The sequence below is a fragment of the Oryza brachyantha genome, chromosome 11, assembly GCF_000231095.2.
Source record: "Oryza brachyantha chromosome 11, ObraRS2, whole genome shotgun sequence".
NCBI lineage: Eukaryota > Viridiplantae > Streptophyta > Magnoliopsida > Poales > Poaceae > Oryza > Oryza brachyantha.
The window spans coordinates 4,414,726-4,532,125 of NC_023173.2; the positions used below are offsets into that span (position 1 = coordinate 4,414,726).

A 117,400-nucleotide genomic window follows, 5' to 3' on the forward strand; every position below is an offset into this window, starting at 1 on the left:
CGCCGGTCGGTGTCGCCGACGTCGACGCCCTCGTGCCGCCGGTCATCGCCATCGCCACCTCCCCTTTCCTCCTCAGCCGTCCCCGTGCCGCCGTGCTGTCGTCGTCGTGCGCCGCGCTCGGGCGCCGCTGCTCGCGCCGCCGACGTCCTCGCTTCCCGGCCGCCGTCGCCAATCGCCGCCGTCCGCCGCATACCCGCCGGTCCGCGCCGCCGTCCGCCGGTCGCCGCCCGCCGCGCCGTCGCGCCGCGAGCCGCGAGCCGCGCGCTCTGCTCGCTCCTCTCTGTCCTCTCTCGCTGACGAGTGGGACCCACCCGTCAGTCGTTCCCCGCCAGCCCCTTCCTCTCTCTCCTCCCCGGGCCCGCGTGTCAGCCGCCCATTTCCCCTCTCTCCCACTGACAGGTGGTCCCCACCTGTCAGCCGTCAGTTCCTCTCTCCTCGCTGACGTCAGCAGCCCCATTAATTGCGCAATAATTGATTTAGGACTTTTCTGTTTAGCTAAAAAACCCAGAAAACTTCTAAAATTCATAAGTAATCCATCTAGTCTCCGTTTAGGTCCATTCAAGTTTCATTAAATCCAGAAAAATGCCAAGAATCCATTAAAAATAGTTTCTTTCTCTGTTTCAGTAGTTTTTTTAGCCTGTTTTGTTTGTTTTGCCTTGTTTGTCGTAGGTTTTGACCCCGTCGCAGCGCCGTTCGTTCCCGAAGTCGTCGCCGAAGTTCCTCGTGGGTCTAAGCAAGGCAAGTGGCACCCTTCATTGATCATATTGAACCTATGTTTATAAAATCCCCCGCTTTTACATTCAAACATGCATTGTTTTATGCAAATCTATTTATTGTATTTATCTATTGGGCATTTACCTTTATATCCGTTGATTCCCATTTATTATTGTCATCTCAGGGTTAATTTGACTAGAATTAGGGTTAGTCAATGCTTAGCCATGCTTAGTTCAACTAGCTCACCAATTATTATTTAATTATTGTTGCACTTTGGTACACCTTCAATGGTTGTTATCATTATTCATTTCCCGATGTGGTTTAATACAACTAAAATATTGCTTATGGTGGGCTGTGGGTGCATGGTTTTGAGAGTCGTGCCCATGGCAATTAAGGACCGGTTCTCGGGAAACCCTGAAGGTCTTACACGTACTAACCACAAGCCAGAATGGGCAACGGTGAGACTCGTAATCTAGCTTGTCCCTATTCGACGTACCCAGGCAAGGGTAGGCGTGATGGAGTATGGACGGGCAATCGTGGTGTAACGAAAGCTTCTCCTGCTTCCGGATCTACCAAGGCACAAGAGGGGACTGCCCGACTTGGTGTAAAGGAGGGGGTGAAACCTGAAGTGTGGTGCGATTGTCTAGGGAGGGCTGGATGAAAGGTCTTATCATGGTTTCCGTACTGAGGTATCGTGGTGATACGTTGGGGCATGGTAACATGCTTGGGAGCCATGTCTTGTGGGTAAAGTTGTACACCTCTGCAGAGTAAAACTATTCGAATAGCCGTGCCCGCGGTTATTGGGCGAACCGACAGACTCACTGGGATTAGTTGAACCCCCTTTAATAATTTTATTAATCTTGGAATTGGTTTGACCCTGCGCAATGTGGTGTAACGTTGGCAGTGGTTTGGGTCTGTCGCAACGTGGTTTAACGTTGGACAGAGGGTTGACCCTGTCGCTACGTGGTGTAACGTTCGACAGTGGTTTGGGCCTGTTGCAGCGTGGTGTAACGTTGGACAGTGGATGTTTATTTTAAATGTTACTTTACTTTTATTTCAGTCTATTTTATTTACTGTTTTGCTAAATTACTGCAGCTTTTGTGCAAGTTAACCTTAGCCTATCCTTGATACCCTGTTGCATTCATTATTCTCCCTCTCTTGGGTGTTACTTGTTGAGTACGGTGGTTTGTACTCAGCCTTGCTTAATTTTCCCCCACCAGAGCAAGCGCCAGAGCCGGTGTCAGAAGAAGGTTGTTCCAAAGGTTGAAGTAAGGTTCAGTCCGCCGTCGAGAGTGCCTTTGGTGTGGAGCCGTCTTCGCAAGCTGAAGCTGAAGATTAGATGGTCTAGTCTTGCTTTCCTCTTTCCGCTGCATTTCGATAGATACTTGTTTTTATTTGTTTTTAAGTCGTGGAACTGTGTATTAATTTGTCATAGTGTGTACTCGGGCTGATGCCTGGACCGAGATTTAATACATGCTATTGTTCAGAAATTTGGTGTAAATTTCTGGGCGTGACAAACTGTTAGATGCAATTCTGTCTTGGTTTGGTCCGATCAATTGTGTTTATCTGAGTTCATGGTTATAGATTAGATTGAATGCATGCATGTTAGTTTTGCTAGAGTTTTTGCTAGTAATGTGTTAGTGGATCATCGGCTAGCTCGTTAAACGTGCAGATCACTAGTTCATCTATGATTACATCATTTTCAATTGTATACTGTCTCGGTTTGGTCTGATCTATGACATTTTGATCCGATCTAGTTCTAGATATTCTCCTGAGTTGCTGGGTTTAGTAGGATAAGTCGGTGAACCACGCTGGATTAATATTTAATCATCAGCATTATGCAATATTATTCTGAATTAATATGTAGTTGTACTTAAACCTAAGCTGCATTGATTTAGTCCGATCTTCTAGGTTTAGGTTGGATATGTGTGACTTCGTTTAATATTGCTTATCATTGGTTATTAAGTTAATAGTTCAGGCCATTATGATCAATTTGTTTAAACGCACTCCATGGGCTGGGGATTATTAGTATAATAATCAATAAATGAGGTGATCATCGGATCAACTTTAGAAATGTCTCGGTTAAGTCTGATCTTCTAGGGTTAATCTCGGGGATTGACTAATTGATTGATTATTATATAACTAATTTAGTCGATAGAGCATATTAATTCCTTTAGAGCACATCATTTATCGGCTAGGGTCCTAAAAGTGATATCGGTTATTTAGCTGATAGAGTGTTGACGGTTAATATTTTCTCTATATTTTATATCTTGTGTGTTGAAACATCAAACTGATTGGCACGTCTGTTTCTGTTTAAGATTCTAAGAATTTAGGTCCTGCACTGAAGCGGTCTATAAGACCTATCAGTCTTTGTGTGTAACACGTCATAAATCAAATTTTGGCTTCAACAATGATGTTGTTTTAATTAAGAATGATGTCTATCATACTGCTTTATTCTACTCGCTATTCCATCGGAGTTCTAGCCAATGGGTTAACATGATATTTTTGTGGATCATTGGCTCATTGGATTGATAGCCAGTGTGTAGTTTCTCTAAGACTTTTTATCAATCTCTGTTTGATTTAACCTTATATTGCATTGATTCAGTCCGATCTATAAAGGCTATATTAAACTAAGTTGGCAGATTGCCGAAGCAAATCTATGCATTCACAGTTGCTTGTTGCCAATGATCGCTGATGTGATTTTATTCATAATGCACCAAGAATTCCGGTTTATATATAATCAAGCATTATCGTGGTTCGGTCTAAGTTACCAGGAGTGCTATCGGTAAAACGAATTGGGGTGCTTGGTGAATGGTTATTTATTGAATATGCAGCGTGCAAAGTGCAGATTTTGCAATTGCATCAACAGATGGATAGGGGCAAGGTAACCCCGTGGCAACAAGGCCCTCTCAGGTGGGGGCGAAAACTTGTTTCGCCGAAAACGTGACTTATTAGGTGAAAAACAAGAGCGAAATGTTTTCTTATTGCTATTTTCTATGCACATGCATATATTTCACTGTCACCCGTTAAACAATTCTACAAATATACGTACACCTCTGTTTCATCCCATAAGTTACAATAGGCCTGTCCTAAGTTAAACATATTTACGTTTGACTAAGTTTATTGAGAAATATCCTAACATTCACAGCACTAAGTTAGTTTACTAAAGCCACCATTAAATACATTTTTATAGCATATATTTATTTTGTGCTAAATATTATGTTTATCATTTTTTATATAAACTTGGTCAAACTTGAGTACATTTGCAAGTGACTTAAAAATATAAGAAACTGAGGAAGCGTTTAATAACACTAGGACGTGCGAGCATGATATAGAGTTCTTTGCCAGAACTTTCTGTCAAACAAATAAAAGGATACAGAGAACCAATTTAGTATTCATTTTGGACTAGTATTTTACTATTTTGTTAATTTAATGATTACATTTAGAATTGATAGTTGGTAGTTTGTAAATGATGCATTAAATGTATCATATATAAACTACATATTACATGGCTAGCATCGCTATAAATTGTATTTATATATGGTCTCTTATCTTAATACTAATTATTTTTTAATTGTTAATTCAAATTTATTATATTTTATATGGAACCTCATTTATCTGTATTCTAAAATGTATTGGTAAATAAATTTTTTCTTCATAATATTTAATTTGTAATTTAAATTTCAGATACTTCTAAATTGTATTTAAATGTTGACTCGTTTCTTAATTTTACTTATTTTTAACCAAAATTTTAAATGTTTCCAAATTGTATTTATATGTCGACTCGTTCCTCAATTTTACTTATTTTTAACTAAAATTTTAAATCTTTCCAAATTATATTTATAGATAGTTTTCCCACAATATCAATTATTTGAAAATTTTTAATCTAAAATTTGGATTTTTGTAAACTATATTCACACATTGACTCTTTTTTATTATTTTTTGTTTTTAATTCTGAAATTATATTTCTAATCAGATTCTTTTTAACTAGAATTTTAGATTTTAGATGTTTCTAATTTTTAGATGGACTCTTCCCTCTATATAAATTATAAATGTATTTATAGATGAACTCTGAAATTTGGATTGTTCTAAAAAGTATTTACACATGTACTATTTTTCTTAATTTTTTGTTTTGAATTCTGAAATTTTATTTTGAATCGGATTTTTTTATTTTTTAATTATTGTAGAATTTTCTAACCCATGAGATTGAACGTGGTGGAATTTTAAATCTCAAATTTGGATTTTTCTAAACTATTTTTACGCATTGCTCTTTTTTATTATTTTTGTTTATTTTTAAATCTGAAATTGTATTTCTAATCAGATTCCTTTTAATCGGAATTTCAGATTTAGATGTTTCGAAATTGCATTTATAGATGGAGTATTCCCTCAATATCAATTATTTTGAAAATTTTAATCCTAAATTTGGATTATTCAAAACTATATTTATTTTTCTTTATTTTAATTCTAAAATTGTATTTCTAATCGGATTCAGTCTCATCTATTTTCTCTTATAGAAACCCGGAGATAATTGTTGCTGTATAACTCTATTCCTTGTCTGGTTCCAAGAAAACCCTTTCTTTCTTCATTTTTTTCTTTTATAGAAACCTAAAACCTATCTTTTCTCTCCTTATCCGATTCAAAAAACATTATCTTTTTTTATTTTGATTGGATTAATTTCAGAATTACTAGCCCGCTAGAGACAGCATGGAGGCTCTTTTTTCTATTACTTTAATAAATTAATAGGTTTTATTATTTATAAATGCCCGTGCGACCTATGAGTTGACAGCTAGTTTTTCCCTAATTTATTTATTAGAACTCCACTTGGGAGTCTAGAAGGGCTTTAGAGAACGTTGACATGCTGTAAACGGCTCGTTCTTATCAATCAGCCGTAGGGCCCTTGGCTCAGATCGATAGTTCAAAGCGGGCCTGATAGTTCACAGGTCTATTCATCCGAAGACTCGTTCATCTTAGCCCCATACCGTGCTCAATTGTTTAAACTAGATGAAACGTTGCCACCGGACATCTCTAAGTGTAAAAGTAGAACCGAACATACGTGAAAGTCTTGCTAGATTTGAACTGTAAAAAATTGTAAACTAATTTGTATTATAATATTATAGTACATAATAGTAAATATTCAAACATGTATATATTGAGTATAACACGCAGGACATCTAAGAACAAAAATAGAATTGAACCATAGAAAAAGATACGTGAAAGTCTTGTTAGATCTGAACTCAAAAAAATGTAAACTAATTTATATTGTAATATTCTAGTACATAAGAGTAAATATCTAAATACGTATCGAGTAAACAGGTATTACTAACCAGGTACACCAAGCACGATATTTAAAGTTTGCAGAAGATGATCATGCTTGACTCCATAATATCCTTTATATCCAACTGTCAGCGATAAGGCTGAATAAATAGAAATGGGATCAGTGTTAAATGATAAAGAAAACACAAAAACACTTTGCAGATGGAGGCCAGCAGAATCAAAGACTAATTCAATCTGAACAACAGTTCAGGAAGAAGGAAAAGCGTCAACTCTCATTATTTGAACATATATTATATACTAATGGACAAATTTGTAAAACAACCAAAAATGATTAATGGGTTACGTAATTGGCAAGGGGAAAAAATGGAATTTCTAGAGCAAATGCATGTCAATCTCTCTAGCAAAAAAGGTTCTCGGCTGTCACATAAATAAAGAAATTCAACTGATAAATGTGTCTTAATCGGCAACCTGAAAAACTAAACAAAAAAGATGATCTATTTTAAATATGACTTAAAAATAAGGAGGTTGACAGACTACGATGATTACAATGCTAAAGGTGTTCGAAATATGATCACATTTTGGCATATTTTAATCAAAAATAATAAGACAATAGACATGACAGACATAAGGAATAATCTAAAAATTATTAACAGAACATCTACCATCATGCTTAAGATATGATAAGCACAAACATCCAATTCGTGTACGTGTAGCAATGAAAATATTGCTAACAGGTACTCTAAAATAGTAAACAGAAGAAAAGGAAGCGCGGTATACCCTGAGAATGGCCATCCACTGTGGTTCGAGGCAGTACTGCCTCCGTTGATGTTGCCACTGCCACTGCTACCGGCGCCACCATTGCCGCTGCCGCTGCCATCGCCGTTAACGTGCGCAGCTCCGTCGGTCGACATCGTATATTTTCTGATTCGATACTGTATTCGGTCCGTTCGTATCCGCTCCGTTTTCGTTTTCAATATTTTCTGATTCCGATACCGTATCCGGGGTTTCCGGTTCCTGTAACATACCTAAGCCCGTAAACCCGAGAACTAAATTTAACTTAAATGCATCATGTGGTTGGGAGTGATTTTAATTGTTTTTGGATCTTAATCATCTCATCATCACATGCAATAATAGACCTAGAGTCACAAAAATAATTAATTTGGTATTTATGTGCATCCAAAAATTCTGCAAAAATTCTGAAAAATAACTTGATATGTCAGAAACCAACCCACAAATTTTCATAATTTTTAATTAAGGTTTGATAACTCTTTGATTTATTTTAATCTCTCCAAAAACCTGAAAAACTGTTAGTAGATTCAAACTTGCTCTCTTCGAAAAATTTATTTAAAAACCTCTTTTAAAAGTTTGGTTTCATCCAAAGTCTTCTACTAACTTTCCTCTAACACTACGAGGAGTGGCACACCATAGATCACTCTTTAACCCTTTCTTCTCTCCCTCCAAAAATCGAATCAGCTACTAACTGCACTGTCAACGGCTGCTAATCATGCTGTCAACCTATGTTCATCCCTTTATTAAGCCTAAACCAAAGACTTCTAACCAAAACCATTTCAGCCCTTTCACTCTCCACATCACCCCCGACCAAGAGGACCACTAGTACACGCTTGTTGCTGCACAAAATCTCCCTTCAATCCCCTCCAAAGATCCATGGCAGACAACCTTCCATGACTTAGCCTCCAAACCAGATTTCAAATCTCTTTCACTTGCAAGTGGGCTCCACACTCCTAGGACCCACATGGCAGCCTCCCAATCTCTCCTCACAGCCTCCACCGCCCTCCATGCCCAATGGGAGCCCAAGAAACCCCATGATTTCACTAGCCACCCCTCTCTCTCTCACTCCCCCCCACTTCACTCTTGCTTATTTCACAAGCCAGCGCGCCAGTAGCAAGGGCATCATCCCCACATCGCGTTCCAAGCCCGAGCAAACGAATACCATGCCCAGATTGCCCGGAGCTCGGCCGTCTTTCCCGGCACCGGCAACTTAGGCGTCGTCGTTCTCCATCCCCGGTGAGTCCCTCTCACTTTCTTCCTATGGAACGTGATCTATGTATCACGCCGAGCTCATTCGTGCCTCTTTTGCCAAAAAGCAATCTATCGAACACGTGGTGGGCGTCACCGACCTCGCCGCCGGCCAACGTCTTCACCGCTCCCGTGGACATCGTTTTATCCGTTTCTTCGCTTGGTGAGCACCCTAGTACCTTGAAACATCTCTGGCACTAACTATTTTGCACTAACCGAGCCCTTGCATGCACTAACCAAGCCATTACAAGCACATGCATGGCCATACCAAGACATACCACTGTTGTTGCTCGTGTTCCATGGGCTACGGACCACCATTTCCCTCACCACCACCACTCACGGATGCGCAAGGACTCCCTCTACATTTTCTCTTTTGCGCTCAAATCGATTCAGGCCACCGATCGTCGCCGGCGAGCTAAAAATCCAACTCACCCATGGCTGCCCCTTGTTTGAGCCGACGAGGGACCTCCTTCGGAGAATTCGACTAAAGCTAGGGTCCTATCCGAAAACTGCCTAGACACATATTACTGTAGCAAGGGAGTGCGGGTTGATTTCCTATCTTACGAGGGCCTTTCTGCAAAACGCCCCTCACTTCAGAAAACGCCATTCACTGACATGTGGGCCCGGCTGAAATTAAATTTTGAAAAAATGATTTCTTTATTTTTTTTGCTGAGAATGAGCAGAACTTCAAAATTTTGTAGAAAATTCATTTTAACTCTGAAAATTGTGAAACCAATTTTGTTAGATCCGTGGAACTGTGAACTATTTTAGAAAAATATAAAACTTGGTACTTTTTGTACAAACTTTTCCTTTATTTTTGTTTTTCCCTAAATGTCTCCTAGAGCTTGTTAAATCCATAACAAATTGAAAATAGCGCTAAAAATTGTGAAACCACTTCTGTTAATTTTCTAAAATCATGCTCTGTAACTTTGTAAAGTAATTTTCTTCACTTCTGTACAAAAATGTTGCTTAATAAAACTTAGCCCTTTTTAAACCTTTTTAATTATTAAATGCATATCTCTGTAAAACAAAGTGATAAAATAAAAATTTCTTCACTAGAGGCCACCTGAGACCAGCACACACTCACGGCATAAGTCTCATGCATTTTCATACATTTTTGGTTTTAATGCATTTTTGTATTTATCGTATACGCGTATTTTGAATAGAGGAAGAATACGTCGAAGAAGAAGAGGGTGAGTTTGTTGAAGACCAGGTTCAGGTGTTTGCGGACGAAGGCAAGTCAGCCCCTCCTTTGACCACTTTGATCCTATGTTTTAATGGGCTAAATGATTCTATTGCAAACATGCATACGTTAGCTAGTATTAATTTTAGAAAAAGAAATTTTATAAATATGGGAATGGTAGATATGACCAAATTGCTGCATAACCTACCTTGAAATATTGAATCCTTGCTGGTTGTAACCATAGGGTGCTCTTGGATACAATTATTGTGTTATTTGGGATTATGCTATGCTTATATTGCCGCTATATGCTTATATATTCGGTTACCGCCTTACAAATTACTCATTTTGATAAATGTTATATGTGAAAAAGGTTATTTTGATGCTGCTGGACAGAATTTTAAATGTGTGAGTATTGAGAATAGAAAATGGAGGAAACTTGTTTTTAGACTTGGGCGGCGAGTGGTGTACATATGGTAGTAGATGTGCACCGATAGGGGGAGCGTTCGCCCAGGTCGATTAAGGACCTCACTCTATGTCACCAACTAATGAAAACAGTACAAACCACATGTGCTAAGTATGGGCTGGCCTTAACCTATTAAGTTGTTTAGAGTTTAGCCTTGCATCTTGGTAGGCCGAAGAGTATGAGTTACCGGGTTTTGGTACCTTATCGGAACTTCCTATGGATTATGATTTGTTGAAATTGATTAACGACATGTGGTATGTGATGATTTGAGCGGGCAGTCTGTCCAATACAACGGTGCCGTGCCTCGTGAGGGATTCCGGGTAGGGTTCCTTACGGCGCTAGGTTAAAGCGTGGGCCCGCTACCTAGTGGCGCTACTTTGCTAGTAGCGTGGGTAAAACACACATCGTGCTAGTGCAAGGCTAAACAATAAACAATGTAACGGTTTTGTTATGACCTCTAGATCACACTCAATGTGTAGAGTGTGGTGATACCGACGGGTATCGGACAAACTAGAGCGATCCATATCATGTGGGCTTAAAAGTTGTACAAACTCTGCAGAGTCTAAAACTAATCGATTAGCCGTGCTCACGGTCATGAGCGGCATGGTGAAGTGTCATGAGTATAGTTTGTGATTTTGATAAACTCTTTGTGAACTTGAAAAATGGTTGGAATGTTTTGTTGGTGAACTTGGGTAAAGTTCGGTGAATGGTGATGATATGATGGTAAGTGGTGATGATCTACCTTGAGGGGTAGACGCGTGTTATTTATTCATTTACATTACAAGTTTTACTAACTCTATACTATTGTTAAAAAAAAATTCCGTTGAGAAAATATTGTGAACTAAAACTGGCATTTATGCAAATTAACCTATACACAGCTTATCCTTGAATACGGCTAACATGTAGCATGCTAGGGTTGTCACCGACTTGTCAGTACATTAATTTGATTAATGTACTGATTTCTTGCTTTCTTTTACTTGTTTTTGGTTCAGACCCTGCTGCAGGTATTGACTGTTTGGATGAGGAGTTTGATGCAGCTTGTGATTTCCAGGATGGTTCTAACTAGGGATTTACCCTAGCCGGTTTGCCTATGGGCTTTTGGGTAGCACGCTTACCGCATGAACCAATATGTATGGCTTGTCGCCAAGTACTACTTAAAACTTATTAAGACTATTTATGCGTTATGGTTAGAACCACTTATGATTCGGATATCATGCTTGAGATGATTTATGTGAGGCTATGTTGCATTCCTGGGCGACTAGTCCCACATGAGGATGGGTTTGAAATGGTTGAGATAATCGGGGAATATGCCTTTGTTGAGATCGAGTCTCTGGGGTACGCTTTTGGTTGCCACCATCGAGTGGTTGACGGGCGTATGACGTAGATGACTGGCGTGGCTATTCCAATGGTTATGTCTTCTATTTCATATCCGATGGCTTAGAGCCTTTGTAGTGCCCTCTTCAAGACACGTCGGGGTCTGCGATGAGGTTGGATGGTTATCGTAATTATTTGGGTTTAATTTGAGGCCCCATCCATCCAGATATTTCGCGCTGACATGTCTCGGAGCATTGCACCACCTAGGCTTTGGGACGTCCTCACAGCTTTCTGCTCAGCCCTATGTAACATCCCAGCCCAAGGCTTAATAGGATTTGATAAGATACTCATACCAACAAGTTGCAACTTCTTTTCCGGAAGCTTATCTCGAGAGAACTCTAAGGTTAAGTGTGCTTGGCCTGGAGCAATTTTAGGATGGGCGACCGACCGGGAAGTCATTTCACGGGTGCGCATGAGTGAGGACAAGTGAGCACAAAGTGCGCAGAAAAGACATGTGTGTTGGTTGGAAGAGAAGAACCTTGATACTAAACCAAGTTTCGATAACTTCTTCAGCTTTCATTTCCTCCGTCTTCAAAATCGCAGAGTTAATTCAAAAGTCCTGTTAGGTCACATAGAGGTGCAAGGCTTTATTTGAGTCCTGTTAGGTCACATGGAGGTGCAAGGCTTTATTTTGAAAATATGAAATTCAAGTGTAGGGGTGACTTGACGTTACGACTAAGAGCTCTTATTCCGCAGCCTTTAGCACATAATGGAATTGCTCCTTCTATGCCTCCTCAAGTGCGTAAGCAATGGACTCCCTGATTTTAGAGGGATTTGGCTTAAGAGAGTGAGTTGGTGGGGGAAAGCCCAGTCACGTGGTCGTGGTACTCCGACTGAAAAGAGGGGAGGTGGTAGGACTAGGGCTCAGCAGAGGGCTAGAATAAAGGCTGTGAAGATTATGGGGGATGTAGCAGACCAGGAATACGTTGAAGTGCAGCACGTAGCCGACCATGAGGATCCTGCCTTATCTGATAGCAGGTACGCTTCTAATATTTGGGTGTCCTACTTACACACTGATTGATTCGATCGGATCCACCCACGTCCTGCCACTTCCACCTTAAGGCCAAACCATCGCCCAACTTTGCCATACCATAAAATTGATCCTGGCATAAATAACTCTACTCTATCTATTTGTACATGCAGCTTGAGTTCTATGACCTCGAAATCTGACTCTCCTCTTCAGGAGCCTCAGTCGTGAGTGGTTGTTTTCTTGTACTGGAAAATGGGTCCCTGAAAACAATACAATGGGGCCTGGAGTTATTTCTTCATTGTACCCAGAAGAATGAATTGCGGATGAGAGTTTCTCTTTTGGTTGGGGTGTGGCGAAAGATGAAGTCTGTTCTGCAAGGGGTGAGGGAAATCTTAGGAAATCTTGATGTCCTAGAGCACAGGCCCGACCTAGGGGGGTTCCTAGGGTTGGGGCGTGATAGTTCCGGTTCCGATTCCGAAAGAAATATGGAAATGGAAACGGTAGAGGTGGTTTCCGTCCGTTTCCGAGCCGTTTTCATCCCTAAACGTGCATATGAGAAGTTGGGTTACAACTAATGAAAGATCTGAACAGATTCAGATTGATCCTGTCTATGGTGAGTCTAGCAGGTTGATTTATGAGATTTTTATTTTCTGAAAGGTCAACACCAATGGATTTAGTACTATAAATATATATTTACATACATCTATTTGAGAAGATTTTAAAAAATCATTCAAATATGACATCTTTGAATGAAAATTTGCACTTTACTCTTTCTGAAAAAGAGAATTATCTATACTGTGTGTAGAAGAAACTAATGCATGGTCTGGTTTGTGATAGCTCTATATTTGAATGAAAATTTGCACTTTACTCTTTCAGGCCATCACCACCACCAACTCCTTATTTTTTTAAATCTATACTCTATTTTTAAAAGAAAAAATAATGATAAAAATGAATCATAAAATTAATAGACCCATATGTCACTAACAAAAATAACAAAAATATATGTAACAATTAAAATATGACACATACAAAAAATAATATTAATAACATGTTATGATATTTTTTAAAAAAACTAAATCCCATTGCAACGCAAGGGCAATGTGCTAGTTTCATTTTAAATATAAACCGCAGTCAGCAGAAAAGGAGCCTAGCATGCATGTATTTCTTTTATTTGTTAGCTTAATGCATCATGAAAATATATATCTTGTGTTGTTCGTTATGCAGGGGATTGGGCAGGGGCAGGATTCAAAGATTGGGTATTCAAAATGTTAGGGCATATAAAAAAATATACCCGAAAGATCAATAATTGGCTTGTAACGATCGTACCATATATAGCATATATAACACAAAATGTCAAAAATTGAGACTAAAGTCATATTTCATTTTATATATCACAACGTAACATTTTTCCACGTATAGAAATTGACAATATATGAAACATGTATACGATGAAAAATGAAGAAAATGAGTTGTTTGGCCTTACCTTTCTGAATTCCGGAAGGCCGTAATAGTCCTAGAAATTGGCGAACCTTTTGAACCGCGAGACGCCCGCCGACGTGCAAATGGATGCCTCCGGGTGGTTCTTGCTCCATTCCTCGATCAGGTCCAAAGAAAGCTGTGGCATTTACAGAGCAACAAAATCAGACGAGCACTTCATCGAGAACAATATATGCTTGATGCAGCAACGAAAATTTACCATGTGTTGCATCCAGTTTTCTCAGCTCGCAGATCAATTAAATTGGTCGATTGAGCTAGCTAGCTAACGAGCTGGCAATCGATGAGCCATCAACATGGCATGTCGAGGCCCGGAAAACTTCGATGAAAAGCGTGTGGTGTGGAGGCCGCCGTCCTCGAGATCTGCCGCTCCCGTGGGCCACCCGATGCGGCCCGGCGCCGGCGGCCGCATGCCACCACGCCCGTCGCTCGCTCCTCTCCTCCGGTTCCTCCGCCTCAGCGTCCCCCGGAATCCGCCCTCCGCCGCCGGACGGCGCACCTCCAGCCCAGCCTAGCCGCGCGCCTCCCGCTCCGCCTCCGCCGCCGCCCGCGCTGCGGAGGGGTACTCACGGTCTCACACACACTGCACACAGCCAAACAACAACTTGGAGAAAAACTAGGGTTAGCAATATATGGGCTATTGGGCCAATTTTAGTTTCGATGGGCCGAATGAAGTGGGGTAGAAACAGCCCACATTAATATTTTTGGATTTCTTGGGCTGAAATATGCCTTTATTTATTTTATTGACTATAAATATGAATACATAGTATATATATAATTTTTTTATCAAAAATCTTGCGTATTAATTTGAATACTCTTGAATTGAAGTGGGCCTGCCACTTGATGGCACCGGAGTACTTGGAACACAGGATAATAACATTCAAAGCAGACATTCATAGTTTGGACCGAAAATGTAAGAATTTATATCACCAATTTTGCGTGTACATTTTTGTGAAGAAAATTCAGTAAGTTCGTTACCTTTACTACGAATATATATTTGTCTCAAATATGCAAACTAGTTCATGTTTAGTTATTGAATAAACAAACAAGGATTAATTGCTTGTGCAATGTGCATCAAATGTTTCTAAGGAAGTGAACGAAATTTACAGTGATTAAAATGGGACGTGTGCGCAATCCTAGCATTCAGAAATCCAGTTTTCTTTTGAAAAAAAGGTTAGTAATCGATCTATATAATTACATTTTCCTAAATATTGAAATTCAGTTTCAACACTTTTTTTAGTTCTTGAAACATATATCATTTATAAATTTTGAGTAAATTCAACTTTAGGTCATGTTTTACTGTCCAACTTTCACTTTGTACCACTCTTTTAACTGATATTTTCATCTAGTACGAGATAACTTTATATTTGTTATACTTCAGATCACATCAATCCCTCTTATGTAGCCATATCCAACTATTCCTCTGGCAAGAAACTGACATGCACACTGGTGAGTGAGTTCATTACTGTGCTGAAGTTGATGTGCTCTAGGTTGTTAATGTGCTGAGAGAGTGGTTTGGGGTGATCAACCTCCAAAAAAATGATGTCATAAGTCATAACCACTGCTTCTAAATTATAGCAGAGTTAAAATTACCTAATCAAAAGTAAGAAAAACGTTAAACAAAGTGTAATCAAAAATAAAAAATTAGCCGTCAAATGTGGCCCAAAGCACTCTAAAATTGTCCGTACACAGTAGTGAAGGTCAGATAACCTAGTGATTGGGGGGAAATCTGGATTAATTAGCTAATCCTAGAATGTGAAGGCTACCTAATCCAGTAATCTGAACCCCAAACCACAGTTAGATGTTCGGAAACTCCTTTTCTCCGGTTCGTACTAACAACGGCCCAAAGTAATTGGTATACCCAAGCTTTTATATACTTAATCCCAAATTAACTTTATCTTTCCCAATTTTTTTCCGAAAATACTTTATCTTTAGAGTAATCATTGTATTAGAGTATAAGAAAGTTAGGGACATTTTGTGATAGTGCGGGATGAATTTATTGGAGTTTGAAAACGTAAATGGTGTTTTAGTCTTTTGGCTGTACATCAGTGTGCGTGACATGAATGAAAGATGAATGGTTGGTTTGGTTTATGGCCTGAACTAGCCTTATCAACTTTTTGTCATAAAAATTGAAGTCATGTTTTCGCTTGAATTCAAACCTTGGCTAGCATGTGGATAACGTGCTAATGATAAGAGTGAAATAATTGATAAGGTCAATTTTTAGCCTCTAACCAAACATAATTTGGCCTTACGAAATATTGGCCATCCAAAATGTACATATGACCAAATATTGGTAAGCCATATGTAGGCTTTAAACCAAACCAGCCAAAATTTCTTCGAGATGAGGTAGTAGTGAGTATATATATTTGTACTCCAGATTATAAAATATTTCACATTACTATTCATTTTTATACCTTTACACCTTGATCACCCATATTTTTAAAAATATTTTATAAATAACTAGTAGGTGGCCCGCGCATTTGCGCGGCTAGCATAATTATAAATTGTATCTATATATGGTCTCTTATCTACACAATAATTATTTTTTAGTTGTTTAATTCAAATTTATTTTTTTCTAAATTATATTTTTACATGAAACCCCATTTACCTATATTCTAAAATGTACTTATACATAAACTCTTTTCTACGTAATATTTAATTTATAATTCAAGATTTAGATACTTCTAAATTATATTTATAAATGGACACTTTCTCTTAATTTTTCCAATTTCTAACCAAAATTTTAGAACTTTCCAAATTGTATTTATAGATGGAAATTTCCCTCAATATCAATTATTTTAAAATTTTTAATCCGAGATTTGAATTTTTCTAAATTGTATTTACACATGGACTCTTTTATTATTTTTCTTTATATTTAATTCCAAAATTATATTTATAATCTGGTTCTTTTTAACCGGAATTTTAGATGTTTCTAAATTGTATTTATAGATGAACTCTTCCCTCAATATCAATTACTATAAAAATTGTTATATGAGATTTAGGTTTTTCTAAACTTTATTATGCATGGACTTTTTTTATTATTTTTCTTTATTTTTAATTGATCTTTTCTTCCCTTGTCCGATCTAAAAAATAACATTATCTTTATTTGATTTTCATTATCCGATTCAAAAGAAACTGTTCTTTTCTCTCTTTTTTTTTCTCTCTTATGGAAACCTAAAACCTGATGTTGTCCGATCTAAAAAACTAACATTATGTTTCTTTGATTTTCATTGTTCGATTCAAAAGATTGTTTTCTCTTATGGAAACCCAAAACCTGATCGTTGTCCTATTAAAAAAAAATCTCTTTTCTAAAACCTGATCGTTCTCCACGGCCTTGTAACGCTGTGCCCAAGCGTTAAGTATTGCAAAAACCTGATTTTTTTTCTTTCATTGTCCAGTTCCAAAAAAATTATTATCTTTTATTTTTATCTCTTATTTTATTTGATGATTTTTCCTTTTATTGTCTATTATCATTTTTTCTCTTATTTTCATTCGATTAATGTGGGATTTTTTAGCCATTCCAAAAGATCATGTTGTTTCTTTTCTCTTATAGAAATCTTGAGATGTACGTGTCCGATTCCAAAAAATCACGTTCTTTTTAAGTGTCCGAGTCCAAAAAATCCTGACTTGAACGTGCTTATGTATGTACGTAATCTAATCTAGATCAGATCACATCTCCAGTTGTCCGATCCAATCCAAAAAATCGTTTTCTTTTTGTTTTTCATTTTTTCCTCTTATTTTTCTTCGATTAATATGAGATTTTTTAACCCGTGAGAATAAACGTGCTGCCTCTTTTTTCTTCGATTAATATGAGATTTCTAACACATGAGAATAAACGTGGTGGCTTCTTTTTCTCTTACTTTATATATTATATATATAATAGATAGATTGAAATGATGCTGTGGTATTATTAAGTGTGTTGCATCCTAAATCTCACTGTAAGGTACGAAACCATAGTTTAATCATTTAAAAAGTATTAATAGTTAAAGTCAAAACACCAAAAGGTTAATATTGCCAACTAAATGTAAACAGAGGAGTAACAAATACCTTATTTATTACCAAATCCTTGAGACGATGACCATGCCGGATCATGCGTCAGCAACATGAGTGCCTATTAGGCTGAAAGAAAGAAGAGACAAGTGCGACGTCTACCTTGGAATATAAAGGTAGTACTAGTCCTTAGAACAGATGAGTGGCAAGAGCCTCATATTACTAAAATCTGAACTAAATTTAATTTAGCATACCTAAACTAATATCATCTCATGGAAAGAATTAAACCAACAGCATATATTAAGAAATCAATAGTTAGAAAATTCATAAACCTTTAAAATAAAAATTTCCAGCAAATGCATATTTCAAAACTTATATAAGTGAGGATTTGTGAACCAAGGGAGCAGTATCCGAGATTACATGACACTGGTAATCAGGGCGGATCTAGGATTTAGGATATGGTCACTTAATTTTGTTTCTAAACACACTAAATATAACTATGCTAATATATATACCATGCATTATAATTATAAATAATAGAATAGACCAAAAGTGTACCATGATATATTAAGCAAGGCATCTTAAAACATGTAAAATTGACAATTAAGTAAAATGTTGCCTTAAAACAAGCTTATGTGGCTATAAAAGTTTATAGAAGATTGAAATGCTACTTTTTCTTTATATCAGGTCAAAAAGAGATGAAATATCGATCTCCATCGTTGTTCATGTTAAACAATCAACAATCTACAACATATTACTACAATTAACAATTTAATATCACAAATGCACAAGAGTTAAACTAAAAGTTATTAAAGGTACACAAGTAGTTAAGTAGAAAACCTAAAATTGTCGTCCAATGACTGGTTTTCTACACCTACATAATAATTGGACGCGTATTTTTCGAAATAAAAAAATATCAGGACATGAAAATTATTCAGAATAGCTTCATCTTTAAAATTTCTATAGCACTTTCAGGTTCACTGGCGTTCGGGTAAACAACCAAAAATTCAATGGTTGTTACGTTGTCTTGCTGATGGGTACCTTTTACGGTATGTCTGTCTTTTTTATTGCATTTGCAACCACGCAAATAGGCAACCGAAGGTTGAAGCCGTTGCTGGTTGGCGTGGGCCGCGCCGCCGCGGTGGTGGTTGGTTGATCACCTGACACCTCGTCGGCGCTCCCGCGTGCCGCGGTCGTCAGGACAGGACGGCAGTCCAGTGCCCTCGCCTCCAGTACAGTTTTCCTTGCAGGTCATGGCGGCGACTCGGGCGCTGCGGTGCACTGCGGTCTAGCGGTCTAGGGCAGTCAAGGGGCAGGGGCGGAGGTCGGCCTGGTGGCCGGCGCGCGGCGTGTCTGGATGGGCGTGGGCGTGGACGCTAGGCGGGGCTGGCCGCTCGCGGCGCCCGTTCCGTCCGGCTTGGTGACACCCTTGTTAATTTGAGCTTTTTTTACCCTCCTTTAGAATGAAAGGTACCAAAATCGTATCCGTTCATTGAGCCACATTGTTGGGAAGATTCAATATCTGCAGGTACAGATTTCCCATGCGCATTCCTCATCTCCGCCCGCGTGCGCTACTTGAGTAGAAGGGCAAAAATGTATTTTCTCATTCACTCCCTTTGTTCCAGGGGATAGCATCGTCTGACCTCCAGCATTCACATTCCATTTGATCGCAGGCAGCCTTGTGAATCTCGATGTCATCGGCAGCGGCGGGCGGCGCCTCGTCGGCGGTGGCTCGTCCTGTGCGACGGCTGCGCCTCAACCTTGTGAATCCTGACCTCATCGGCAGCGGCGGGCGGCACCTCGTCAGCAGCGGCGGGCGGCGCCTCGTCGGCCTCCTTCCTGTGCGACGGTTGCGCCTCTATCCTATAGGCGCATCGACACAAGGACCGACGGAATACGGATCCAACCCAAGGAGTTTCCCTACCCACACTCCAGGAGTTGTTGCAGCAGGTATCGTCATGCATGGTGGCTATCGTTTGCTGGAAAAATACCGGCTCGGCATTCTGCACGTCGCCCAGATCCGAGGAGGAAGATTGAGCAGCTTTGATGCAGGTCGAGCACAGATCAGATTGGTGTCGGTGTCGATTCATGCTAGGGAGGTAGGTGTTTTGTTCTACTAGCTTATATTTCTTGAATATGTGGCAAAATAGATCGATGTGTATCTGAAGATATGCTCAGTGCGCATTATATTAGTCATCCCCAAAATAAATGTTTTACGGCAACAATAACTAGATACATCTGTACGTAGACATGAAATGAGGTCTCAGTGCTTCTTCGTTGGGTCAGAAATTGCATCTTTTGCTGCTTCGGTGTGTATATGACCTGGCCACTTGTTCTAAGCAACAAAGCCATTCCTTGATTCAACTTCAACTTGATGTGCTCAAGAGAAAACCACGTAAGCTATTTTGCCTTGCAGTGGAATGAACCATTTCTCTGGGATTCAATATATCTCCATCGATTAGCCAGATCGATTACTGCGGCGCACCTGCTGCGGCATCCAACAGAAGAAGAGCCGCAAGGAACAGCGTGGCACAGCGTCGAAGGGGAGGAAGCACACACCATAGCCGACCGGAGCAAGGAAGGGGAGAGGCAGCTATGGCACAGGCATATCTGAGCTGCTTTGCTGGTGGCAAGGTGAAGGGAGAGGAAGAGACACCGATTTGCTTTGCTGCTTTGCTTTGATGGTCGTTTCATGTTATTTTTTCATTTGGTCCATCCTGCCCCTGCTAAATGAACGGCTAGATTTGATCTGGTACCTCCCAGTACTATTACCTCCAGGTACTATTTCAAGGACCTAAAAAAACTCTGTTAATTTACTTGTGCGGCGTTATTTATTTGCGGGAATTGCGGGCGGCCGGCGAGGACCAGCGAAGCAAAAAACGAGGAGTTGATTACAATTCGCATTAGGCCAATCTTAATATATATTTTATAGGGTGTCATGCATATTAAATAGGGTGTTAAATTTACTGACCTGCAAGGTCATAAAATGAGAAAGTTTTATGAGATGAGAGCCATAAAACTCATCTGGCTTGATTACCTAGTTTACAGTCTTAGTAATTATGCTATGAAACTATGCATTGAGACTGGCCTTATTGCGAGGAGTAGAGGCGCCGCGACACTTCCGTTTCTAGCTTTCCGTCGACGCGTGTGCCAGCACTGTGAATAACTTAAATAGCAGGTACAATAGCAAGCTATAATTAAGCGAGCTATAAAGATATTTTAAGAAGATAAACGAGAAGAGAGAAGAGTAGCGAGCCACATATTTATAGTCAACTACAACATGAACTCTAAGACACAATGTGTGTGTGATATGTGGGACCAGATATTAATAGTGTAGTGTATGTTTGATGTGTAACTGTTGTATGAATTGACTATTAGATTGACTATAGATGATCTAGAGCTATTAGTTGGCTATACTGTTAAACTCGTTCTCATATATTTAATAGGGTGTATTGCTATTTTTTGGGTGATCTGAGACCACCCAGACCGCCCTATAGATCCACCCATGCCAGTAATGCCAAATGTGGCCTTCAACCCATACCTTTGAGTATAAAATATAGGGTATCGTGGAGTTTACTCAAAATATCATGTAAAACAAATCGAGGATGTCATAATGCTTTGAGCGTGACAGGAGAAATTTCGCAATTTGCAATCTAATTCGCAAGCCTTTCAGAAATTACCACTCAATTCATAATCCTTTTAGATTTTGCTGCTAGCATTGTGAATCTCTTCCTTACATGTTAGTCCCATGATCTCAGTTGTCCGGTCGCCCGATCACTCATTGTAGCAGCAACTACCATGCCATCATCGGCAACTCTGATTGTCTTATTTCTCCGGATGGTGTTGCTACTAGGTGAGAACATGCTTGTCATAACTAGTTGAGCTACTAATGTTTCTATCCAAACAATGCATGGGATAGACTAAAAGAGAGACTATGGTAGAGGTTGTCATTGTTGGCATAGGTCGCGTAATAGGATTGCAAACATGTGTTTGGCACTAACAGCAAGTTCAATAGTATAGCTAATTACTAGCTCCAAATCATCTATAGTCAATTTAACAGTCAATTCATACAATAGTTATCTATAAAATATATATTATCTTGTCACACCTATTATACATATATATATATATTGTGTCTTGGAGTTCGTGCTGCAGCTGGCTATAAATGGCTATAAATCTGTAGTCCACTTCTCTCATCTCTTTTCTTTTATCTTCTTAAAATATATCTATAACTATCTTATAGTCTGCTATTATACTGCTCTAAAGAGGGCCATTAGCACATGCGGCAGAAGATGCTTGTTCAGGAGCTCAACAAGGTGCTATTATTACTTGTAGTTTTGTGATATTTAACCAGTTTTGATAATTTGATTAGAGTATTTTGTGAAATTTACTTAAATAATTTTCCTTTCTAAAAACCTTTCAATGTCTAATCACTCCAATTGCAGTTTTGACGGCTAAATTTATTTCACGGAAGCAATGGATTGTGGCCGGAGGTGGTGATGGTCGAATATATGTGTGCAATTACAATACAATGAAGATGGTCACGAGTTTCAAGGCTTTCAGTAGTCAAATCACTTCTTTGGCTATTCTTCCAACTCAGCCTTATGTACTGTCGGCATCCTATGACCTGATAATTAAGCTGCGGGACTGGGAAAATGGCTGGAAGTGCCGTCAGGTGTTTAAAGAGGAGCACTCCGGTTCTGTCATGCAAGTAGCCTTCAACCCCAAAGATACCAACGTTTTTGCCGGTATTTCCAAGGACATGACACTCAAGGTATGTAGGTATTTCTCTCATTATCTTAAACTAAGTTATGGGATAATCCATTAACATATTTTTTTACTGGGCTTTGCTTCAATGATTCTAAACTCATACACTTGAATTTTTCAGATTTGGAGTGTTGATTCTCCCCGTTCTAAGCTCACATTGGCTGGCCATGCATCCATTTTGAGATGTTTGGATTACTTTACTAGTGGTGATAAACAGTATGTGGTCACAGGTTCTGAGGATGGCACTGCCAAGGTATGCCATCTTTATAAAGAATGCATTTTCATGAAAAACTAATATGTTCTGGAGGATATGTACAGAGCATGTTGTTCTAATGTCTTCAATATTGATACAGATCTGGGATGTGCAGAACAAGCGTTGTGTTCAAACACTCGAAGGACATGCAAATAGAGTCAGCGCTGTCTGTTCACATCCTGAGCTTCCTATACTGATAACAGGTTCACGGGACGGGACTGTTCGTCTCTGGAATTCCAATACCTTTAGGTAAACCATATTTTCATGTTAACTTTGGCATCAGTTTTAACTCTTAAGGCAGGAGAATACTCTTTTTTTCGTATTCAAAGATTCTTTTTAAACAAGGCAGAAGCTCTGCTTCTTTCCATGTGAATACTACAGACAGGACCTATACGTTTATTTCGAAAATCCCTTTTCCAAATAGCCTAATGCAAGGCACAGCTTTCCAGAAACAATGTGTGTGGCTAATGCCTACTACTACTTTGCATCGTTGGATTGCAGACACGATCTTATGGATATTTGGTGCAAAATAACAGTGTGCATGTTTCATTTTCTTTCAGCTTGAGGGTATCCTCAACTTTGGGCTTAGAAAAGTTCATGCATTAGGATGTATGAAGGGATCAAGAAGGTGAGAACAAAAACAATTGTTTATAGTTATCTTTTTTGAATGCCTGGAATGTTACCAACTAGCCAGCAAGTTATAGGAAATGAGTACAGAAGAAAAAATATAATGATTTTTCCTCATCATTTATGTTGAGTCATAGATCTGCACATTTCAGTAGCGTACAATTGTGACATGTGAAACATGTCGATTTCCTAAAAAAGATGAAATTGCTGTGTGCCCACATCCTTGTAATCCTTCTGACTTAACTTACATTGTGTTGTGTTGCTTTTTCTTTTCATGCGCGAGGCGATAGGATCGTGATTGGACATAGTTATGGAATTGCAATTACTGATGTTGATTTTGAAGAAAATGTTGCCAGCATGAGCAGATTCGAAGATACTATATGAGCAACATATGATGAAGTTTACATTTTTACATGTTCATGTCAAGAGAAGCTGGATTGGAGCAAGAAAATGGAGACCAAAGAATGGAACCATTGTGAAATCAATGTCGTAGAAGGCCAATGGGAACTTAACCTGGGTTGATTTGACATGCTATGTTATCCTCTTTCCCCAATTTTGTATTGGTATTTAACTTCTTGCTACTCTTAAGATTGAATGATTATAGATTTGCCAGTCGCTGTCTATGACATGTGAACCATCATGTGTTTATGACATGTAGGTTCAGTGACAAATATGTTATCATCACTTATAAGAGTGGTAAAAAGTTAATTATTCCGGTGTATATGTGGCTTCCCATCTAGTATTTGATAAAGAATTTTTTCCTCCATTCTAAAATAAGACCATTTTTCATTTCTCTAGATGTAATGTTTGATTCTTTATCTTATTTAAAAAATACGATTAATATTTTTATTGTTATTAGATGATAAAACATAAACAATACTTTATGTGTGATTATTTTTTATTTTTTATAGGTTTTTAAATAAGATGAATGGTTAAACGCTGAAAAAAAAACCCCAAATTGATTCTTTTTGGATGGAGGCAGTATGTCTCAAATGATGGAAGTAACAACAAGTAAGCTGGCTGAGGGTTCCTTTAGAACACATGAAATTTATAAGATTTTTACAGTAATTAGTTAATTTTCCATAAAAAATTCTTTGGAATTCCTCCCTCCAAAGGAGGCATGAGGCAGCAGGAGATGCCCTGAAAATAACAGCCGAGGCTGCTGCTAAAGTGACAAAAGCACAAAACCAATGCAAGGACTATCTGACCAGACATCAATCAGAAGAATTTCATAGATAGCAAATTGGACTTCGGTGATAGTATAACCGGTACATAATCATTCATAATTTATCATAACTAATGAGAACGAATGATATATCTTCCAAACTAGCCCTTTCTTTGGAAAATCTGCATTTTTTTTTTTGTAAATATTATGGTTAGGCGCACAAGCACAAGTAGCTCGGAATGGTGCCCATGGCCATGGTCAACTATTACATAATGAGACCATTCAGACGATGCCTCTCCATTACAGTGGTGGTGTAGATAGTCAAGCTCAAAGTCAACCTGTTCACATCCACCAGAGCCACTTGCTTGGGTTGCTTCTCCCATCAAGAAACAGTTCGTCTTCTCCAGCTCTTCTCTTCCTCCTCGATTGATTCAGAAGCAACGAGGTCGCACCCCTGGTGGCAACTCATCTTCTCTAGGTTAGCGCCGCTGCAAACTGTCCTCCATTGATGAACCCTGTTCTTGTCGATCTCCTCCATTCTTTTGAGAGGGCTTTTCCGATTCCTAGCAATGATTTTTCTGTGTTGCTTCTCCAAGATTTCTGAGATAATTAGGTAGCAAGGTGGTTTATTCGCCGATCTGCATGTCAGAGAACATACTCGATAGGCTTCATGGGAGGGGCATAGATTGTAGCTTACCTGTCTGCTAGACAAGTTTCTCTTTTTTTTCTCCTCTTTCCTTGACGGAATGCTAGACAGGTTTCTTGTTCTGACAAATGATTCATTCTTAGAATTTTAACGAATCACATCAACCATTAATGTTATTCAAGATTGGGTGCCAATTAGATAAAGATATGTTAGCTTAGGTCTTACAGTCTTTTCTGAAGGTGATTCTGGGCAATCAGAAATGAAGGGTGAATCCAGCACGCAAAATAGGGCGGAGAACAAATCACAGCATCGAAGTACTCTTCCAAAGAATCCACCATTAAAGTTCTTCAAGGACATCACAGATAACTTCTCAGGTGAACGGGAGATTGGGCGTGGTGCATTTGGTGTGGTTTATAAGGTACAACTGCACACAAATTTTCCAATATTTCCCAACTTCCCCAGAATTAGTTCAGAATGTTAACTCCATTATATGCAAAACAGGGTGTACTTGAGAATGGGGAGGTGATTGCTGTGAAGAAGCTTGAGAGAACATCAGGTATTCATGCCAGACGGTTTCAGAACGAGGCTGAGAATCTCGTGGAGTTGGAGCACAAGAATATAGTGAAGCTGATTGGTTCTTGCTGCCAAGCTGAAACGCAAGTAGTTCAGCATAATGGGAAACATGTTTTCATAGACGTGGAGGAGAAGTTACTCTGCTATGAATATCTCTCCAATGGAAGTCTTGACAACTATATTTACGGTAATGCAATCCACTCCATAGCTATACATCTTGCTTTGGCAATGAAGCCCACACCACCTAAATGTCAGCACCACTGTATTATATGAATACTTACATCCAGATATGCATATTGTTTCTAAAGCAACCTTTTCCTAATTTATATTCAGATGAATCAAATGGAATCGATTGGCCCACGCGCTTCAAAATAATAATTGGTATTTGCAATGGTTTACATTTTCTACACAAGGAGCGGAATGAAGCTATTATTCATATGAATCTTAAACCAAGTAATATACTGTTGGGTGACGATATGGTGCCAAAAATTGCTGATTTTGGGTTGTCAAGGCTCTTTGGTCAAGAACAAACCCGAGTTATCACAAAAAATGTTGTTGGATGGATGTAAGATAAATTCAAACCACCTAATTTCATATTTTTGCATCTTTGCCTTCAACTGTTACATTTGCATTGGTCCCATATATAATGTGTCACACCTTGTTTATTAATGCCACTCAGAGGATATATTGCCCCAGAATATTATTATAGAGGTGAAATATCAGAGAAGTCAGACATATTCAGTTTGGGTGTTCTTATTCTTGAGATAGTAACAGGATTGAAAAATGACTCCAGTTCTCAAGACATTTCTTCCAGGATTCTTATCGATAATGTAAGATAAATGTATTAACAAACTGAAGCTCAATAATCTTTCTTCATTACGAAAGACCGTGATGTTTCCTTTGTTCATGCTTTCATTCAATTTATGATATATAATTCTGTAGGTACATAAAAATTGGTTAAAAACATCACAAATATCATCCAAGTACCCATCACTAGAAGCAGATGGCCTCCTACAGGCAAAAAGATGCATTGAAATTGGGCTAAACTGTGTGGACACTAATCCAAAGAAACGACCTGCAATAGGTGAAATTATTGTAAAACTCACAGATCAAGGAACAGGTCAGGAAACCTTTTATTTGTCTATTAGTTGTAATATAGTTTTTTCTTAATCTAGATGTTTCCAAAGCCTGTAAAAACAGTGCTATTTTATTTAAGAGAAGTTTCATTCAAGCAGATATTAGTGACGAAGCCATTATACGTGAACAAATGGAGAAAAGGCGACTAATTGTAAGTACACTGACAAGAAACCCAAAATTAGACTTTTTGGAAAAGATCACGAACAATTTCTCCCGTGAGCAAGAGATTGGTAGAGGTTCTTTTGGGGTGGTTTACAAGGTATGTTTGGCTTATAATTTCCTTCTTTATTGCAAAAATCATTGATTTCATCAATATATTTGAGTACACTAACAGCAGAAATTATGCAGGGAGTACTTCCAAATGGGGAAGTAGTTGCTGTAAAGAAGCTTCTCGACAGTGTGGCTGAAATTAATCAAGACAAACAGTTTCAGAGTGAGGCTGGTATTCTTATTGATCTCAACCACACAAATATAGTTAAGTTAATTGGGTACTGTTATGAAACACGGAAGGATGTGGTGGAGAAAGATCGAAAATTTTTCTTTATCGAAACCTCGAAAAAGTTACTGTGCTACGAGTATTTGCCTAGAGGAAGTCTCGACAGGTATATTTATGGTATGATCCTTTGTACAAGCCCATCTTCAACTCCTTTGTGAATTAGCTGAATGTTAAAGCTCCCACTTTATTTATCAACTTCTGCATCAAAGGAAGTGCTACTTATCTAAACAATAAGTTAAAACAGATTGTAGAAACCGAAATGAACAGTAAGCACTGATAGTTCTAGTATTTTTTTAAGGACATACTTGTTTGAAATGACCTCGTTTTGTTCATTTCCACAGGTGAATCTAGTGAACTAAACTGGGACATGCGTTTCAAAATTATTAAAGGGATATGTCAGGGTTTAATGTTCTTGCATGAGTTGAAAAGACCAATTATTCATCTAGATCTCAAACCTGGCAATGTACTGTTGGATGATAACATGATGCCAAAAATCGCAGATTTTGGCCTATCAAGGCTCTTAGGTGAAGACAAAACACGAACTCGTACTTTAACGGTTGTCGGGTCCAGGTAAGCTCATTCCTTATTATGACTTTCATATTTTCTTTAATGAAGGTATACTGTTTCCATTTGCACATTCTCCTATAATGCTTAAAAGATTACTGTTTGTATAATTCAGAGGATACATAGCACCAGAATATTGCTACAGTGGTGAAATCTCAACCAAATCAGACATATTCAGTTTGGGAGTTCTAATAATTGAGATAGTAACAGGATTAAAAGTCGATTCAAGTAGCCAAGACATTTCTTCACAGGAGTTCATCGGAAATGTAAGATAATATCTTTGTCTATTTGAATATCAAGAACCTTTTGTTTTTCAAACTGACCATTGTCTTTGCTTAAATCCTACTCAAGCCCACTACGGGTTGCGAGCAATTAACAAGTTTCCTTACAAAAAAAGCAACTATTGAATTGTCAATCATATTCTTATTTCAATCTCATTAAAATGTTGCAGGTACGTAAAAATTGGTCGAAAATGCCGCATATAGCTTCCAACTACCGATTATTGGATGCAAACTGCTTACAACAAGTAAAAAGGTGCATCGATATTGCGCTTTCTTGTGTGGAAAAAAATCCAAAGGACAGGCCTTCCATAGGGGAAATTGTCGACAGACTTAATTGCAAAAAAGGCCAAACGATCATCTAACAATCAGATGGCAACATTCTTCCAGATCAAGCGGTGAAAGTTGATCCTTTTTCATGGTAAGTTGGTGGAATCTGTTTGTCGAGGGTCACGGTAAAGACAGTAGCTCAGGTCAGGAAGGAATTGAGCTGGAAGAATCTGAAGTTTAACAGATCTGAATATAGCCAGGTTTCTTTAAAGGAAGGGCTAATAAAAAGGTTGACCTGGCTTCTGCTGCATAAAATTTTTTAATGATGATGACATGATTCATCGTCTATGAATCGCTTTTTGTCGATGAGAGATACTTGATCCATGCTCCAATGCAATAATCTTGGTTTATTTAGTTTTCTTTGCCTGATCTTCCATGATGAGTGGTGAACACTTTTCAGATTCAGTTATCATCAGTTTTACCAATGCAGGGAGACACTCCCGTCTGATAATTTTGTAACGAGACCATCTGCTTGCATTGATCTTGTGGATATGTAAAATCATGGGGCTGGAACAAGGAGTTGAAAAGATGCTGGTAGTGCAGCATGCAGCGAACCATGGTAGCAGGGAGGGAACGATGAGAGGGTAGGTGATAATCGAGCAATCCAGCCTCCTAGAGGAAAAGGGACGCCAAACGAGATAATCCTTTAGGGCTTAAGGCATGCTCTTCTCACCCCTACTAACCAGATTTACTTGTTTTTCGTGCGCATGCTTCTCGAACGGTTTAATGGTATGTTTTTTTGAAAAATTTTTATAAGAAATTGCTTTAAAAAATCATATTAATTTATTTTAATTTTTTTATAACTAATAATTAATTAATTATGTATTAATCTATCACTACTTTTTTTCATACTGGATTACTAATCTCCAAATGAACACGGCCTCACTTGGTGAACACCCGGCGTGAAACCAGGGGAAAAAAATCCCGTACGGGATTATTCTGTGATCCCTCTCCACCTCTAGGGAATTCAGTCCTGGTGGAACTTTTAACTTTTTGCCACTCTTTGTAGTGGGAGTTTAATCCCTCTCACAAGGCTTATGAGAGGGAGTGACAAATTTAATGCTACTCGATAGGTAAGAATGATAAAAAGTTAAATTTTCCAGTTCCGGTAGGGGAGATTTCACTGCCATCGTTTGGGAGCATGTCTTGGGGGGCAGGGAGCAATCCCAGGTTTGTCTCTGACCCATGAAACAGTCAAATTACAGATGCTATACATAAAGAAAAAGTTAACCAAAGGCTTCATTTGGAAAAGTGCTTAAGTGCCTCAAGGCTCCATTTCGAGTACAATTGAGAATTGACAATATGGATTAGATTGCACGAATTAAACATCAGAAAACAATGATGGTTTGCTATATGGTATAGTATAACATGCTAGCGGTACGCAAAGCACCCTTCACACGAGTCAAAATCACCTTAAATTTGCATTAGCGCACCAGATATGATATTGCTATGCTAGTTTTAACAAGCAAGAAGTACAAATGCCATATTGCAAGCACACTGAGGAAAAGGATAAATGCAAATAAGTAAATTTTGGATGATAAAAACAAAACTCTCTGATTCGTAGTGGTATGAATAAAAGTTTCCCAATACAGAATAAGAAACAAAATTCCACTCGCAAACCTACACGTAATGTTTCCTGAGCATACACTCGTTAAAGCGCTCACTCTTGAAGAAGATGAAATTTTTGGTGAACTGCTCGCTGATTAGTGATGTTGGATTGTTCACCGTCCGCTGATTTGGGGGGAAAATGATTGTTATATAATTTTGCATAGTTGAAGGATACAACTCATTGTTGACTGATGGTTCATGATGAAAAGTTGAGAACTAACATTCTCCAACATGTGAACTACATGATGTCCTCTATTAAACCATTAAGCAACACCATAAAACATCAGCCTTCGTCTTCTCAATGTATATGCAATGATTCCCAAAGAATCAACAAGTCTATTATCAGAAATAGAAGACCTGCCAACCTGAAAATATAGTATGTAAGAGCATTTCCAAGTGTTTGCTATCCCTATTCATCATTCCTGTTTTTTTGGTAAACTGAAATAAAAAACACGCTCCAATGGCTTGTCATATGGCTTTTCCAAATTTAGCAATTTGTCATATCTCCTCGTTTACGCCTATATTTAGGAGTCTAAATTTAGTTTGTCATCCACAGAAAAAGTACGACACACTTCTCTCCGACGTGCTCGCGGAACTCGCACATACCGACTTCGCTTCCTATGTGTGCCACCGTCTTGCCGTTCGTCGCTGCCTTCAGGAGCCGCCGTTGAGGGTCGCCGCTCCCAGCCACCACGCGGCGTCGCTCCGCAGGAGGCGCGCCACGGGGAGGCCGAGGCGGGGCGGGGCGACCAGTGAGCGAGCAGGCGGCGGGGGCGAACACGGATCGGCATGGATGAAACTTTTAACTTTCAGATTGAAAATAATAAATTGTGGGTCCGATTTTAGTTTTGCCAACTAAAATATACCAAACTATTAGAGATTGAATACAATTTTCTTTGCCATATTATTTAGAGACTTGCCAAAACATTAGATTTGGAAAACAAAATTTGCCTAACTCTTGGAGATGCTCAGCATTTTTCCTTGTTTATGGAGCAAGCGATGAGCACGAGATTGACAGTAAACAGAATCCACTTGGATCAAAATCTGGGGAGTAAAAAAAATTAAAGTATCTTATCCTTTGTCCCAATTCTGACACGAGAAGATAGAGCAACATGCCACAAAAATCGGGATATTTAACTATTTGCCGCTCTTAGATTTGACATTTAATCGATGTGTCTATGATATATGATATATGTATCTAGAACTCACATGTCATATAATGTCATATATACATGAGGTGACAAATATGTAAAGATAGTGACAAAATTAAATGCCCCATAAAAATCACTTCTGCATCTAGATAGCTGACATCATATTGCTAGCAAAGTTGCATGCTAATTTCTGCTTTCGAAAAAAAGATACTCCCTCCGTTTTATAATGTAAGATGTTTGAGTTTTTTGCTTGTAATGTTTGACCATTTGTCTTATTCAAAAAAATTATGGAAATATCATTTACTTTACTTGTGACTTACTTTATTATTAAAAGAATTTTAAGCATGATTTATTATTTTTTATATTTATACTAAATTTTTGAATAAGACGAATGGTCAGACGTTACAACCAAAATAGTCAAACATCTTATATTATGAAATGGAGGTAGTAGCATGCTAATTAACTTGAACTTGTTTGAACAGCGTAGAATAGATCATGAATAGTTGAAAAACTAACCAAATTCTCAGCATATATGTTTCAGGAGAACAAATATATGCTAAGCATGCAATGTACTGGTTACTCTATGCCTCATAGTGCAAAATTCCAAACTTTTTCTGAGTTACTCATTGTACAGAAATGCCACACAGCCCCAGGAACAACATGTTATTGCGCAATTTTCCAACTAAGTTACAACAGCAGAAAACTACATGTGCAGAGCATAAATATAGCTAGTACTTGAGCTGAAACTTTAATTAGAAAGCAAGGTAATAATGTTGATAAATATTTAGTCAATATAACACATCTGGATTTACATGCTGCTATGTAGAGTGAGCAGCAAGCGAACTAGCATTCAATGCTTCCATGTCATGTCTCACAAGATTAAAGTCTCCTAGTATATCCTTCCCCGCTTCCTGTGTCATGTCGCTGCAAATGCAAACCCACCATAGTGAAAGAGGAGATGAGTGTTGGAATAGTCCCACATTAAAAACTAAGAAAGAGTTACACCAACTTAAATATAGAGGAATTTATTCACCTCTTGACTAGCTTTTGGGGTATAGCATAACTTCCTTTCCGTTAGACTAACGTCTTCTGGTTTTGCCCAACAAGTGATATCCGAGGTCAGAGCTAACCAACAAGTGATATCCGAGATCAAAGCTAGGTCTACCATCTTAGTCCGTGCACATACTCGTGTGGTGTAGGTCAAAAGTCTAATGGACCGTGAGTGTCTTTGAATGCGCCTGTGAACGGTGAGCCTATAAGAGGCCAGTTAGTGCTAAGGGGCACTAATGTGTAGCAGGAATTTCACGTGGATTGGGCCAGGATTTTCACCGCTCGTGGGCTTCAAATGCGCAACTAATTAACCGGTGAAAGTTTTTCTCATGGGCTTTTCTCCCGGGAATTGGCGGGTAGGTTTCCACACCATTGTTTGGAAACGAGAGGAAAATATGCCGGCCACCCAAAAAGGTGTACGAAGCATTAACTCTACCTTCTCCACTCGCGGGTATGTATGTGTAGTAGACGACAACACGCGCATCTGTCTTCTCCACCACCTAGAGGAAAAATAAATTTCTACAAAGAACTGAAAAATTTGTAAAAATCAGAAAAATAGAATTATATATTCGCTCGTGGCTTTGATGTGCCAACCACCGAAAGATTCGCTGTCACGAATCATGATGACTGATATATCAAAACAACTATATTTTAATACCCCATGATGTTGTTGAGTTAAACTTTAACTTATACTCCGCTTGCAGGATACACCTAAGAGTTAAAAATTAAAGACATAAGCAAAAAAATGTTACATGATGTTTGTGTGTCAGTTAAAATTTAACCGTATGTTATAGCTAGATGATACGCTTCTCCTTACTGTTTGTGTGTTCTTCCGTAAAATTTTCACTGCACTTAATGTGAATGTCTGCGTTGAAATTTTAACTGGAGTTGGTTTAGACTATTGGTGTGCTCGATGGTTGATGTGTTTTAGTAAAATTTTAACTCAAATCGATATATGCGGCGTGTTGTTCAAAAAGTTAAAATTTAACCAGAGGTGTGAAGTTGGTGGAACGATAGACAGTGTGTGTGGGTGGGGATATGGATGTTATATCACGCGTTGTTTATTACGTGCGTTCAAAGCGTTGTATAGTGTATATATATAGTCTAGCTACGATGAGTTGCAACTCACGGGCTGCTCCTTGAATCGAGATCTAAAAACATATCAAATCACCTCTAAATTTTGATTTATATGGCTCACTAGATTCTTTGTATCAAAATCTTATAGCACACACACTGATTTATATGTCTGGATCAAGGATGAGACATGAGTCCACTCAAATATTTCCCATAGTTGGTACTATTTCATATCTTCATTTATAGTACAAACTGCATCTCTTCAATCAATCTACCAACATGAAAAAGATAATCTCAAATTTGCATAATAAAAAAATAATGATACTTCAGCAATTGGCCACAAATTAATTCAAGCTGATAGGACTGAGTTGCAAACATGTTCATAAATCAAGGTACGTGCATTTCAGGACGAAGTTTTGAATTGGACTATGAATGACTAAAGTACTAAACAGATATACTGATAGCTAGCTTCCAGAATTAAGATATAGGTTCTTATGACAATTTAATACTAAAGTGTAAAATGTGTACTTTACTTAAAAAAATAAAGTGCGTTGCACCGTGTCAAAGTAATTTTAATAGTATTGGGTCAGGAATAATTAATTATGGTCAAGACACAGTTGATTTGGAAGCGTACATTGCATCGAAAAACTTATAATTGGGAATATTAAATTATGTTTAACATCGAAAAAAAGATGGGTGCGCTATTATCTTTTCACTCATGCTTATGCTTATGAAAATTTAAATTTTTAGTCTTAAATATAGATATGGTTTTGGGGGTTTTTTTTATAGTTTATTTTTTGAGCTTTTTTACCATTCTTGAAAAAGTATCTCAAGTTACTACACATTTTAGTATAAAGGGCTTTTTTACCATGCTTGAAAAGTACCTTAAGCTATTAAGAATTTTAGTATAAATTTTTGGTACCTTGAGGTATTTTTCGAAGATGGTAAAAAAACTCTAGCATAAATGGTGTGGTATCTTGAGGTACCAAAAAATTGTACTAAAATTCTTGGTATCTTAAAATACTTTTTAAGGATGATACCCTTATTTTTTAGTCTTGATTTTATAGCTAAGTATATATATATATTATATAAGTTTTATTTAAAAATTGGTTTTTATTTGTAAATATGTTGTTTGGCAATTACTGAAACTTAAGACCTCTTAGGATTGAACCTGGAAACCGTGCTCATAGAGTGGCGCGAAGCACTTTTGTAGTGTTGTTGAGCGCGAGCGATATGGAAGGAATATTCTTCACACGACGCAAGTGCGAACTGAAAAAGAAATTAAACAAGAGTTAGGATTGAACCCACAGCCTCATGCTCGTAGAGTACGCTTTGTTGTTGAGCGCAAGCAAGGAAGTAAGTAAAGCGTAAATTCTGTACTTTATTTGAATTCATAGTTACATGAACAAAGGGACTGATTAAAAATATGTTATAAGCTGCAAAAAAGGGGGTCATTATAGGCGTACTCCCACAGAACAAGTTGTGTGCATATAGAAATTAAATTTACTTAATTAAACAGCAGGAGCAAGAGGAGGTATAGCCATCAAAGGACGGTTGTTGGTCTGGAAATTTGTTGGCAAGTTGCTGCATGAACAACTGCCACAAACAGTGATAAACTCGGCCACACAAAATTGAGTTTTGCTAGAATGCCAATGACACCTACAATAATCACAGAATTGAAAGTTTGAAACAAGTGAAGCAAATTAAGCCCATAATCACAAGTTCGTCTAAGATGGCTAATTCCAAATTAACATCATGCAATATGTATAGCTACGAATAAATTTGACCATAAAAGTACTTTAAAAGCATAATGTCCTATTAGCAAGCACATAAACGTGAAATGCATTAGATGATAAGGCAAATGGATATTACTTTTAAGTTCAAGTCTAAAGAGTACTAAGGTTATCTCATTTTATCTTCATACAGTGACAGAAAATTTTGGGATATAATGTAAGGTTACTATGTCACATCTGCTCTTTAATAAAGGGAAATTAGTTGATCATATAAAGTAAAGTTCATTTCCTTTGCTTCAGCTGTTAGAAGCTTCATGAGTGCTAAGGACGTGTTCTTTGCCCTCTAAGTTAACTTATCCCATCGTTTTTCGCGTGCACGTTTCCCTAACTGCTAAACGGTATATTTTTTGAAAAATATTTCTATAGGAAATTTGTTTTAACAAATCATATTAATCTATTTTATATTTTTTAATAATTAATTAATCATATACTAATCTATTACTACATTTTCTATGCCAGGGATAAGTTAACTTACACCCATACCGAACGCGGCCTAAGTCTAGATGGGTACAAATTTGGTGTTATGTATTGAGAATTATGGCAGATTTAGTTAAGTCCATAATTTATAACGTTAATTTACTAAAATGTCTCGCTATTTGTGAGACTTATGATAACATGTTCACACTTAAGAAAATTTAATGTTTGATTAAGAATTAAGGAGCAAATATACATGGTTAAAAGCTCCATTTGGTACTTACTGCATAGTCGATAATGCAAACTAAGTTTGTGACATGTGATAAAGTGATTAAAGTTAGAGTATTTTTTTTCCATCCTTAAAAGAGGTACCACTGTTTTCTAAGTAAAATTTAGTATCTTCTAGTATATAAGATACCAATAGATACCAAATTTTATATAGAAAACAGTGATATCTTCTGGTACTTACTTAAGGATGATAAAATTGTTTTTAAAGTTAAGAGTGGTGAACAACTTTATAAAATCATTCAATGTACTGTGATAATGAGATTGCGCATTAACAATCGCAATTTCCTATTCGAGTAGAAGTGCCATGTGTTTCTGCCAACACAATGACATTATGATGCGAAAGATATATATAGGTCCCATGATCGAATTATTAAGGTCGCCATATTAGTTTTAACTTTTAAGATCACTCATGTATCCACATATTTCAAAGGCTTGTGAATTAGTTTCATTGAAATTTATGTTGTTGGCCAGCACATGTAAAAAGTAATGCCTTTGAAGAGATCCTAGATATAGGGGCATAAGAATCAGTCAACACCCAATAAAAGCTATCAAGATATTATGATGAACTGTAGGTATTGGTGTCACTGTGGCATATTAATTGCCACTTTGACTCGTTGGTTTGGTTTGCTATTCTACTAAGGCTGGACTCGTTAACCTTAAGGTGCTGTTTGGTTCGACCAAGGTAACGCAAATGTGACTGGGAACAATTTTGGTGGCAACCGATTTCATTATATCAGATTACATGTTTTGTTTGGTTTGGTGCGGTAATGTATAGTGATTAGTTAACTATGTTTGGTTGCTCTACAAGGTAACGATACAGAGTACACAGCAAAACACGTGACCGTTGAGAATTTAAATATTGATAGTCACAACGAAAATAACTCCTTGCCAATCAACCTGATTAAACCGTGCTGCCGATCTGACCCTGGATCATGTGATCATAACACGTATCATGACCTGACACAAATACACGTCCATCATCCAGGGTCTATTATTGGGATACAAATTCAGTAAGAAAATACATGATCACACAAATACATAATTAATCACTGTCAGCTCCTATTTGGCTGGAAAAAAAATGCTTCTAGGCTGCTATATAAGCTAGTGATGCAATTCTTGTAGGATCTGCTATCAATTATCATAAATTTAGGGGCACTTCCACATTTTCCTGACTCACAAAGAAACCCCCCAAAAATGAATATGGTGGGGTTCAATACAATTACCATGTGATAATCATTATCATAGGCAGCATAGCAGCCTTAACCCAACAATTTTATCAACTGTGCATAAGTACGCAGCTGCAGTTTTACTAGTAGCAATAATATCTGTCAATAAACGTAGATAATTAACGCATGTTCTCAAAATCTGGGCGCACAAGCACATAATCTTGAAACGTAAGCTACCAGTTTAACAATCTCAAATGCAAATTAGCATAAATGTCATAAATACTAGACGAGCTCCAAAATGTTGTGACAAGCTTCAAATGTTGTGACTGCACCACCAGTACATCAATTTCTGTTTGGTCCATCTGAAAATGGAAGAAAAAAATAAATTCATGAAAATAAAATGAAGATCAGATGCAAAAATTATAAGCAATGAGAGAAAATGATCACGTGCTAATAGACACCCAGAACTATAGTTAAAACTAGTTTTGCCATTGCAAGTTAATCTTTATTAATAAAAATATGAAACTATGTGACATGAGCAGAAAGGCTTAAAATATGAACTCATTTCTAGAGGCTGCACAGTAAGCAGGTTGATAGGAGACCACAAGTTTAACAGAATCAATAGAGTGGTAAACCACTGGTATATCTACGACCACAGGGTTCAGACTTTAGAGCACACAACATGACAGTGGAGAACACAACAAAAACCCTGTAAGTGAGAGGTTCTATAGTACTCTCAAACCGATCCAACAAATGTCTAACTAGAAAAGAAAGATGAAAGAAACTAGTACAGAACTAATTCAGAACAAATTCGGAGTACACAACTAAGCATTTCAGCTAAAAATGCATTCAAAAACATATTTTGTTCAGATTTATAAGTCATGAAGTGAGCAGTCCATACTTGAGAAACCCATTACCAACAAAAAGCAAGCACCTCTGGCTACCAGTGATCTCCTTAGTTTCTTCTTTTTTCTTCATCTAGTGGAATTTTTCAAAAATTAGTAGAAGCAAGATCACATGAAGTTAAGATGAAAGTGCTTAACTAGTACTAACCAGATGAAAGTGCTCTAACAAATAAGATCCAGATGCATAGTTTTCTCCTTAATATCTATCTATGGATTAGTGTTAGTTCACCATGATGCAAGTTGCTACAGACTCTGGTTGATCATTAGCAGTACATCTGCACTTGACAATAGTGTGCTTGTCCTTGGTGAAACGGAGAAGCTGTCTATGCATTCTTGGTTGACTGTAGTACTTACATCCCCATGTGCAGAGATACGCAGTGCACTTGTTGCATTAACATGTGATTATATTAACGTTAGACGATGGAGAGCAAAACTATTTGTTTTTATATTACCTACTTTAATTAATTTATTATCAGACCAGCTAGACCACATAATTAAAAAAACAAGCTTTTGATTAGGACACGCATCCGATCAAACAAATCTAAATATCACATGTTTTTTCAGAACTAAATTAAGTACTGGGTCGAGCAATTAATCAACAATACAAGAATTACAGAACTAAAATCAGAACAAAACAGAAGAGGAACAGAGAGGAGGTAGTGTACCTAGAGATCACAAGAATGGAAATCGCCTGAGCATAGCCGAAGCACGCAGGGGCGGTAGTGGTGGTGGCGCCCGACGGCGACTCGCCAACTGCTCCCAGTCTGCCCGATGGCGACTCGCCCAACGATGGGGTGGCGGCGTGTGCGACCGGGGACGAGGGCGTGGCGCAGCGTGTGCGACGGGGGAGAAGGGGGGCGGTGGCGGCATGTGCGACGACTGACCGGCGGGGGGGAGGGGGGGCGGCGCGCGTGTGCGATACAAGAGGGGGCATCGACTCGCGTACGACGCGAGATAGTAGTGACGCATCCGGTCCGTATCGTAATCGGATACCGCTCGGGCCGGGAGCGGTAACGGATCGTAATTGGGCCGGTATTCGATTACAGGGTATCTGATTACGGGCCTCCGCAAACAAACAACTTCTAATGGAATTGATTACCATGATAAGGGCTACGGGCTGAAAAAGGCCCCACCAAACAGCTCCTAAGATCAAATGGAAGAACGTTGGTTGATCTCTGACGCATGAGCTAGACAGGTGAGATGGGCTCAGGGGCTGTTTATTTGGAGGGACTAATTTATAAGTCTCTTCACTTTAGTCCTTTTTAGCCCCTAAAATAGTAAACAGAAGAGACTAAAAGAGACAAACTATCTAGGTCTATAAGTCCCTTGGGGAGGTGCTAAAAGGGACTAAAGTTCTATAGTGCACCTGCTCTACTACTCTAGGTATATAGTTATGTGTGTGGTGTGTACTATTGAGTAGGTCATAATGAGGTTTTAGTCTCTTTTAATATCTCCAAACAAACATGGTACGACTAAAAGAAACTTATGTTTTAGTCCTAGGACTAATTTTTAGTTGTAGAATTTATGGAAACAAACATCACCTGAGTCCACGGTAGAGCCTAGGCCCATTGCACTCGTAACCGTGAGAAACAAGACCGTAGGACTATCCACATATAATGGTAAGGAACGACTCATACGCACATTACTTCTCTCAGCGCTATGATCGGACTCGCCATTTCCTCGAGAGAAATCACCCCGATCCCCTCAACGCCATATATAAAGGACCTCGATTGACGATGACGATTAACGTGACTAGCGCACGAAAAAGGTAAGTCTTTCTAAATCTACAGATCGTAAGACATGTTGGAGAGGAACGAAAGGTGATTTCCCTTCCCCAATAATCCCCACTCAACATCACAAATTACGTAACATCATTTGATCGGCCTAATGGCTTCATCACCTTCCACCGGTTAGCATTACTTTAGTTCCACATAAGAATTAGGGTCGCGTTCGGTTAGAGGGATGGTAAGTTAACTTATCCGACGCGGAAAACATATTAATAGATTAATACATGATTAATTAATTATTAAAAAAATATAAAATAGATTAATATGATTTTTTGAAACAATTTTCCTATAGAAAATATTTACAAAAAATACACCATTTAGCAGTTCGGGAATCGTGCGCGTAGAAAAAGAGGGTGTTAAAGTTAACTTAGGATCGGTGGCGAACGCGACCTAGGTGATCATGCATACCCTAAGATTAGATTAAGTATTAATTCAGAATTACTCCAAGCATATCATCCTCGTCTTGTATATCTGATTGATTCATCCATATGTTAAACGGCCCCTCTGAATCAGATCCATCCATAACCCATACGCTTGTCAGAGTATTGTAACGACGGGGACGTGGGTACCTCTTGTTGTTCATCCTCGAAATGCCTTGTGGTGGCCCCAGTTCTGTGTTGGTCTTCTTGATGTCCCACGTAGTGATGGCAGACGTCTTCGCAGTAGGCTCCGGCTGCGACTTAATCACACCGAAGATTATAAATAGAGATTCTATAGATTCTGGCACTTCCGTGATCGAGGAACCTCGCAGGTCGAGAACAGTCAGGTTGTTTGATGCCGTGAGGATTAAGTGGCGACGGGTGGTCACAGCTCCAAGTAAAACCGGCGTGCGGAGAAGCCGGAAATTCAGCTTGGACATATCGGCGTCCCTCCATTCGTAGGACGGCAGACGCCGAGTATACTTGTCCATTTGTACCATCAGGCAGAGATCGCCTGCAGATCCAGACCTCTCGTTTTCCACGGTACACGGAGCAAGTTCAGACAAGTAGTAGTGGTCGTGTATCTTGGAGGTGCCCACCCTGCCAAGCTCATCGTAGTCCACAGCAACACTGTTACTCCTGCTGCTGATTTGCTTGGCCCTGTCGTCCGCCCTGCACCATGCCATAGCATATAAGAGCAACTTCAATAGTATAGCCAACTACGACTAGCTCCAATTTATCTACAGTCAATCTTATAGTCAATTTATAGTCCGTGAGTAGATATCAAGAGATATAAAATTTTAGTGTAAAATTTGGTAGGTACCAAGAGATACCAAAATTTACATAGAAAAAAGTGGTATCTCGTGGTACCTTCTTAAGGATGGTAAAATTACTCACAAAGCATATACTATCATGTTCCATCTATTATACACACTTTGTGTCTTGGAGTTCGTGATATAGCTGGCTACAAATCTCCTCTCTTATCTGTTTAAAATATATTTATAGTTAGCTTGTAGTCTTCTATTGTACGTGCTCTAGTGTTCTTCAGGAAACGAACATGCTAGATAGGTTAGGCACTCATAAACTGATTGAAAGGTCACACAACTTTGACTACGAAGTGTAAATTGAGTATAACCCATATGCTATTTGGGATACATTGCTTAACCAACTCGATAACACTAGACATTAACCCATGTGGATATAAGGCTATTTTGTATTTAAAAAATTAATGTCAACTTTCCACTAATTTAAATATTGGAATTATTAAATCATGATATCCTATTATTAATATTCCAAACTGAGTACAACTCCATATTTATTAAATCATTAAAAACTATTCTATACTTGTTTTTTTAATTTTGAACTAGCATGGTGGTCCGCGCAGTTTGCGCGGCTAACGTTGATATAAAATTCTTTCACATATTTTATTGTGAAAAAATGTGTTACATAGTAATATAATTTAAATTCTAACCTGATCAAAATTATATGTATGATATTCTAATTAATACAGTGATTCGTATGTGGATAAAACAGACACGATCTCTATCTTCAATATAATAGTAGTTGCTCTCACTGTCCCCAATGACATCATTCCAATTATTTTAAAATTTTTAATCCAAAATTTGGATTTTTTGAAACTATATATACACATTGAATCTTTTTATTACTTTTCTTTATTTTTAATTCTAAATTTGTATTTCTAATCGTATTCTTTTTAACCAAAATTTTAGAGATTTCCAGATTGTATTTATAGATGGACTCTTACCTCAATATAAATTATTATAAATGTTTTAATTCAAAATTTAGATTATATTTTTCTAAACTGTATTTATACATGAACTCTTTTTATTATTTTTCTTTTTATTAATTCCAAAATTTTAATTTCAATTGGATTTTTTGAGTAATGTGATATTTTCTAGCCCGTGAGAGTGAAAGCGAAATGTCTTTGGTTCTCATTCATACATACGTATGTACATACGTATGTATGTTATTTTTATTTTTTATAGAAACAATGAGATGACAATTATAAATCCGATTGAAGTGATCTTTTCTCAATTGATCTTTTCTCTTTTAATATTGCTATATATCAGGATTCTATAAGAGAACCCGATGTGCGTGGTTGATTTTTTTCTTTTGTCCGATTGATCTTTTTTCTCTTTTTTTATTCGATTAATCTCAGAATTTCTAACCTGTCAGAGGCAACGTAGAGGCTATAAGGATTCTATAAGAGAATCTGATGTGTCTAGTTGATATTTTTCTCTTATTTTTCTTCGATTAATCTCAGAATTTCTAGCCTGTGAGAGACAATATGGAGACTCTTTTTTCTATTACTTTATATATATATATATATATATATATATACATACATATATATATATATAAACTATGATAAAATTAATCAAGGATAATTATAAGCAAAAAAATGGGAGCTGTGTCATTTAATAAGTGCATCTAGATCAATTTTCTCTTCTTGTAATTTTATTATAAGTGATTATTTTTTTGGGGAAAAATGTACTACAGCATATGTTTCAAATTAGGTAGGAAGTACGGCCATCTATTATTTTTCCGGCCTAATCCAAAGTTTTGTAACGAAATATAATCAGTCAGCTTACAACGGTACAATGCGTTACCATATATTGCTAAAGGAATTGAGTCTATAAAAATTGGAGAGGTTTCTATTACCAGTATACTATGCTAGAAAATTGGGACGTCTCTTATTCCGATTGATATTTTCTCATGAGATGACATTAGACGTGATGGGATGTGTAGCTCTTTTATATTTATCTCTTATTCCGATTGATATGTTATTAGCTCTTATATGATTGATATTTTATTCTTTCTGAACGACATGAGATCTTTTCCATGTCCGATTGATAAATGAAAACAATTTTGGTGGTTTCTCCATGCCTACTGGTCGTGCCATGATGAAGATAATCTTGATCTCTTCAAAATACTGCATCTGTCCTAAAATTAAGTACTTCTATGCACTTGGGTTTTTACTCTATCTTGCATGATTTAGGATGCGTGTGACAACACCATATTCCCAACTTATATATCTTTTTTTACTGTGTGCATGCTTATACATTGCTAAACAGTATATTTATTGAAAAATATATATATAATTTTCTTTTAAAAATAGATCAATTCATCTATTATATCTTATAGCTAATAATTAATTAGTTAGTTGATATGTTTTATGTGGCAGTTACTTAAATAAATAACAAACGCTCAGTCTTTCAAAGGATACATGTCCAACATTGGTTAATTGAATAGTAACGAAATAAATTAGGTATATAGGATTAAATATTTTTAGTTTAAGGTATTTCACATGAATACAAAGTACTTACTATATCCATGGCATTAAATCCAATTGATTCTTTTCTGGTTCTTTTCCATTATATTAACGTGGACATCTCCGATTAAAATTTTTGTTTTTTTATTATTTATCCTCGGTGATTTTCCAGCCAATAAAAGTTAATTTCTAAAATATGTTTCCCAAAGAAACGATCAATCTACACGGTCTTGGACTGTTTTTTCTGTTTTTCTTTATTCCGATCCTATTAATGTGGATGCAGTTTGTTTTTCCTCAAATTAACGTCGACATCTCCAATTGAAATTTTTGTTTTTTTATTTATCCATAGGGATTTTCCAGCCCACAAAAGTTAATTTCTAAGATACGTTTCCCAAGGAAAGAATCAATCTACACGGTCTCGGACAGTTTTTTTTCTCTTGATTCCGATCCTATTAATATGGATGGAGTCTCCGATTGACTCATTCTTATATTTTTCTCATATTATTTTCAATTAACGTGGGATTTTCTATTTTTCTTATTTTCTCTCGATTAACGTGGGATTTTCTAGGCCGTGAGATTGAACGTGGTGGCCCCTTTTCCTATTACTTTATATATATATAATAGATTTTGCAGCTATTAACCTGATATTTATTAATCCTGAAATTCGGAATTAAGAAACAACAAAAAGGTAATCAAGAATCTCAATTGAGAAATTTAGTATTTATTAAATTTTGCATATACCTTTGGAGGATATATTGTATTAATTAGATACAGATACCATCTTATCCATTTCAAAGAGCATAGATGCACCTTTCTAAAGATTTCCTTTAACGCAATTGCATTTTAGTGTTTCACTATATGTCAATTGCTGTAAAAGCATTGGTTAAAAAAGATAAGAATGCGACCAGTGATATCGGAAAATGTAGAAGCTGAAGTAATAAGAAAGAAATCATACCCACTATCAGCAATATTCTTCATACTTTTGCCAGGCACTGCTTTCTTTTCAACGGAATGTTGCTTTTGTGAATCTCCATGTTTTTCGCTAATTGAGTCTTCAATCTTGATCTCACGGTTATACTCTTCCCTGATGCAATGTACCCTTGCGATGTCGAGATAATCAAGAGACTTTAGATGCTTTCTAATGGCTTCTTTCACGGCAGCTTCTGCGGCCATTCTGTCGGACTCCATGGCTTCAGCAGCGCCACCAATTCGCACTGTAATCTTCTTGAGATTGAACAGGTGCTCAATACCTACAAGAATATCACCATACCTCTCCCCGTTATGGGCATTGAAACCTAGCTTGAGTCTGTGAAGATTGGGCATGGCTCCTGCCTGAAAAGCCAAGCGAAGTGTGCCACATATAAATCTGAAATACTTGAGAACTTGGAACGATTTCCTCTTGAAGACAATCCTTTCCATTGGAGTTTTGATGACATGCATTGAGAGAACTGTGAGTTCAGGCAGTCCTGTGAGACCATCAATATCATTTCCTGTCACTTCTCTAACAGCAAGATTCAATGTGTGGAGTTTATGGAGTTGACCAATCCAGCTGGGAAGTCTGGAAAATATGCAAATAGATGGCAACAATTCAAGTGTCCTAACAGAGACGGGAAGAAACGATGCTGTCCTGGAACGATCAACCGACATATCCATTTTATAGAAGAAAAAGGAATTGCCCATGCCTGAATTACCAGGAGAAAAATTGATCGATTTAAGGTTACTCAGTTTGCCGGTATACGAGGCAAGAATTGAAAGGTTTCTCTTCGCCTGCTGTTTTGATGATTCTGCAGAACAAGTGAGATGAAGATCCCGTAGATTCGTCAGCTCACCAAGGCTCCGTACAGTTTCTTCAGAGTTGTTTCCAACATCAAAATACTTAAGTGTACGCAAAGATTTGATGCAGCCAATGCCGTCAGGTAGCTTGAGCCCATCTCGAAATTGGAGATGCAACAAACCCGGGAGATGAACAATATCTGATGGAACTCCAGTCACTTCTGCATCTATCTCCAGTGTTTCCATGTACCCTAGCCCACTCATCTTCGGTGGTAATTCTATGGCTATCTCACTTGAGATCTTCAAATATCTCAGCTGAAACAATGTGCAAATTCTTGCGACGTTGAAACTTGTGCATCCAGTGTGATCTCCCCAAAATTCAAGAACCAGAACCCGTAGGAACTTGAATTCCGAAATGGAAGGCATACACTTGACGAGTCCATAGAAGGCAAATGAACGAACATGCGAAAGGGTTAAACCTGCTGCTTCAGTTGCATATCTGGCATTGGTGAAGAAGAGTGACAGTCGACCAGCGTTTGAAGAATTTCCTGGAACAGTTTGGGAGTAATCTATTGCGGTGATAAATTTCTCTTCTTTGGACTTGTGAATGATCAGATCAAACACAGTGCGGTGCACAGTACAGGACAGCACCTGGTTGCTGTAATTCACTTGCACACCTTGGATCATTCCCCTGTTAACAAGCTCATAGAAATAGCTCTCGGCAATTTCCTCTGTGTCTTTTCCATGTATGACAGGGACGAAACCTTCGGATATCCATTGCTTCAACAAATCTGCCGTCGAAATTATGGATCCATCTGGATACAATCTAAGATACAACAGACATGTCTTCAAGTAATGAGGAAGACCATCGTAGCTAAGTTTTATAATTCCTTTCAGTATCACATCCAAATTACCATTCGTAGACACACTGGAACATAGACATTTCTCTACATTGGTCCATACCTCTATTACGCGTGGTAGGCATGCTACGAGACCGGCCATGCTAATGACTGCATGTGGCAAGCCACCACATCTTCTTGTAATCCTATACGAAACTTCGCTGAATTCAGGAGGGCATTGCTGCTCTGATCCGAAAACGCTGTCGAAGAACAGCTTCGCGGAATCGTCGAGTCGAAGCGGTTCCATCTTGAAAATGTTGACAGGCTGGTAACTGCAGCAATCAAGAGCGACATCCTCAACTTCTGTCGTAAACATGATTCTACTGCAATTATCATCCTCTGGAAAAGCACGGCGGACAATGTCCCATGTCGTTGTATCACATAATTCATCCATTACAATAAAATACCTGCAAATTAAAATTAAGTTTATTAGGATAAGAGTAAATAGCAATTGTGGAAACACTCGATTGCTGAATTAGCTAGTCTTACTTTCGTACTCCCTCCGTCCCATAAAAAACCAACTTTCGGTTTTTGTGTCGAGCATTTGATCATCCGTCTTATTTGAAAAATTTTTAAGAAATTTTTTAAAAAATAGTCACACATAAAGTACTATTCATGTTTTATTATGAATCCTAAAACATTTTTAATAAGACAAAGAGTTAAACATTATATCTAAAAACTGAAAAGTTGATTTGTTTTGGGACGGAGGAGTATAAACTAAGAGTTTTACCTCTTTTTACGTAGATATTTCGTGAGACTACGAATGAGGCTCTGCACCGTGCAGGCATGTGGACGCCGCTGGACTTGAGAGAGAATGGCGCCAAGGAGCCTCCCCATGTCAGGTGATCGGGGCACCCGCACAAAAGCGCGGCACTCGAAATGCCGTCCAAGTTCGCGGTACAGTTCTTCAGCAAGCGTCGTCTTACCGATCCCGGCGGATCCAAGAACGCATACGACTTTCAGCCGCCGATCTGCTTCATCCGTGACCGCCAGCATCTCGGTAAGCTTCGCCTTTGGCTCGTCGACGGCAACAAGATTGGCGGCAACCCTCCTGATCGGCGCATGAATCCAGCAGCCGTCCGCGGTGAACGCTCGGACAGAGCCGGCGGCGGCGTCGGCGAGCCGGTACCTCGTGTGCCGATCCCTCGCCCCCCACACAAGATTCCTGAGCTCCGCGATGCGGACGAGCTCGGCAGCAACCCAATACCGTCGAGGAACCCGGCCGTGTGCACTTTTCCGCCAATTTTTCGCCTCAGAAATCAGATTCCTGAGCTCCGCGATCCAGCGGCGCTCGCCGACCTCCCATAGCTTGGCGACCCTGATGATCTTGTTGATCCTCGCGCACGGCGTCAGCTTCTTGCGGTGGCGGCGGCGACCAATCATGAGACTCTTGACGCGGCCGACCCTGACGCCACGCAAGGATCTCATGGTGGTCGCATCGGTGGTGCTCGAGAGCTTCAGCGTCATGGTGTCGACGCAGTCCTCGATGTGGTAGGAGAGCTCGCGCACCTCCTCCATCCAGTACCTTGCCTCCTGGCTTGGCGAAGCTAGCGTGGACTGCTCCAGGAGCGCGGCGCCGATTTCTTCCAGATCTTCCTTGAGGAGCTCCATGCCTTCCCTGAGTGGCCCTGGCAGCCCGCGCTGGGCAGCCATGAGATGTGAATCCAGCTTCCTGAGGAGGGGTCCCATGGCGCCCAAGCAAGAACTCATTGGAGCCTCCTTGACCTCCACGGAAGAACTCATCGATCAATCAAGTCTCGGAACCGCCCCAGTTCAAGATTCAAGAACTCATTTCTCTCCTAAATTACACACTAGATCGAGCACAGAGGAGCTACAGCTCAGTTTACAATTATTGTGGTCAACTCTGGAAATGAACTGAAGTGGCTTGTGAGAGGAAGACAGATTAAAACAGATTAACCCATCGATGGTGGCTAGGGAAATAAATAGAACTTCGATTGCTCACCGAAACAACCAACAAAAAAAAATAATGATAATCGGTCGAAGTGCAAATCTTCGTATAGCCAAGTACCGTCTTGCAATAGGGCGTGAATCTTAGTTTCCAATAGTTGGAGGGTTAATAGGAATGAATGCTCATAATTTCAGAATACTGCAGGCACACTACTATAAAATTAGGTTGGATATCGCTCTCGCGGAACAAATCATCATAAATGTCCGTTTTGACCAAAACTTCAATACAATGTACAATAATCGCAACTGTATTACAGTACTCCCTCTCTTAATTTTTTTACTATTTTACTTGTCGCATAACATATTTATTTTTGAGTAATCATTGTCTTAGAGTCCGAAAAAGGAGAGGATAAGTTTGTTGGAATTTAAGGTGAAACTTTCACTAGTTTTTTCATTGTATACTGATATATGTCGGATGTGAAAAAGATAAGTCTTTTCGGAGCAGAGGTAATATACTCCATAATATATCAACAATCTTTAATTGGAACAACTTGGTCCTCATGCATCTACCAATGTGGACATTAAATAGAATAAGTGAAGTTGGGCCACCTTCCATTTAATATCAGCCATGATAGCGCCTTTCTAATCCTGTCTCAAAACATATACGTATAGGATTCAAATTTGTGTTTAAGCACAACTTTTACTTCTTCATATATCTCACTTTCTCAACCAAACACCACCTTTTTCTACTTAATCACATATGTCCATTCTCAACTCATCACATTTATTTCACACATCATTGTTGAAAAGGACAATAGTACTGAGTGTGACAAAGGATGGGCATAGGTCGATCACGGGTAATTTAGGGTCAGCTCTAGTTCAACAAAATAAACTAAGTTTTACCCCAAAATGAAATTTAGTTCAACAAAATAAACTAAGTTTTACCCCAAAATGAAATTTAGTTCATTTAGTTGAACTAGAGTCGACCCTAAAATATCCGTGGGTCGACCCATGGCCATCCCTAAGTGTGACAGATTCCCAATTTCGATAGTTGATAGGATTTGTCGACGATCTACATCATCGGTAAAAATAGAGGTAGAAGTGAGAAGCAAAAATTAGTGGTGTGGAGAAAACATGAGTTACCCATGTTCAGACTCTCAATATGAGATAATACCTTATTTTTGCTTGCGTTATACTATAAGGTGGAAACAAACCGCAAATAAGTTGTTGCACAGTCGCTATGCCGTGATCCTTCAGGGACTCCCTGCCACCCCATATATACCGATGGGCAGATTTACAAAGATAGAAATCTAACCTGAGAAGACTAAGCCTTTTCGACTTAGATCCAACTGACTATGGAAATCTGGATGTTGGAAACCTAATCCTTACCATATACCTATCTGGTTACAACCCAATATCTATCTTTACATCTTTCTTTATAATTCGGGACCATCTTTCCTATACAAATATGTACGATAAACGGGATATCCTATATCCAGGTATCCCACAGGAGTTATGCCCTACTACAACCTCTTAGGGTCTATGTATAGCCCTAACAAATGGGAACTCTAGAGTACATGTTTGATTATAAGATTCTCCCTCTAATACAAACATTTCTAGAGGTACACCAAGAAATTTACATAACTCTAAGTTTATTTAGGTTAGGCCCACTAGCAACATACCTTGGCCGAATGCCTGAGTAGGCTACGGACTTCACTGTCGAAGGCATACTCGGCTATTGGCTAGCTTGGCAAGTCTCCCTACGTTGAAGGTCTTCTTTAGTTGAAGGTTTACTAGACTAAAGGCCCTCACATCTGAAGGCTCGTCTGGTCACTTTTTGGGCCTAGTCCTTTGCAGAGGACATGCCTATAATGGCTTGGTACTGAGCCTCCAATAAGACCCTCACAGATAAGGTTAATTTGCAAGTTTGGCCAAAACCATGTTTTGCTCTGGAGTTTGTCCATAGGCCCTTTGACGTGACCTTTGACTAAGCCTTTACTAACTTTCCCCGTAGAAGAATCACTCTCTTGGTACTTTGACCATTGACTTGTGCTTGACTCTTTGGTCCTGAAACCTATGACATTTGACTAAGCCTTTACAAACAATATTATATCTTAGACAAACGTACATATTGAGGTGCGTCCATAGGTGTCATGTTGATCTCCCCTAATGTGAGTTTCTGCTTTCTCTTAGACTCGTAAGCTTGTAGGTCACTAAAGATATAGGTAACCTCAGTTCGTGGATCTTGAAAACCATTGTGCTTGGTGTGTTTTATAGTAACTCTGTCATTCTCCTTGCTTGACTCTCTAGGTCCCAACTGATTGTTCCTAGTTTGCTCTTCGATGAAGCATTTGAGCAGGTGGCAATTCCTAGCCGAGTGGCTTCCACTCAGGTGATACAAGCAAGGTCTATTCATAGCCCTATCGTAGTAACTGAGTCATAGGAATCGTGGGCACGATCTTTCGTCTATAGCTGCAAGTTCTTCTAGTTTGTGCTTGCGATGGTCTCATGACTGCTTGTTCTTGTCGTCCCACACCTTCTTGTCCTTTTATTTCTCAGTTGACTTCAAAGATGTCTTTTCATCACATCAGTCTTCTTGTGAATCACATATTGCATCAGTTGCGCAACATAAGAATTCATCATGTGGAACATAGTTTTAAGTGTAGTCGGCTCCTTTCGAGTAAAGGTGGAAATGAAGGGCTTGTCTTTTACTCTTTCGTGGAAAGCTGCAATGACCACATCATCCTTGATGTTCAGGATCATGGTGCACACTTCAAAAAACAGTCTGATATAGGCACGCAGTGATTCCTCCATTCTTCATTATATTTAACTTGGTATAGGTCATAGTCCGTTCCTTGTTGCTTGTATGTTCCTTAGAAATTCACGATAATTCACTCTCAAAGCTTGCTCCAGCACTCAATAGATCGCCTAGGAAACCACAATAAATTCCTCATTGAAACGGCCAGAGCTACTAGTAGATAGTTTGCCATTGCCTTGGAGTTCCCTTCAGCAGCCTCCCTTATGCATGGCTAGTTAATACAGTGTTAGCCATGACAGTGGGTCGGACGTGCTATCGTACTTGTCGATTCAAATTGGCTTGAAACCAATTGGCTAGTTGACCTAACTCAATTTTTTGGTGAAAGTTGGAACCTCGTCATTGAGATTTTCATTCAAATTTGGAGAGCCTTGATACCTTAGAGAATGATTCCTATCTTGGCACTTGGTTGATTGTCACTCTTTCACGCTCGCGTCGATGGAGCTCAATTTTCCGACGTGGATCATGCCCGACATTACGACACATTTTTTCCTATTCAGCATCAAATCGTTGTCTCTCATCCTCTCATTGTCATTGTTCCTCCTCTAGACACTGATGCTTTTCCTCCAATTGGCACCTAATGTCAGAGCTCGCATATTGTTGGCTTAAGAGGTTTGCAGCCAGGGTTCTGCTTTCAGTAGGAAGCCTTGGGCATGGTGACCTAGAGGAGAGAGCCTCCGATTGGTCTGGAGTGTTGTTGTTATGTTTGGACTGTTGGATTGTGATAGTTATCACCATTACCTTTACTGTCTCCACCATCTAGATGACTTGGTGGTCTAAAAGTTACTCCAAGATTGTATCTAGCAATGTGGCAGTGGCACCAATGGTTTTTTGCGGGGTGTTAAATACATCATGACCATTTACTAAGGTTTGTAGAATTGTACACTGCATCCTATGAGATACGTTCCTCAGATCTATCTTAGTTTTAGCTTCATGGCGCCTCATATCCTCCTCTCGATAGGCTTGTTCTTTTTCTTAGTGCTTTTCTATGGCCAAATGGGCAGCTTCCTCTTCCGTTCGCTTTCTTTCGACTTCTTGTTCCAAGGTAAGGGCCTAGTATGTGACGAAGATGTCCCTTAGTAGGATAAAGCTCCTAGTGCTGCTACAGCTGTCTGATGCCTCAATCTGGACGGTTTCCTAGACTTTGTCTTCATGCCTGAGTGGTTCTATGCCTGACTCTGTTTGGATCTTATCTGTAGATGAAGATCTAGACTGTATTAGGACTTGGTTTGGTCTAGAAGGAACAGGTCGGGAGACCTCTTCCCTGAATAACTTGAATCTAAGTTGGGCAAAGACAACACTCCAAACTCATAGCTTGAAGTCGAATTACGTTGAACTTGAAAGGTTTGCCTAGGGGGCAAACTTTGTCTTCCCAATCTTTGAGTTGGGATCCATCAATCTTCAGCAAAAAATCTAACCGCAACACCTACCTGGTGTGTCAACTGTCGATGTTCTGTATCAACATTAAATATCTAGAGTGGCAAGTGAAATATAAATATTGGAGGTGCACAAAAGGCATGGATTATCCAAGTTTGGGCCTTACTCCTGCTGGCTAGATTTATTGAATAACTAAAATTTTAAAATACGAATATGTCAATCGTTGTCCCCGAGGGACACCGCTACCTTCCGTTATAGGTTACAAGAGTTAGATATCAAATAATATATGATGCCAACATTTGTCGTATCATAACCAACCATGCACAACTGGTATACCAAATTGGTTGTCGAGTGCTAGGCTTCTCCATATCCTGAGTGGTATTGTACACAGTTTATTGTCCCTATCTTTATGAACCTCTTATCCTATACGAATACGTACAACTCACGTGGATACCCTTAATCTGTATCACCCACAAAATGTTTATGATATATGCTACAAGATCTTCATCAAGGTTCTTTCCGCGACCGCCAACTCATCACCAAGTGCCCTTTTCTTGGAGATGTACTCCGTGATTGTCATATGCCCTTTTTGTGTTGTCATCAGGGCAAGCCACACATTGATTGAGCCAATCTTGAGCCATTGTTCTTGAGCCAGCCACCTGCATTAATATATCACACAAAAGCGAAGAGAAGAGGAAGCTGAGCACCTGCTGATCGAAAAAACCACTCGAACGCTAGATTTGAGATCTTTGTGACCTCATATACAGAACAACTAACCAGGGTGATGCATCAAGAATGAACAGTTTCTTTGGAGTGCAGTACTTTAGAAACAGCAAGAATAGGAAAACATAGGATTGAGATGTCATGTATAACAAATCCCACATGATTGAAAATATAGGAATTTGCAGGATAATATGTTTGGATAGCTCACATGAAAATAACACATGAATTTGTTTCTAGACACAGAGAAGATAAACAAAGGAGGAAGAAGCATTGGAATTCTCAAAGGAAAATTAAAATGAGATTGGATCTCGTGTGTACAATTCCTATGGAATTAAGGTATATGGTTGCAATCCAAAGGAATTTATCTATCTTCAATCCTATGTTCCAAACAATCTAGTTAGGAAATTTTCCCTGGGATTTGAATTGATTGAAATTCCTATGAAAAATCCTTGATTCCAAAGGAGCTCGAAGAGTCATTACGTATACGGATCCCTCTTCGGTGCATTCTGCTGGCAGTATAATTTAATCAACACCATTGATCTATTTTTATCGGATGACCATGATTAAATTATACTGTCAATAAAATTATGAGTAGTAGAAATTTAAAGGGGTAATATCATCATTTTAATTATGAGCCTTAAAAACTTATGATACATAATACATTTTTTTATTGCCAAAAAAAATCAAAATTACAAAATACTATTCTCTCCATTTCTTATTATAAGATTTTCTGATCCTGTCTAGATTCATGGTGTGCTAACGAATGTAGACACATATTCAAAATATATATATAGATGCATGGATAAATTTAGGTAAACCCAGAAAGTCTTATAACCTAAAACGGAGAGAATACAAATGAAAAATATCTTTTCTAATCAATGACAGTTTAATTATATGATTAGTAGAATGCACCAAAGAGATGCCCTATGTATACAGGTACGTGTCACTTGACAACTGGTTTGGGCTTGATTGACCAGCACAATTATTCTGTTTCTTCAACACATAAGAGGATTCCAATCCTTGGTTAAGTGGCTTTTGAATGTTCATCTCTTGTACTGGCCTCCCCGATGCATGTGAACTTTCCGTTTCCACAATTTCACCGTGTCCTGATGCAGAACAGTAGTGTGTAAGCTCATATTCTGATGTATCGAGAGAATTGAGCAACAGCATTTTAGGCCTCCTGGGATGCTCCTTTGTGGCTTTTTTCCATAGCTCTTTTGTTTCTGTACTGACCATAGCATCAAGAGTGACCTCCTGAAGATTCAACAGTTTTTCAATTTTGATGTCAGAAAGGCCCTTTAGCTTTTTGCAGAGCACCTGAAGAGCGACCAGGTACTCCAAAGCTCCTTCCTCGATTGATGGGAATGTAGGATTTTCCACGGCAATACAAAGTCTTACAAGGGAGGGAAATGACGTTTTTCTGATGATGAAGTTTTGGAGCTCGTCAGCGATCAGTTTAAGATACTTCAAGCGTACCAAAGTACTCAGAGCTTCGAGAAGACGAGTTGTCAATGTACCAGACGAAATGCATAGCTCTACCAGACCACGAACTGACAGGACAAACTTTGGTAATTTGGTAAAATTGCCTTGTAATTTCAGCGAGCTGAGATAGAAAGATCCTGTCAGGGATTTCAAGAATTCCTCAGACCGTTCATCAAAATGAAGTGATAATGTACGTCTACCAGGATTTGCCACCATATCATCCAGAATGAACTTCTCAATTGCCGTCCTAAGATCAGTCCGCACGCCAGTTCTGCGTTTCTGTTGCACGGGAGCATCAGTGCTACCTGCAGACGATTTGCACCAAATTTCCACCTTTCTCAGTTTTTTCATGAAACCCAAAAGATGGAGGAACCCTTCGCTTCCGTCAGTAACAAATCCAGCTAGAGTCTCCAATTTACTCTTATCTTTGGAGAGGAACTGCAGCACTTCAGTTGCTTGCTTGGATTCGTCCGGAGGCTGTAGCTTAAATTTCCCAAACAAATGAATCAAGGATGGCAACTGGAAGACTTGTACGGGCACCACGTCTACCTTCGTTCTCCTTAAATCTAATACCTCCAAATATTCCAGCTTTCCAATATCACTTGGAATCCTGGTAACTTCTCCCCCGAGGCTCATATATTTAAGGAGCAGCAGGTTGCATACGTCCTGCAGATGGCCATTCTTCAGGTTATCACACTTCTCAAGATCCAAGACTCGCAGCAGCTGATACTTGCTCAAGTCCAACACAGATTCACTCGCTTCGCCGAAGATTGTCAGGGACCGAATAAGTGACAAGTTTATGCCTTTCGAATCATCACCATGGAGAACAGTGCCGCCATGGACAGAGAGCCGACGGGCGTACCTGGGCTCCGGCTTCTGATCAGAAAACAACGTTACGAAGTTCTGGGAGGTGGCCATGCCCAAAAGAAACCCGTGCATCATGCCGTACGTCTTGCAGGTCCTGACGCTGCAGTTGTTGCTTACGTTGATGGGACGGATAATTTTCCGGTTAATGAGCTCATGGAACGCGTCTGCAGGATCAAACAGGGCACTGTCCAAGGACTGTGGTTCTGCCTCTACGAACCCCTCAGCTAACCATCGCCTCAGCAGGCTCTTCCTCCTGACCGGGTGGTCGGAGGGAAACACGCAGAGGTACAGCAGGCAGGCCTTGAGAGCATGGCCAGGCAGAGTGGCGTAGCTACTCATCATCATCCTTCTCATCCTCTCAAAGGTCTCCTTTCTCAGGTAGTACTGCAGCCCGTTGCTTATACGGTCGCAGTCAGGCCCCACCGGCCACCCGTTTGCCCGGAGGAATTCGCCGACTGTAACGAGGGCGAGCGGCTGGCCGTCGCATTGTTTCAGGATTGCTGTCGTGTCTGGTTGATCGTAGTTTGCGTATTGATCCGGGCAAGCCTTCTTGCATAGCAATTGCTTCGAATAGTGGTCGTTAAGCCTGCTGATTTCCAGCACATAGCCGTCAGAAAAGCCGCATACACAATTGGCTACTGACTGGATAGTTGTCGTCACAATTATTCTGCTCCTCACGCCCTTATGAGCTGGGAAGGCCGGTTCGATGGCTTTCCACAGAGCCTCTGTTCGAATGTCATCAATTACAATCAAATACCTAGGTAATAGATTAAGAAAGAAATATTAATACAATATACTATGCAGTAGTGGCTGAAGTCAACGATATTAGAGAGGTCTAAACAGGTCAGATAGAGTTTCTGCCCCCTCTTTTCATTGATCTTTACTATAAAATTACTTTATAGAAAGATCTTCGTAGGGACCAATGACTTTAACAAGGATAGCGGAGGCTTGAGCCCCACCGCCCCATGCTAGCTATTTGATTTATGGGTGAAATTTATGCATAAATGTTTTATCATTTTTAAAACAAATTTTGTAAAATAAACTATAATAAAAAAAATAAACCTTCTCTAAAACAAGTTTTAAATTCTGGCTTATAAGCACAAGCATAAAATAAGTAAAAAATGAATTAAAAAAAACAAGGGATAATGTACCTCTTCTTCTCCAACTGTTGCCTGAGATCTACACAGAGCTGGCCGACATCCGTAGTCGCCTTGGAGGAACGATCGTCCGCGCCAACCCCACGGAGCAACTCCGAGAGCACCTCGCCGGGGTCCTTGCGCGCGGCACAGGCCCACGCGAACTTGTCGAACATGCAGTTCTCCTCGCGCTCATGGTTGTACACCTCCGCCGCGAGGGCGGTCTTGCCGGACCCGGAGAATCCGACGACGGAGATCACTCTGAGCTTCCTCGCTTCCGCCAGCTGCTGCCGGAGCTCCGCCTGAGGCGCCTCGACGCCGACGAGGCTCACGTGAATGTTGCGCGGGTCCGAGGACTGTTCCGCCACGGCGGCGGCGGCGGCAGTAGCAGGGGAGGAGGGCCGAGCGGCGGCGACCCTGTATCGCTCGCTCCGCCGATTCGCCTGCTCCACTTTCTCCCTCAGCCGCTGCATCCTCCGGCCGAGCTTGGGGTCGTCGTGGAGCTTCTTGATGGACGACCGCAGGGTGCGGACGACGGCGGAGGACTGTTGCTCCCGGGTCGCCCGGTACAGGATCTCGTCGATGCAGTCCTCTATGTCGTGGGCCAGCTTCCGCAGCTCCTCCATCGACAGCTGCAGGACGGCCCCGTGGTCCCCGCCGGACGGCGACGAGAGCTCGCGGTCGATGGCAGCGCCGATCATCTTGAGCTCTGTGGCGAGGAAACTCATGTCGTCCTTGAGACCCCTGTGAAGCTTGTACCTGTCGCTGGCCGTGGACATGAGCTTGGGCACGGCGACTCTGATCAATCCGCTCAGCAGGGCGGCCTCCATCGATCGATCCACACTCCTCCCTAGCTCTGCACCAAAAGGGTTGACTTGGGACCTTACTGCATACAACTGGATACCAGCCACTGAAATGGAGAAGAGCACAGTTCTTTTCAACTGCAGTTTTGCTATGGTTCTGGATACCCATGTCTTTCTACATCACAACCGATTACTCCCTCCGATTTTTTTTTGGTGCCATTGACTTTTTAATTTACTTTTGACCCTTCATCTTATTTAAAATATTATATAACTATTGACTACTTTATTATAATTTGATTTATTACTAAAGTAACTTTAAGTATAATTTATAATTTTATATATTTGGACAAAATTTTTAAATAAGACGAAGGGTCAAACGTAAATTAAAAAGTCAACAACGCCAAACAAAATAACCGGAGGGAGTATTAAGAAATTTCTCTTTCTTCGTGTAACTTACAGTGCAGTGTTCCCCCGCTATATACTATGGTATTTTTTATGATAGCTATTTTATGATATACGCGATAAAATTAACTGCTATAAGGTTTATAATTGATGATTAACTTACTTTTATATATATCCTCCTACCAGATGTACTTGCTCACTTCATTTCTAAGGTATATAAATACATCGATCTAGACATGTTTTTGTTCTTACCCAACATGAAGCACATACTTCATAGTTGTATCATTCGTATGGATTTAACATCGTCTATTTTACAGATAAGAGCAGAAATTATATGGAGGTGTTTCTACACGTTAGACGTGACGAGAGTAATTACACTTGGTTAGGAATAATAGATGCAAAAGACATAAAAGAATTTTACGTAGAAAAACCCTCTGTGATAGATTTAAAAAACCACGAAAGAAAAATCCACTAATGTAGGTTCATGTTTACATTTATAGGGGTATATATTGGCATATTGGACTAGGACTATAATATAAATATATTCGAGTCATTATCCAATAAACCTGCCATTGACTCAAAATCCCTATAAGTATACAGAAGAAAATATCTCCAAAACCACGAAGGACAACTAAGCACTACAAATACCTACTAAGCCTAGATAACGCTTGAACTTAGTATTTGACAATGACTTGGTAAGCATATCTGCGGGATTATTTTAGTGTGTATCTTCCCAATAATAACTTGTCCTTGAGCAACAATATAACGAATAAAATGATGTTCGATATCAATGTGTTTATTCTTTGTATGAAACATAACATTCTTGACCAAACAAATAGCACACTGGTTATCCCAATAAATAGTGTTAGTATAGTGTTGAATACCAAGTTCAGAAACAAGACCTCGCAGCCAAATAGATTTCTTGGTAGTAGTCGAAATATATTCTAATTCAGTGGTGGAAAGAGCATTAATAGACCAAGGTAAAGCTTTCCAACTGACGGTTGAACCACACAAAGAGAAGATATAACCAGAAATAAACATTTTTTTATTAAGATCTCCAACATAATCAGAATCAACAAACCTAACAATACTATTTGTCTTTGCCTTGTTGTTATCAAACATCAAGCCAAAATTAAAAGTACCTTTCAAATAACAAAGAATCCAGTTAACAACATTAGTATTCTTTGCTAGGATTATGCATAAATCTTCTAACCACATTAACTATATGAGCTAAATCTGGTCAAGTGCAAATCATAGCATACATAAGATTACTAGCAGCACTAGCGTAAAGAACATGTGATACATAGTCTTTGTCATCTTCATTAACAGCGCACTGACTTGAAGAAATTGTAAAGGGCAAAGCAAAAGGTGCACAGACAGGTTTGCAATTATCAAAATTAAATATCTCAAGTATTTTCTCAATGTAACTTTTCTCATATAGAAAAAAGTTTGCCAGTCTTACGGTCACGCTGAATTTTCATGCAAAGAATTTCTTCACTGGACCAGGATCTTTTATCTCAAATTCATGACTAAGTTGAGTATTTAACTGATTGATTAGTTAATTGTTATGATAAGCAATGAGCATATCATCCACATAAAGTAGCAAATAAACACAACTATTATAATTATTGCATGAATATTGTTATGCAACATAAAATATTCAAACCTTTTATACCACTGTATAGGAGCTTGTTTCACACCATAAAGAGACTTCTTCAAATCTACCCTATATTGCATGAGTTACTTTTACTCATCCTAAATACTTCATTCATCATTCTTCAAATCCGATTGTTAAAATTATCTTCGTACAATCATGTTAGGTTGGACTCCACCACCTCTCTTTACATAGAATTTCTATATATCAGTGACTTTCTAAATTAGGAATTATCTTACTAATTATAGACTTTCCTATGTTAGAAAATAGCTTTCCAATTAGAACCATTTTCTATATATTAGATTCATAAATATATGCAAAATATGCAATGTATATCTTTAGAATCAAAGTTCAATCACAATTTTTAATCACACCCTTAGAACACCGACAATGGTACCAATACAATGAAGTTTGTGATAAACATCATACCTCAATTGTGTTAAACATAAGATCAATCATCAAGTCCTGGACCACTGTTATTGAACACCCAAATAATTAAATCACTAATAATAATACCATATATAAATCTTTGATAGAATAAAAATAAGTATCAGGTGTTCTATAAATCTACCCTGTCGTGCACTATGCTTATATGTGAAATAAGTAAATTTCTTAATCTATCAAATGACGCATTACTCTAGAATATTTTTAAAATTATGGAAATATATGTGCACCTACTGATAATAACAAACTAGAAACAAAACTAATGAAAAATATTATTAGTAATTTCACTTTGTTAAAAACCTATCATAAATTTTTTAAACCACAAAAAGTTGTGCGATAATTATTTTCTATGAATTATATGATCACTTAATATTTGATTTAAATATCTTTTCATGTAATATAAGAAGACACGAAGAAATTTGTTTTTATACTCGTAATATATTTGGACTTGAGGGTTGCACAATTGTTTCGTACTTTTGATATATACAACGATAATAAAATTTTATTTATTATAGGAAGTCAAAAAGTTGTATGTGATACAACTCATGTTTGTATAAAATGGTTTTCATTAAATTTAGCTTGTAGAGTTTAAAGTTTATGTTAATGTCTAAAATAATGTGAATAAATAATTTAATTAAATTATCCTTAATATGTGAAGTTGATATTGCAGTGATTCTGAAATTAGGATATTAATTTTTTATTGCTATGTTTCTCAAATTAGCATATAAATATGGTCTTACCAGTTCGGTAATTACTGTTTAAATTTGAAAACTCTTAACTTATTATTATATGGCCTAATCTGTAATTAATTATGAAAAGTTATAATAGACACGGTTAACCGGTGGTTTCCTTCTATTTTGTCATAATTTATTTAAATAATCAAATTAACAAATGCTTGATAGACAAATAAACTTAAATGTTTGATTTGTATATGATTGTATTAAAAAGAATTTATAATATCTTATTTACATTATTAAATTAGGGCGTAGCGTTAGCACGAATATATTGCTAGTGATAAAATAAATGCTCTTTGCACAAACAACAGAACCTTCAGATTGTGAGTAAAAACCGAGAAATAATTTAAATGAAAAGGTTGTGTTCTATTGTATATATTTTCTTAACTTTTGTATATGTGCTTCGGGAACTATTTATAAGCTCCTGTGTATTGATATAAGTTTATATTAGAGTTAACGCATCCAATATCTATAATTTTCTTTTATATTTTTCTCTTACATATGTATTTAATGTATTCTTTAGAGCACGCGTATAGTTGGCTCTCATATAAGAGTTAACCTCACTCTTACTTTATTCTTTCCCTTCTCTACGTAGTCTACAGTCATCTTATAGCGTACCGTTATACTGGTCAAAACTTGAGCGGTTGTGCCAGCTTGTTTTATTTTTCCTTGCCCAACCTGCTATAATTGTTTAGTTAGCAAAATGCTAGTCACATTAAACGTTTGACTAGATATTAGAACTAGTTTCGAACATAAATAAAAAAATAAATTCTACATCTCGTCTGGAAACCACGAGACGAATCTTTTGAACCTAATTAATCCGTCATTAGTATATATGAGTTACTATAGCACTTATGATTAATCATAGACTAATTAGGCTTAAAAGATTCGTCACACGATTTCTCCTATAACTATGCAATTAGATTTTTGTTTCATCTATATTTAATGCTACATTTACCTATTTTTATTGGATACGATATTTTTAGAAAAAAATTTGCGAACTGTTTTCCTCGCCGGCCAGCGACAGCAAGGATTCGCATAAAACGAGTTGCTGACTGTTACTTTTACACAACAGAACCCGCGTTTTCATATAAATTCGCAGTTCCTTATTAATCCTCTAGCTTGAGCAAATTAAGATTTGTACATATTGCAGAATTATCCTTAGCAATAAGTGGATTTACAATGACACACCACCACTCTACCAGTCTAAGATAAGCTTCAACACTATTGACAGTAGTTGTTGACGTCCTTCTTCCCTCCCCTCCTTCGATGAATGTACTGTGCTTGATATCTTTTAATCAAATGCTCCCATCACTTCTTTTATTTAACCATGTTGATTTTTAATTCCATGTTTAATTATTTATTATATTCATTCAAAAAATTTATGTAATTATTAATTATTTGTAATTTAATTTATTACTAAATATGCTTTAAACCTGACTTATAATTTTACATATTTGCAAAAAGTATTAAATAAAATGAACACTAAAACTTAGTTTCAAAAGTTACGTCCGAGCCTTAACAGGGTGAGCAGTGTAGAGTCATTGATTATTTCTGGGGGTTGCTTCCCTAAGATGAGGACTCTAGTGCTGAAGAACATGCCCAATGTCAGCCAGCTGATGATTGGGGAAGATGCTCTCCCAGTTGTTGAAGGTTTATATGTGGTATCCTTGCCAAAGCTGGATAAGGTCCCTGAAAACATCGAATCCCTTGGTTCTCTGAAGAAGCTGTGGCTACTGGGTCTTCACGAGAACTTCAAGGCTGATTGGGACCAGAACAGAATGAACTATAAGATGGCAAATGTTATAGAGCTCCGTATCTAAGTTTGAGCATTTGTTTACCTCCGGTAATAACATGTGTGTTCGTGTGCACGTGCATACATACATCAACAAATGTTAATTCGGTGCCTTTTGCCATCTGATTTCTTTTTTGTTGGTAATAAATTCTGAAACGTAGGACCTATTTGTTAGGAAGTTCCTCTGTCCTCTTGGTTGTATGTTCTCTTTAATTTGTTTCATATGTGAAACCTTTTCTTACCCTCTTGAACTGTATTTGACAATACGTTGTATTCTTGAATTGTAGGCTTCATATAAATAATTGTGTAATTTAACTCTACTTTAATGCCTAGCTGAGGCTAGCTAAACAAGATAAATATTGAGCAATCAATTTCAAGTACATCAATCTGTCTGTGTCCAAAATTTATTGGAGAAATTCAATATGGACAAAGCGTATCCAAACAAAACCCCATGATTGTTCGATCTCTCGATAAAGAAAATGATATTTCCGACCATGGGAGAAAGAAGAAGAGATATTAGGACATGAATATCCTTATCTCAGTCTCATTAGAGCACTCATGTACATTACAAATAGTATCAGGCCTGACATTGAATTTGTAGTGAATCTATTAACAAGACATATTGCTACCCCAACAAAGCGCCATCGGACCGGAGGAAAACAAATTCTTATGTACCTAAATGGCACTAAGGATGTTGGTTTATTCTTCAAGAACACCGATGATCCTAGCTTAGTTGGATACACTGATGCTGACTATATGTTTGATCCCCACAATGCCAGATCATAGACAGACTTTGTATTCTTTCATGGAGGAACTGCAATATCGTGGAAGTCATCTAAACAAACACTTGTGGCTACATCCACAAATCATTATGAAATCATCGCACTATTTGAAGCATCATGTGAATGTGTGTCTTCGCAAAATGATACACCACATTGAACAATCTTGTGGTATTGGTTCCTCTGAATCATGTATATCTATGAAGATAATGTCATTTGTATCACACAGATGCAAACAGGTTATATCAAGAGCAATATCATCAAACATATTGCTCCCAAGTTATTTTATCCTCATGAGCTTCAACAAAGTGGAGAAATAAATATATTGCAAATAAAGTCTTGCGATAAGGTAGATCTTTTTACTAAGTCCCTACCTACTTCTTTATTCGAGAAATGTGTTAAGAGCATTAGTATGAGATAAATCAGAGACTTGCAAGCTTTAGAGGGAGACTCTCTGAGCGATGGGACTTGTTAAACGCATTACATTATATTATTTTCTTTTATGAGTTTTAACCATCAGGTTTTTTTCATACAAAGTTTTTAATGAGGCAATGGTTGATGTAAGCATATGCCCTATCTTATTTTTTTTCCCATATGGGTTTTTTTTTCAAAGATAGAACTAGGCATAGATTAATCATTCAAGGCTTGCTGGTATAATTTTTAAAGAACACTTTGATCTCAATAAGGACTCGATCAAAAGAGGAGTGTTACTTAATAAATTTGATCAAGTCAATACAACAATGGCCATGGTTAATTCCCTTCATTGCAGGTCATGAATTGTCTTCAAGGGATTAAACTAGCCTAGTAGTAGCCCATAATGTGTCTTCATGCAAAGGAATCAATCAAACCATAAACAAGACCATAAATCATCCCTATTCATATAGATTGATGAGGGTTTTATGTATTTGTAACAGCCACAATTAGTAGGCTGAAAATCTCCCTATATAAGAAAATATTTTAATCAATGAAAAGAATACAAGTCTCACTGTTCAGCTCTCTACAATTTGTCTCAATCTCTCGATTTTTAACAGACATTTTTGTCAAGCGTTAGTCACGTCCAAGTGAAAATTATTGTCATAACTTACACCATTTTTTATATGCTGTCATTTGCATAAATATTTCATATCTGTGGTTGTGGGAATTCATCAGTCAATTATTATGCAACAGCCAGTGGAGAAAAAGATTTTGTAATTGCTTCTTGTAAATTTCAGATTGAGGGAACAAATATCACTTGGCAGTTAGAACGAAATTTCTCCAAATTTGTGGCAACTATGTAGTCGCAAGAACTCTTCCCTATCCCAGCCCTACTAATATTATCGCATATTTCGAAACACACCATCTGCTTTGTAAATATGCTGGATGAGAAACCCTTTGGTTTCATCATTTTAGTATCTACACATCAAGGTTGAGTTCAATTCAATGGCCACAATTGCAAATGTAATATGGCATAATGTGAACACACTGCATCAACAGCCAGTCTCAAAATAAAATAGCAGTACAAATTGAACTAACTGAAGGAGAGGAACTATAGTCAGTCTAAACAGGAGGTTCCAGCATTGATAATATCAGATGCGAATACGGTTGATAAAATGGGACATGTTTCTTACATGAAATAAAACTGAAGGCAATTGGGAAACACAGAAATTACAGGGGCCTCTTAAGGAAAAGAAATTCAATGACTCTGGAATGTTTGTTTAACGATTTCAAGCCTAACATTGACATGTTACGAAAGATAACTTTACCGATCATATGCTAATTAATCTGACATTACTGGGATGAACTAAACGTTTGACGTACTTGCACACGGACAGACTTTATGCAAGAAAGAACCAATCTGCAATGTCTAGATACGAACCTCTGCAACATGCACCATCTTCTGGTGCATGCCATTATCTTTCCATTGAGTTTTGAAGCCTTTATGCAGGTTCATCAGCCAAAGCTTCTTCAGTGATCTAAGAGATTCAATACCTTGAGGGACCTTATCCAAATTTGACAGTAACACAATATACAAATCTTCAATGCATGGAAGGGCGCCATTCATAATCTCTATTTGGTTGACATCAGGCATCTTTTGCAAGACAAGCGTCTTCAGTTTGGGGAAGGCCTCTGCATGAAGAATCAGTGCTCTTGCACTATGCATGTTGTTCAGTTTTAGATAAGTGAGGTTCGACAAATGTGATGCAAGCATACCCAAGGGATCTTCACCAAGATGGCACCAACTTAGAGATAAATATTTCAGATGTTTACTGTGGCTACGAAATATTGGGTAGTCCAGTGTTCCCTTGGCCCATTGTCCTCTCATAATTAACTTGTGAAGTTCTGTGGACCTGGGCCTGAGTGCCTCAAAGCAAAGTGGTTCATTCTCATCCATTGCAGAAAGAAGCAAGCTAGAAAGATGTGGCATATCAGACAGTGCAGCAAAAATTTTTCCACAGTCAGCAGAACTTATGTTGTCAATCCACACACTCCGTAATTGCATCAGTTCCTTGAGATACTCAGCCAAGCCCTTGCTGGATTCCATGGTCTCAAGAGTCTGTAGTTCTTTCAGGTTGGAAAGATCTTTAGGTGCTTTCATTCCTATGAAATACCGAAACTCTGACTGCCTTTCATCAGCATACCTATCCGCGAATAGGTGCCTTAGCTTCTTGATTTTAGTGATTCCTCTTGGTAGCTTCTCTATTTTTGTTTGCTTCATGTCTAGAGTGTGGAGGTTTGACAACTTCTCAACAGAGTCTGGGAGTGACTTGACCTTGGTGCGCCGCAAGCCAATGTAACGCAGATTAAACAAATTCCCAATAGATGATGGCACTTGAGTGATTTCTGAATCTTGAAGCTCGAGAACAGTAAGGTAGCTTGAATGAGAGAAAACAGAGGACAGGATATCAGTGGAAGATGAAATTGCTCCAAGTGATACAATGGTTCGAAGACGTATAAGTTTTAGATTTGGTGCAGCACTGTCTTTCCATTGATAAGATGACAGACGACGAACATCCTTATCAATCTCCACCATCGTGCCAAAGTCATTAGCAGACCCAAACTTCTCCTCTTTAGCAACAGAAAGTGCCAGATCTCGCATAATATCATGCATTCCACATGTACTCACCCTGCCTAGTTCATCATACTTTGTAACCTGAAGCATATTCCGGTATATCAGTTCCATGAGATTTCCCTCAGCTACCGCCTCAGGTGTGTTGTTTTCTTTGCTCAGAACAAAGCCTTCTGCAATCCACAGAAGCACAAGGCTCTCACGGGACAGAGGATAATCTTCTGGGAACAAGCTGCAGTACAAAAAGCAGTTTCTTAGGTCTCCTGATAGATCATGGTAGCTCATATTTAAAATTGCTCGGACATGATTGTTCTTTGACAACTCACTCCTAAGTTGATTGTATGTTTGATTCCAAATATAAGGTGTCCGTGACCTTGAAGACAAGAGGCCACCTATTGACACAATTGCTAGTGGAAGGCCTTGACACCGATCTACTATAGATGTGGCAACTTTCACAAGCTCCATGGGACACTCATGGTCCTTGATGTTATAAAATGCCCTTCTGCAGAATAGATCAAAGGCATGAATAGAACTCAATGGCTGGAGATCAAGGCAGCATGTTGAGGAAGCAAGAGCTACCACATGATTGTTCCGTGTTGTGATAATTACACGACTTGCTTGTTGATTCTGTAATGCATCACGCATTTGAAAGTATACTTTTTGATCCCAGACATCATCTAGTACGATCAAGGATTTTCTACCACTGAGCCTTTGCTTTATTTCCTCTTTCAAATCATACACATCCATCTTGTCAATGTTACCTGATAGCGGTGGTCCTGTGTAACCAACTTTCCTAAGCAGCTTCCTCAACAGAGCATCCACAGTGTAGGTTTGAGACACAACCATCCATGCATGAGCAGAGAAGTTGATCTTTTCACGTTCATACACATTTGTGACCAGGGTGGTTTTCCCCAGTCCACCCATGCCTGATACTGTTATCACCTTACTGTCCAGCTCGTCTGTGTACAGCCATTCAGTCAGAAGTCTCCTGTTGTATTCAATCCCCACAAGATCTTCATCTTTGACAAGCTCTGGGAAGCTGTCCTGGGACCTCTGTCTTTCCATCTCAGTGAGTGGGTCAGCAACAAGCTGGGATAGCTGCAGCCACTGATCCTTGAGTTCTATAACTTGCTTGATTTCCTTTTCTATCTTGACTACCTCATCAGCAATTTGACTGAAAACCAAAACATAGTGTGTTGTTTTGATGAAGTACTTTTTAAGGAACCATTCTTCTGCCATCTGCAGAGTAATATGAGTATGTGTCCATGGCATCTTCAACACGATAGGCCAACTTCCTCACCTCTCCAATCCAACCCTTAACGACTTCATCGGTGAGGTATGTCGTGCCTATCTGCCGTATAACATTGTTCATGGTTGTCAATTGCTTCCTCATGTTCTCAATCTTCTCATCCAGATCCTTCAGATTATTAACTTTTCCAGACAGTTTGTCAAGCAAGTCTTTAGCAATTTCATCTGCTAAAACATTACCAATCTTCGATAGAGCAAGGAGTACCGCCTCTGCCATTTGTGCTGAACAAAATAAACATAGTATCATGCTAATGCAACATACAAATTTCACCCAAAGTTTGAGGCCGCACTTTAACTTTTGTATTGAAAATTGGAAGAACAAATTTCTCTTAACTAATATTAGATTTCATGGACGAGATTTGTGGTCTCATTAATATAAACATCCACTAGTTCTGTGTAGGAAAGATGTTCCACTGCTCACACTTATAGAATCATATCAGTCATGACCGGAAAGAAAATACTAGTTCCCAGTTACGACCACAAATGGTATGTAAAATCACCTTCACCATCTTATATAAGGCATCGTAGGTATAGTCAGAAATATTATAATAATGGTACTAGCTACTGAATGAGGTTCATACTGTAGAACTTCGCAATCAAATCAGTAAAACGAGCCATGAATCAAGGTCAATATCATCTATATTTATGCATTTAATTGGAATAACCTAGCAACTTAAAAAAATGCTTATGCGGCAGTCATGTTGTACCCAGAGTCCCAGATCAGAAGATACTTTTTTTTCCAAACCAACTAGGCTAGACAAAGAGAATCTGGTCAACTAAGATAAAGCTCCAACTTATTGAGGGATTAAATGAGAATCCTCAGAGGATCTTTTTATTAAAAAGAAGCAATAAAAAAAGTTCCAGCAGGAAATCAAATGGGTGGTGAGGTTCAGTGTGAAACTCCAATTTAAAAATTTAAGAGAAATTGTGAGTTCTTTCATTAGATTGTGTCCATGTAACATGCTAATCAGATCGATGTGGGAAATCATGGGGCTCACAGATATTTAAATGCAAAGGCGAACATCAATCTTAATAACTAAATATGTTCTTGGCAGAAATACCAAGCAAGTTCTAGCAAAAGTCATAGAAATAGATTGCAAGGAAATACACACAGGATTAACCACTCAATCAAGAGTTACTATGCTGATGGGAAGTGCTTCGGTCAGCAAACGAAACATTATAAAAAAAGAATTTTGCTAAAATGGAAAAAGGCTTTCTTTCTAAAATGCTAATTTTGATTAATATCAGGAGTTTATGCTTCACTAATTGAATGATAAATGACTACAAGTGAAGGAGATAGGCGTTTTAAACAAAAAAAAGACCCAAAATTTCAAACATGTATCTAGAATCACTGGGAAACTACAAACAAAAATAGTGAATATACACCAAGGGATGAAATAACAATTGTATATCTGCTGGTTTACATCAATTTGAGTATCCATTTACTACTGTTTTAACTAAAATATATCAAATTGCTTGTCTGAAATATTTTGTGGCCTTACTTTTTATGTGCGGATGTGCGGTTAATCCCGTTGAAGCAGTTAATCCCGTATGCTTTTTTGGGTTCAATTTACTCCCTAAACTACTGAAAAATGGCTGACATAACTCCCTTGTTGTTTTGTAGTTTTCGTTAATCCTTACACAAGTTCTCTTAAACTGAAATTCTGTGATATTATGGATGAAATCGTAAACAGTGACCACATGTATATATTTCGAGCACCAAATAGCAGTTTAACTTCCAATATATGAAAAATGCATGTAAATAGCCAAGAAGTTGTTTGCAGACGTTTATTAACAGGTAGTGATGCCATCTATCACCCCATAGAATTTCATATTAAAACATTACTCGTCTGGACAGTGAAACTATCCTTTGACAGAATAGTTTAGTAGAGCAAAATTAACGTTTTCATGAAAAGAAATGAGATCAAAACTGCTACAAAGAAATGAATGATCAAACTCTAGCTCACCTGCTGGAAGATTTTAAAAAGGGAGGTTGCACAACTCGCGCCCAACGGTTGGTGTGCTGAATCCTGCAGCATCAAGGAAGAAACGATCGATGAAAACACATGCAAGGAGAGCTGATTCTGGCGTTGTGCAAAATTGGGTCCAAGATCGACCACACACTCAGCAAACACCACATGTAATTTCTCTACGCATGATTTAAAATTATCAGAGGCACCAAGGGTCCAAGATTAAAAAATTGATAAGACACCAACTATCAGTATCCTCTTTCCTCTTTCCAGCCATAGATTAGCTTCCATAGGGCGTCCAAGATTTGGCCTATGAGAGGTGGAGTAGCCAATCCCGGCGCAGAAACCGTCATGGCACGGCGATCTGAGGCGGCGCTGGGCGTCGGCCTGCACCGTCGTTGGCGCATTACGACGAGCACGTCGCCGGTGTCGCAGGAGGGTATGTTGGGAATAGTCCTACATTGAAAACTTAGGGGGAGTTGCACCAGCTTAAAAAGGGGAGGGGTCCCTCATCTCATGGGCTAGCTTTTGGAGTGTAGAAAGGCTTCCTCCCGGTTGGGCCGGCGTCTTCTGGTTTTGGCGTCTTCCCGAACTGCTAAACGGTGTATTTTTTGGAAAAATTTTCTAGAAAAGTTGTTAAAAAAAATCATATTAATCTATTTTATATTTTTTTAATAATTAATAATTAATTAATCATATACTAATCTATTATTATATTTTCCGTGCTGAGTAAGTTAACTTATTGTTAACGCCAGATTTTGGCAAAGAGCCGTTATGGATTGAAACGCAGCTAAAGACCGAATTGGACAGGAAAGTACGAATCGGCTGGAGGCAGGAAGGTGGACGCGACATAGTGCAGCCGATGGTGTCCGAATCGGACAGGAATTAGAGTCCGGTTGGACCCAAAGCTTAGAGATAGATTCGGTGGTAGTTGTGAGTCCGTGTAGATTAATTAGGTTTTATCTTAGAGTTTGTTTATGATTTTTTTAAAAGTCCAAGTGTTACAAGTTAGTTAATAACGGATTCTTATCCGGTCAGGTTAGTTGACACCCGAAGGTATAAATATATGTACCCGGGGTTATTTTAGATCATCTTTAGATCAATCCAACTTGGCGCAGGCTCAAAACCTTCGACTTGCTTGAGCTCTCGGCGCGGGGTTTGTCAGCTTCGCAATGTAAGTTCATGTTTGTCAAAACCTGTCGATCAACTGGAAATGACTGTCTCGGTTAAGTCCAATCTCCTGCCTAGTTGATCGGCGGGCTGAGTTCTATTGTTGCCTTAATCTGTTCTAGCTTAAGGGAGTGATGATTCTCGATCAAATCCTCGCGGGTCTCTTTGTTGATTTGTAGGCATGATTTGGTTAACTAGATTCTATCTCGGTTCAGTCTGATCAATATGGTTAACTAGGTTCGTGTCGTCAGATTAGATTGAGTGCTCATGGGGTTTACTACTGGAGCTTTAGCCAGCGTTATCTTAAGTAATCTGCTGATTCATTTATTAAATTCATTGATCTTCATAGTTCTATAATTATATCACGCTAGGCTACATACTGTCTCAGTTAGGTCTGATCTATGTATATCTGGTATGATCTGTTTATAGAAGTTTGTCAGATCGGCTAAGTTTACTAGATAGGTTGATAGATTAAATCTGTTTATTATCAAATTACTCGTTTATTGTAATGATCGATTGACTCCACGTATGATTATCTTTAGATCTGTACTATCTCGATTGTCTCGATTAAGTTTGATCTTCTAGGTCTAGTATGGTTACATACGGGGTTATTTATTATTGTTTTTACGCTAGTAATTAGCATAGTATTTTGGTACATGTTAAATTCCATATTTAGTCTCCTATCGATTGACAATTTTATACATGATAAGTCCTAAACTGATCCGATCGGCTGATTAGTCTCAAGACTGTCTCGGTTGAGTCCGACCTTTTGAGATTAATTGGTTGATTAGTCTGTTGAGTATTTATCCTGCTTCTGACTCAGCCGATTGAGCATGTTTTTGTTTATTATCATGAAATTCATGTAAAGTCGATCGCCTAGTCCATCGGCTAGGGTCCTGGAGCTGTATCAGCTATCCGGCCGATGGCGGTTTCAGGGTTAACTGTTTTCCATGCTATATCTTATCAGTTACAGGATCAAACTGACTAGCATGCCCAACATTTCTAAGAATTAGGTCTTGCACTGAAATGATCTAAGATTGACCTAGGCCTACGTGTGTGACCGTTGATTGTCATTTTCAGTGTCATATTTACCCCTCTACCGAACGCAGCCTAAGAGCCAAAGATAACAAATAAACTTTGATTCGAAAACCCAAAAGTCAACTCTAAATTTGAAGTTGAAATTCAAATTTTATCTTAACAGACGAAAAGATAGGGATGGTAGACAAATACATCACCAAATTAAGATCGAAACGAACAGGACGATTTACCGGTGACTAGCCGTGCTCAAACGCTAAAGAAGAACTCAAAGAACCCAACAACAAATCCCCCTGCCAGATCAAATCTAAGAGCCTAATCGCCCCAGCACACCAGCAGAGCAGCTAGTACACAAGTACACGGGTCAGCGTCACCTTTAGCTAACTAATCACCATTGATTTGCAAGCGAGCGAACTAGGGGCGAGACGCACCTGGTGGCGAACTCGCCGTGGAGCTCGCTGACGGCTGAGGTAGGGTAGGAGGCGACCTTGACTACTCCACCGGAGCGCTTTTATGGCTCTCCTTCATTCATCGGGTCAAGTCATCGCTGTCATTCTCTCGTCGATCGCCAGCAGTGTGCTGACCAAGTCAACCCTCCACGCCGGCGACCAAGTCAATCGCTACCGGCGTCCACATTTCCTGTTTATGGATAACGTCATAACGTAGTGTACGCGCAAAATCAATTCTTGCGTTTCTTTTCTCTCTGTTTTTTTTTTTTGCATTTTTAGGTGTTCAAATAAACATTTCGGGGCACATCGATGCACGCGGAAATTGATCGTCGATCAAAAAACAAAAAACAAAAAACCAAAAACGGACAACATATTGAGCTTAAAACTAGAGGCGTACCTACGAGCTATATGTGGTAGAACGTACCTAGAAGCTCTGCATATGTTCATTTATTCGGGAGGGAATAGGGCTAGCTCAACACTCAGAGAGAAAACGGTTTTGGGTAACATGATGAATTTAATTGGCTGTATACTTGTAGATAGATATTATCTTGGAGAATAAAACACAGATTGTCGAACCACCTTAGTGATACTAGTGTTGAGTGAGCCTTATTACATCTCGAATAAATTAATATATAGATCTTCTCCATACTTTCTACCATAGTGAACATATATAAATAGTTTCAAACATTATATCCAAATATATATCCAAATAGTTTCACTCCACTGTGACATCCGAGCCTAGGTGAAAACACCATAAATAGATACGATGGGAAATTTAAATTATTAATACCACTGTTCTATATTAAAAGCATTTATCCTAGGCTCGATTCAAGCTCTGCTTAGGCTTCAAACGAGTCGAGCCTGAGCTTGCGTATAAGCTTGTGGGCTTACTCAGAATCAAGATTGGCTTGACTCGAGCTCGAACCTAGCCAGAGAAGCTCACTTGAGCTTAGCTCATTGGCAGCCCTAGTTGAGGCTAGCAAAGGCTATAGTATCTTGATTTTGTTTCATTTTTACATATTTTTCCATTTGACAAGTACATTATATCTTTTTTGTCAACTTTGACATTGGTTCGATTTTGGTTCCTCAACTATAAAAACATTCGGTTTTAGCCACTCAACTATTGAAACCATCCATTCTTTTTTTTTGGTGATGTGGTGCCATGTGTCATAAAAGTAGATGATGTTGACTTGTGGGTTGTAGTATTTTCTTTATTTTTATTTCTGTTCTTACCATGCTGATGTCATCATCTTCATGTGTAGTCCATGTAAGCACCATGTCAAAGAAAAAACCACCTTAGTGTTGAACTCGGGAACCAAAAGTGATCGGTTTGAAGAGTTAAAGAGCCAAAAGTAAATGGTTACTTATTTTCTAGACCAAAATCAAACAGAGGGCATACTCGGAAGGATGATGTCAATTTTTCTCTTAGACATTCAACCTTTTGTTAGCTTTGTGTAACACCCCGGGTTTTCACCAACTTGGAGCGCTACACAAAATAGACGAAAAAACCACCTTGTTCAAAACTTCACGGAGCACATACATGGGATCATCTAATCACAAGATTATTTGTTAAAATATATTGAAACTAAATTTAAGTTGGAGATGTGCGTAAGTGCGGAGGTAAAAGGGTGCTACTTCCCACCTATGCATGCATGAGTTACTTGGTACCTAAAAAACTAAATATACCACAAGGGTGAGTATAAAATACTCAGAAAATACAATGTGAAACTAAAAACATAAATTATATATTTGGAAACAGAGATGGAAACAGACAGCAACAAGAATTAATTCGCTTGTCCGAAAAAAAACTCAAAGTTTAATTCGACGGTAGTTCCTATCCCGGATGAACATGAATAAACATCAAATACAATGAAATAGTAGTTCCCCTCCTGAACAGACATGGATATCCTTTAAGCATTACCAGTAAGACGAGTAAGCGGGACCAACGCGTACTACAAGGATCATGGATGAAAAAACAACCGAAACACTCCATTACAGCCCATGGTACTTGATTGAGTTAATCAAAAAAGAACCAGAATCATGAAACTGGAAAACGACATGAGAAACTCAATTGTCAACTCGAAACATGAATAAATTTAATTTGAGTAATAATATGAAATCAAGTTCAGTAATTATGCATGACTAAGTACATATACATATATATACATGAGAATCATGATAGCATATCATTTCAGTCATCACATATCAATCATATAAGTTCGTCATACACTTGCCTCAACCCCAATAATAACTTGGCTTAACACCTCCCACGTTTGAACCTTCACACCTGTGAGGCAAAATATCATATAAAACATCTATATGTGACTAACTAACAATACCTAGAATACTCGACGTATTTACGATGACAAACACAAAGGTTCTATTTATTCCACCAATCTACCCATTCTGATGTGTTCACTGTTTTATGCATAACTCACAACCTATCTAATAAAAGGTAACAAATGATAACACGTTGGATATCTAATGAAAATTCCCTACAAATTTTCTTTTGGAAAGAAATTCACATGAGGCCTCTATCAATCTTGATTAAAGAAAAACAAACTGCTGTGCTGGTTCCTAACCCAGTCAGCAGCACTGATTTTAGTGTTCCTTCTAAATCGTTGAGCTGAATCAGGTGAAACCAGAACCGTTGGAAAGGTAACGATGATGACTGAAAACTTCGTTTAGGACACCAAATCTGAATCGTGATGATCTATTCCCAGTTTTTTTTAAAAAAAATACGGATTTAGTTCATAACCGAGAATTTTTTTCCTTCGCGCAACCAGTGAACAAAGCGATTTCCAATAGATAAAAAATATTGGTCTAGTTTGTTCAATGCATTAGCAATACTGACAGTCATAGTCAAGAATTAGTTGAAAAGGGGTCACATTAATGATGTAGCAAAATTTAAAGTTTTTAGGACTCTAGTTTTAGACAACTCTTGGAGAATTGGGTAATTTTTTAGCCCAATAATTTTTAGGATTTTTCTAATACATAAATTTTAGTACTCTAATAATTTTGGACATAAATTGGAGATGCTCTTACGGCATGGACCATGATTTGGCGATTGATCTGATGAATTTTGGGATTGCACCAAAAACCCTCCACTCAGCTCCTTTGTTTCTCATGTGATTTTCTAGCAGCAGCAGCAATGAACAATATGGAAACCCGCAACCAAAAACTAACAGCAAAAGGGCAGCAGCAGGACGGCCACATGGCCGCGACAACTAGCAGTAGACGGCAAGGAGCGGTAGTGGTTGTGGTGGTGGCTGCTCTGCTCTAGATGATCAGCAATTAAGGAAACGGCGGCGGCAAGTGCTCCAGGCAGCATGAGTTGAGAAGGAAGCACGTCGTGGGATTTTTTTCGGGGTGTGCAGGTACAGCGATCTTTCTCCCTTTTATCTCTTTGTTTGTTATATAGAGAGAAATGAACATAGTAATCTCGGAACATACTTTAGATAAAATCCAACGGTGATAAAATAACATAATCGCCACCACCTCTCCCGAACTCTGGTCATTGCTATGTTCTATCTCGTGCCACTCAATAATCCATACATATTTACGGTTTCTGTTCATCCGTTCGAGTAATACTTAAACAAAATTAATGAAAACAAATTCACGTCTATATATTTTTCAGAATGGTTAATTATTTGAAATATGGGGTATTACATTATGCGGGATACTACAAACTAGAGGACAATGTATGCGGTGATGAAGTTTTCGTATGACATACAAGAGGGATGATGTGTCTATGGTAAGAGGAAGTTAGTTTCGAAAGAGAGTCTGGATATGGGAAGATTGGATGTGCTAGCGATAGAGATGAGTTGGATTCAGTTAAGGAAGGGTTTCCCATGAAATTGAGATTTTAATTCGTGCTAGATACGTGAGCTTTGCATAACCACGTTGAGTGCATAAATAGATACCGAGTGGTATGTCTCTTATATGCTTTTTGATAAGATTTAGATGCGACAAAATTAGGATATAACCTAGATTTCAATTTTTGATCGAAAATTCTGTGAGAAGTGTTGTAGGTGCACTTTCAATAGTAGCAATATTTAGATTATTTGAATTCTTACAATTTAAACAACCAAATATATTATTTTGTTCATATTATTTAGTGCTGACCCATAAAATACTTGGTGCAAACTATGCCATTTGAGTATGGGCCAGCTATGTCAGATGAATCTAAGGATAGTCTGAGGATGGCATATTGGCATCATCAGATCTTTATGGTTAACACCTTTAGGACATTCACAGCCGATAATCTGTCTCATTCTCTATTATGAAAATAGATTAAGTAGGAGAAAAAACTGCTCTAGCAGATACTCTATCCCATCACACAAAAAAAGAACATCCTACGTATTAAAAAAAAGAAACTCCATATTTTTTCATATTTTGAGTTTCTCTCCTCACTCTATATCTCAATATCCAATCACAAGAGAAGAGAGTAAGAATAACATGAGAGAAGATGATTTCAAAAAATTGATAAAAAATATTTATAAGTATTATAATATGGATGTTCTGTTATAGTGATAATTGATACGAAGAGAGAATATATTTTCGATGATCATCCAAATGGTAATATGGATGACATGCTGAGAATGCTCTTTAAACCTTTGTTGAGGCTGACATAAGGCTATAGGATCTCAAGTTCGATTCCTTTTGTCTGCTTTGATTGCAATAATTTGTTTTGAGCCTCTTCGATGGTAAAATTTTGGCTAAAATGAAGTTGTTTTTAACATTTAATTTGGAATTCCGGTTTGTTTGAATCAAATTGGGTGTTTTTTTGGACGAAATATGGGCAAGGAGTTGGTTCTTCAATAAAAGAGGGTACAATGACCAATGAGTTTTTGTTATCAGAACAGCTTTGAATTTTTTTAGATATATGGTTGGTTAGCTAATAGCTACTCAGCCTGTCGGCCGTAATGGAACATCAAATGTGGAGGGAGCAAGGGGTTAGTGTTAGGTCATGTTGGGGGGAGACTGGAATGAGAAAATACCGAGAGCTTCGGGGACGATCATTTGGCTTATTTAGAGAAAAACCAAACATCATATTTAAAAATAAAAAAATAATTTATTAATAAAATTTTTATATACGTGTTTTTAGCCATCTAAAAGCAACGCTGAAAAATGAACAATGATGAAAAAAACTCTAAATATACTTCAAATTTAAGATTAAAAATTTAAATTTTGGCTTATAAGCATAAACAGAAGTGAAAAGAAGTGGGTGGAAATTATAGAAACGACATGACCATTTTACATGAAATAGAAAAGAGTTTAATCAACATGTCCAAATACATTGTCGTAAACTAATCTTGGCTTTGGTTTAAACACTAACTTCTGTGGTGTAAATTATTTTTTTTACAATTTTTATCAGTTTTCGCGATTTACCACAGTGATTGTACAGTGCAGTAATCATGCTTACCACCAGGCTGCAGTAACCCAATCCCCAGCACTAAAGAGAAACACCGGTAGGGAGTCCTCAAGGGATTTGTGATGTTATGAGACAAATGACAAGAGAACAAGAATCAGACGATACATAATCGTTTTTACCTGTCATGCTAGCATGTAACAATTACTCTATCTGTTACACGGTAGCATTTTACACGGTCTCTAACTTTTTACTTTGACCATTGATCTCTTTTATATATTATAAACAACTACAAAATTAACATAATATAAAAATATTTAGAAACAAAAATGCAATATAGTGATAGTACATACGTAACAGTGAACACATTCGTAGCTCAATTAATAGTCAGATCTTTCAAACGCTAATTTTCCTATACACAATGCCCCTTGCACTGTAGAACGAAGGGAAGTAATGCAGTACAGACTGAACCAAACAATGTAATGCTTAGTGCAGCCAGGCCATCCACGTCAGTGGCTCTAGCACGCCACCTAGGACAAAAACAAAACAAAGAAGACTTTCCTTCTTCCACAGTAATTTCATTGCAAATGGCTTCAAGTGGGTCCCACTTATTCTGCATGTAACTCATCCTCTCCCCTCTCTCTTCTCCCGTGAAAGTTCTTTTCCTCTCAGGCGGCTCGACCAAACAGCAGCTAAGCAAGGACCAACGGCCAATGGAACTCGCAGCAGACGATAGGAGGCAGCGGAGTGAGGCCGAGCGACGGCGACTCGAGGGGACGATGGCAGATGGAGCTCACAGTAGGTGACAGGGGGTGGCTCGGGGCAGCGGCGGTCGGATCTAGCGTGGGCGGGGCTGGCCAAAGGCAGCTCGAGGGGACTGCGGTGGCGGGAGATCCTCCATCTCCACCACATGCGTCGGCCGGGCCACGCCCTCTCCCCCAATGCGTGGATGCTCGTCGTCTTCTGATGCACACTGACATGCATTGTGAAGGAACTCATTCTTGCAGGGGACACGTGGAGCTTTGCAAGGACGCCCTTCGTGCTGAGTTAGAGGTGTTGTGCTGATGTGGCTAAACAAAACCACTTGACACATCACTGCAATGTGAAGGCCCTTAGCAAGCATGAGCTACACTACATATCTTCACCTCCAAAAATAGAAAAAAAAATTAAAAAGCTATGGCCAAATGCAGTTTCACAGCTGAACCGGCGAATCACAGGGGGAAAAAAAAATCCCCTCCCTCTGAAATCTACAGTCCATAGATAGATAGCAACATCAGTACGTGCATCTCTATTTATTACACCACCGAAAGCAGGACCATTTCTGCAATGACGAAAGGACAAAAAGGACGATGGGGTAAGAAAAAAAGTAGTACTAGAACGCAAGGCTGATGAAATGACATCAGAAGCAGTACAAGAATCAGTCATTTGTTCTGCATACGTACTGATTTAGCGGAGTGACTCGCCTTGGAGCCTTTCCCATGGGTGGCTTCCTTGCCGGGCCCCGACGGTTCCTCTGCCAGGCCGGGCCCCGACGGCTCCTTCAGGCTCTTCTTCTCTTCCCTCGCCCTGTTGAAGATCTGCGTGTAGCCTGCAGCCGACGCACGCGAGGAAGAGTCCCACTCGCCAAACCTTGGCACCGCTCGCCCACGGCCACAGGTGTATCCGTATTCTTCTTGTGGGTCCCACCAAGTGTATATTAGTCAAACCACGTGAGAAATTTTTTCTTAAAAAAAGGGAAGCACAATGACAAATTGTATTGGATACCACTCAATCAACTTTGGGGTCGGGGCTTGGGGATATGTTGCCCAGTTGTCCTGACGTTGTTATTAGGGTGGTTGAAAAAAATCAAACTGTATATTTATAAATAAAAAAAAAATTTATGAATAACACTTTATATACGTGTTATCTGTGATTAAAAGCTAAGGATGGAAAATAAACTACGATGAGAAAATTCAAAAATCTACTTTAAATTAAAGGTTGAAAATTCAAATTTTAGCATATAAACATGCGAAAGCAAAAATATGGGCTGTATGTGCGTTGCATTCATGTTTGATTCTGTTTTAATTGTTGTTTTTTTCTTTTAATTTTTCAACTTTAAAAGTGAAATATACTTTAGAGTTTAAGCTTTTTGCCACACCAAAGTCTGGTTGAGTTAGTTTTAAAATTTAAATATACTGTATATTGTGGCTTCTGTTTCTTTATTCTCACCGAAAAGGAAAGCTTCTTACAAGGTGTCCATCCTGCTTGGTGTTTTTTCCGCTTTTTTTGGGTGCGGTTCTTTTTGTTGACAGTTATTTTGGCTGGCAATATGACATCGCTTGGATAAAACCGTATTTTCAAAAAATGGAACATAGTTAACTAACAAAATAGAGTGACTCTTCTTTCCGCTCTCGCCCACAGACAGATAAGTGGTAAATCCATGGCCTCAGCAAAATCATATTGAAAGTGCACATAGTTATGTATAACTAGCCTGGTGGTTTGCACAAATTACGCGAAAAAACATCTTGTTATAGAATTATTTTTGACATAATCATATATGCTTTCATATTTTATTGTGATCTTTTTCAACCTAATTGTATCAAATTTATATGGCCGATATTCTAATTAACATACTAATTCATATGTCCATATATCAACATGATGGATTCTTTATTATTCTTTTAATGAAAGATATATAAATTTTATGGTATAACTGTTTCTCTTCTTTTTCATCTTTATCTTGAAGTTGTTAGTGTATCTTCTCACTATTCCAATGACAATATTCCTCCTACTAAAGATGATGTTGTATTGTTTTGTCCATAATAGTTTATAACCAGATTAAAAAAAAAGACAACATCCATCGTTATCGTTTCATCGTTGTTCAGATTTAGACTCTAGCTAGGAATTCTATTGTCACGTCATTTGGTGTTTTTTTTTCTTTTTTGGTTTTGACTGTTGTTGGTAAAAATAACCAGTTTTGTGGTTAAGGGTAAAATAGTATGAGCGAAATTTAAGTGCTACAAATTATCTTTAACTCATGACTGCTTTAACTCATGACTGCTCGTAAAAAAAAAGAAATACGGAATAAGAGAGATAGCCCTAAAATCCACGGATTAACACTACGCTCTCTCCAGCATTTCCTTGGTACAACCAGCATCCTCCCATCTCTCGTCCCCATCAGTGATTCCTCGCCCGTGCTGACCTCGCCGCTGTCCTCGCTAGGTCCACTTTATCTTTATTTCCAATCTTATGGGGTTGGTTAGTTTGATAAGACTCCTCTTTTGATTTATTTGTAAATAATAAAGAATACTTGTTTTTATATAAGCTGATTGTTATATAACAATAAATCCCATATGGAAATGCCCGCTGAAGAGAAAATCTATTAAATTGTCTTGCCAATATCCAACTTTACAAAGAAAAAAGAAGAAGTTTTCTTATCTTTTATTAGCATTAGAAAAAGAATATAACTAAAATGGAACTGTCAATATATTTTTTATAAAATTTCTTATTTCACAAACGCATTTATAAGTGGATTTTTTTCCGTGTGATTACTTTGCTATAAGGAAACTGAAAGCAAACTGTATTTTTTTGTAATCTTTTTTCTATAGGATTGTTTTTGTCAGTACACCTACAATATTATTTTTCGGAAGGTAGGATGCATTTTTTTGGCTGTTTTAGGTCCACAGTCTGCTAATGAGGCTTCTAACGTACTCTCTCTGTTCCAGAATAAAACAATCTATCACTTTTTACCTACAATATTTCACTCTTCATCTTATTTAAATTTTTTTTACAATTAATATTTTTTTATTAGATGATAAATTATGAATAATATTTTACGTGTGACTAATTTTTTTCAATTTCTTAAATTTTTTTTAAATAAGACGGATAGTCAAACGCTGGACACAGATGGTCAAAAGTTTGATTTATTTTGGGACGGAGAGAGTAGGCCTTGTCTAGATCCAAAAAATTTCACCCAAGAAACATCACATCAAATCTTTAGACACATAAATAGAGCATTAAACATATATAAAACAAAAAACTAATTACACAGTTATCAGAGAAATCATAAGACGAATCTTGTGAGCCTAATTAGTCCATGATTAGTCATAAGTGTTACGGATTAATTAGGTTCAAAAGATTCGTCTCGCGGTTTACAGGCTAGCCATGAAATTCGTTTTTTTATTCGTGTTCAAAAACCCCTTCCGACATCCGGTCAAACGTTTGATGTGACATCCAAAAAAAATTTTCACCAACTAAACACCACCTAGTGTAAAAGCCATTGGCAATACGGTCATTTCCCCAATATAAAAAAAACAGCGTCAATGGAGGGTCAACCAATACGACTGACATGTCGGTGTGAAAAACATAGATTCAAGTAGAACATATTGAGTAAAAGTTTTGGAGCATTCAACGAGTTTCCACAAGTTCTTAAGTGCCAATTTTGACAATGCATCTCCCTATTTTTGGTTGAACCTCACAACAGTCTGATATTTTTTATTGTACATAGTTGTAAATTACTTTTATATATTTTCTACATATTGCAGTTTTATATTATTCTGATATAAGTCTGTAATTTTTCAACCTAAAGGCCCTCTTATGGATAAGAAATTGGGCAAGTAGATCTTTCCTGTATTACATAAAGTTGTAGTTTTATGTTAATTGTGAAATGCAAACATAACTGACGTTACTGTTGAGGCACTAGAGTTCTATTTCTATGAATTTAACAAAACCTGACATATGAATTAACACTAGTTGACATCCACAATTGCATCTTGGAAATGTTTGAATATGAGTTTGATCTATGATTTGAAATTGAAGAATAATGAATTTGAATTTGAAATTTTGCAACACGAATTGTAATATTATATATCACCAACTACCAAATTGTTTTTTCAAATCTTAGGTATCTACATGGTATGTGGTTAAGGACTGGGTAAGGGGTGATTGTTCGGCTTTTTTATGAAAAAGTCAAATGATATATTTGCAAATGATAAATAATTTATGAATAAAATTTTTATACGTGTATTCTTAGTGATATAAAAACTACATCTTAAAAATAAACTTCAGTGAAAAACTCCAAAATCAACTCTTTTAAGATTAAAAATTTTAATTTTGTCTTATAAGTATAGACAGAAATAAAAAGACGAGGTGGCAGTGATCAGGCTTTCTGCACTCGTGTATATATCTGCCATGACACCACACGGGAAGATCATAGTGATACGTACCAGACGAACCCCCTTCTCTACGACGACCGTAGATTGGAAGGCTTAAGGGGCGTAAGGTATCTGCTAATTCCATCCGAGGAATTCCTTCGATATGTATTTCCACCTGCGAATGAAGTCACTGGCACTCACTAGTAAAACTGCACATTATTGCAACATATATAGCATCCATTATATTTTTGAAAATAAAATATAAAATCCGTAGAATCGTCCATGGTCCGCTACCATGGTAGGACATGATCGACATAATTTATTCAAGTTCTCTTATGGGGAGCGTTTTATTAGTATATTCATACAGTATGTAAAAAGAGTTTCTTTAATGTTCTTGAAAAATATCTTAACGTACCATATTTTTCAGTGCAGAGTTAGTAAAATTTTTGGTACCTTAAAGATACTTGGTAAAAAAATCCACGTAAAAAAGGTGCAAAAGGGAAGGCAGATGATGTGTTCTATTTAATTCCAGAACGAAATGTAAGGAGCTTTCAATACAGTTGTTACAAATGTATAGTGTTACTATCAGAAACACGGGTTGATATTTAATTAATTGTGAACATGTTATTTATTAAATTAATAGTCACAGATGCCACTACATCCATATGCACTATCATTAGTCTTACTGAAATAAAACACATCTGAGATGACAATAACGGGTATTCTATTCACTAATTTTGATTTACTGTGTTTTTTCCTGGGTATACATAATGCAAATTTACTTCGCTGTAGCCATCGATGATTAAGGTGAGGAAAACATTAACATTTTTTGACGAGAGGAACTGAAAACGTATCATGTCACGACATTGGAGCGATCTATCTGCGCAGAGTTCATCCTGGAGATTAGCGGATACTGAAATGGGATTTATCTGTTTATCATTTTTGCCACGTATATACAAACATATAGTATGTCACTAGAAAGGTCGCACGGCAAAGCCGTGCGTAATTATAGATTAGCCAGTTTATTTTTTTATTGTAATTATAAATGCATAGAATAATAAATAGTAGTAAATTTGTATATTTTTAAATTTTAGTGGGGTGAGAAAGTAAAACTAATGAAAATGTGTTTTTATTTATTTGTCTATTTATTGAAATGTGGAAAATGTGACACTAAAATTGAAATAATAGTCTTCAAATAATAAATAACAGCAAACACATATATATATATATATATATTTAATTTCAGTGGGGTGAGAAAGTAAACGAAATGGAAATGTTTTATTTATTTAGCTATTTATTGAAATGTGGAAAATGAGACACTAAAATTGAAATAATAGTCTTTAAAGATTATTTCATGATTGGGTAGAAATATAGAAATTGTTCTGCAAATTAACCACCGAAATTTTTCTCTCCTGTTTTTCTCCTACATTCATTGTCTGACCTCTTTCTTTATCTCTTCCCTCTCTCGATCCCCATCTCTCTCCCAGCTGTCGGGTGGCCCATCTCGGTGGCGGCGCGGCCGTCGCCTGGCTTTGCCGCGTGTAATTATAGACTGACAAGTTTATTTTATAGTGACTGTAATTATAAATGCATAATTCTAACTATTGGGTAGAATAATTAATAACATCAAATTTATATATATTTTTAATTTCAGTGGGGCGAGAAAGTAAACGTAATGAAAATGTGTTTTATTTATTTATTTAGCTATTTATTGAAATGTGAAAAATGAGTCACTAAAATTGAAATAGTAGTCTTCAAAGATTATTTCATGATTAGATAAAAATATAGAAACCGTTTGTAAAATAACCACCAAAATTTTTCTCTCTTTTTTAAAGTCCATTCACTGTCACCTATCTCTCTTTTATCTTTTCCCTCTCTCGATCCATCTTTATCTTGATCTCTCATCCGGCTATCGAACGACGGCGAAGGGCAGGCCTCGGCGACGGGTCAGGGGTGGCGTGTCGGGGGCGGTGGCTGGGGCGGAGATGGCCGGCGGCAAATCGACCGATAGCGGCGGATGTCTTGCGGCCGTTGCATCCCCGCGGAGATCTCAGGTCAGCGCATTAGGGGCGGCGGCGGTTGGGCCTCGCCGGTGACAGGTCAAGGGCAGCGGTAGAGGCCGGCCTCAGCGAAATTACTTTTTACTTATAAATATATCGTTTATGTTCTGCTTACGCCTAGTTTAGATGGCAAAAATTTTTGAAAGAAATGTCACGTCAGATGTTTAAATAGATGTTGGAAGGGGTTTTCGGACACGAATGAAAAAACAAATTTCACAGCTCGCCTGCGAACTAGGAGATAAATCTTTTGAGCCTAATTAAGCTGTCATCAGCACATGTTGGTTACTGTAGCACTTATGGCTAATCATGGACTAATTAGGCTCAAAAGATTCGTCTCACAATTTCTCCCATAACTATGCAATTAGTTTTTTTGTTTTATCTATATTTAATGTTTCATTCAGATATTTAAAGATTTGTAGTGATGTTTTTGGAAAAACTTTTTGGAACTAAGAGCATCTCCAAGGGAACGATCATCTCACTTATCATAGTTAAATTTAGTAATTTTGCAAAAAAAATGTCCTCTAAGAGAGTGAGTATTTTACTTGCCATGTCATTTGAATGGCAAAACTTAAGTTCTCTATGACCAAATATAGCAACTCATTCCTCCATTACCAAAATTACTATCCGTGGGTCCCACGTGTATGAGACCTTCTTGTCATCCTACCCTTGCCAGGATTTGGAGTGGGGATGGAGAGTATCTTGGATATACTCTTAAAATTTGAGTTGCCGAAATTAAAATGAATTGCTAAATTTCAATTTAGAGAGTCAAAATTTTCATTTTTTAGAGATGCTCTCAACATGGCCTAAGAAAAATAGAAAAAAAAAAGCGCACATACGCTAGCTGGTGAGCTGCAGCTGAACGCAGGCCGTATTAAATTTGCGGCAGAGCCTGTGAGAAGAGAGAGTAGGGTAAATGCGCTCACCTCGGTCTCGGCGCAGCGCCGAGCGCTGATTGGCCGTGGCGGCAACGGATCCATCGGGATTTCTCCCGGTGCCTTCGGTTGATCAAGCCCCTCCCATGTGGCTGCCTGCCATCCAGAAAAAAAAAAGAAGAAAACACCAGGTAAAAAGCTGCTGGTGTGATCGTGCCACGTGGATGGGCTAGCTGGCTGAGAAAATGTTCGGTATTAGAGATAAGGTGCTGACAGCTTTCAGTAGTGTTTCTGGAAGAAATTTATTCGAGTCAATATTATGTATAGTTCGAAGTGTAGTTTAAATGTTGTTTGAATTCAGGAAGCATCTCGTATTCCTCATGAGCAAATTAGTCTGTGATGTAAATGCTGAACACAAATTTACAACCCTTCCGCCTCTTTCAAATTAATGATTATATTCATTGTAGACCACACTAGTAACATAGAATCTATATTGTCCACATGTAAAAAGAAGATGATATTTCCATTGGAGATTTTTGGAAGCATTGCGGCAGAAATGCATATGAGTTAGTTACAGTACCTGGGATCTCAGTGAAACATCCGCACTTGGCCCGTGAGAACTCGGCGAGTCCTCATAACACATGATCTCAATGTCTGAAAATATTTGCATTATTTAGCTCATCTCCACTAGAAAATTAAATTTGATAACTATATGATCTCAATAGATCATATTTAAAGCAATAATGTTCTTTAAAATTACAAATAATATAGCATAACAACCACAGAACTATAATTTTGAGCTGCATTATGAAAGTTCTGTAAGGGCAATTATGCTTGGGGTGCAGACTCTAAATATGTAATTTTGTAAAGAAAGAGTCGTCAAATCAACAGTTCAAAATAAATTTAACAATAAATATATAATTTTGTGATAATTTTATGAAAGTACATGTAGTTTTGCTAAATTAGTCCCGTGTAATAGATTTTTATCTAATAAGATAAATGTGTGTTAATATATCATAACCTAATATTATTGTTCCAGTGAATACCCACATCAATTGCCACGAATTCTCGTTTTTCGATTACATGGATTACATTCAAGATGCATGTGCATACATACACCACGTTCACACACCCATGGTAAAGAGATGAAGACCCATTGATAAATCCTTGTACCTCACTAAAATTCGATTGAAGAGTATTCACATGTGCATAATTCTGGCACTAGGTTTTGAGTGAAGCTAAGTGGAGCCACGCACCCACCAACCCATGACTGTACAACCGCGACTCTAATGTGTCGCCTTACCATGACATATGTAGTATTTTTTACACGAAAATCAGATTTCCGAAACGAAAATAAACACTCGAGGAAAAATATCCAGAAAGACAGAAGACAGGATTGTTTGCTTATCATGTTGACCTCATTTGCACAATAGTTATGTTTATATAAGAAAATACTGGGGACTGAAGTAAATTACCTGAAGATGAAGATCTTCCTGGCAGATCCAAAATCGGGAAAACTCTGACACTAGCAACCCAACAAATTCAATTAAAGCCGGAGGTATCAAGAGAAAAACCTTATATGATAAAGTTTTGTTTTACACTGTCATTATCTATCCTCTCCTCATATAACAGAGTTTTCCTTCAAAATTTTTTTTGAACTACTAATCTGATAAATGAAATTGATTTTTTCCGAGATTAGAATTATAGGTGTTCTACGATGCTCTCTACTGGTAGTAGAACTAATCTAGATCATTTAGTTTTCTAATCCAATACATCGGATCTATTTATACTATCACTATAACTATTGATAGTAGAATATTTTTTCTACTGTTAATAAAACTTTAAATCGACGGTCGAGATTCTTATATCGATGGTAATACGGGTAGTTTAGCTATTAGAATTACTATTAAAAGATATATAAAAAAATTAGAATTAATAGTTAGATAAAGTTTATTTGTACTAGGTGAAAAGAATCCACCACATTTTCTGTGAAAGCTATATTTTGCAGGGCTTGAAACTACATCAGTATAATAGATCTAAATGTATTTTAGAAATAAACCTACATATGATATAGCAACTAAAATTCTAGGTTCAATAAGCGAACCAGTCTCATGGAATGCTGGAAAATTTAACAAGTTTCAATAATTGTTTTACATAAAATTTCCAGTTTGTACATAATTTTAATTACATAAACTTAATATCAATTATTTATGTGAATGTATGGTTGATGACTAGTAATTATAATATGGAAAGTTCCTAAATTTTTGGTGATATGAAATTTTGGTATGTTTCAAGTTCTAATACCTATTGGTATTATCCAAAGGGCTAATTTTTTTCAAAGATTCAAAATCAGTTATTGGATGAAAGGGGAAGCCCTTACTCTTCTTCAACCCAATGAATCCATCGTATGTTGAATCTAGGAATGCTTGAAAGCTTCTTAGTGGCATCACTTAACGCAGACTCTGTGGCTGTCTTGTCAGATTCCTCTGCATCAGCAGCTGCTCCAATTCTTCCAATGATCTCTTGGAGGTTCAACAAGTGCTCAATGCCAGCAAGCATATCACCATACTGTTCCCCACTGTGGGCTTTGAATTCTATCTTGAGCTTCTGGAGATTTGGCATTGCTTCCGCCTGAAAGGCAAGACGCACCACAGCACATCTGAATTTGAAATACCTGAGAACAGGGAATGCCTTGTGATTAAAGACAATTGTTTCTTCAAGGGATTGCTGGACATCCAACGAGAGAACATTGAGCTCCTGTAACATTGCGAGGCTATGAACATCAGAGCTCAGCAGTTCTCTAACAACAATTTTCAGAATGCGGAGTTTCTTTAACTGTCCGATCCATTCGGGCAGTCTGGAAAAGATACAAATGGGAGGTAACAACTCAAGTCTCTGAAGAGAGAGGGGTGGAGAGGACACGACTCTTGAGCAATCCATGTACATGCTTGTGCCTGAAGAAGGAGCCAGAACAAGAGTTCTTAGTTTACCAAATTTACCCAGAGAAGAAGCTAGAGCAGTCAGATTTCTCTTCAGGCAGTCAGACAGTTCAGAGCAGTTGAGATGAAGATCTTGCAGGTTCGTCATCTCTCCAAGACCCCACACGTTTTGTTCAGAATTATTGCTGAGGTCTAATGACTCTAGCGTGCATAGAGACACCATGCAGCCAATGTTGTCAGGCAGTGTCACATCGCGAAGACGGAAGTGCAACAATTTTGGAAGATGAACAATATCCGACGGAACATTTTCTACTCTTGCATTTAGTTGCAGTGTTTCCAAATATTGCAGTCTCTGTATGTTGGCTGGTAGCTTAACAATCATATCAGTTGTAACCTGCACATATCTCAGTTGAAGCAATCTAAAAATTCCTCTTAGATCAAACTCCTCTTGATCACCCCAAAGTTGAAGTATTAGAACTCTAAGCTGCTTGAACTCCAAAGTCGATGGCAGGCACCCAGCTAGTCCGTAAAAGTTTAGTGACCGAGCTTGTGATAGTGATATGTTCGACGGTTTTGTTGCATATTTGGTATTGCTGACATGGAGAGACAATCGACGGACCTTGAAAGGAAGCTTTGTAATAGATTGAGAATAGTCCAATGCAGTGGTGAAGTTCTCTTCTATGGATATGCCCTTGATAACATCAAATACCATGTGATGAACTGTACAAGACAACACCTCGTCACTGTAGGTTTTGCGATTAGGTTGCACTATTCCTCTGCTGACAAGCTCATCAAAATAGCTATCTGCTACTGCGTTGGTGTCCTCCCCTTCTGTTTCCCTGATAAAACCTTCAGCAGTCCATTGTTTCACCAAATCAGCCTTCCAGATTATGCACCCCTCTGGATACATTGTAAGATATTGAAGACAGGTCTTCAAATGACGGGGAAGACTTTTGTAGCAAAGGCAGACTATATTTCTTAGCATGTCTTCTGAAGTGTGACTTGTTGCCGTACTGAAAGATAGAAGTTTCTTCACGTGTTGCCATAGCTCTAATGTCTCCACTTCATTCGCTAAAAATCTGGCTATACTCATGATTCCAAGTGGCAGTCCACCACAGTTTCTGACAATTTCATATGAAACATTCTTCAACTCTTCAGAACAATTATGTTCAGAGCCAAACACACTGCTAAAGAACAAGTTTGCAGAGTCATCTCTGCTAAGAGGCTTCATCTTATAAATATCGTCATATTGATAATCACAACATTCTAGAGCTACTTCCTCGATATTTGTCGTCGTTAATACTCTACAACAACATTCACCCTTGGGAAAAGCACTGCTAACAATATCCCAAGAAGATGTTTCCCATAAATCATCAATAAGAATGAAATACCTGCCAATTGAATTAAAAAATAGTATAACTTTCTTGTGTATATGTCATATCATATACTCCCTCCATTCTAAATTAATCATCATATAAAAAAAAGAGAAATTATAAATTGATCATCATATAAAAGAAAATCTATTATACATTAATAGTAATACGAACAACCCTTCGATCCACACACATTAAATACTTACATGTGTCTATCCAATCAACTTTGATGTAATTTATAAATTTTGATTTTGCATGTATACATGTAGCTTGGGGTTTGTGACTCTCTGGTTTTTTCAATATTGATTAAATAGATTCTTAGTCTTTGTACTCAACCCTTATATGATAATCAATTTGGGATGAAGAGAGTATTCTACTCTAAGGCCATTGGTAACTGCTAACAAGTCTTTGCTGACAGTATGTACTTTCAAATAAGAACTTCTAGCTGATACCACTTAGGATCTTTCTATAGAACACCCAAGTTATTATGGACCATCCATTTCACATTCATTCAGTAGCTAATATTTATCTTACCTCATGAGTGGTAAGAATCATTTATTACTGTTGAAACATAATTGATGTCAATTATTGGCTTCTAATAAGGATGGTTATGTTGTTTCCTTGTTTTGTGTTACAAAATTCAAAATATAGTGCAAAAATAAATTCATTCAATTAAAATATTGATTTCTTATTTGTTAATTAAAATATTTCCCTAATTTTGAATATATGTTTATATGCATAAGATGACATAATTTTATAGTGTTTGCCTTAAGTTTAGAATTTTCAAAAATATTTTTTAATTGCATTCGGTTCCAATTTCATAGAAGAAACTGTCACTTCAAGATATATTTTTTTTGTTTCAATTACATCTCAAAATATATTTTATACAGAATGTTTAGGGTAGCCGCAAGCCCTATTGTTCCTGCCAAGTGCCCAAACTAATTGACAGGGCAAGCCAGGAACAGGGCTGCTTGGTTGCTCTTTTATTTTTTATCTATATCTATATCTATACTTCTGTAAAGAGGCAGTAGTAGTGAATCTGCCAACTATCCAACCACCAACTCTCTTTTATTTTTTGAATGGAAAAATAACTAAGACTTATATATGAAATCACTTTTATCAGTTCTATTTTAATAACATGTTAATGATATTTTTTTAATAAAATCTCATTGGAACGCACATGCAATATGCTATATGGCTTATAAGATGAGGGGCACATAACTTAGCAATGAAAAATATATTTATACTTCTACTCTTAGATGTCATAATAAAATAAAACAATGAAAAACCCAAAATTCTAAATATAAAATTTCAAATAAGCATAAACAAGTAGAGGGCCCGTACTAGCAATATGATCACTAGAGTATCCAAACTGACCAGAAAAGGTCTAGCTTAATTCATCCAAGGCAAATGCTAGGGACCACATAGAAAAAATATTTTTCAAGAAAATATGGTTTATGACACCAAGAAATGACGTGTTTAGTTCTAGACAACTGGAATTTCGACTCCTTTTTTATCTAGTGCGAAATAGACATGAGAAATGCCTAAACTAACCTATTTTTTTAACCTCACCCGACCAGTTCATCTCCAACTCCAATACCATCGGATCGCTACAACCCGTAGTCGGAAAAGTTTCCAGATCGATGGGTCAAGAAACACAGTACATTGCTTTTGAATAGTTTTAACAAGGAAGATGATATCGGTGGTGATTATTTAGCTTTCTGAGAGAGAAAGCGAAATGACATATTTGTAAAATGAAAAATAATTTATAAATAATACGCTTATACACGCGTTCTTAGCGAGATAAAAGTAAATGGTGAAAAATAAACTATGATGAAAAACCCTAAAATCTGGTAGATAAGGTTTAGGTTAGGTGATTATGCCTCTCGATAGGTATAGATTATGTGATTATGCCCTTTTCTAGTGCTTTCTTTCCCAGATTGTAATGTTAGGGTTTGAAATTTGAATTGAGACTTTGGAGAACTGAATTAATATTGAAGCTGGCGATTTTTTTTCTTCTTATTGTTTGTTTTTTGGATAATGGATAAAAATCCGGCATTTGCTTTAAACAAAACTACAGCCAATTGTTTAGATTTTTGAAGACATTTTTATTCCCCTCTTGTTCCAGGTTATTGATGAAATTGGTACTGGTAACTTATATGATAAATTTTGCTAATACCGGTTATATATTGGGGGTGATTATTTGTCTTTTTTATGAAAAAAAAAGTCAGACGGTATATTTGCAAATGAAAAATAATTTGGGATTAAAACTTTTTATATTTCTATTCTTAGTGATCTCAAAACAAGATTGAAAAATAAACCACAGTGATAAAACCCTAAAACCAACTCCAAATTTAAGGTTAAAAATTTAAATTCTTATAAGCATAAGTAGAAGCCAAGAGATAAGGTGATTGTGATCTTGATGTAATGATGTCACCTTGACGTACTCCTCATATTTTGATAAGCATTTCGAATCACTAATTTTTTCCCTCATCAGCTGTCACTCCTAATGGACCGTTGACACGAAAAATTGCCTAAAAACATCAATACTTACTATAACATTGCCTGACGATTTTATATACTCTTATACATGAATTGAAGCAGGGCTCCCCCTTCATTTGACTCTAGCTACGCCACTGAGTATACAAGACTCTTAGGATGTACGGCGGGAGAATTTCTTGTCTGGTATCTTGACCTTCCTATACATTACAAGAAATTACGAAATGCGGAATGGAAAGGAATGATGGAATGGTTTGAGAAGGGGCTTAGCGGCTGGTAAAAGAAAACTTCTCTCTTGGAGGATGACTCACACTGATTAATTCAATACTTAGGGTTTTCTTAACACTTCAAGAAGCGTGCTCATAAAAAAAAAAGAAAATCTGAGTCAGATATATGAGAGAAGGAACGAGACCTTACTAGCACAGTGATGCCATACCAAGAGTAGTTCTTAAGAAATTTGACTACTTGTTGTTTAGGTTTTACTGGCAGAGTGATGGCAGAAGGAAGAAATATCATTTTGCTAAGTGTAACATAATGTGCCAATGCGCCCCAAAGCCAAGGGGTTTGAATTCATGAGTTGGAAGTGAAGAGCTTTGCATTGTAAACAGAAAGGCATCTGCCCCAACTTTTCTTGGAGAAGGGATCTGGTTGGCTCAAAATTAGCAGTGTGGAATAACCTATTACCCCACATCACTAATATTGTGCTAACATAGGAGCAAGATGAATTTCATTAGAGCCTCACCACCAAACGGGGAGTCCTCGGTGAAATCTCACCATGTACCTACAGAGTACATCATGGTGTTCTTAATTTAAATAAGCTTATCTGGAAACTAAGGGCCAAAAAGTTTAGATTCTGATAAGCAACTGTTTGGTAGACAGATTCTAAGAATCTGGAAAAGCTCCTAAACCTAATTTCTCCAGCTTCTGGATTCTTAGTTCATTTTCTAGAATATGAAACTACAGATTCTCAGAAGCTTTAGACTGTTTGGGGCAGTTTCTGGCAGAAATAGTTTTTGGAAAAAATTGTAGCTGGGACAAGCACCCCAAACAGGCCCTCGAGGCCCCATTAAAAGCCAATATTTTTTTTGGTACTTACGGTTGGGTGTTGTATTAATTAAGGATTTTCAATACTACCTTGCTCATTCAAGAGTTGCTCGTTTCAGTGGTGCCGTCTGAATTGATCACAACGAAAACAAGCTATGGATAATTAGTACATGATTAATTAAGTATTAATTTTATAACTTTAAAAACTAAATTTATTTGATTTTGTTAAGAAATTCATATATACAATGTTTTTTTTATAAAAAATAACATTTAGCACTTCAGAAAGTGTGGTCACAACAATCAATGAACTAGTTCATCCAATCCGCTGGAAAGAACTGGGCCACTTATGGTCTGTTATCCAAGTAGATTCAGCTATGTCCACCTCTCAAGAGAGGATGTGTTTGGTTCCATGGATAGAATGAGTTGGGATAGAGCTAACCCATGCCTGACTCTGTTTGGTTGGTGGATGAGTGAGATTGGTTGAACCCAGGAGAGAACTATTTCTCTTAGATCCAGGTCCAACCCATCCCACTAAAACGGTAGGGGTATCCATTTTATTTGTTAAATTTATTTAAAATATATTACTTGTATAAATATACATCCAATTATTTTAAATTATTCATATATTAATCCTAGTATTTAGTATTTTATCTTGTATATGAGAGGTAACATTTATCACATCTCATCTCTTTAACTAAACAAAAAACAGGTCCAACTCATCCCATCTCATCCCTCTCACCACAAAAAATAGGTCCAACCTATCCATCCAACCAAACATAAAAATAAAATCAACCCATCCTATAATCCAGGATGGATACCACCAAACTCACCTTGTCCATGAACCACACGCATCCTCAGTGTCTCATGTCTGGTTAGTTTTTAAAGATATGAGATCTCATGTCTTGTTAGGAGCAGTGGCTTCGTGTTGGCCGTTATGGTTACATGAGTAATGTGGATTTTACGAGAAAACACTTTGTTCTTCTCAGCAGGTTATCTTCGTAATTATTCATTAGCTTTGTGCCTAGGTTATTATCTAGAAGTCAGTTTTTAAGGCATTATATTGCGGTAGCATATTAGCAACTTGAGTGGGAGTGTTTTACCTAAGAGCATAGTGGCAAACTAGTCTACACATACGCATGCAAATGGTCGGAAACACTTTGAACCATTTTCGTGACCATTTTTTTTCTCGGAAACGGTAGAATAGAAATGAAAATGGTATTGAAAATATAAAAAATCAAAAACATAAATATATGGACAGAAACATGCATGTATTGATCGGAAGCCCGTAATTAATGGTGGAAACATTGAACTACAAAATCATATATTTAATTTAACAAAATTGTTTAATATGATCACTTAAATTCATATTTACGTCATGTAAGTACGAACGATCTCTTCGTTAGCCATATACTCAAAACAAGGATTGGTTGAAATGTTGATCGTCCTCTATATTAGAGGCCAAATAAAGGCATGCACCATAGATATTGCGGTAGTTAGAAATAGGATAATTACCGTATCTGTACTACAGTGCACAGACATGTTTTATTTATTCTATATTCTTAGTTCATCGTTCTTCAAATCCGACGGCTAAAACCATTTTCATAAGAACGAATTGCGTAGTTTGGTCTCCACCCCTCTTTATGCAGACCTTCCATATCAAAATTAGAAATTACCTTACTAATTATAGAATTTCCATATTTTAGAAAATATCTTTCCAATTAGAAAGGAGACAAACACTTTATATATATTAGACTTTATACAGAGATAAATATATAAATATTTTAATCATAAAGTTTATACAAATATGCGATGTATACCTTTAGAATCAAAATTCAATCATAATTTTTAATCACTCTGTTAGAACACCATCAATAATACCAAAACAATGAACTTCGTGTTCAGCATCATGTATAGTTGTGCTAATGGTAAGATTGATCATGTCTCTAGACCACTATTGTTAGACACCCAAATAGTCAAATCTCTAACGGTAATATCATAGACAAATCTTTGATAAATAGGAATGAGTATCTAGTGTTCTAGAAATATTTTGTTAGCAGCATATTTTTGAAAGTGCACTTAGCCCCTAACCTGGTTTTGGATGATCAATGTCAATGCTATTAAAGCTCTTGTATGCTAATGAAGTTGTGATGTAGATAAACATGCTTGAAGTCCAAAAAGGTTTGCATGAACAAATATTTAAACGCCTTAAGGACTCAAATCAATGGAGATGCGAGATATTCTATTTTTGAATTTGAGTCATAGGAGCACCGTACTATTAAGAGGTTTGCAAACGTCTCCAATGCATCCATTCATGAACTCAACATCACTACTCAGGGTTTTTAGTGTCAAGTTTTCACAGAATCTTGGTCGGACAGTCAGCAACTTTTTTAACGACTACATAATGTATGACAACATATATAGAGAACTAATATACAACGCTATGAGCGTTACGTAATAAACAGCGTGTGATACAACATCAGTATCCCTGACCCCACACACTGTCCATCGTTCCCCCACCTCCACAGCCCCAGTTAAATTTTAATTTTTTGAACAACATACCACATATATCGATTTGAGTTAAAATTTTACTGAAACACACCAACCATCGAACACACCAATAGCCTAAACCAACTTGAGTTAATTTTTAACTTCTTATTTTTCAACGCAAACATTCACGTTAAGTGCAGCTAAAAATTTACGGAAGAACACACAGACAGTAAGCAGAAGCGCATCATCTAACTAGAACATACAGTTAAATTTTAACTGCCACACAAACATCATGTAACATTTTTCGTTTGTGTCTGGTTAATTTTTAACTCTTATGTGCATCCTGCAAGCTGAGTATGAGTTAAAGTTAACTCAGCAACATCCTAGGGTATTAAAATATAGCTGTTTTGATATGTCAGTTACCGTGAATCGTGGCAGCGAATCTTCTTCTGGTTGGCACATCAAAACTAGTGTGGTTATCGCCGTGCATGCCTTTCCTGGCCTATTCATTTTTTATTTTTCCGTTATGTGAGAACGACTTTCTTATTTTTCTTGCAGCGTTTGTTCTTGAAGTGATCTGCGGCGACGGCCGAGCGCTTTCCCGGCGATCTTTTTCTCCTCAATCTCAGGCGGCCAGCAGGTAAGTCCAAGCATCATCGTATTCACAATACAGTACAAATATCGTCCCGTTCGTAATACCTAGGGTTTATCACTAATTGCATCTTACACAGCACACAAGCCCGATCATGGAGGTCTCGGAAAAATGCCTTCAAAGGTGAAGAAGATTAGGTTCTCAAATTCCCAAAACCAATGCGGTTATCATCGTGCATGCCTTTCCCGCCATGTTCCATTCCCATTTTTTCGTTGTTTGAGAATGACTCCCCCATTTTTCTCGCAACATTTGTTCTTGAAGCGATCTCCGACGACGGCGCAATGCTTTCCCGTCGATCTTTTTCTCCTCAATCTCAGGCATCCAGCAGGTAAGTCTAAGCATCATCATATTCACAATACATTACACATATCGTTCTGTCCATAATACCTAGGGTTTATCGCTAACTGCATCTTACGCAGTACACAAGCCCGATCATGGAGGTCTCCGGAAAAATTCCGTGAAACACGAAGAATATTAGGTTCTCAGACTCCCAAAACGAGTGTGAGGTCATGCTCCCCCTGACCCAAGCCAGCGGTGGACAAACCTCATCAATGGCGGGTGACGTAGCAGCGCAAGGAAGGCCCAAAAAGAGACGATGTGCGTCGTCGGCCGACGATGCTGCGGTTGTCGATGTAAGCAACATTTTTCTCCAGATGATTTTGTTTGCTATAACATGGGTTCATGGTAACAATGTTCAGTTAAATTTTAATTGATATATCTCTATGTTTATTTTAACTATTGAGTATCTTCAGTTAAAATTTAACTGACTATATACCTCTGAATATTAAACCATATCGGCTCCCTATTTATCATATGCACCACGATTATCCAAAATCATAATCATGTTTTTCACGTTGCAGGCCGACTGAACGATTGTCCGCTCAACGATACTCCACCAGTTAATATTCAGCCAGTACAACCAGGTCGTGCCGCTACACCCAGAGATTGAAAAGTTCCGAATTTATGCGGTAGACGATCATTCGGCATAATAGCTACAAACAAAAATTAAACTGAATATACCGTGTGTCTTCTGTGGAATGTCTAATGTGTCATAAACATCTGGAAGCAATATCTAAACCCATCAGCATATTGCATGTGTGCACAGTAACAATTAGGTTTACGTGTCTTTTGTTATGCAAGATGAATATATATATTTTTACTATTACTGATAGGGTGATAAACTTTTGTTTTATGTGACGTGATAAGTAATGGTTTATCATATTATGAGTTTTTCTACTTACTTGATGTTTTCCAGTTATATTTATAATCAAACACGGCATGGGGCATGTATGAGTTATTTTTTAACTCAAACATGCTGACAAGGTTTTGGTCATCATTGACTGTAGATAACAGATAACTACCTTACACAACAATAAATTTTTAACTTATCACCTACTGAGCCATGTAATTGTTGATTTGGTGCCGAGTGACATATGTGTTAGTTATTTTTTTAACTCAAACAGATGTTAAGCATTGATAAAAGTATTTTTGTCACGACCATCGACAAGTTATTTTTTTAACTCAACAGGTATAACATTGCAATAACTAGGTCAATCTCCAAGGTAGCAACATCACGCATACATTCTGGATGATAGTTAAAATTTAACTATACATCAAACGGCTACAAATGAATCAGTAAACGAACGCATCCCTTTCACGTTATCGTTAGTTAATTTTTAATTCTGTAAACCTTCATGGTCACTGAAAGTTGTGGTGGTCATCGGTTAATTTTTAACTTCTCAACTAGTATACGCACACATTCCTTTCACGTTATCATTAGTTAAATTTTAACTTCACAACGTATCGTAATAAACATCTATGACATGCTGGGAGAGGGGTGGTATGACATGAAGGTTGGTTGGTTGATCGTTGTGTAACGCGCTACACAGCACTTCTATGACACGCTGCGTAGCACCATCGCGTGTGTGTGTATATATATATATATATATATATATATATATATATATATATGCCTGTTAGGCGTTGGTTGGCCACCCGCTTTACCTGGGCAAAACAGGAAGCGTTCAAAACCACCCATTTAGGACGCTTCGCAACTAAAATTGGAGTATAAACTATAAACCATTTACTGAAAACAATGAAAACTTTGCGTACCTCTTATGCTGGATATGTTGACGAATTTCGTCAATAAGGACTTGCACTGTGCAGCAATCAGCCGGTAGTTGACCATGGCGTCGAACTTGGGAGAGTATGCCTCGAAGAATCCTTTTCGTATCAGGCATCCTCGACGCCTGCACAAAAGCTCGACACCCGAATCGGCCCCCAAGCTCGCGGAACACCTGTTTGGCCAGCGCAGTCTTGCCAACACCTCCCACTCCAAGAATGGAAACCACCTTGAGCTTGGGCTCGGCTTCGTCGCTGAGCATGTTCAGCAGTTCGATCTTGGATTTGCCGATGCCGACGAGGCTTGTCCCCTTCCAGTCCGGCGCTGGGGCGGCGCGGCGTTGCTCGGGGGATACAAATCCACATCTCGGCGGTGTGCAAGTGCAACGGCCGAGCTCATAGATCTGGTGCCGCTCCCGGGCCTCCCTCACGGAAACACGAAACTCCTCGATTCGACCGGGGTCGACTGGTTCCAGATCTGCACTTGAATCAGAGTAGGAGGAGGAGGAGGAGGAGGGCATCGTATTGTCGATGTAGTCCTCGATGTCGTACGATAGGTCACGAACCTGGTTCATCCAGTGCCTGGCCATCGTGGTGCAAGTCTCCGTCTCGGAAAGATCCACCATGGCGGCGTTTACGACTTCCAGATCTTGTTTCAGGAGCCCGATCCCCTCCTTCGCTGACTCTGTCACCTGGTATTCTGCTACATGGAGCTTCCTGAGAAGCGACCCCATGGCGCCCAGGGAAGCACTCATCCTCTCCCGCTGTCAGGCAAGCCTGGACAGAGAAATCAACAAGAATCAAGCATCGAGATGATGGTATTTCAACGAACGGACCTTGCAAAAGTTTAGCGGTGTCAAATTAAAGCAAATGAGAGGGAGTATTTTTTGGGGGATTCAGAGGGAGTATTTGAGCCAACACAACCGTTGACTTAACCCGGGTTGAACACTTGAACCATTGTAAACTATATGCTGCTCGTTGCTCAATATGCTGCTCGTTGCTCAATATGGGCTACCATCATAGATATATGCCCTCATTTTTAAGGTTGATTTATATTTTGACGGTGTTAATTTAGTATTACAGATGTTAATTATTTTTAGAAGATTTGTCATGGTTAAATAATTAATATGCACCAAAAAGCACTTACAATATATATATTAGAACATATGGAGTAGCTTTTGGGTCCTCACCCAAGCTATCCTTCTATTTTTCCTTTTTTTCTCTTTACTATTGTTTGTCTGGTTTCTCTTTACCATCATTCCTCCTATTTTTTCGTTTTTGCTTATATTTATAAACCAAAATTTAAATTTTTAACCTTAACTTTGGAGTTGATTTTAAGGTTTTTTTAATCGGAATTTATTTTTCAGCCATAATTTTAGATTAATAAGAACATATATATAAATATTTTATTAAAAATTATTTCTCGTTTGTAAATATAATGTTTGATTTTTTTCTTTAAAAGACAAACAATCACCCCTTATTGAGTTCGGATAGAACAACTCTATCCAATTAAATAAGTGAAATCGTTCTCTAGTACATTTATATTTTTTTTAATTTCCTGCTAACATGAATTTTAAGATCAAAAGTTGTGGCCCATATTTTCTATGCCTAACTTGATTTCCCATGCCGTTGCACATAGATTTGTTTATAAAGTAAATATCTAATTATCTTCTTCATATCCACATGGGATACTGGGATAGGTTAATTCATTCTTGATTTGAGTCACCGGGGTACGCGTTGTTTAATGCCTTGGAGCCTTTGACATGCGTATGACGGGATTGACAGGCGATCCTGTTCGTCTTTGTCTAACTTATGCTCTTCTCGGTTGGCTAATTGTTATATTAAAAGGTGACAACTCGTGGGCAAATGCAATACATGGTGACAGATGGTTATCATACATATATGGATCCCATTTGGCTGAATCTATATGGTGTCCATCAGGGTCACTTTACAAATATAACTCTTTGAGTTGAAAAAAAAATCTAAATGTCTATTCGTTTTGCAGGACGAAAACAAATAATTTGATTCTTAAAAAAATGATTCCAATGAAATCCATTCGGTTCGTAGGAATGACATATAGAAAAAAACAAACGAAATTTTCCTTTCCTATATGTTATAGAGAGAAAACATAGAAAAAATTTGATTCAAACATCCTGAAAAAATTTCCTATGGATCAATTTGTGCATGCATTCCTATTTGTATGAATTAAAATTCCTTCTAACCTAAACCTTCTTTTTAAGAGAACGGTACTTGCAAGTGCGGCAACGAAGAAGAGGTTCTAAAGTAAAAGCCGACCACCGCTCCATCTCAAAATAATATAGCATAGAATTTGATACTCCCTCCATTTCACGATGTAAGATTTTCTAATTTTATAATTTTACCTAGATTTATATAAATACTAATGAATCTAGATATATATATAAATTATATAAACTTATTAATTGATGAATTTAGGTAAAACTAGAAAATCTTATAATATAAAATGGAGATACTAGGGCTGCGTTCGCCCCTGGAGTAAACGGAGATAGTATATTCCAACCCAACAAATCTTAACGCTTATTTGTTTTATTTTGAGACAGGTGAAGGGCTAGGCCTGCGTTCGTCCCCAGGTAAGTTAATCGTGCGTTTGGTTGGTGGTTAAGATGGGATGAGATATGACCATCCATATTTTTAGGGATATGGTGATCCAGATTTATGTTTAGTTGGATGGATGGGACGATCCAATGGTTTGTTTGGTTGGAGGGACGAGGATGGATGGATGGATGGGATGAGCATATTTAATTGGTAATAAATAATATTATTAATTAATCAACATCCTAATTAGTATAAATTAATAATAAAATATATCTATCATCACTCATTAACACTAATTTAAACTTGTTAATTACTAATTAATAACAAAACACGTTAATTATCACTAAATAATCACTGATGAACACCGTTAATGAAGGTGGATGAGCTCATCCAGTCAATTTGGCCGGATACACCCATCCAGCATCTTCATGAAATATTCCTCTTCTGGGCCACCCTATCTAGTTTCACCTGCGAACCAAACATATCAAAAAACTGGACAGCCATCTCCCATCCAGGGAAGTCCAGCCAACCAAACACACCCTGACTAAACTATCTCGTTTTTCGTGCGTAAACTTTCCAAACTGCTAAATAATATATTTTTTTCAAAATTTTCTATAGAAAAGTTGTTTTAAAAACTTATATTAATATATTTTATAATGTTTAATAATTAATTAATCATGTACTAATCTATTGATACGTTTTTAATATCGGACAACTAACTGTCCCCACCAGGGTTTGCGTTACCGCGGTCACCGAGTGTTAACGCCAGATTTTGGTAAATAGTCATTATAGATTGAAACACGATGAAAGACCGAATCAGATAAGAAGGTGTAAATCGGCTGGAGGCAGGAGTCTGGAAGCGGCAGAGTTGCAGCCGACAGAGTCCGAATTGGACAAGAGTTGGAGTCTGATTAGGATCAAAGTTTAGAGATAGATTCGGTTTTGATTATGTGCCCTGGTGCAAAAGTCTGGGCTTCCGACACCTGACTCGGAGCCAGGGAAGAATAAAGACCCTCCTCAGGAAAACCAGTCGAATCTGCAAGACATGGTAGATTCGGCGGTGCATCACGCGCTTATCAACCAGTCGGGGGTACTGGTAAATATCTTGTCGAGACTAATTCTGCAGGTAGCCGATGGCGCTCCTGATGGGGAGTCACATCAAAAGGGGCCCAGATATTTCCTAGACGGGGAGAGGCCCAAGTATCGGTAATATAGGGATGAAAGAGATCCAAGTGACGAAGAGTCGATACCGCAACATCATCGCGTGCAATTGGAGGAACTCCTAGAAAGACCAAGACAACATTACCAAGAGAGTATTCCGCCTAGACATGCTCGGCACGCTGATCCATTCCATCGGGATAACCAGCAGCACCAACCACCTCCAGCATGGCCACATCGGCAGGAGCCGATGTATGAAAACCAGTTCCATCAGCCCAACCCAGGACCCGGGGGGCAATTTAGGGATGAAGACTGGACGGACTGTATAGCCAAAGTCATGCAGGAGCGCTTCGGCCTAAGGCAGAGGGAGCAAACTACCATGTATCGGCGCCCATATCCAGAATGGTTCGAAAGGGTGCCGCTACCACACCGGTACAGGATGCGGGATTTCTCTAAATTCTCTGGGCAAGATGGTACATCGACTATCAAACATGTAAGCCGATTCCTAGCCCAGTGCGACGAAGCATCGGCTGAAGACGCGCTCAAAGTGCGCTTCTTCCCTCTATCACTGTCTGGATTGGCCTTTACGAGGTTCTCATCTTTACCACCAAATTCGGCAGGAGCTAGGCCGATCTCGAGAAGCAAATCCACAAGTATTTCTTCCAGGAGTACAAAAAATGACTCTGACCGATCTCACCACAGTGAGACAAAAGATAGATAAATTGGTCCACGACTACGTCTAGAGATTCCGGAACATAAGGAGCCGTTGCTATCGACTAAATTTGAATGACTAGCAGTTGGCCGAATTAGCATTCCAGGGCTTGCTCGGCCAGATCAGAGGGAAGTTCTCGGCCCAGGAATTCGAGAGCTTAGCTCACCTCGTGCAAAAGGTATCGGCCCACGAAGTCCGATACCAAGAAGCTAGAAAATATAAATTCCAACGCCGAGTCGCATACCTAGCTGAAGAGTCATCGGATTCTGACATCGATGAATCTGACATAGGCATGGCCGAGTGGACCAAAAACAAAAAGCTGGTGAATTGCCCTTGGGTCAAGGAGGCAAAAGAGACAGAGAAGTTCGACTTTGATGTCAATAAAGCCGATAAGATCTTCGACCTCCTGCTGCAAGAGAAGCACATCCAGTTGCCTGCAGGACACGTCATACCATCGGCTGAAGAGTTGAAGAAGAAAAAGTACTACAGATGGCACAACTCCATCTCTCACCACACAAACGAATGCCAAATCTTCCGGCGTCAAATCTAAGTGGCGGTTGAACAAGGTCGTATGAAGTTTGAAGAAACCAAAAAGGCGATGAAAATAGACGGGCATCCCTTCCCTGTCAACATGATCTACACTGACATCGGCTACGGGGCAAGCAGCAGTTCGAGGAGGCGTCCAGGTATAGACAAAATCACATCCACTTCAATGATGAATAGATACCATCGACGCTACGAGAGGAGCCAGAAGCACGACGCGCAGACCTGATACGACGATCATTGGGACTGCCTGTTTTTCCAATACTGCTGGGAAGAGAGGATACGGTTGCCGTCCAAAGAGGACTGCCCCGAGTGCAACCCCGAAGAGCGGACTTACACTAGCCGACATCCACGCCCAGGAGATCAAGAACGCCACCAAGATTGACACGACGCCACGTGTCGGTGCATGACAGACTGGGTCCTTGGGAGCAAGACTATGACGATGAAGAAATTGGGCAGTATTGCGACAACCAAGAACAGCAACCGCCGATGAAGCCCAACCAGTAGTGTCCCAGTGGTCTGTTCACCAAAAACCAAAAGAGACGGCTGCAACGGCTCCGCCAACACGAATTACAATAGCAGCAAGATGAGGAGCGACCACCGGCACTCAAGAAGACACAGAAAGAGTGGTGAATCAAATTAGAGGTCCACAAACCATCGGCCAATGAAAACATGGTGGTTATACTACCAGCGGAGTACATGGCCGGTTGGTCCAACGACGAAACACAGGAGGCAACGGCCCAGCTCGTGTTACCTCCGCAACCAGCCGTCTTTGAGAAGCCGGCAGAGAAAGATCATCGGCACATTCGACCGCTGTACATCCAGGGTGTCACACCCGGAGCTTTGTCCTAAGCCTAAAATCGTAAAAGAAATCCGTAAATAACAATTGGCTTAATTAACTCAGGAAAAATCCCTCTCAAAGAACCTAATTTAATTAAATCGTGGTTCGCAAATCGATTAACTGGATTAAATTTAAATTGCAGAAGTATAAAATTTGGCCAAACAAATTAATTTAAAACTCGGCATAAGTGGGGTTTTCCTTTTTCCCTCCTTTTTCCTTTCTTTTTCCCTTCCTTCTCAAATTGGGCCGAAGTCCAATTTTCCTCCCTTCCTTTTCTTTTTCCTCTTTCCTCTCTTCCTTCCCGGGCCGGCCCAGCCGAGCCGGCCCACCACTCCCTCCAGGCCAGCCTAGCTGAGTCGGCCCCTTCCCGCACGCGCGCTCCCCTCCGCCTGGGCCGCCGCTCGGCCCAGCTCGCGCGCCGCGCTCGCCCGCGTAGTCCGCGCCGCCTCCCTCCTCCCTCGCGCCACTAACAGGTGGAGCCCACCTGTCAGCGACCGCGCCCTCGCCAACTCGCCCGCGCCGCGCTGGCCGAGTCCGAGTCCGCCGCCGCTGCCGCCGCCGCCGCCGCAACGGCCGCCGCCGAGACCTCGCTGCGCCCGACTCGGTCTCCAACCTCTGCCCCGCCCTAACTGGCGCCGCCACCCTATAAATCCCCACCGCCACCACGCCGTCGCCCACTTTTTCCTCTCCGCTCAAGCCGCCGCTGTGCCCCGCCGTTCGCCGCCGCCGTTCGATCTCGCTGCCGGCCGCCCGTCGTCGTCGTCCAGCCGCGTCATCGCCTCCGCATCGACGTCGCCAACCTTCCTCCGGCTCCCGTCGCCGCCGGTGGGCACCCCGCGTCCTTCGCCGCTCCTTCATCCTCTCCACCGCCGCGCCTCGTCGCCTCGCTGCCGTCTGCCGACCTCGTCCCCGCGCGTCGCAAGGCGCCGCTCGTCTGCGTCACCACCTCCACCTCGATCTCGCCGACTCGCCCGCACTGTCGCCACCGCCGGTGAGTGCCTCCTTCCTCCTCCCCTCTCCCTTTTCCTTCCCGCCCGACCGCCACCGAGCCGCACGCCGTCACCGGACGTGTGCGGAGCTCATCGTCGCCGCCGCCCGCTGCTGTCGTCATCGCCTTCGCGACGCCGTCGTCAAGCCGCCGCCACCCACGCCCGTCCGCACCCACGCTCGTCACCCGGTCGTCGTCGCCGTGCCAGTCTGTCGCCGTCGCTTTGCCCGGCTGCGCCGCGTGCGCTGCCGCCTCGGTCGTGCGCCGCGCGCCGTCACCGGACGCCGGTTGCCACCGTCGCGCCGTCGCCACCGTGCGTCGCCGCTGCCGCCGCCGCCAGCTGCCGCCGTCGGCCGAGCCGCTCTCCCCGCTCCCCTCTCTGTTTCCTCTCTCGCCGACCGACGGGCCCCACCCGTCAGCCGTCGCCGTGCCCTTCCTCTCTCTCCTCCCCGGGCCCGCGTGTCAGTCCCTCCTTCCCCCTCTCCCTCACCGACAGGTGGCCCCCACCTGTCAGCCGTCAGCCTCCTCTCTCCTCGCTGACGTCAGCAGCCCCATTAATTGCGCAATAATTGATTTAGGACTTTTCTGTTTAGCTAAAAACCTAGAAAACTTCTAAAATTCATAAGTAATTCATCTAGTCTCCGTTTAGGTCCATTCAAATTTCATTAAATTCATAAAATTGTCAAGAATCCATTAAAAATACTTTCTTTTACTGTTTCAGTAGAGTTTGTGCCTGTTTTATTTATTTTTGTGCTTTGTCGCTTAGATTTGGATCCCGCCGAAGAGCCGGTTTACTTCGAGATCGTCGCCGAAGTTCCCCTGGGGCCAGAGCAAGGCAAGTGGCACTCATCTTTGATCATATTGAACCCATTATTGCAAATTTCCCGCTTTCTTTATTCAAACATGCATTGTTTCAACCAAAGTATTTACTGTATTTATTTTTTCGGGTAAACCTTATTATTATGCTGTTGTTTATCCAACTTTATTCATTGCTGGACCAGGGGTAACTTGATTAGAGTTAGGCCTAGGTTAATGCTTAGCCGTGCTTAGAACAAGTAGCTTATGGGATCACCTTTAATCATGCTTAGTTCTGAATAGTGGTAATAATGGTTCATTACCCGGTTCGGGTTAATGTCAACTAAAATATTGATAAGGGTGGGCTTTGGGTACATGGTTTTGAGAGTCGCACCCATGGCAATTAAGGACCGGTTCACGGGAAACCCTGGAAGTAATTAAGTGCTAACCACATGCCGAAATGGGTAAGGTGGGATTTGAAGCATGACTTCGAACTATTTGACGTACCAAGGCAAGGGTAGGCGTGATGGAGTATGGACGGGCAATCGTGGTGTAACAAAAGCCTCTGCTGCTTCCGGATCTACCAAGGCACAAGAGGGGACTGCCCGACTTGGTGTAAAGGAGGGGGTGAAACCTGAAGTGTGGTGCGATTAAGTAGGGAGGGTTATGTGACGGGTCCTATCACAGTCTCCTTTCCGGTATACCATGGTGGTATGTCGGCGCACGTTCAAGTGTAGTGGAGTCGTGTCTTGTGGGTACAGTAGTGCACCTCTGATCAGAGTATAATCTATTCGAATAGCCGTGCCCACGGTTACGGGCGAGCTCCCAGCTTCACTGTGATTAGCGAACCTTTAATAACTTGAGTAAACTGGTTTTCATTCGGGACTACTGCAACGTGGTGTAACGTTGAGTGGTGGTTGGGCCTGTTGCAACGTGGTGTAACGTTGGACAGTGTTGTGGTATTTTACAACTGTTATTTACTTATCCTTTACTGTATTCAATTACCATTATTCTTTTTAATCTCTGTTATTTGTTTAACTACTGCTTTATTGCAACTAACCCTAGCCTGCCCTTATTAATCCCTATGCATCATTTATTGCCCCCGTGCCTGTGTCACTTGTTGAGTACGGTGGTTTGTACTCAGCCTTGCCCAACTTTTTCCCCCTTCAGAGCTAGAAGTTGAGTCCGATGGAGGTGCCTCTCAGGAGTGAGCTGATTTGCCGTCGAAACTTTGCCTGTGGACTGGAGCCGTACCCGCTGGAGCTAGTCTACCTTTTTCTTTCTGCTGCATTTTCGTTAGAATAAGTGTTATTTTCAGTTGTTTCTAAGAACGATGATTATGTAATCAACATTGTCTTTTTGTGTACCCTGGCTGGTCCTGGACAAGGATTTAATACACAATTAAGTTCAGAAATTCGTGTGAGGAATTTCTGGGCGTGACACAAGGGCACGTCGACGGAAAGCCGATGGCCAAAATGTTAGTCGACGATGGTGCAGCGGTAAACCTGATGCCCTACTCCACATATAGGAAGCTGGGTAAAACCCTTGAAGATCTCATCAAGACCAACATGATGCTAAAAGATTTTGGGGGCAACTCGTCGAAAGCTAAGGGGTGCCTCAACGTTGAACTCATGGTCGGAAGCAAAACACTGTCGACTACATTCTTCATCATCGACGGAAAGGGATCCTACAGTCTACTCCTCGGACAAGATTGGATCCATGCCAACTGCTACATCCCGTCCACCATGCACCAGAACTTGATACAATGGCACGAAGACCAAGTAGAAATGGTCGCAGCCGACAAATCGGTAAACATAGCCAAAACAGATCTTCCTACATGGGAGGCAGAAGGCTATGAATGCATCTCCAGAAAACCCTGGTCGAGGCAATTCCTGAGCGTATCAGACATTGGGATTCAGCCGATACGTGATCAGGAGTCCCAGTAAACACCGTAACCGGGGCAGTCGATGAATTAGACAAAAATCTAGGTCAAGGATTTATGTCGATCGATAAGCTAGAAGAAATAGACAGACCAAGGCCGACATACATAAGTGCAAACCTTACCTAGAGTTTCGAGAAGAATTAATAAAGTTGTTAAAAGAGTACGTCGACTGTTTTGCATGGGAATATCATGAGATGCCAGGGCTAAGCTGATCGATTGTCGAACATCAGCTGTCGATTAAGCCAGGCTATCGGCCCTTCAAACAACCACCAAGGAGGTTCAAACCCGACATGTATAAACCGATTAAGGCAGAGATCACCAGGCTATATGATGCCAAGTTCATCTGGCCTTGTTGGTATGTAGAATAGGTTTCCAACATCGTCCCGGTGCTCAAGAAAAATGGCAAGCTCCGGGTATGCGTAGATTTTAGAGACTTGAACAAGGCAACCCCAAAGGATGAGTACCCAATGTCAGTAGCCGATCAGTTAGTAGATGCAGCCTCGAGACACAGGATGATAAGCTTCATGGATGGCAATGCTAGCTACAATCAGATATTCATGGTAGAAGAGGACATCCATAAGACGGCTTTCAGATGCCCGGGGGCAATCGGCTTGTTCGAATGAGTCGTAATGACATTCAGACTCAAGAGCGCTGAAGAAACCTACCAAAGGGCCATGAACTACATCTTTCATGACCTGATCGGCTCTTTGGTGGAAATTTACATAGACGATGTGGTGGTCAAATCTGGAACAGTAGAGGAGCATCTGGGCAACCTTCGGCGCGTACTAGAGAGAACAAGGCAATGCGGACTGAAGATGAATCCAACCAAATATGCCTTTGCCATGTCAGCCAGAGAGTTTTTAGGGTTCATGGTGCATAAGAAAGGGATTGAGATAACCCAAGGATGCCTCCAGGGAATAAACGACACTCAACCTCCAGAAGACAAGACGAGATTACAATCCTTGATCGGCAAGATTAATTTAATCCGGAGATTCATATCAAATCTGTCTAGAAGAATCGAACCCTTCTCTTCTTTGCTGAAATTAAAAGCCGATCAAGAATTCTCGTGGGGGGAGAGTCACCAGAAAGGCTTCGACAGGATAAAAGAGTACTTAAAGAACCCTCCAGTCATCATGCCACCCAAAAAGGGGTATCCTTCAAACTTTATTTATCATCCGATCAGAAGACTATCGGCTCGATATTGATATAGGAAGTCGAAGGCAAAGAAAGGGTTGTGTATTATCTAAGCAGGAAACTATTGGATGCCGAAACCAGGTACCCAGAAGTCGAAAGGTTATGTCTGTGCTTATATTTCTCATGCACCAAATTGAGGCATTACCTGCTGGCGGCCGAGTGTACAGTAGTATGCAAAGCTGACATAATCAAATATATGCTATCGGCCCTAGTTCTGAAAGGAAGGATGGGTAAATGGATTCTGGCACTAACAGAATATGACCTGAAATACGAGTCGGCCAAAGCAGTAAAAGGACAAGTGATAGCCGACTTCATAGTTGAACACCACAAGAAGGCCAATTACGTCGAGGTCGTGCCTTGGACTGTCTTCTTCGATGGATCCGTCTGCAGGCATGGGTACGACATCGGCCTGATGATAATCTCGCCTTGGGGGCATGCTTCGAGTTTGCATACACAATCAAGCCATATCGGACCAACAATCAGGCCAAGTACGAAGTGCTGATCAAAGGCTTAGAACTATTGAAGGAAATAGGTGCCGAGGCAATTGAAATCATGGAGGATTCCCAGTTGGTGACTGTATGGGGAATACGAATGCAGAGACGATGTCGTCAGGACCTACCATGAAACGGCTAAGGAATTGCTAAGAGATTTCAGACAGGTCGTGTTGACCCACATTCCTCGAGAGTAGAATGCCGAAGAAAATTCCCTCGCTCAAGGAGCATTGGGGTACCGGCCAATGAACTCGGAAACAGAAGCAGAGATAGCACAACTAGAGCAGACGAAAGAAGCAAGTATAGCGTGCACAGAAGCCGATGACTGGTGACAAGAAATCATCGACTATTTAAAAGACCCGTCATCATTGGCCAACAGAAAAGTCAGCTACAAAGCGCTCAAGCATGCGCTGCTCGAGGATCTGTTATACTATAGGACGATTGACGGAGTACTCCTGAGATGCTTGGACAAAGAACAAGCCAAAGTAGTAATGTGCGAGGTGCACGATGGCGTATGCAGCACTCATCAATCGGCCTACAAGATGAAATGGTTTTTGCGAAGAGTAGGATACTATTGGCCGACCATGCTGGAAGATTGCTTCACGTATTACAAGAGCTGTCAAGACTGCCAAAAGTTTGGAAACGTGCAGAGATCTCCAGCATTGGCTATGAACCCGATCATCAAACCTTGGCCGTTCAGGGGCTGGGGCATCGACATGATTGGGCAAATATACCCTCCGTCAAGCAAGGGACACAAGTTCATATTGGTAGCTACAGATTACTTCACTAAGTGGGTCCAAGCCATACCGCTGAAAAGGGTGACTTCAGCCGATGTAATTAACTTCCTCAAAGAGCATATCATATACAGATTTGGGATGCCGCGGATAATAACCACCGACCAGGGATCGGTCTTCATCTCAGAGGAGTTCCAGCAGTTCGTTGCCGGTATGGAAATCAAGCTACTCAATTCATCTCCTTACTACGCTCAGGCTAACGGACAAGCAGAGGCATCAAATAAAAGTTTGATCAAACTGATAAATAGGAAGATAGCCGAGCAACCTAGGGGATGGCACACTTCGTTAGCCGATTCGCTTTGGGCTCATCGGATGGCATGCCATGGGTCCATCCAAGTCCCACCTTATCAACTAGTATATGGACACGAAGTAGTACTCCCATGGGAGAACAACATCGGTTCTAGGAGATTGACCTTGCAAGATCAACTGACAACCGATGAATACTACAACCTCATGATGAACGAGTCGGAAGAGGTTGCCCAATCCCGGTTGAGGGCGCTAGAAAAGATAAAAGAGAATAAGGCTCGAGTATCAAGGCACTACAACAAAAAAGTTAAGTCAAAAACATTTAAAGAAGGTGAGTTGGTATGGAAGCTGGTTTTTCCAATTAGGTCCAGAGACAACATTTTTGGCAAATGGTCACCTAATTGGGAAGGACTCTTTCGGATTCACAAATGTGCGCCTGGGAATGCATACATGCTAGAGGGATTGGATGGAGAAGTGTTCGGAAGGGCGTTAAACGGAAAATACTTAAAGAAATACTACCCGAGCATATGGATCCACCCGTGATTGGCTAAAGCCGATTAACACAGAAGTCGATAAAGACAAGTATCGCCTCAAGATGGCCGGTGCTGGAGCATCGCCCTTAGACCAAAATCTTACTACAAACCAGAACAACAGTCGTGGCAGAAAAGGAGTTATGTCATTAGTTAAAACCGAAAGCCGCCATAAGCTGGCAAAAGCGTCAAGTTGTACAAAGGGAACAAAGCCAAGCAATTACAGGCCCAGGTGTTTCTTCAGGCCGGTAATTGCGTGCAGGCGAACATCGTTGGCTTCTTGAATTATCTTCAAGTCGTCGGCGTCAATACTGGTAATCGCCTTTAAAGATCGGCGGCTATGGATGGCAGCCTGAACAACCGACTTCAAAGTCTGCTCTTGGGCGGTGATGGCTGATGGCAGATCGGCTAATTTTTCTTCTTCGGTGGCATGGCTTTCCACGATCTTGGCCAATTTCGTCTCCAAGTTGGCCTTGTGCATCTTCAGGTCAGCGATGATGGCCGACATGTCAGGCGCAGCCGATTGGAGCTCGTCCAGCTTGGTTTTTTCGACAACAGCCCTGTCCCGATCAGCGTACACCTTTGCCTGGGCTGCAACTTGGGAGGCACGGCTTTCGATCCGTTGGCAAGCCCTAAGGACGAGAAGTCTGTGGGACTCGATGTAACCCGCCGGGGCAATGGCGTCGATCAGCTCATCGGGTAGCTCGTCTTGCACCTCCTTGATTCTTGATCTGATCGGGCCAGCATTGTTGATCAATGTATCAATCAGGTAATCCAGCCTGGCCAGGATATCATGAAGACGTGCTTTGAGATCGGCCGACAGATCAACGGGCTCATTAACATCGGCCTCTGATGGGTCTAGGTACTGGCCGACGTCGAAAGAAAAGAAATCGCCCTGGTCCTGAAGAGAACTTACCTAGTTCACGAGAGAGGCACCAATAGGCCGGATAGACGCGCCCGGGAGCACGATGGCATCATCTGTAGTAGTTGTCGGCGCTGGAGCAGTATCGACTACTGGAGTTGGTGAGATAGGGGCGTCAGGGAGCTGGCATGATAAAAGGAGTAAGATGTTAGCTGAAGATGCAAGTTTAAAAGATCAGAGTAACCAGAGATTCACCTGTGCCGGCGAAGTAGCCCGCCGAAAGGGCCGATGAACCATTGCTTTTCGTTTGTGCCAGATCTCAGAATTGGGCCGTTCCCCATGGACACAGAAGCCGGGCTTGCAGGAGCAGATGCTACATCGTTTACAGGAACTGGGTCGGTGGCATCGGTCGGCACGGGGGTAGCATCGTCCGACGGATTGGTTGGGGACAGTAAGGAAGGAAGTCAGTAGGGTAACCGGCTGAATGCAGTCGAGAAACTATGACGTGAGACGATTACCTGATGGAGTGGAAAGAGATGGGAAATCACCTGCTAACGGATCTCGGTGTCGGAGGCTTCTTCGGCAGCAGCATCGATAGCGGCATCCAATTCAGCCGATGACGTAGGAATCGGCGAGGCTACTGCCATTGTCTTGATCTTCTTCTTCTTCGAAGCCAAGGTGACCTTCTTACTCCTAAGAGGCCTTTTTGCTAGACTTGGTGGCCCCGAGAACTTCTTGATGTACTCGCTGAGAGAAGGAGCACCATGGCCTAGAGGTCGAAGAGTCGACGGCAAATATTCGATCGGCTTACCACTCTTGCTGACGGTAGGAATTGCGAGGATAGGTTGCAGAAGGAAAGTTAGTAACTGCAGAAAAGATGTGCCAAAAGTAGATGGATGAGTTCTGTATAGAAGTTACCTCAGAATCCGACTACTTGTAATCGGAATCAATTCGACTGCAGAAGAAGTCAACGGCGGTCGTGAGCAGGTGCAGATGCAGCTCCTCCCACCAGCTGATGTAAAGGTCCAACACCGTGTTTCCGAAGGAGAAGGAGGTTACTGATCCAAATGGGATCACTTCGGCTATCCTGCTAATTCTGTCAAATTCCACGGCCGAAGTCATGAGACCCCTCATCTCGACCTTGCCAAGGGAAAAGATCGGTCAACAGCTGACCGCATCCAAGCTGACGTGCTGCGAGAGCTGGATGGTGGAATTCATATGAAGGCCGAGCCGATCGTCCAGCATGAAAACTCACTGGTAACAAACACGGGGTGAGGGCAAAAGCGAAGTTCTCCGATGAGCATTTGTCTGTATGTACTTCGTCTAGCCTGAATATGCTTGGGACCTCGTAATCTCTGGAGTCTGGATATGCAAACCAGATGCAGGCATTGGATTCCGGTCTAAGGTAATATAACTTGAAAATCTGGGCTAGGCAGGCCGCTGACATCCGGTGATCGGGGAAAGAAGAAACCACCTCACCATATGACATGCATATCCGAGTTTTGGCCGGTTCTGATTCCAGGAAAGACAAGGAAGGGTAGCTGCCCTGGTTAAAGGCTGATAATTCCAACGCCCTGGAAAAATATAGGCGAAGCCAAAGTTGAAGGAACTACCAGGGTCCGGCAATGTGTCCAACTGGTTGGCCAATTGAAAGCTTGGAGGAGACTTGGTGCAACATATGATATACTGCTCCTAACGGAAATTGTCCAAGCTGCACGACATTCCTATCGGCCAGGCGTTCTGCTATGTTTTCCATATGGGTTAATTAGATACATGCCATTATAAATTTGCTAGTTTTGAAATATACCATTACAATTCGACTAATTATAAGGATGCCATTATAATTTCGGAACTATTAGAAATATGCTACTTCATACCCTTTCGGTGTATTTTTTGGACCATATTGCCCTTTTGCTGTTTAATGTGCCTTTGGCATGTGCAAAGGGCAATTTGGTCCAAAAATGGCATATCTAAAATAGTTCTAAAATTATAATGGCATCTTCACAATTAGTCGAATTGTAATGGCATATTTCAAAACTGACAAATTTATAATGGCATGTATCTAATTAACCCTTTCCATATTGGTGGTTGGGCCTAAGGTTTGGCCGCAAAAAACGAACCTTTCTAGCCACAAGTTGAGAAAGGCGTTGTGTTCTCGGTGATCGGCTGGCCCTGAATCCTTGCGGTGGGCTTCGATGTACTTAGACCAACCCCCGATGTTCTTGGTCTGCAGTCGATGCTGAAATTTGGCCTTTAAGTTGAAAGGGTTTACCAGGGCCATGATGTTCAACCCAGTTAACATGACCACATCCATAAGAGTGGGGGCAAGTATGCCATGGCCGGGAATGCATTCAAAGCATCAGACCAAAAGTAGGAGGCAACAGCTACTAGGGGCTCATCTTTCTCTATATCAGATAAACTTAGCCCTATGCACTGGCCGATGTCTAGTTCTTCCCATTGGGTACCATAAGTCTTATATAGCCGGTTGTACCAATCTCTCTAACCAGTCAAAGGAGTTGGGAAGGACCTAAAGGATTGGGTCCAATCGGAGGTATTCAGTTGGGCATTCTTAAAGGGGATCCGATTGGCTTCAGAACAGATGGTATCAGTTGGGTCAGGATTCTCCATTGGACCGAGGAAGTAAAACCTAGGGTTTGGGCTAGGAATCATAATTTGGTTTTTAAGATGCTGAAAAGGAAACGATATAAAAATGGTTAATCGACAGTTAGGAAGTCAGGTATTGTGATGTAACAAGCCGATGCAAAATAGAGAGACAATCAAGCGGGAGGATCCTAACAGTAAACCCTAGGCAGAAGAAGAAATAGAGTACTCGGTGGCAGAAAGCAAAAATGGGGGCGGAAGTGAGAGGCTACCTCAGCTTGAGGAGGCCATTGTGGTCGAGGAAGGGGTTTGGAGTCGAGGAAGGGCGGCGCCTGGAAGTGGCGGACTTGTACGGAACGCGACGGTGGTGTACTTGGCAGTTTTGTGAGAGGAATGCGAGCTTGAGGAATGGAGCAAGTGCGCCGAACGCAGGAGTGCAGGTTGCAAGAGAACTCGAGGGGGAAAGAGAGAACAATGGTGAGAAGTGGCTAAGTTTGGAAAAGGCGAAAGCTTATAACGCGAGCAAACGGGAAGTGGTCGTTAACACAGTGCACTAAAACAGGGGAGCCGTTGATATTGTACCGTTATAGGGAGAGCCGATGGCGGAAATTGGTTACACAAGAGGAAATTTCGGAATAATGAATTATTCCGAAATTGGGAGGCATGTGTTAATGCCAGATTTTGGCAAATAGTCGTTAAAGATTGAAACACGATGAAAGACCGAATCGGATAAGAAGGTGCGAATCGGCTAGAGGCAGGAGACTGGAAGCGGTAGAGTTGCAGCCGATAGATTCTGAATCGGACAAGAGTTGGAGTCCGATTAGGATCAAAGCTTAGAGATAGATTCGGTTTTGATTATGTGTTCGTGTAGATTAATTAGGTTTTATCTTAGATTTCGGTTGGGATTCTTATATCCAATTAGAGTCCGAACCTTGCAAGTTGGTTAGTAACGGATTATTATCCGGTTAGGTTAGTTAATACCCGGGGTTATAAATATAAGTGCTCGGAGTCCTTGTAAAGGATCGAGAGATCAATCCAATTTGGCGCATCGCCTCAAAACCTTCGACTTGTTTGAGCTTTCGGCGTCCTGCTCGTCAAAACCCATCGATCAATTAGAAAAGAACTGTCTCGGTTAGGTCCGATCTCCTGCCTAGTTGATCAGCGGGCTGAGTTCTATTATTGCTTTAAGCTGTTTTGGCTTGAAGTAGCAGTAGTTCTCGATCAAGTCCTTGAGGGTTCTTCTCTTCGATCTGTTGGCATAGTCCCGGTTAACCTGATTCTGTCTCGGTTCGGTCCGATCAATCTGGTTTGCCGGGTTTGTGTTATCAGATTAAGTCACGGGCTCGTGAGGGCTTATTGCTGGGGTTCTAGCCAGCATTATCTTAAGTAATCTATTGATTGGTTCATTAAACTCCTCGGTCTTCATATTTCTATGATTATATCATGCTAGATTGCGTACTGTCTCGGTTAGGTCTAATCTATGTATATTTGGTACGATATGCTAATAGAGATCTGTCCGATCGGCCCAGTTTAATGAGTTGATTGGCAGATTAAGCTAGTTTGCTATCTTATTGATCGTATGCTACAATAATCAGTCGATTCCATGCATAATTGTATCTAGATTTGTACTGTCTCGATTAGGTTCGATCTTCTAGGTCCGATATGAGAATGAATGCTGTCATGTATTATTGTTTTATGCCGATGAATTAGTATAGCATCCCAGTTTATGTTTAATTCTACACTTAGCCTCGTATCGGCTGTCAATTGCGTGTGCGATAAGTACTGAAGTAGTTCGATCGGCTGATTAATCTTAAGACTGTCTCGGTTGGGTCCGATCTTTTAAGATTAATTAGTTGGTGGGTTTATTTAGTGTTTATCCTGCCTCTCACTTAGCCGATTGGGCATATTTATGCTTATTATCATAAAATTCCTGTAAAGCCGATCGTCTAGTCTATCGGCTGGGTTCCTAGGACGGTATCGGCTGTCCGGCCGATAGCGATTTTGGGGTTAACTGTTTTCTGTGTTGTATCTTGTCAGTTACAGGATCAAACTGACTGGCACACCCAGTATTTCTAAGAATTTGGGCCTTGCATTGAAGCTGTCTAAGATTGACTCTTAGGCCTACATGTGTGACTGTTGATCGTCATTTTCAGCGTCAACACACCGAGCCCTCCGCAGAGGCACGGCTTCGGTAAGCCGCGGTAACCGAGTTTAAATTTGAGGAGAATTTAAAAAAATTGAGGAAATTTAATAAAAAAATATATTTGTTGTATAGGTTGATATATAGTGTAGTTTTGTCAAAGAAATGTATTTCTGGCATAATTAAAAATCATAAATGAGAATTTCGGGAAACAAAATTAAGAAATAGCCTATTGCAAATAATATTTCATAGGAAGATGGTTAAGAATATTTTGTTGTTGAGTCATTATTAATTTACACTAGACACTATGGTACATAATGTTAAAATAAAAATATACATCGATGGATATATTGAAAATATGTATGAAAAAAATTATATGTGCATGTTAGTACATACATAATAGTTTTGTTCATAATAGGTATATTTGTGACGCAACAATCAGAATGAAGTTGCTGCTACTTATTATTGGTGTAAATTATTTGGTGAAGGGTGATATGACGGTGTATATTTGTACGTTGCAATATCAAGAATTTAGAAAAAGTTATGTGAAAATTTTCTTGTTCTTCCTATAACATGTCATATTTTTTC

General features: G+C 39.3%; 5 protein-coding genes, 1 long non-coding RNA gene and 1 pseudogene across 12 annotated transcripts; 2 read left to right on the forward strand and 5 right to left on the reverse strand.

Annotated features, from left to right (window-relative positions):
• Positions 1-5,828: 5,828 nt before the first annotated feature.
• On the reverse strand, positions 5,829-14,086 carry LOC102702977. The gene is made up of 4 exons (XR_423896.3): positions 13,712-14,086; positions 13,499-13,630; positions 6,766-7,002; positions 5,829-6,128 (listed from the first exon to the last, which is right to left on the reverse strand). It is a non-coding gene; the product is annotated as an uncharacterized LOC102702977 (long non-coding RNA).
• A 5,104-nt stretch (positions 14,087-19,190) lies between these two features.
• On the forward strand, positions 19,191-23,530 carry LOC121055740 (putative coatomer subunit beta'-3). Its single transcript, XM_040528788.1, has 6 exons — positions 19,191-19,598; positions 22,100-22,273; positions 22,388-22,519; positions 22,620-22,739; positions 23,080-23,147; positions 23,437-23,530. The coding sequence occupies exons 1-6, from the start codon at positions 19,191-19,193 to the stop codon at positions 23,528-23,530; spliced, it is 996 nt and encodes a 331-aa protein (XP_040384722.1).
• A 1,099-nt stretch (positions 23,531-24,629) lies between these two features.
• LOC102703158 (putative receptor-like protein kinase At4g00960) lies at positions 24,630-28,850 on the forward strand. Of its 4 annotated transcripts, none has more exons than XM_040529148.1 (11): positions 24,630-24,789; positions 25,185-25,375; positions 25,459-25,717; positions 25,864-26,095; positions 26,210-26,360; positions 26,473-26,650; positions 26,766-26,926; positions 27,016-27,280; positions 27,505-27,733; positions 27,843-27,993; positions 28,179-28,850. In XM_040529148.1, exons 2-11 carry the CDS (start codon positions 25,217-25,219, stop codon positions 28,368-28,370), a joined length of 1,977 nt encoding a protein of 658 aa, XP_040385082.1. In that variant the 5' UTR covers positions 24,630-24,789; positions 25,185-25,216; the 3' UTR covers positions 28,371-28,850. The 4 variants fall into 4 exon arrangements, with proteins under 4 accessions (XP_040385082.1, XP_015697519.1, XP_015697520.1 ...); XM_015842033.2 differs by having other exon boundaries at positions 25,197-25,375; XM_015842034.2 differs by having other exon boundaries at positions 25,215-25,375.
• An 11,088-nt stretch (positions 28,851-39,938) lies between these two features.
• Positions 39,939-47,827, reverse strand: LOC102719999 (disease resistance protein RGA5-like). Its single transcript, XM_015842605.2, has 3 exons — positions 46,685-47,827; positions 44,238-46,361; positions 39,939-40,662 (listed from the first exon to the last, which is right to left on the reverse strand). Exons 1-3 carry the CDS (start codon positions 47,695-47,697, stop codon positions 39,999-40,001), a joined length of 3,801 nt encoding a protein of 1,266 aa, XP_015698091.2. The 5' UTR covers positions 47,698-47,827; the 3' UTR covers positions 39,939-39,998.
• A 5,571-nt stretch (positions 47,828-53,398) lies between these two features.
• Positions 53,399-57,158, reverse strand: LOC102702695 (disease resistance protein RGA4-like). The gene is made up of 2 exons (XM_040529134.1): positions 56,278-57,158; positions 53,399-55,883 (listed from the first exon to the last, which is right to left on the reverse strand). Exons 1-2 carry the CDS (start codon positions 57,090-57,092, stop codon positions 53,702-53,704), a joined length of 2,997 nt encoding a protein of 998 aa, XP_040385068.1. The 5' UTR covers positions 57,093-57,158; the 3' UTR covers positions 53,399-53,701.
• A 7,319-nt stretch (positions 57,159-64,477) lies between these two features.
• On the reverse strand, positions 64,478-67,444 carry LOC102702416 (annotated as a pseudogene).
• A 10,128-nt stretch (positions 67,445-77,572) lies between these two features.
• LOC102720282 (disease resistance protein RGA5-like) lies at positions 77,573-99,395 on the reverse strand. 4 transcript variants are annotated; one of them, XM_040528687.1, is made up of 9 exons: positions 98,393-99,395; positions 87,667-89,616; positions 86,762-86,811; positions 85,867-85,940; positions 85,338-85,442; positions 83,796-83,906; positions 82,427-82,529; positions 78,665-78,891; positions 77,573-78,543 (listed from the first exon to the last, which is right to left on the reverse strand). In XM_040528687.1, exons 1-9 carry the CDS (start codon positions 99,154-99,156, stop codon positions 78,511-78,513), a joined length of 3,417 nt encoding a protein of 1,138 aa, XP_040384621.1. In that variant the 5' UTR covers positions 99,157-99,395; the 3' UTR covers positions 77,573-78,510. The 4 variants fall into 4 exon arrangements, with proteins under 4 accessions (XP_040384621.1, XP_040384620.1, XP_015698039.1 ...); XM_040528686.1 differs by having other exon boundaries at positions 78,665-78,894; XM_015842553.2 differs by lacking the exon at positions 83,796-83,906 and having other exon boundaries at positions 78,665-78,894.
• Between the last annotated feature and the right edge of the window lie 18,005 nt (positions 99,396-117,400).

Coding starts and splice junctions, on each gene's coding strand:
- LOC121055740 (XM_040528788.1), top strand. CDS start 19,191: ATGTCATCGGCAGCGGCGGGCGGCGCCTCGTCGGCGGTGGCTCGTCCT. Junction 22,274..22,387: donor CCAAGGACATGACACTCAAG/GTATGTAGGTAT, acceptor TGAATTTTTCAG/ATTTGGAGTGTTGATTCTCC. Junction 22,740..23,079: donor CAGGTTCACGGGACGGGACT/GTTCGTCTCTGG, acceptor ATTTTCTTTCAG/CTTGAGGGTATCCTCAACTT.
- LOC102720282 (XM_040528686.1), bottom strand. CDS start 99,156: ATGAGTGCTTCCCTGGGCGCCATGGGGTCGCTTCTCAGGAAGCTCCAT. Junction 85,941..86,761: donor AGGAAGATCTTCATCTTCAG/GTAATTTACTTC, acceptor AAATATTTTCAG/ACATTGAGATCATGTGTTAT. Junction 78,895..82,426: donor TAGAGAAGGGGGTTCGTCTG/GTACGTATCACT, acceptor GGGACCCACAAG/AAGAATACGGATACACCTGT.
- LOC102703158 (XM_040529148.1), top strand. CDS start 25,217: ATGAAGGGTGAATCCAGCACGCAAAATAGGGCGGAGAACAAATCACAG. Junction 25,718..25,863: donor TCTTGACAACTATATTTACG/GTAATGCAATCC, acceptor ATTTATATTCAG/ATGAATCAAATGGAATCGAT. Junction 27,734..27,842: donor TTAACGGTTGTCGGGTCCAG/GTAAGCTCATTC, acceptor TGTATAATTCAG/AGGATACATAGCACCAGAAT.
- LOC102719999 (XM_015842605.2), bottom strand. CDS start 47,697: ATGAGTTCTTCCGTGGAGGTCAAGGAGGCTCCAATGAGTTCTTGCTTG. Junction 46,362..46,684: donor AAATATCTACGTAAAAAGAG/GTAAAACTCTTA, acceptor TTTAATTTGCAG/GTATTTTATTGTAATGGATG. Junction 40,663..44,237: donor AAGAATATTGCTGATAGTGG/GTATGATTTCTT, acceptor GGCATGGTGCAG/GGCGGACGACAGGGCCAAGC.
- LOC102702695 (XM_040529134.1), bottom strand. CDS start 57,092: ATGGAGGCCGCCCTGCTGAGCGGATTGATCAGAGTCGCCGTGCCCAAG. Junction 55,884..56,277: donor CAACAGTTGGAGAAGAAGAG/GTACATTATCCC, acceptor TCTATTACCTAG/GTATTTGATTGTAATTGATG.